Genomic DNA, 127,502 nt, shown 5'->3' on the forward strand with positions numbered 1-127,502 from the left:
CTCCATGTTGCTAGAATGAGGTTTAGGGTAGAAAACCAGGAGGAAGATGTCCTGGTTGATATGGAACTGCGAGACAACCTTCAGGAGGAAAGCAGGGTGGGGCCTGAGCTGAACCTTGTCCTTAAAGAACACGTTGTAGGGCAGGTCTGAAGTCAGGGCACTGAGCTCAGACACCCTCCTGGCCAAGATTATCGCCACAAGGAACATGACCTTGTAGGAAAGATAGAGCAGGGAGCATGTTGCTAAAGGCTCAAAAGGTGGCCTCATGAGCCTAGAGAGGACCAAGTTGAGGTCCCAGGCAGGAACCGGTTGGCGGACATGCGGGTACAACCTGTCATGCCATTTTAGGAAGCAGCTGACCATGGGCTTAGCAAAAATTGAGCGGACATGTACGCCAGGTGGAAGGCAGAGATGGCAGCCAAGTGCATTCTTATAGAAGGCAACAAGAGATCCTCTTGCTTCAGATATAGAAGGTAGTCTAGAATGTGCGGCACAAAGGCTAGCGTCGGGGGCGAGTTGCGCTGCGCCAACCAGATTGAAAATCTCTTTCACTTGGCAAGGTACATGGCCCTCATTGAGGGTTTCCTACTGCCAAAGAGGACCTGTCTCACCTGATCTGAACAGGAAAGCTCCAATGGATTCAACCATGGAGCTTCCACGCTGTGAGATGGAGCAACTGTAGGTTTGGGTGTTGGAGACATCCGTGATCCTATGTGAGAAGGTCCAGGGAGAGTGGCAAGGTAATCGTGGCTCTCATGGACATGTCTAGGAGGGATGCGTACCAGTGCTGATGGGGCCAGGCTGGAGCTATCAGTATGACCTGAGCACGATCTCTGTGGATCTTGAGCAGGACCTTGTGAACAAGTGATATTGGCCGGAAGGCATATAGGAGAGTCCCTCCCCAATGGAGGAGGAACGCATCAGGTGTGGAGCCCGGGCTGTGATTCTGGAAGGAACAGAATTGCTTGCACTTCCTGTTGTGTCGCGTGGCGAAGAGGTCGATTAAGGGAAATCCCCACCTCTGGAAGACTGAATTTGTGACGTCCAGGCAAAGGGACCACTTGTGGCTGTGAAATGACCTGCTGAGGTGGTCCGCCAGCTTGTTCTTAATCCTGGGGAGGTACAACGCCTACAGGTGGACTGAATGTTCTACACAGAAGGCCCATAGCATGAGGGCTTCCTGGCACAGGGGAGAGGAGTGTGCACCCCCCTGTTTGTTGATATAGAACATTGCAGCCATATTGTCCATCATGACTGATACACATTGTCTGGTTAGGAAAGAGCGGAATTTCTGGCATGCTCGATGCACTGCTCTGAGCTCTCTGACATTGTTGTGGAGGCGCAGATCTGCCTGCGACCAGAGACCTTGAGTCCTGTGGTCCCCCAGATGAGCTCCTTGGCCGAAGTCCAACGCGTCCATCACCAGCGGATGGCTGTGGGGCAGCAAAAGGGACCCCTGAGCACACCTGCTGGACATCGGTCCACCACCGGAGCGAATCGAGGATAGGGTGAGGCAGGGTCATGATCCTGTCCAAGCTGTCCCGGGCTGGTCAATAGACTGATGCTAGCCCTGAATGGAGCAGGTGGAGCCCGAGCCTGGTGTGTCGTGCCACGTATGTATAGGCTGCCATGTGCCCGAGACGCTTCAGGCAGTTTCTTGTGGTAGTGGTGGGAAACTGCATGACTCCCTGGATCATGTTGTTGAGGGCTTGAAACCTTGCCTGTGGGAGGAATGCCCTGGCTTGGGTCGAGTCCAATGCTGCCCCTATGAACTCTAGTCTCTAGATGGGGGACAGAGTTGATTTTGCTTCATTTAGGAGCAGACCCAGGTTCTAAAAGGTGGTTCTGATGAATGCAACCTGAATTTCCACTTGTGTCCTGGAGCAGCCTTTGATCAGCCAGTTGTCGAGGTATGGAAACACCTGTACCTGATGTCTCTGCAGAAAGGCAGCGATGACTGCCATGCAGTTGGTGAATACTTGAGGTGCTGTTGACAGGCCGAATAGGAGGACAGTAAATTGGTAGTGAGAACCATTGACCACAAACCTGAGGAACTTCCTGTGGGTCTGAGTGATTGCGATGTGAAAATACACGTCCTTCAAGTTGAGGGCGGCATATCAGTCTGCTGGATCTAGTGAAGGGATGATGGAGGCCAGGGAGACCATGCAGAACCTGAGTTTCTTCACAAACTTGTTGATCTCGCGCAGGTCCAGGATAGGACCGAGGCTGCCTTTGGCTTTCGGTATTAGGAAATACTGGGAATAGATGCCCTCGCCTCTGTGTTCCAGAGGAACCTCTTCCACTGCCCCTAATGATAGGAGCGACTGCAACTCCTGAATAAGAAGTTGCTCATGAGAAGGGTCCCTGAAGAGGTATGGGGAAGGGGGGTGGGAGGGCACAGAATTGGATGAAGTATCTCCTCTCTACCGTGCGAAGCACCCAGTGGCCTGAGGTGATACGGGACCATCCACAGTAAGGCAGGTTAGATCCAGTCCATGATCTGGTGCGCCGTCCTCGACTGCACCTTCAAAAGGCTGGTTTAGGGTCAGAAGGCAGTTTGAGTTGGCCAGAGCCCTGACTCGAGAATGGGTGTTGCCTCCTCCTGCCAATCCTGTTCCTTCTCCGAGAACCATCCTGATGGTTCTGCTGCTGGAATCTCTGAGGAGGTTGTGGGCGGAAGTGTCTCCACTGCGTGGAGGGGTATGCAGGCCCAAGGATTTAAGGGTTGCGAGTCTTTCAGGCTGGACAGTCTCTTATCTATCTTTTCAGAAGAAAGAGTCTCACCCACAGGCGCCAACTTCTGCTCCCGCTGGTGGGTGCTTGACACCCCTCTGCCCCTGGCCCCGCCCTGACTCCACCTGTTCCATGAGGCCCTGTCCCTGCCCCATTCCAACCCCTTCCCCAAAGTCCCTGCCCCAACCAACACCTTCCCCAGATCCCTGCCCCAGCCCTGCCTCTTCCCCGCCTCCTCCCCTGAGTGCACCACATTCCCGTCCCTCCCCCGCTCTCCTGGAGCTTGCTACACCGCCAAACAGCTGTTTGGTGGTGGCCAGGTGGGAAATGCTGGAAAGTAGGTGGAGGAGCGGGGACGTGGCACGTTCAGGGCGGGACACGGAGGAGGAAGTGGGGCGGGGGGGGAGCTTGGATGCTGGTGAGTGCAGAGCACCTGCTAATTTTCCCCATGGGTGCTCCAGCCCTGGAGCACCCATGGAGTCGGCGCCAATGGTCTCACCCTCATATGGGAGGTCTTGAATAGTTTGCTGGACCTCATAGGGTAACCCTGAAACTTGGAGCCAAGCACTCCGTCTCATAGCTACATCAGTCGCCATAACTCTAGTGGCGGCATCCCTAGCATCTAATGCAGCCTGTAGGGAAGCACAGGAGACTAGTTTCCCTTCCTCCACCAAGGCTATGAACTTGGTCTGGGAGTCCAAAGGGACAAGGTCCGTAAACTTTGCCATCGCCACATAGATATTGTACGAGTACCTACTCACAGTGGCCTGTTGATTTGCGATATGGATCTGCAAACCCCCTGTCGAGTTAGACCTTTCTCCCCACAAGGTCTAGACGTTTAGCATCCCTGTTCTTTGGGGAGGGTCCTTGGAAACCCTGTCTCACTGGTGGTCAATGCAGCTAACCAGCATGAGAGTCAGGGGGTGGGCGGGAGTATAAATGCTTGAACCCTCTGGAGGGCACAAAATACCTCCGCTCATTGCACTTGGCAGTGGGTGGCAAGGAAGCTGGCATCGCCACAGGGTCTTAGTGGTGTCCACAATGGTCTTTATAAGTGGAAGGGCAATACATGAAGGCCCGGAGGGCGCTAGGATGTCCATCATGGGATCAGCCTCCTCTACCACCTCCTCAGCCTTGATGCCCAGACCCTATGCAACAACTGCTGTAGCACTCTGTTGTCCTCTAATGCAGGGGCTATGGCTGTCCTCACCAATGCTTTGTCCGGCGATGAAGAGGAGGAAGTGATTACTGGGAGTGGAAGCTCCCTGCCATTTGCCCCCGAGGGGTAACGAGACTCTCAGGGTAGCGTTGTTGGTAGTGATGCCTGCAACTGATGCCAGGGCTGCGGACGGCGAAGTACGTGTCTGTGCAGTCGTCCGTACGACGGGAGGGAGCTGCATCGGTACACTCACAGGAGCCAAGGGAAGTGGAGGGCCCGCTGCCGACATTGGCACCGGGGTCATCGGTGCCTGCATCGAGGTCAACATCGACAACGGTGCTGGAGTTGGAGCTGAGTGCGAAGACGCTGCCAAGGGCGGTGCTGAGGTCGGAGCCGAGCACGGTGCCACAGTCAATGATGGAGCCGGAGGCAGAGGCATCGGGACCATAGGTGCTGAAGGCAGGTACGCAGCAGATGGTGGAACAAAAATGGCAGAGACCACAGAAGACGTCACAAAGCGGGGACCCTGGGTTCCTCCCTGTCCTTGGTGAAAGGCCCAGGGGGTCCAGAAGGGCCACTGAGGCGGGTTCTGCCACTGCAGAGGCCTCGCCTGGGGTTCTCTCCTGTCTCTCCCATACCTCGATCTGTGACTTCTGCTCCTTCCAGAGCGATAGGAGTTGGACTCTGACTCCGAGGTCTCTGACACTGAAGACCATGGAGGAGCCAATACTTGGTGCCTTGAACATTGAGAGCTCGGGGAGCGGGTAGGATCTCTGTCCAAGCGGGTAGGCACTGAGGAACATGGTGAGGGGGAATGCCTCGACATCATAGCTGGCTTCCCCTTTAACTGCACCGGAAGATGGGGCGGGTCTGCTGGCATTGGTGGTTCCTTCCCCCTGGTGGGCGAGAATGGTGCCGTAAGATGGAGGAGGTCCCGAGCAGCCTGGTACATTTCCGGCGTTGATGGGAGCTGTAGCTGCTGTATAGGCACCGGCGACCGAGGCGGGGCCAGACTTGACTGCCTCACTTGGGCAGGAGTTGACACGGCCCCAGCAGGGGATCCAGAGGAGTGGCCCGCCTGGTGTCTCACTTCTCTTAGCTTAGCTGGAGGTGAACGATTGTCCGTATTTTTCTTCTTTTGAGGCACCAGCGAGTGGGAATGGTGCCTACAATCAGACAGGCCCCACGAGGAGCCATGTCAGTGCCGAGTGTGTAGAGAGGAGTCCTTTCTTGGCACCTAACTTGACGATGGTGCCGGGGCGCTCTGCGTTGAAGACAATGCACTAGGGGTCGGGTCCCCAAAGCCCGAGTCGGAATGGGGGCATAGAGCTGCCTCCATGAGGATCACCTTGAGCCACTGTTCTTTCTTTAAGAGTCCTTGGATGGAACTCGCGGCAGATCTTACAATGATCTTTCTGATGGGTTTCCCCAAGGCACCATAAACAGGACTATTGGGGGTCACGCTTTAGCGCAGGCCACACAGTTCTTAAAGCCTGGGGACCGTGGCATACCACAGTTCCAGGGAGCCTGAGTCAGCGGGAAAACCCCCACCAAACTCTATACTAAGATACTAACAACTCTAACAAACTAATGATATACAACTAGATAAAGGACAAACTTGCTAAACAAGAGCTAGGGAAGTTCCAGACACCGTCACTGGCGGTAAGAAGGAACTGAGGGGGTGGTGGTTCGGCAAGGCTCTATATTAGGCACCATGGAGGCGCGACTCCAGGGGGCACCCAGGCCAACCCAATGGATGCTGCTAGGGGAAAAATCTTCCGGCCAACGTGCATGTGTGCGTACACACACCTGATTGGAATGGACATGAATAAACACTTAAAGAATTTACATATTCTCACAGCCCCTTCATCATGTAAATTATACCAGATTAGAGCCTTAGAGGAAAGATCTGGAGTACTGCTAATTCATGCCAGCTGAAGATCTGGCTTAGATTTTTTTTAAAAAAAACTTTTTAGCAAGGCCAAGTTACAATAAAACATTAACATACTACATCGTACATTACTTGTTCAGGATCAGGTTAATATTCAAAGAACATATTTAAAGATTCTGTTTTGCTGGCTGAGGATACCTCCTCTTCTGAGTATGCTAGAAAGAGTGACCACATTTCTAAATATTTATCCTCTTTTTGGGACTTCTTTTGTGTATGTATTTCAGGGGTTCTCAAACTGGGGGTTGGGACTAGCCTCTGTTTGCCAGAAGCTCTAGCTGGGAATGAGCGACAGGGGATGGATCACTTTATGGTTACCTGTTCTGTTCATTCCCTCTGGGGCACCTGGCACTGGCCACTGTTGGAAGACAGGATACTGGGCTAGATGGACCTTTGGTCTGGCCGAGTAGGGCCATTCTTATGTTCTTACATGGGGGGTCATGAGCTGTCAGCCTCCACTCTAAACCCTGCTTTGCCTCCAGCATTTATAATGGTGTTAAATATATAAAGAAGTGTTTTTAATTTATAAGGGGGAAGGTCGCACTCAGAGGCTTGTTATGTGAAAAGGGTCACCAGTATAAAAGTTTGAGAACTACTCATGTATTTGATGTGAAAGCTTTTCCCTTAAACGAGCAGTCTGTATTTTACTATACCACAGTTCCATAGGAGGAGGGGTCACATTTTCCCAGTAATGTGCAATACATAGTCTAGCTGCTAAGAATAAAAAAAGAAATGTATTTGTTTTTCTATTTAAAATGCAGATCCTTTACTGGAGCATTAAATAAGCAGGTCTGGTGATCTTTAAGAAGCCAGCATTTTTCATAAGATGACTCTCATAATTTTCTCCCAAAACTGTCTAATTCTTTGGACTCAAACACCTCATATGCAAGTATGACCCCTTTCCCTGCAACCGCTCAACAGAGCACCTCCATAGTAGCAAAAATATGGATCTTAACTGGAGTCAAAAGCCATTTATAAAGTAATTTATAATTTATAAAAAAAATTAAATATGAACTACAAAAATTGAAGATGTATATTCCCTTCCCCTTACAGAGATTCATTCATCTAGATTAATTTTTTTATCCAGATCCCTCTCCCATCTTTTCATCTGGGTTGTTTTCTTAGCAACATCTTTGTCAATCAAAATTATATATATGTCAGGGCTGGTCTTCACTACAGAGAGATTGATGCTGCTGCAATTGATGCAGCAGGGATCGATTTAGCGGGTCTAGTGAAGAGTGCTCTCCAGTCGATCCCAGTAATCCAGCTCTCCAAGAAGAGTCGACCAGCGAGCGTCTCCCATTGACGCTGCACAGTGAAGACAGTGGGGTAAGTCGACCTAAGCTATGTCGACTCCAGCTACGTTATTCACATAGCTGGAATAGCGTAACTTAGGTCAATTTACCCTTGCAGTGAAGACAAGCCCTTAGAAGTTGTTCCAGCTTGCTCCTGGGTCAACTCCTCAAATGTGGTTAGAAGTATATTCAGATTTCACAATACAATGTTCGACTTGTAAATACTGAAAATATAGGATCTTGAAATTATTTATATTATTACATATACAGCGGACCCCCGCTAGAATACGTGTCTATGTAGCGCGAATTCACATATAATGTGGTTGCGGCCATGGATCCCAAATTTAATTACTTTAATTGCAATTCATTTTAATGCGGTCCCCGCATTAACTTGGTACCCGCATGGATCCCAAATCCCGCGTTCTAGTGAGGGTCTGGTGTATCTTGGTATGATTCAAATCCGAAACCAGGAACAGCTGTCCAAATTGAGTAATCTCAGTTTTTACCCAGAATGAATAGTCACTTTGATAATTCCTAGGGATAAAATTCTGATTATTAATGAAAGTAGCTGAGGGAGAGGGCCTCATCAATGGGAAAATTTGTCCAAAGCTGCTAAGGTGATCTGGATAAATGATTTTGGTGACGTAAATTTCTTTTTAACCAACAATTACTATGAATAGCTAAATTTGGGCTCCAGTCTTGTTTGAGTTTTACTGAGTGTTTGTATGGTCTATTTTTAACCCACTTGATCACATATTTTAATTGTGATGCATGATAAAATAAAATTATAATAATAATAGTAATAAACCTAAGTAGGGAAAACTAATCCATCCTGCTTTTATAGGCTTATGCAGAAGTTTAGAACTCACCCTTTGTTTTTTATGTTTTCCATATGAATTTTAATAGCTCATTCTGCCATGTTTTTAATGTCATGTCAGCGATACCAATAGGGTTGCACTGAAACAAAAACAACAACTTTAGAAGGACATTCATCTTTACCAAGGCTACCGTACCTCACCAAGAAATTTAATATTTGTTCCATTCACATTTTTATTATTTTACTCCACATTGGAGGGTAATTTGCCTTAAAAAGATTTGTTATGTTTCTCCACAATACTTATTCCTAAATATTTTAAAGATTCCTTTACCCATTTAAATTTATGTAGCTGACAACAGGTTGTTTTGACCCTTTCAGGAATATTAATTCCTAAAATTTCAGATTTATCATAATTTATTTGGAAACGTGATACCTGCAAAATTCTAAAATCAACTGTTTTATAATTTTAAATAGGCCTTCTGAATCCTGCAATTATAATAAGACATTGTCGGCACACAAAGCTATTTGTGTTCTAATCCACAAGACATTTTGATGACCTTTACCAAGGGACTATTTCTCACCTTTATTGTAAATGGTTTCATTGCCAAAGCAAACAGCAGGGGGAATAACGGGCAACCCTATCTCATACTCCTAGACAAATTAAAAGGAGGGGATTGATGACTATTAACCAAAACAGATGCTCAAGGATGAATATCGAGGACCAATATGCCCCTATAAAAACTGATTTTCAAAACCAAACTTTCCAAAATCTCTCTGAGGTACTCCCACTCCAGCTAGTCAAAGGCTTTCTCAGTATCCAAAGAAAGCAGCACAGAGGAAGAATTGCTAGAATTAACAATTGTAGATCTAATTGAGAGTTCTTCTGATATTATCAGGTGCCTGCCAACAGTGAATTCAGATTGGTCCGGGTGAACACATTTGGGCAAGATGACACTTAATCTGTTTGCTAGCACCTTGGCTTAAATTTTAGGATTCATGTTAATTAAAGAAATAGGTATGTATGACGCACAATTGGTAACATCTTTTCTTTCTTTCAGAATGATTACAATTTTTGCCACTTTTAATGGATCTGGAATCTCATTCCTCTGTAACATGCCTTGAAACAATTCAGTTAAAATGGGGACCAATACTTGTTCAGAGCTCTATAATACTCCCCAGAAAACCTGTGGGACCTGGAGATTTCTTGGATTTTAAATTCTTAACTACATCTTCAGCTTCCTCTGCCGTAATTTTCCTATCAAGATCTGCCACATCATCCTCTGAGACCTGAGGATTTTTATACTTCTCAAATATCTATTTATAAATTCAGGATTTGGATGTTCTGAAGTATACAAAGTATAGAAAAAAGTTAGCAAACATTTCAGAAATCTGTCTGATGCCAGTTACTAAATACCCCTTTTTATTTCTAATCAGAAGGATGGCTGATGTATCCTGTTTCTGTATTAACTCTCTTGCTAAAAGCCTATCAGCTTTATTGCCCTTTTCATAATATTTTTGTTTAATATAGCTAAATGTTTGCTTAGCCTTACCTGTTTGTAACAGAAAATAATTGAAATTAGAGGGAAGATTAAACTTATACACTCTTTAAGATCCTATAGATTTATGTCTCCTTCCAGAAAAGAAAGTTATTTAACTAAAGTATCTTCTTCAAGAGCTCTCATCTTTTTGAGGTATGATGTTTTATGTATAGGTATTCTCTTCACTACTGCTTTTCCAGCATCTCAGAGAACCCTCATATCATTTTATTCTTTTCAGTACTGTTTTTTTCTCCAGTTTATGGTTATAAGGGGGTGATATAACAAAGCTCTATTCAACCACCAGGCCCTTTGTTTTTCTTCTGAGTCCCAGTCTTGCAGCAGAATGATCCAACCAAGTTATAACTCCCAGATTAGCTTTTTTGACCATATTAGCCAAAACTCTAGAAATGAAAATCATATCAATCCTGGAATACGATCCATGAGTAGCAGAATAATATGTATAGTCCCTGACATCCAGATTCATTTCCCATCAGACATCCCCCAGATCCTCATTTTCTAAGTGATGCAACAAATTTGCACTTGCTCCTCCCCAGTACCTCTGTGTACATACAGTTGATCCAAAATGGAATTAAGCACCTTGTTAAAATCCCCCCTAGAATTATATCCCCTTCCATAAAACTTCCCAAGTCACTAAAAAACTGATTTAAAAAAAGCTTGCCTGTGATTGGGACCATATGCATTGGACAAGGTGAGAAGTTTACTTTTCAAGAACCTCTGAATTAAAATATATCTGCCCTCTGTATTTATATATTGTACTGAAACAATGAAAGAGAAGCATTTAACAAAAAGTATTGCTACCCTGCTCTTTTATTAGACTGGCCTGGAGAGAGATGGTAGCTGAGTCCAAGATGTATTCATGTGTTTATCATAATTTTTCTTCAAGTGTGTTTCCTATAAATAGATTATACTCAGAAAATTCTTTGTCAGCGAGCGGAATACTCTTTTCCTTTTTGTTGGATTATTCATTCCCATAACATGAACAGTCATGACATTAATAAACTCACCCATGAGTAAAGATCTGGCCTAGATTCTGAAGACTCGCACACAAACTTATTCCTTCTCCTGGTCCACTTACACATCACCTCTGCACTTGGCTCACTAAGTTTAAGGCATACTTAGTGATATACAAATAAAAACAAGGGATTCTTCTCAACTTCCTATTTTACCATATGCCTTCCTGTTAGTTGCTCTTTTTGCAACATCCCTCTCTTTTGGCCCCTCAGTGTGACTTATATCAACTAGACTCCCTCAATGGACCAATGTCACAGATGGCACTAAGGGTGTATGTTGATTCCTGGATCTGACTCTAAGGGAGTGTGAATTCAATGCTGAGAGTACTAAAAGAAGGTGCAAGTTATTTCAGCTTCCCTTAGATTCAATCAAACTAGCCTCTGAATTTGGTCCTCAGTGTATTCTTACCTAACATGTTGGGGACAACACACAACAAAATGAATGAGTGATGAACAAAACTTCCATGTTCCCAAGGAGAAACACTGACATCTGAAAGACAAACTAACACAGTGGGAGATTATATTGTGGGTTTATGACTTGAAGAACAAATCCAAACCCTGCTTGATGTTCATAAAAGTCACTTTATTTCTATTTTACATAGCACTTTGAGCTGAATATGCTGCTTGATGGTGGTGCATAATGTGAAATATGTCTCAGCCCCAGTTGCATAGCATAGACTGCTCTTAGACTAAGTTAATTAAAAAGGCTTCTTGTTCCTAAAAATGTAAACAGCCGATGGTTTCCTGATGTCACTTACATTTGGAGATGGCAGTGTAAAAGAGTCTTAAAGTGGGTCCAGATGTAATCAGGCCAAGTAGGTAAAACTCTAGTCTTTTGAGTTCTCATGAAGAATTCCAATAACCTGAGATTCAATCATTGTTTTTGTTGCTAACTTTTGAGTTTCACTTATAGAACCAGATGTAGTATCTTGGATTTCCTCTAGACATGTTTGAGGAAGAAGACATTTATTTTTAAGTTGAACATTTAACTGCACTGTTAACCAACTTCAATGAAGTTGTAAACATATTGGACAAGCAATTTTGTTTAAGAAATAACATAGTGAAAAAATTGTGAAAATACTGCCAACGATTTCATGATATAGACATTTTTAATATTAAAAGTAAATTGTAAATGTGTCTTTATAAACAATATGCATAAAATACATCTACTATACTAAAGCTTTCTCTCTTTTTTTTAAATGGTATTTCACAGTAATTTCTTCGGTATGTAATGTTTTCCCTCAAAGAAATAGTGCAATTTGAAGAACGTACATTATGTCAGCAGATTAGAATTTTTGTGGTCATTAATATAAGTCTTTGTAGATTTCTTGTAGGAGTGGATGAAGACTCATATCTGTCTCCGTTTTCCTTATTATTTGCAACAGCTGCACATGTTCTGTTACAATCTGTCTGAGGTCCGTCATTTTCTGAAGCAACTTTGCAAACAGCTGTGATGATTCTGGGTGATTCAACTTTAGTTGGAGCTCCAAAGCTTGCAGCAAATTGTCTTGTATATCTTCAATGGGTTTCACATTCAACAAACCAGGACGATCTAGGAAAAATAAGTGTGGGGGAAGGAACTAGTGAATAAAATAGTAACTTTGGTTTGGAGAAGAACACCTCAGTCATTTGCTTTCTCAAAGGTTTCTCCAACACACTATCTAAAAGGGGGCACTTTTTGAATGCTGTTTGATTTCCTATTTTTTTTTAAACAGACTCAGCCTTTTATTAGAGCATTCACAAGGAAAAATAGTCTTAGAAAGGGTACAAGCATTGGTTAGTTACAGATATAAAGGTATGTATGTAGTACACTGCAATGCATAGTCTACTCCAGATTCCCTTGTTGAAGGAACAGTAAGTAAATAAGATACACTTGAAGGACATCAAAGCCTTCACTAGGTAATTCATCAATGGACATCAACATACAGATAACTGGATCTACTAGTGCTTGATACCTCTTTAAAATCTGCAAATGATTCTTCCTATGATGATGAGGGTAATATAAAAACTTGGATGGGTGCTGAAAAAGCAAACTAGTCAAGCCACAAATGTGACTTCACTGGGAGACATGACTGAAGGCCACAGATTTTGGGCCACAGTGTCTTCATAATTCTAACTTGCTGGACTTAAAGATTTTGTGCTTACTTCTCCCCCAAGTCCATACTCCACTTGGTTTTCAAAGAGCTGTTTATGGTTCCCTGGTTCTGCCCCAGCATCAGTTAGAGGGGATCTCAGGAACCTTATGCCAATGGAGGATTGTTGCATCAGTGACACTGCTTCCTTAGAGATGGTGGGGGGGCTGGTGCTGGAGCTGCCTGTATCATGATAGCAGAGAGTTCTCCTCGATGAGGGGAATTCTGTTTTAGATATTTACAACCAGAATTTGAACTCTTTCAGCACATGAGCTATGCAAAGGAACCACAAGAAACTGGAGAATCTGGCCCTTCTTTTTGTTTCAGGCTTTTAATACTGAGACCAATTTTCCATTTTCCCTTCCAATATGCTGTGTCCATCTGGGCTGAAATACTTGAATACATGATTTTTTATTTAGTAATAGCATTCCATTGCGGTGCAATGCTGCTTTCAGACTCACTGTTATCTTGTTCTTTAAAAATAGCTTTGCTTAGATCTCTTATTTCACGTGAAACCATTTGACAGATTAAATCTTTAATAGAAACATTTGTTCTGCTAATGCCTCCCTCCTCCAACTCCTTTTATTAGGTGGTGGCCATTATTATTTAACATGACTCATGGCCTTCATGTAATAATAAATTTGATTCTATGGCCACAGAAGTTAAGGTCATGGCCGAACACTATTGTAATTGCACTAGATTGTCACATTTGATAATGATTGTCAATGACTTGTTACTGCTTAGGTTGCTAATATGTAACCAACTAAACCCACTTTACAGGGGGTATGGCCTACATGTGCCCATGACAAAGCAGAAGTTAATAATTTTACTGCTTAGCCAACAGATTAGTCTCACAAATCGATCAATAAAAAGCAGTGCATACATCTGGGCATAATGGAGGTATTTTCTTCTATATGGAGACCTGTCCAGTGTGGAAAGGAGAAGGGGTGTTCTAAATACATTACTGATTAGGCACTCTGTAGGATGTGTGTCATAATGGATAAAGCACTAGACTGGGACCCAGGAGACCTTGATTCTATTCCCAGCTTGGCCACTGGCCTATGGGGTAATCTTGGGCAAGTTATGTCACTGCTCTGTGTCAATTTCCCCATCTGTAAAATGGGGATAATGATGGTTACCTCCTTTATAAAACACTACTGATGAAAAGCACTAGGTGGTATTATTGCCCGGCAGAAGTTGGGGTTGATAGATGAAGTACCTGTTCTCCAGTCACCAGATTAACTCGGCACTAGCTTTACAGGAATCTCACTTCATTTTCACTTTGCTTTTACAATGTTGCCATATTTTAGGCCTTCTCTAGACTGAGGTTTTTAGCCACCAGTGAAACTAGAACGTGAATCGCAGTTTCCACGATATGCATCTGAGGAAGTGAGCTGTAGCTCACGAAAGCTTATGCTCTAATAAATTGGTTAGTCTCTAAGGTGCCACAAGTCCTCCTTTTCTTTTTTCACTTCTAAAAGGTTGCTGACCCCTGGCATATACTGTGGTTTACACAGATGTAATGTGTCTACATTAGGGGTTTGCACCAGGGCAACTACAGCTACACCAATGTTAGAAATGCCAAGTGCAGACAAGCCAAGAAACTATAGGCCCCGGGAAGCAGAAAATAGTTGGAGTGCACCGTACTCTGGCTGCATTTCCTCTTTGCCTCTGGCCTGTCACCTGGGAGCAGGGTCAGTGTATAGGTCTTAAACCAGCTCTATGCCAGATGGGGAGATTCCCTTTACAGTGCATATAGCCAAGGGGTCATCTTTGCCCCTTTTATTTTACCAGGGTGACCTAAAAGGACCTTAGTCCACTGGAGAATCAGGCCTGGACATTATAAAGGGCTAGATTAGTAGTCCTATGGTTACTACTCTGCAGAACAACCTCTGATTTAGTTACCAAAACTAGTGGCTTGTTATTTTGGTGGATATGGAAAGGAGAAAGCAATTTTCATCATAATGCAACGATCTCTCCTATATAAGAGCAGTGTTTAATGTGTCATCCCAGTTCTTCTCAAACAGAATCTGAGTATGATGCAGCTGCAGATCAAAATCTGAGCTTTGAAATTCAGGGGCACTTGGATTTGGGGTTTTGTCTCAAGCTCATTTCTAGCATTTACAAGTATATATTTAACACAGCAATTACAAAATCATAAAGAGAGGAAATCATTACTTAAACTGAAGCAAAAATATGTATTATGTAGAGGAAAGTGAGGATTTATCGGCATGGATGTTCTAGAAACTAGCTATTCCTCTTCACTCAGTGTACTACACACAATAGTAATCTTTTCCCAGAAATCATTATCCCAAATGTTTTAGTACATTTTTAAAGAATGTCTTCCTTTGTTGCAAAACTATAAATCCTGATTTAATTATTAACCTGTGCTTGGCTGGCAGAGGTCACTTACATAAACATATTTTATAAACAAATACCAGTTTACTGGCAATATTAGACTTTTATAACCAAAAATATCTTGTAGTGTAAATATCTGCAAACAGAAAATGAACAATACCTTCTTATTGATTTCCTAGAGGACTTTAGAAATATCATCAAGACTTATTTTTAAAACTACCTACCAGACTTTGGATAAATTGTCAAGACTTATTTTCAGACTACCTGGGTACATTAAAGTCGGCACTATATACATTTGCTCATATCAATCCTTCATAAACCTCCCAACTGGATATTTCTAAGCTGTTAATAATTTTGTCTTTTGGGATGCTATAGCTTTAAATTTCACTGCCTTGCTGAAGAGGAACACTGAACCAGCTGGATATGACTCAGTGCACAGCAAAATACAAGTCAAACAAGCATGAAGACCATAGCTTCTATTTCCCTTGGGATTAGCCTCCATTTTCCCCATCTCTCTTAATGCTGGGAATTATCAAGGTGTGAGATTTTCAGATGTAAAACCCAAATCAAGGCAAATCTCATGATCCCCAAATCTGACTTGCAGGACCTCTGAAGCAAACCCAGAATGTCAGCATCTAGGCTGGGATTTACTAAGGGGCCTAAGTGAATTCGGCATTCAAATTCCACTGAAGTTCAGTGGGAGTTAAGTGCCTGATTTCCTTAGGCTCCTTTATAAAACCTTTATAAAGCATGGCTTTATAATGAAGCACTGGAACTAGGATCAGTGAAACTGGAGATGGCAAAGGCCTATCGGATCATAAAATGTTATTTTTCAATAAGCCAGATCCCGAGAAAGGAAAAGTCCTATTGAAGGCAGTACAGATTTTGCCTGAGTAAGGACTTCAGGATATGAGCCATTATTTTGTGTGCTATGCTCTTCTACAAACAGAGGATGACACGATCTCTGTCTCAAGAAGCTTATTTAGATCAGACACAAGACAATACTGTTCAAACCTATGAGACACGAGGGTTGAAGCTGCAAGCTTTACCTGTACAGCTTGAAGTTAACCACACTCACTGTGGTAGAAGAAGATGTGTTTTTTGTGCAGGGATTAGTATGGGAAGGGAGGTGATTCAGGGCACAAAGAGAGGGAGCTCCAGGCAGAGGTGGCACTACAGAAGAAGATATAAGAGTGGGAAATACATATGGAGTCTTTAGTTGAGAGCCTTGGGAAGAGCATAGATCAGTGGTTCTGAACCAGGGGTATGAGTACCCCAGGGGTACACAGAGGTCTTCCAGGGGCACATCAACTCATCTAAGTATTTGCCTAGTTTTACAACAGGCTACATAAAAACCAGGAATGTCAGTACAAACTAAGGCCATGCCTACACGTACATGCTTACAGCAGCACTGCTGTACCGATACAGCAGTGCTGCTGTAAGAGTACTTGTGTAGCTGCGTTATGCCTATGGGAGTGAACTCTCCCGTTGACATACTAAAACCCGCTCAAAGAGTGGTGGTAGCTGTGTCAGTTGGAGAGCGTCTCCAGCCGACATAGTGCTGTGCACACTGGCGCGTATGCCACTCAGGCACAGATAGTTAGAGGGGGGTAGATAGAAATAAGAAGCAAAGATATGGGCAGGGAACACATTGACATGGCAAGTGAGATGAAGCCAGCATATAGATTTGAAGAGAGGATAGACTAAGCAGTGGGAGAGGTGGATCAGTCCTAGCCACAGCATTTTCACAGACCATAGTAGAAAGAAAGGAGGTGAAAGGGGGGCAAGGATGAATAGGTGGCAATTGTTAAGGTGAGAGAAGATCAGGATGAGAGAGCGGTGACAGGATATTATCTTTAAGCTCATGTGAGTGGGAGGATGGTGTAACTGTCAATGTTACTGGAGAACAGAGCGCATTGAGTCCATTCCCTGCAAGCACAGAGTGCAGTGCTATGGAAGAGTTATTAAACGGCTATCATCCTGGTAACCATCAGTGTTTCCTCTAATTTTTCACACCCATGTGCGGAATTAATTTTGTTATGTGCACCGATATGGAGATCACATCACCTCCATATTGGTGCACATAACAAAATTCATATGGTGGGGTGGAGCTGAGGGGTTCAGAGAGTGGAGGGGGCTCAGGACTGGGGAAAAGGGTTGGGGAGTGGGTGTGTGTGTGAAGCCTCTGGCTGGGGGTGCAGGATGTAGGGTGGGGCCAGAGATGGGGGCTCAGGGTTGGGGTGTGGACGGTGAGGGCTCTGGCTGGTGGTTTGGGCTCTGGGGTGGTGCTGGGGATGACGGGTTCAGGGCTGGGGCAGAGGTTTGGGGTGTGGGGGTGGGCTCTGGCTGGGGGTGCGGGCTCTGGGGCGGGGCTGGGGATGAGGGGTTTAGGGTGCAGTGTGGCTTCCTGAGGCTACAGTGGGGAGAGAGGACTCCCCTTCAACTCTCTTTCCCCGCAGCAGCACCTGGGCTGGGGGGACAGGTGTCTGTCCCCCGGCCACGGCAGGTCTAGCTTCGGGCTGGAGGAGGGCCACCTGTTCCCCGGCCGGGACTGTGCTGGGTCGGGGCGGGGCACCTGTCCCCTGGCTGTGGCAGGTCTGAGGCTGGACTGGGGCTGGGGGAGGAGCATCTGTCCCCTGGCCGCAGCAGGTCAGGGGCTGGGCTGGGTTCGGGGTGCCTGTCCACTGGCTGTGGCAGGTCTGGGGCTGGGCTGTGTCGGGCCTGGGGAGGGGTGCCTGTCCCCCAGCCGCGGCAGGTACGGCACTGGGCTGGGTCGGGGCCAGGGAGGGGTGCCGCAGCAGGTCCAGTGTTCTGGGAGAGGCATCTCTCCCTGACGCAGCCCTGACCACCTGCACAACACTTAATAGGCAGCTGCCTGACTGTGCAGCTTAGAGGGAACTTAGGTAACCATCATAATTTTTAAGACTATTTCTTCATCTATGTTACAAAGGTCATTTCAGGTTATTAAAACTGAAAGTATTTTAAAAGTCTAATTTACTTTTCACCACTTGTACTCATTCTATCTGTCTTTTGCCTGGCTTGGACAATGGAAGCAAACTAGACTATTTCACTTTTTGTTTATTATTGGTTAGTTTTGCTTTCTGGTTCTCATTCATTAGTACAAGTCTATGTAATTTGGTTTGGAAACACTGCAGGACAATGTTTAAATCCAAATAAACTGTCTTCAATTATTGAAAAAAAAGTTAATTAAAATTGTTCTGAGATTTATAGAGTACTTTTTTTCAAAACAACCCCCAAATTTTGGGTCTAAATTACCTGTCTGTATCTGTCTAAAGTGATACTTCACTTTTTCTTAGACAAAAAATAGATTTTACATATTTGGAAGCCTCTTTCAGGCTTGAATGTCCTTAAAATTAACTATATTTTTTGTTATTTCTCACTTACAAAACGTCCATCTGCATGTCTTTATGTTTTATGCTAGCATGCAAAATTACATTACATTTTATGTCTGTAACAACCATCATTAGTCAAGGTCATTTGGAGTTTAAATAGACATTCTGAAATCATAATATGATAAAATACATAAAGAGACATAATGGCTGATTAAACACTTTTTTTCTAGTGCTATTTCTGCTGCAGAGGCAGATATGACTCAGCAGTTTGGGTTTTACTCACCAGTCTGTAACATGCAGTGCACTCGTCAAGTTTTTGGTTCAAAGCCCACAGTAGTTATCTGCAGTTGCTGGTCTGATTAGGAAGTATTTCCTTGTTCTGACATGATTACTACAAGGGTAATTTTTATAACGGTCAATGCTAAAATCCTTGGTAGTATTCAGTGATGAAACCTCAAATTTTTCATATTGTGGTCAAATGATTTAATATAACAGTTAACAAAGAACAGCTATTCAGGGCTCATGAACTGCTCCAAAACATACAGTAGGAGACCAAATAAGTCAGAAGCAGAGATAGGCCAGAACCAAAATCCTGGGTCCGAATGCACTCAGACTGACAGAGTCTGGATCTGGATCCAAACTTTGTAGCTAGACCTTTTTACAACTGGACAGACCAAATTCCCACATCCAAACATTCTTCCAAATTTGTGGGCTATTAAGTGGTGGAGATGGGATCTGGAACCAGACTTACTGCTTGGACGAAGGTTGTCAATTTTGGTTGGACATATTCCTGTAAGTTTCATCACATGACATAATCTTTAATTAAAGATTAATTTTTAATTCCTGGAAACTGCAGGACAATTCTGGAGGGTTGGCAACCCTAGCTTGGCACCATCTATAGTCAGAGGAATGACTATGCAAAAATGACCTGGTAGATTCCCTATTTATTCTGTCTCAGAGACTTCCTGAACAAATTTGCTAAATTTATAGCACGAGTGAATTAAGACTAAAGATGGCTTACATTCTCCAAAACTTCTAGCATCCCCTTCTCCTGAGACAAGTACAGGGGTGAAAGTAAAATTTCTCTTACCAGTATGGTGGGGGAGGGCAGCTTCCTCCACCAGGAAGAGGCAGGGTCTCGGGTGGAAGGGGTGGGGCTGGGGGGGGGGGTCAGCCTCCCCCAGCCAGCCAGCCCGCCCGCGCTGCCCGGGGCTCCAGCAGTGATTTAAAATCGCCAGCCCTGGGGTAGCTGCTCCTTTTGCTCCCCCCACCGTCGGCGGCCCTGCCAGTAAGGACCAGGAAGGGCCGCCAATGCGGGGCACAAAAGGAGCGGCTATGTTAAAGCGCTGCCACGACAGTGCTTTAAGCGCAGTACTTTAAAGTCAGCAGTACGGGCTGGTACAGACAGCCACTTTTTACTGGTATGCCGTACTGGGCCATACCACCTTACTTTCACCCCTGGACATGTCTTTCCCCCAACCCTGACAGACTCCTTGTTCTTTCCTACCTAAGCAGAATACTTCATCCCAGTTTACCCCACAGAGACAGGTTCTTGGTGTATGTTCTCTCCCCAGAGTCAGTCAGGGCTTCTGCTCAGACTCACTACAGTGTAGGGATCCACTCTGAACCAAGGAATCTAGATCACAAGGATCCTGCTTTTAATACACCTCTGTTTACAAGACAAAAGGACAATTTTTCTCTAATATTAAGCCCTACAAACTCAGTGTAGCATCTGATAGTGAAGCTAACTTCTTTTTGGCTGTGCATTATCACCAGTGATGCAGAAGCTGTCATTTTACTGATGATGCATGAGTCTGTATAGACTCCAGATGTACATGCTCTAAACTGCTAATGAGTAAAAGCTTGGTTTGATCAGTAAACTAAGAAAAATCAAATTGAAGACACATATGCTAAGATATGTGCTTTTAAAAAAAGCCATTGTATTTAATATAATACTTTGTAAGCATGGTAAACTCCCCAACATTAATCCTAAAACTACAGGAAAAGCTCTAAAAGATTATTTTTCTCTACAAATTCTAAAGCAAAGTAAATGAGAAAACTTAGTTAAGCATGCATTTTAGTGCTCAATGTGCTATATTGTTGCGGGGGGTGGGGGATGGCTGGGAGAGGGCAAGGTAGGGTGTTGGGTCAATCAGACCCTGATTCAGCAAAACACTTAACCATGTACTTAATCTTCTTAGCAGATGAGCAATATGCTGCAGGTGGCATGTGACCAGGATTCATCACTGAATTTGGTCTGCCAGTTGGATCATGAGCTTCCCTATCCCGCGTATTGACGTGGAGTGCGATGTGAACACTGATCCATGCCCCCTGTGTACTTAATATTATGGATGGACTCAAGTATGTACTTTAGTGTTTTCCTGAATCAGAGCCTCAGTGTATCAATGTTTTAATTCACCTTCTCTTAATACTTTTCACAGTTGGGATGCAACCTAGTAGAATCAGAAACTTAGTATGCTCTAGTCCTTCATATGTAAAAGTATTTCTATCTGAACAATATACACATAAACCCTCATAAATACATATACATACACACGTAAAATAGTTCTTTAGTTCTATCTGGAGAATTATTTTATAAACTCAAACACACCTGAACAAAGAAAAAGACAGAGACATAATGGGAAAAAACAGCCAATCAAACAAATTTTCATTCTCTCTATATGCAACCAGCATAAGATCTTGCCCAGTGAAATAAAGGTACACAGAAATGTCATACCACAGCCACACTCAGCTTTATAGAATTTTAAAGATACCTCAAGCTCTTTACCAGGTATTTTGGCAACACTAAAAAACACCAGGAAACCACAGCAGAAAAGTAAATGAGACACAGAGGAGAATAAGTTCTACACAGTTAACTTTAGCTTAATTAAACAACGATTTACACATGTTTGGAGGGGATAGGCTTAGAATTGCCTTCACCATTGTGCTAGTTTGTAAAATGAGATACTCCTTTCTACCAATCCAATCCAAATTAATGTACACAGCTAGAAGTCTTATTCCCCTTAAAAAGAGGACCAGGAACAATAGAAAAAGCCCTTTCCTTCTTCCCCTTTGGCCTTCCTCTCACAGAGGTTCCCTTGCAGCCTCCATTAACACACTTTTATCTCTTTTGCAGTAATCTTGTCAATTACAAACTTTATAGGAGGAGGGTATGCTAGTGTGGAGAAAAAGCGTGCTTTCAAATTAATCCAGAAATGGGCATGAAACAGACCACTTTTGAAGTCTAATATTTCCCTTTCAGTCTGCTTGCATTACTTTGATACCTCCTATTAAACACTGAGATTTCTTTCCATTTTGATGCAAAAAAAATATTAGTTTTTCAAGTATCATTTCCCCATCATAAATGTTTATATGTGGGACTTTTCTCTTTTGATATGAAGCCAAGCAAGTGGCCTTCCAACTTGAAAGATAATGACTGCCTGTGAAATGAGTAGGGCTCTACCAAATTCACGGCCATGAAAAGTGCATCACAGACGGTGAAATCTGGTCTCCCACCGTCTTGTGTGTGCTTTTACTCTATACTATACAGATTTCACAGGGAAGACCAGCGTTTCTCAAAGTGGGGGTCCTGACCCAAAAGAGGTTTGTGGGGGGGTTGCAAGGTTATTTTAGGGGGCCGTGGTAGTTCCATCCTTACTTCTCCGTTGCCTTCAGAGCTGGGTGGCCAGAGAGTGGCAGCTAGCTCTGAAGGTGGCACTTCGCCAGCAACAGCACAGAAGTAATGGCGAAAATACCATACCGTTCCACCCTTACTTCTGCGCTGCTGCCTTCAGAGCTGGGCGGCCAGAGAATGGCGGCTGCTGACTGAGGGCCCAGCTCTGCAGGCAGCAGCATAGAAGCAAGGATAGCAATACCATATCTTGCCATCCTTACTTCTGTGCTGCTGCTGGCAGCGGCTCTGGCTTCAGAGCTGGGCTCTGGGTCAGCAGCCACCACTCTCCAGTTGCCCAGCTCTGAAGGTAGCATCCCCGCCAGCAGCAGCACAGAAGTAAGGGTAGCAGTACCGCAACACCCCCCCTACAATTACCTGGTGCCCCCCCAACTCTTTTTTGGGTCAGGACCCCTTACAATTATAACACTATGACATTTCAGATTTAAATAGCTGAAATCATGACATTTACGATTTTAAAAATCTTATGACCATGAAATGTACCAAAATGGACCGTGAATTTGGTAGGGCCCTAGAAATGAGCATATAGTTGCAATCCTCTTCCCAGAGAAAAGGTATCTTAAATCCACCCTTGTTGACAGCCAGTTTAAGGACTTAATGGGTATAAAGCCTGAACTATTCTCTCCCCCTAAAGGTAGCCCTTCTAGGTCAGTGTTGCAGCACATTGGCAGGACTGTAGGGGGAAGCCTGCATACACAGTGCCACAGCTGTTCTGCAGATCAAGGTCTCCAGGGGTATCAATACAGCACTATTCACAAGCTTATTTGCAGGATTTTTTTTTTTTTTTAAAGAAAGAAAATACAGCATTAAGAAACAGTCCTTTTCTCTATGAAACTGCTGAAAATCTTAAATAGTCTACATGCTGCTCCCTCTCAGATCTCCTGTTTCAAGGGCTTCCTCTGAACACACTGTTCAGCTTCTTGGAATGTTTCTCATTTAGTAGTACTGTTAAATAGTGAAACCATTTACCTATTGAAGCCAGGGTTGCTTGGATGTCACAGAACAGCAAATACATCTATCATCCTAGAGTTCTTGTTTTTAATGGCCTGCAAGAGGTTGGGGGCAACCTTCAGCATTGATTTCACTGGATCTGTGACCATTCACAGCAGCTGAGGATCTGCCTCTAGGAGTACGTGATGCAGGTGATGACAGGAAGGGAAAAAACTTTTCTGAAAACATTTTTCTAAATCTCATTTTACCAGAATGTGTTTCTCAAAATTACAGTAACTAAAAAAAATGCTCTGATGAAAATTTTACATTGCTAACAACGGGATAAAAAAAATGTCTCTTTTAAGAAATGGGGATTATTCTGTTGCCCATGAACAGCAACTCTGTCTCATCAGCATTTTTTTATGTAATTTATTTTTTTTGCCTGAATTAAATATTTTCAGTATTCTTTTTAAGTAAAATGTACAATGGCACATTAAGAACAGCTGTTTAGCATTATAATAATGAGCACAGTGCAACATTTGAAATGACTGAAACTGAATGAATCCCACTGTGCTTTGAATGGCTCAGCTAGAACTCAAGTGGGTGACTATGGAGGTGGGATTATTTTTAATTTGTTGCCATTATTGTTAATTTGTCGCTTCTCTCTGTCATTTTGATGTGGGCATTTTGCCTTGTAAAATAGACCGTAAATGGTACTGTTTCAGTCTCAAGAAATGTATAAGTTTTAGAGAAACTGTGATAAATTCCAAATGATTTCATTTCACAAACAGAAATTTTTCCTGTGTAATGTTTCAGCTGGAAATATCTCCAGCTCTCTTTTTCTTTCTTTTTCTCTTTAAACAGTGTAAGAGGTACCACTTAAGGAGACAGTGGAGCCAACATTATTTCCCTAGGCTATTACAGAATCACTTACCCAAAAGCAAAGCATTTGGCTGGAGTGTTTTTGTAAGTTTCTGAGAGAAGTCACTAGGTTTTTTCTCCATTTCTGTGGTATTGCAACATATACCCAAAAGACTTTTTGAGATGGCTTTAACATTACAGTATTCTTTGAGTCAGTGGTCTCTGAATAAAGGTGTAGTGGTTTTAGAACTCATATTTTCAGGTGACACTGGCCTGATTCTTCAATATTTTGGTAGGCTAACTTCCCACTGAAACATCAGCAAGAGCATCCAAAAGAGCAGGGTTTCACTTCCATATTTCGTCAGACCTGTCTGTATTAAATTACCTACTGCAAAGAAGGAACACTGTCCTTCATGTACTCCCACAGAACATATTAATATAAACCACAGCTGGAACGGATTATAAACATTAGTTTGTTATAGGTACAATTTGACTCTGTAGACTAGAGGACATCCCCAAGTAGGAAGCAAGTTGTCATTGTCTTGGATAAGGGATGAGCTTTTTCAAAACATCGTCTTTCTTATTTTAAAACAGTCCTGAAAGCAGGTAGAAGGATATCACCTTCAGAAATCTGTTTTCATATCAGAAAACTATAGGATTTTTATGTACAGTGGCTGGATGAGATTCTGAACTAATTAAAACTAATTAATTAAATTCAAAAAGTGGTTCATGAATCTCGGTTTTCAGATTATTCATGTAAGAAAAATTATTATTGGTTGATTAATCTGGTTCACAGAAGTTAACATTTCTTAGTGGGTTATTATCCTCCTGGGATCCAAAATGTAAGATTACTTACCTCATACTTGTTTCCTCTAATGCAAAACAAACACCACTGAAATTTAACAGACCCAGTTTTGCAGCTACAGATTATGAGTTCCCTTTTTTCAGTTAGAAATGGGAGAGCTTTTAAGGGCCTGTTTCTCATCTGTTAACTTTTCTGTAATATCAAAAAACTCAGACTTTATTGGCTCACTTTCTGGAGTGTCTTTTTAAGATTGTATAAGTCCATCCCTCCCCAGCCAACCAAAAATGTACTCCTATCATATTCTGCTTTATTGAATTAATTCAAAGTCCTCAGGGATCCATTTGTTTGAAAGTCTTGCTCAAGCAAAGGTCTTCTGAGAAAAGTTGTACTTGTTTGAAGTGGATTTAGCTAGTCTAATAGAACATTTTGTGATATTTTCCCTGAATGAAACATAATGCCAGAAAGTAATTTTACATTAATTTAAACGTGATGTATGGTATATCATACATAACAACACACTTCAAACAAAATGTTTGATTTTTGTATGTTAGCATGTGGTGTTTATGTTTAAAGATAATTCAATAAAAAAGCACTCTGCTTTGCTGTGTTGAAGACCTGAATTCAGAAACGTGCACAGGTCTGCTATGACATCTGTGGTGCAGAACTGAGAATAAGCATACAGGCCAGCTGGGCCAAATTCTCATTTGGGTTACAGTTGTAACACTGACGTCAATGGCACCAGCATAGAAGAGCTGACCCTGGCCTACAGTGTAGGCTTGATGTATCTGGTTTTCTATGGAAAGAGTGCTGCTTTGGACAGCTGCCTGAAAACTGATCCACAGAATACCAGAGATGTGACAGCGTTAGAAAAAGGCGGGCGATACCAATTGCTTCTTCTAAAGAAGAGTGAAAATTCACTGTCCTCTTTGGCATAAAGTTGAAGATACTGCATACACATTGATGCCTTAACTTCTGTACCCGTTCTGTCCACAAAGCATAGACACTGCTATTAGCCTAGCAGCATAGAAAAGGTTGAACCGACCATGAGGGCATGTTTTTTTCCTAGTGTTAATAGGCTCTCACTTTCTTGAGTAACTCATTAATTTTTTTTTTCTTTTTAAGGTGAACAAAACCCTATGTGGGTCAATATCATTGACTGAATTCAAATAACCTTACATTCCTGAGAGTCAAATGCTGAGTACTTATTCATTTGAAATTCTTATTGAATTCAAGCTATTAATATAAAATTAAGAGGCTGCACAAGCTAATTGTAGGTGAAAAAGAATTCTTACTACAGTAGGGTGACTTTTAAATGGTTTTGCTGGTAAGATTCCCACCCTTGCTGTTTTAAGTAAGACCATTCTGATTTAATTTTTTTAAGATGAAAAATACTGCTGACTCAGCAGGCATGTCCAGCTCAATCAGTAACAGCAGCACATTTGCATTGGCAGTTTGTGACTGAGACTGAAGGAAAGCAAGGAATATCAAGACAGTAGAGAGCTGATCAAAGGCTACATTTAAGCAATCTGGTCTTGATCTCTTAGTAGTGATCCCTTGTCTGTTTTCACAGGAGTTAAAAACAGCAACCCTATTATATAAAATTGCATATTAAATAAGGCAGTGCTTACCTCCACTGAGTATAATGACAGCTATAAATATTGCCAGGTCACTATCATCTAGTTCCAGTGCATTGAACTTCACAGCAAACTCAAATTTGGGCTCCATAAAGTCACAAAAAGGTTTTCTCAGACTCTTCAGAAACTCCCGCGTCATGAATCCTTGTCCATTGGATATGAGAACTCCATCTTTATTCATCAGTGAGGCCAGCAACGTATATATGATCTCGTGGACACCGTATTTCAGGAGAGTTACTTGATCATTCAGGTCAAGGTTCACAAAACCTGGAATGCTTTTGGCAAATTCTGTGATCTCCTGCACTGCCTCCACTGAGCGAAACTGACACCGCTGGAAGATGCGAATTGCCACCTCTTTGTTCTGCTCCTGCAGGGGTGTGACATGTTTGCAATTGATCTGATCTTCACCCATCATTAAGGAGTTCATGTCGTAAATAACGAATGGCTAAAAATAAAAGTAAAAATGGGATTGAGTTTCATGTATCCTTCCTACATACATTATCCTACTGAAAGACTATAAAGGCATAAACCATTGTTAAGAAACCCATGAAAGTTGGCATGGGATGTGTAAATACGCATCAATATACCTAGTAGTTTTGCTTTTGGGTTAAAATCCAGATAAATCCACTGAAGCAAACTTTCTTCCAGCATTAAAAAGAGTTCGCAGAAAGGGCCAGTAATTCCCACAGATTTCCTACACTTGCTGGGAACCCACTTCCTGGAGTTTTGGGATTTGGAGAGGGTAATTTTTTAAATAATTCAAGGAAAGCAATTTCTTTTAACATACAGAACTGATTTTCACGCCTAAAAAGCGTCTATTAATGTTTTTGTCCTCTCTTAGTTTCACAAGTGTTTTACTATAAGAATTCAAAGTTCAGAAAGTTAGTTAATAAAAGAATATTATCTCTTTAACGTGTATTTTAATAGTTTACATCCAATAACATATTACCCTTAAATGTTTAATTTGTAGTTATGTAGGTACAATACTTTTTCTATAGATAGACATATGTTCACATTTACATTACTTCATATGCTGTTATGCTCATTTTTAAATACAAGTCCTAGTAAGTGTTACAAATAATTGCAACTATTTTATTTTGACTATCTTGTAAATGGCATCTTCTGTTACACTGATATATTAAAGGACTTCAGAGTTTTTTAAACTCAAATAACTTGTTAATGAGAAAAAAAGTCCTTGATGCAAAAAATAGTATGTTGTAAACTAGAACAAAGCGAATTCAGGTCACAACAATGAGTCTGCCTGTTAAAAATACCCAACTAGAATAAGTCAATTTGAAAACAAATTAGCAAAACTAATACCAGCAAAATTCTTCTTCTATGATCTGGAAACAATCTATTTCAGAATAAACAGATGTGAGGCCCAATGATAAGATCTGTTAAAAGAAGTGAACAAGTGAATACTACGAATTTATCTTAGGAATGACTATCCTTGGGGCCAGATTATTTAAATATAGTGCATGCATCATTTACCCAGGATTGTATTAGTTTATTTGTGAAAAACAAAGCATGGACCCTCCCAAATATTTGGTAATATTTGTTTTTCCCCCCTGACAATTCACTCTCTCTTCCTTCCATTTTCCCACACATAAGTAATTATCTGTTATTCACCTCAACTGAAGTAAGAAACACAGGGAGGTATTTCTAACAATTTCTAACATGCTTTTTAGCCTTCATGTATTCAACCCATTGACTTCAATGAGCACTGGATCAGGCCATATGTTACTGACTCCCAAAAAAGTAATTTAAACATGCGCCAACAATTGGATCATGTTCTGCTCCTAAGAAACATACAATTTTAATTGTTTAATTGTGAAATTGGATGGAAAACCACAATGTTACATTTGAGAGGGGAGAAGGAGATGTTGATAAGGGAGAGCTACAATTTGTAAGATATCAGCTATCTTTAGTACCACTCTATTGTGTTGCAGCTGCAGAAATATTTCTTCAAACTGAGACCTACGTATTTATCTGTGAATGGTTGATCCACTTCTTATTAAAGCAAAATAAAATAATAAATAACCACAAGGTACTACATATTTCTATTTGGCATTTACTTTTCTACCTCAATTCCACATATACCAAAGTTTCTGTTTAAGTCTTTGATTTGCCTTTTGGCACCAGTCATACAAAATTCATAGGTCAGAGATTCCAAGGCCAGAAGGAACTGTGATCACCCAGCCTGACCTCCTGTATAACACAAGCCTTAGAATTTCTCCAAAATAATTCCCCAAAAGAGCATATCTTTTAGAAAAAACATACAATCTTGATTAGAAAATTACCATTGATTGAGAATTCAAAGGTTAATTACCCTCACTGTTAAAAATTTACAACTTATTTTTAGTCTGAATTTGTCGAGGTTCAACTTCAACATTGGATCATGTTATACTTTTCTCTGCTAGATTGAACAGCCCATTATTAAAATATTTGTTCCCTATATAAAGAAAAGGAGTACTTGTGGCACCTTAGAGACTAACCAATTTATTTGAGCATGAGCTTTCGTGAGCTACAGCTCACTTCATCGGATGCATACCGTGGAAACTGCAGCAGACTTTATATATACACAGAGAATATGAAACAATACCTCCTCCCACCCCACTGTCCTGCTGGTAATAGCTTATCTAAAGTGATCATCAGGTGGGCCATTTCCAGCACAAATCCAGGTTTTCTCACCCTCCACCCCCCCACACAAATTCACTCTCCTGCTGGTGATAGCCCATCTAAAGTGACAACTCTTTACACAATGTGCATGATTATCAAGTTGGGCTATTTCCTGCACAAATCCAGGTTTTCTCACATCCCCCCCACCCCCATACACACACAAACTCACTCTCCTGCTGGTAATAGCTCATTCAAACTGACCACTCTCCAAGTTTAAATCCAAGTTAAACCAGAACATCTGGGGGGGGGGGTAGGAAAAAACAAGAGGAAACAATACTTATAGACTGTAATTAATTCACCCCTTAACCTTTTGTTTGTTAAGCTAAATAGATTGATCACAATAAGGCATGTTTTCTAATCCTTTAATCATTCCTGTGGCTCTTTTTTGAACCCTCTCCAATTTATCAACATCTTTCTTGAATTGAGGACACTAGAACTGGACACAGGATTCCAGCAAGGGTTGCATCAGTGCCAAATACAGAGGTAAAATAACTTCTCTACTCCTATGTGAGATTCCCCTGTTTATGCATCCAAGGATTGCATTAGCCATTTTGGTCACAGTTTTACACTGGGAGCTCATGTTAAACTGATTATTCACTATGACTCCCATCCTTTAAGTATGGCCTACATTCTTTATTTCAGCATGTATGCATTTACATTTAACTATATTAAAATGCATATTGTCTGGTTGTGCCCTGCTTACCAAGCAATCCAGATCACTCTAAAATATACAAAAAAATACAAAAGTCTGGTGGCAAAAACTTTTAATACCTTTTAAAGTATTTTATTTGGAGTCAGACCTTTAGAAATCAGTCTTGGGAACTGTGCAGTCTCTCTGTGGAACGTATTTGCTATTGTCTTTTTTGATATTTAAAGTCAGCACAAAAAAATCCTGCTATTCTTTGACAATGCTTCCAAAAATAAAGATTTTAACCTCTTTGCAATGTCACTCCTGCAAAATAATTTACATTGCTCTTGACAAAGGACTCAATGCACCTACCTACAAGCCCATCATACCCATTTGCTTTGTTCTTGGATCTCAGGTTCCTGCTATGAAATAGAAGTAAGATGCCTGAAAATTCTGGGTACTGGCATGTAAATGAGCACACCAAGCATCCCATCTGGTTACATAATTTCTATATCCATTACTACTACAACAAATATCTTTATCTTCCAAACGCAACAAGTTCTTTTCTCTGGGCCAGATTCTGATAGCCTTACCTTGGCACTAATTCTTAAAGACTTACCTTCTTGTAATCTGGCTGCAGAGACTTAAAAGCAATTTCAAAGCTATTAGTAGTAGATGGGGTCCCTGCTCATACAATCCCCCAGTAAGGGTTTGTCTCCATAAGAACATTGTTTCAATTTAATTAAATCAGTTTAGAAGCCTAGTTAAGCTAAACTGATATGAGGCACTCTTAAAACTGAAACAAAAGTATCCACATAAGAGAGTTACACCAATTTAATTAAATCAGTATCTAAACCAATTTAGTTAAATTAGCATAATTTTCTTATGTAGAAAAGGCCTAAAACAAAACTGGCTGTGCCATTATGAAAGTGACCAGCTAGCAAACCTAGCAACAGGTCATTCGTTTCAGTCAAAATACAAGACAGTGTAAGATACATCACTAATTGTTTGCCTACAGTTCTATGACAATCATTTTAATTTCAAGATGTGTGACAGCACATGGTAGGAAAAGGATAGATATGTCTCAAGACTTATTGAACATGTTCTTCCAGTCCTGGCAACAGAGGAATATTTTTCATATAAATAACTGGATGGAATAATGACTCCATGAGTGTAGCCTACTAAACATCTACTTTCATTACTGCTGGGTCACTCTCTTTCATTCCTTCTAGAGATTCCTAGTTGCTCCTCCAGCACCAAACTTGAGAAAAGCATCATGGATAACATCTGTTCCCAGATTACTGTTCTGCTATGCTGATAACAGTACTTCAATGGGGTTCAGCCCACTCATATTACAGAATGAAAAACAAAGAGTTGACAATAGCCAAGAAAATATGCAATTTAAAGGCTCAAATGAACTCTGTAACCTGAAGCTTATTTTGCCATGGCTGGTGAGCACTGTACATTCCAGAAGAGGACTTGTTACTTAGTAATTTTAGATTCCACACACTACCTTAGCATATCCAATCATTTTCAGGTGACGCAGATGCTACTGCAATTAAAAAAGGTATAAATTTAAACTGTGCCCATAGTAAACAGTTTGATGTTCTAGAGCACAAAGTCCATTACAGTACAAATAATATAAAAGTTTTAATCATTATTTACTGACTGAGTGCATCCACTCTTCCAGTGGTATGTAAACATGTCCTGAAAAGTGGTAGCAATTATATAGGGGTTTGTCTATTTATGTATTGTTTTATGGCAAACTCTAGCCTGGTGATTGGTTTAAGTAGAACATTATGTGATGGTACACTATATACATTGCATGAGCATTGCATCAGCATAATATCCAGGCATTACCAAGTCACTTCCAAAGTCCAGACAGTTATTAATTAACCAGCCAACAAAGCATAGCAGTACAGTTCATTCAGATCTCACACAGCTCTGGAGTATTTCTCAGAATGGAAATTGTGAATGTGCTGTCCTACCACAAATTTGGAACAAATGAAGAAGAGTTCACCCCTAAAAACTCCTACCCAAACTTCATACTGGGCCCAGGGGATGCTGGGTGTTTAGGTATCAATCCTGCCAACAGTTTTATGTGAATAACTTTATGCCAGTGACTATTACTATTGACCTGAGTGTGACTACTCATATACATAAAATTATTTGTGTGCATAAGTGTTAGCAGGATCAGAGGCTCAGTCAGTGCTGTTTAGATGTCCAATCAGCATGAACACATTAGATAAAGCAGACAGTTGCTTAGTTTAATATTGACTCTAATTGCATCAGTTTAAGTATGTGAGAACAGCTGGTGGGATTCTTAGTACATAAACTCACACAATTTAGAGTCATAAACTCTGTTACATACAATAGTGTAACTAAGGTCAGAATCTGGTTTACAGAGTTTAACATGGAAGAATGAGACCAGTTTTTGAAAAAAATGTATAAAGATTCCTTTTATAAGGCAAGAAATTGGAAAATCAGCAATATACATTAAAAAAAGACAAAAACAATATAATTAAATTTGATCCTGCTCTGAGGGCTTTGATGTTAGCTACTATAACCTGGCAGACCTCTCTTGCCCTTGAGTCAGCTAATTAATTCTACCACAAACATATGAGCAGTGAGATCTGAACTCTTATACAAAACAATCATCTCTCTTTCTTACTCATAATAAACTAACAACCAATTATCTATCAAATAAGGCTCTCAACATCCTTTAGAAATAGGGACAATTCTGATTTGCAACTGGGAAGGGACCTTTGGTCCCCAAAATTTTACACTCTTCAATTATGTAGGATTTAAGCAGTCCATGAAAAATAGTTCCTAGCCCTACTGCTCAGGAAGAAAACCTTCTAGTTGTGGACAAGGGTTGCCAATTTTGGTTGGATGTATCCCTGGAGGTTTCATCATATGACATAATCTTTAATTCAAGATTAATCTTTAATTCCTGGAGACTCCAGGACAATCCTGGAGGCTTGATAAGCCTGTTGAGGATCAGTAGTCTTTGACAGTCTGCAGAGAGACATAAATAATAGCCCCAAGAACTTATTTCTGATCTCAGATACACTGGTGTGTGAATTAAGAGTAACTGCACTGAGTTTAAAACAGAGATAAGAATCAGGCTTTAAGAAAGGTCTGAATTTCCCCTTTTTCTCAATGAGGTATTGATTCTGAAAAACCTAACAATTTAAATGCTGATACTGTTAAATGTTTCACTACTGGTTATTTTAGCAGAAAGATCTGGACAACATCCTTATCCATTGTTGATGAATACAGTGGCATACATAGGATGAGAGAAAATGCAATCAGGAAAGCTGCTCAACTTCCTAATTTAAAAAAAATGGCACTGCTACAAGTGGTGCAGTGTCTCAGATCAGAACTTTCTCTCCATGAAAGAGAAACTGGCTGCCCTGCCCTCTAGTTGAATTCTCCCACCATGCCCAAAACATGGGACATGAGACACAAAGAAACTACCACTGTGCTTTTCTGCACTCTGTTCAGGATACGGAGAGGTTGGGGGAAAAACTACTTTCCTTTCAGCATTGTCCTTTAGCAGCATTCTAGAACTGCTGGTGTCTTTTCCCTCCCTTTCTCACTGCTCCTTCTGCCAACTGCTTTCCTGGTCACTGCAGAACAGTGAGAAGCTTAAGAGGGAGCTGAAAGAGAGGCAGCAAGAGCAGCTGCAGAGTGAAGCAGCAGGGCTGGAATTCTCTAGGATGAAAGGAATTAAATACCACATATACACATGGAGAAAAGTATCATATGCACAACTTCTATTCTCCCCTCCAACCCCTGCCTGGGATAAACACTGTACATATGGTACCCCATTCAGAACCAGAATATCCCTAGCATAGCAACAGTTTTCTTCTTGCCAGATGCTGATGATCTGTTGGAAAGGCCAGCTCTACACACATTCTGCGCACCTCCCTCTTTTCTACCATATTCCAATGTGTAAGCCTATCTTCTAGAGGCACTGCAGCTGGCTAATTAGACCTCAAAGGCAAGCAAATACAGTAAATGGAATGTGATATTATTAGGGCTGTAAAAAACTGCAAAATATTGTTAGTGAAATTCTTGCTAACATCATTTCACTTAGTCATATGCACCTGATAGTTTGTATGAATGCATCCGACGAAGTGAGCTGTAGCTCACGAAAGCTTATGCTCAAATAAATTTGTTAGTCTCTAAGGTGCCACAAGTCCTCCTTTTCTTTTTGCAGATACAGACTAACACGGCTGCTACTCTGAAACCTGTCTTTGTACATGCTGTAATCTGTGCAAGAAAGGTGAGACACACAAATGTCTTGGTAAAAGACTTATCTCTCTTTTTTTTCTGATCTTAGTCGTGTGACGTAGGTCAGGGAGAGAAAAAGTAATACCCATGTCACACGGCACAGATCAGTGGCTGCCGTTAAAGTTTTGATGCAAACCTACATGAACTGACTATTTCATGTGTTTTCTTAATTAAAAGATTTTGGTTTCATGATAGGCCCGCTTTAGTGCACTAATTTTGTGAAAATAGGAGAATTTTTTATTCACATTACAGTGAAAAAACTTGGCAAAATTTGAGACTCTTAATTTTGTTGTCAATGATTCACAAACCTCTGTTCCTTATAATTATTCATAAAATATGCATGCAAAGCTTCTTAAAGTGTAAGGAGCAACTTGGCAATGCCCATTTTGATGATTATTCTATACCTGACTGGTTTTTATGGGTTTGATCCAAAGCCTAAATACAGATCCATAAAACAGTTCACTTCCCAAATCAGATACATGCATAGAAGCAAAATTTCTACTAAGCATAATAATACCAAGCCAGGTCAGATTATAACTGTTCTCACTGGCTCTTTTGCAAGTTTAGGATATGTCTTAACTGCAGAGTCAAGTTACTGCTTTTGAGTTAGATTAGCTTGAGAGAGAGTGGGCATATTGCAAAATAACACTTGGGCTGCTATGTCTGACTGGTGTTATACTTATTCATATGTGGCATTAAAAATTCTTAGGGACATATACCATGGTTCTTTGCTTTGCAGGAAGCTGAACTGCTCTATCAATTCTTTCCCAGTGAACTGTGTGAAAAGTTGTCTATCCTGGGCATATGCAGGAAGATGTTGGAGGACTAGCGGCATTACAGTGGAGCTAGTCTGAGTCCACACTACAGAACAGTCATGTTAGCAAGTGACAAATTATGCTTTAGCCTATACCTCTTGAGGGGCCAGCCAAATGGAGTTAAAACACTGCCACACTTGAGTGAAGGATTTTTGCGTGTGGATGGTACCTGAGTTTGAGGCACCACTTGAGTTATAACTCGAGTTAACTTTGCAGTGAAGACAAGCCTTTAGTAGCAATCAAAAAGTGTGAAATTCTTTCCTGCCTTAGAAAATATCAAAGAAAATCAAATCAACTGGCTTTAGTGTGGTCCTAACTCACAAACTCCCTGATACTCAGCCTAAAGAAACACATCAACACCAATAGCTGTTATTTCTGGAAAAGTTTTTATCCCATGTAGTTGAATGATGATAAAACAAAATTCCACTGTGTTTAATAGGATGTCATAGATGCATACTTTTATGCTGCTTTACAGAGATATTGCTGTATAATAAAAAAGATCTTTACATGTTGCATTTTTCAAGGGAACCCACAAATACATATACATTTATTACTAACTTACACATATATTCCTATAAAGTGTTTCCTTAAAATTTAAGTTCTAGCACCACAGGATACTGAACTAACCAAGATAACTAACTTAAATTCAGGAACACATCATTATATCTTAGGAACAAGCAGTATATTTGTGGGGAGTGGGTGACAGTGCTGGTTCTGTGAATCATTCAACACTTACGAAGCAGGAAACCAAGGAGGGTATGACTATTATCATTTAACTACATGGGTTTAGAACATATCTTGGGTTCACAGCTGGTACTGGTAATAACTACTCTATGGATGCTTGTAATAGTACTGCAGCCTATCCTCTAACAGATAGACCTATTACAGAGATAATGTGTAAGATAAATTATGGTGGAGGACAGGGGAAATAGGAAGAATGGATTGAGGAGTACAAAAAGGTTAAGATGACCTTCAAATTCTTGTACTGATTTCAAGTATTTTACTAGGTGAACTTGGAGATTTTTCAAATTATATTTACTTATCCTATCTAAAAACATTTCCTGTGTTTCAGACACAGCTTGAAATATGTAACTGCCAACAGCAAAGGGTTGGGTTTTTTTAGTGTGTTGTCAATGTGGTAAATCATTTACTTAAAAAAAAAACAGAGAAAACTAACTGATTTGTCTGTCGTTTTTCCTGTCAAGATCGCCCTCGCCTTGGCTTTGGTCAGAGGGAAGGACTTTATGTATGAGTCATACAAGTTCTTGGCAAGGGCTCGAAGATCAGCCGACTCTGGGTTTAACTGGTCGATGTCGCTGGAAATCTCTGCCAAGAGCTTCTCCTTCTCAGCTTGTGGCATTCGCCCAAACCTGATAGCTGAAGAAGACAAATTGTTACATTAGTCACAGCTGCACCTGAACACAAATATATTTTTAAAATAATATTTTCTGTCACCTTTCATAATGAGCATTCCAGAGTTTAATTTTCATTCAGAGTGCTTAGACAAGTGGCAGGAAAATGACTTCACCCAATCGAGTAGACAAGCAGTTGAAAGGGTTCAGAGAATTGTCATAAGAACAAAACTAAAGGAGGAAACAATCTGGATACCATACAGTCAGCTAGGATGCCCTTGTGAAAAGGTGTCAAGTTCTAGGAGCCTGCATGGAAATCCAGAGCTATTCTTCAGACTCATCTGGCAGTCAGATCAGGTGAGTCTGATTAATCCCAACTCATGAGGATAAAAAATGGAGAGTAAGTAAAGACAATGTTGTCGGTTGGACCAAGTGCAGGATTAAAAGTCAGGAAGTCCTGAGTTTTAATCCTGATTCCTCATTGTATGATTTTAGGCAAAAAGGGAATGCTTACCTACTTCACAGAAGTGTTGTGAGAATCAATTAGTTAATATCTATATAGTGAATAATATATAAAGTACAATAAAATGTTATTCTGAGAGCAATTAAGGGGTCAAACAGGAGGTCTTTCAGATGAAATCCCTAGAAACAGCAATTTTAGAAGGCAGCTTGACAGAAGGTTGCTAGTTGCCCTTAAGTTAATAATAAAGGAAACCCGCGGAGGGGTGAGATTTGAATGCTAACTCTGTCTGTATGTGTGCTGGGTTGACAGAGTGGCGAAGGACTCGCCTTCTCACAATACCTCACAACTATCCAACTCAAATGTAAGGCAGGATACAAGGCACACATCTTTACAATTTATAAGTGTGTACCATCCAAAGGACTGTTTACACACATGGGCAATGATTCTGAAAAATCTTTCAAATAAGCCAATAAGATATGTTTCCTAACAGACTATTTTTTTACAATATATAGATTTCAGTAAATGGAATTAAATCTATATGACCCTTAAGAAAATAAGATAGAAAGAACATCAAGGTGAAAAAGACCAAAAAAAAAAAAAAAATCCAAGGAAAAAAGTTTGTGGTGTTGGTTTAGGAACAGGTAAAAAAAAAAAACCTATAAAAAAAGATTTTCCAATTGTCAATGTCTTCTCCCTTTAAAGGTAAAAACATTGTTAGCTTAGTACTTCCAAATGGCTAAACTGGGGACACTTCCTTTGGATTATGCATGCCTCTTTCCTGTTATGAGAAAACATGGAATACTCCTTTTTACACTGGTGTTGTTGGGCCAGAAATAGCACTTTCATAAAACTCAAAATAATCTTTGATGACACAAAAGCATACAAAGCCATTTAGCACCTGTATCACTGACTGACTCTCACTTCATGACGGCTTGTTTGCTCTCACATTTCCATCACAGTTCCCTTGCAGTAAACTCTATCACCAAGAGAAACATGCTGCATATCTCATATCTCTGCGGGTGTCCCCTGAGTTCACATTTCAGAATAAAATCAGAATGGAAGGGAACCTAGCAGGTCATTAGGGACCACTTAACACATTCTATATTTAGACTTTTTCCTGAATATGTCCCCTGCCTACAATTTCTTCATATGGAAACATCTGAATAATTGCCAATGTATATTTGTTTTGGACTGGAGTCCACGTTACCGTCTTTTTTCCCCCCACAGGGATAGTAAATGGACTTAGTCAGCTACTAGCAACAGTTTCCAGTGACACTTCATTGCCAATCCTCTTGATTTCTTATAGTTTAGGAAAAGCTTTCTCCAAAATCCCAGATTTTAAAAGATTTAAAGAAAAAAAAGTACTATACATGAATCTGAATGACTACAGCGGAAATGATGGCTCAAAGAGATTAACACAGTTCTGTCAGGGTGAAATGCCCAAATCCTGCATAAAAGAATGTGTACTCAGGTTTGGGGTTGGTATCCTGTGTAATGGTTGTGAGAACAAAATCTATCTTTTATCAACCTAGGGACAGACTTTATTGTAGTCTTTGGGGTGCTGCCCCCGCTATATCCCTGATCAGCACCTACCAGATACTATAAACTGAATAAGAATGTATCCAATGCCTTCTTGCCTCACCTGGCCCCAAACAGACATCTTGTTTGTTAGCACATTGAGAGTTGGCCTGTAGCCCATCTTCCCAATGCAGAGGGCTTGATTCAAGGACCATTGAAGTCAATGGGAGTCTGTTGACTTCCGTGGGCTTTGGATCAGGCCTAGGAAGATCAGAGCCCCTTCTGTGTTACTGTTCCATCCCATACTCACATGAGAAGGGGAAAAGTGAGGCCTCTATAGCAGGAGGGGTTTGCATGGGCCTTCTACTGACAAGTGAATTTCATCGGAAGAGACTAGAATTGTGGATGGACAGTAAAGGCAAGTGATTGAAAAAAATTACTCATCAAACTAACAAAAGAATTTAGATTCATACCTAGTGAAAATCCACTAAAGTTACTGAAATATTGAAATCAATGGAGACAATACCAGAGACGAATTCAGTTCAAAGTGCTTAAATAAATACTTTTAATTAAAAGCAGGGACTTTGGTTTTATATTTGAACTAGATACTGCTGATACTATCTGTGTATCAAGAAATCTTGAAACTCTTATTTGTTATTATAAGTTATTTATATCAGGAATCATAAAACTGAGGTTTCGGACAATATGCTAGCGTAGTTTATCCTGAATCACTTAAAGTTTCCCACACTATGATTTTCCTTGTACTCCTCATTTTTGAGCTTTGTAACACAGTCAAGACTTGACATGTTGAGGTTCTATGATCTGAGGTTTTATAAGAAATGTTGTTTTTCTGGCTATTTAAGGACAGCTTTACTGTTAATCACTGACCAGTACTAATGATTTGTTTATATATATAACAAAGATGTCAATACATTTAATACAGTATTTATACAATGAGACCTCATATTAGATTGTTATATAATGCTTTAGGTCTCACTTGTGCAAATGTGTTCCAGTATTGAGTAATCAAGGCCGCATTTAATAAAAAGGGTCAAATTAGTATAATTATATTACAGGTAAAGTGTAATACTGTGTACATAATACAGATAGCCTTTATACACAAGGTACATTATACCATATGACTTCATAAAAATTGTCATAGGGAAAACCAAATCCAACATGACATTTAAGACTCTTGCTAGGGGCAGGAAAGGCTTATGAAAAGTGAATAAAATACAGTAGAACCTCAGAGTTATGAACACTGTGGGAATGGAGGCTGTTCGTATCACTGAACAAAATGTTATGGTTGTTCTTTCAAAAGTTTACAACTGAACGTTGACTTCATAGCGCTTTGAAACTTAACTAAGCAGAAGAAAAATGCTGCTTTTAACCACCTTAAATGAAATGAACATGGAAACAGTTTCTTTATCTTGTCAAATCTGTTTTTAAACTTTTCCTTTATCTTTTTAGTAGTTTACATGTAACACAGTACTGTACTGTATTTGCTTTTTTTTTTTTGGCTCTGCTGCTGCTTGATTGCACACTTCTGGTTCCAAATGAGGTGTATGACTGACCAATCAGTTCGTAACACTTGTGTTCGTAACTCTGAGGTTCTACTGTACATTTTGAACAGGGAACCAGAGTGATTAGTGCTGTGAAATTCACATTTTCATTAAAGTCTCCTTGTCCTCTAATAAACCAGCTTACAGGCTTTAAATAATGTCAGAGCTCTGACAATTAGTAGGATTATGTTTTATGATTAATTTGTCCACTTTTTAAACATATTTGTTCATTTTGCAAGAACCTCACCATGTCAGAGAAGAGTCTTGCAATGCTCTGGTGCCTTTTTAGGGCTTTTGCCAACAAGATCGACTTTCCCTGCCCCTCACCTCTCTTTTAAAGAAGGATTTATAAATTGATGATACAGCTTAAATGAGGTCTGGCAGGTTACTAAAGGACATTTTCTAACTCCCAAAAGCCAAAAAAGAGGCAATATTGGTGTTAAAATTAAGGATCTTGGATGCAAAGGGAAATCATAATAATACATTTGTTTAGATCAGTAGTGGTATGTGTAATAGCTGTAGCATTAATCACATATACAAAATATCTACTGTTAGAAACTCATGCTTCAGTATGGATATTGATAATGTGTTCACCACTGTAGTAACTGAGTGCATGTGGTGCCACTGGCTGGATGTACTTAGAGTCCAATTCTGAAAAGTGGGGACTTGAGACACGAATAGAAGTGGAATTCAGAGGGTGTATCTTCACAGGAGATACTCAGCAACTCACAAGAACAGGACCTTAGAGGGTATTTCACCTTCCTATCCAGGGTAGGTGCTGATCACCACTGAAAACAGAATACCAGAGTAGATGGACAAACTGTCTGTTCTGTTATGGTACTTCCTTTGTTCCTAAACTATATTGCTATATATGTACACAATACATTCATAACAAGGCACATGATATCTTTAACAATCTGAGAATATCAGATATAAATGCTATGAACTCACTTCCTGAAGCATGCTATTGCCTCTAAAAAATAATGGCAATAAAGCGTGGCTAAGAAATATAGCTCTACTGGATACAAATATTGAGGCCCCATTCCTCACTTACACAAGAAGTCTCACTGGTTTCAATGAGACTATTCTCAGGAGTCAGGGATTGCAGGATCACACTCATGATTTTGAAATCTCACTAACAAAAGTTGTCCTTTTATACAGACTATTTTTATACAAAGGGAGAAGAAAAATGGACACTATAATACTTCCCCTTGGTGAATTAAATATTCACTTAGCTCTAAAATTTTCATACCCTTCTCCAAGATTTTAAACAACAGGATTTAATTTTTTTTTACACTAGATAATCCCTCAGTGTCAAAGTTTTTACACCAAATCTCAACTGAAAGTCACTTAATTGATCTTACATTTTAGGGTCTATCCAGACTAGGGAAAGCTACTTTATTAAAGTAGAGTTGCTTAACACAGGTATTTTGATAAGATCAAGCAATATTTACCCTGCTTATACTTTGGTTGTTGGTCCCTTTATAGTGTCTAAAATTTACACTCTGTTGTACTTAGATAGGCCTTTGTTTGTAGCTCACTTAAGGATGTGTACATATATTTTGAGATTAAAAGACAACATAAATTCTAGTTCCTAAGGACATGTTTTTTTTATTTTATACAAGTAAAACTCTCTCATGCTCTACATCCAAATTGACTGAGCAGTGTCTCAGAGCTATAGTCAGTTTACGAGTATGCTAGGAAGAAATTAATATAGTTCTTTAAACAAAAAAAACAAACTAACAAGCAAACAAAAACTTAATTGAAATATTAGGATCATTTCAAAATGGAGACTGATTTTCCATGAGAGGATAATTGCCATTAAGCTGTACAAATAATATTATTGTTAAGACTAATAATACTATTTTAAGACTAAAAATAATACTATTTTAAGACTAAAAAAGAAACCAGACTGGAATAAGGACCTTGCTAGAAATTCCAATACTGGTGAATTGGTTAATGCTCATTGGTTCAAGAACATTAATACAAACCAGTATGACACAATTTTTAATTTGAAAATATTATTTTTAGTATGTATTTTTAGAATTTAGTATTTAAATTGCTATTTATATTTAAAATATTTTTTTCTTTGCAACTTCCAAATTTAATGTGTTTGGTTTCTGCTTCTTTCAAAAATGTATAATTTACAAAGAGATGTCAAAAAGCCTTGTGGAAAATGAAGTTGCATCAGAAATGGTCACTTTTTTCTTTTTTCATAAATTGGAAATTTTGGGTGAGCTTGATTGGTTGTGAACTGGTCAAGGAGAAGTGCTTTATCAAAGTTTTATAAAGGCTGTTTGCATAAAAATCACAAGAAAAAGTACCATAAGGGAGACTCTGTGTCTCTGCTGATCAATAAGGTTGAAGGCCGTTTTTCAGTGTGCCTGTGATTTTATGAATGTGAATGTATTTATGTATAATTTAATTTAGAGTTAAATTCCAGTGGTATAGGGGAAAAACATATCAAATGACACATGAGGGAAGCGGTATATAATTTGATATTTATTTTCAAAGAATATTTTGAAGTAGAAAAGACTCAGGTTTCGTATTGTCAGCTTGACTGCAAATATTAAATGTCTTTTTTTAAAGATACGATTAATTGTAATTCCTATTTTCTAAATGAAAACAGAAATAGTACAGCTGGACATACAATAGAATTATCCAACAAGTGATAATTCACTAAAAGGCTTGGGTAGGCTAGGCTTTGTTACTTTGAAACAAAATTAACATACAGAATCTTGTCAGTCAGACTTTTGATGGGAATATCACTGTTCACTTTTTTTCCTCAAACTCATGCATGCTGCATTCATAATTCAATTAAATACAACAAACAACAAAGCCAACTCCTAACATATAGTGTTGTTAGGCTAACATTAAACAAACCAGGACTATCTTCTCCTATTCTCCTATCAGAGCATGTATCCGCTAACCAGCTAATCAAGACAGTGGGCAGGAGCTATCTCCTATTGGCCTGAATGCCCACCACCAGTTCAACAATCCATTGCATAAGGGTTAGTGCCTATCAGACCACATACACATTGGTTCAACAAACGAGAGTATAAAGAGTATTCCTGCTACTATCAGAATTTGTATGTACCAGTTAGGACCCAAGCCTGTTTCACTGGAGTCAATGGCTAAACTCTTATTGACTTCACTGTGAGCACAAGCTGGCACTTATGGTTTTCTGTGCTCTCTCTATCTTTGGGACTTATATAGCTGCTCATCACCACAGTACTTGAGTGCCTTCCATGTAAAACTGCTATAGATTAGCAATAGTGAAGTCCATAATGGTCTTCATGGAGTCTCCCCTCTTCCCTCTTGTCAGGGTATAAAAAGTTAGCTTTGGATAAAGTTGTTTTTGTTTGTTAGTAAAAAAAAAAAAAAGTGGAAAAACCAAACTATCTTATTTTTGGGGAGATGGAAGGAACCTCGCTGTTGTGAATGTCATTTGTTGTTAGCCTAACAATAATTGCTTTTTCTTTTTTTCTTCTAAATTTGTGGATGCAGCATGGATTGGTAAATATTAACACAATGGACCTTTCAAATAGGGTCCTTTTAAACCTTTAAAAGGGTCCCTATAAATCACAAGTTTACATAAAGACACAATTAATTTAAGTAAGGAGTTCTGGTGAAATTATAATCCAGGAGAATTAAACTCCTTAAACAAAGGATCTGTCACCACAACCTCACAATGCATTTTTCCTGCAGTAAATTGCTGCACATTTTGGTAACAACATACAGTTAGAAAGTTTTGCTACAAAATAGTCTCAATTTACAATGCGTAGTCTAAACTACAGTATTATAATAATATCAGTGACATAGTATCAATAGTTATGAGAGTAAAATGCCACATCAAGATAAATTATTTTTTATTCTCTGTTTCTCTGGACAAAGCTACAATACTCATCCTCCCCTGCCACCAAGTAGTGTTTTACAAAAGAAGTTGCCATATGTACTTTTTTTGTCTCTGACAGGAGCTGACTTTGTGTAAATTGTAATTTCAGTGAGAAAGAAAATTTAAGCAAGCTTCTGATTAAAATTACGGGAACCCCTGATGAGAGATACATAGCAATAGAAGATGAACAACTGTGCGTTAAACAGTGTCTAGTGATTATGGATAGAGAAGGAAAGGAAAACAACATCCAAAGCATGAGAATACTTTTTTAACCTCCACTCAAATGTTACAAAATGTGGTTAGGATCCTGCCTCCTGAAAGTGAGCTATTCATGAATATCTTCATGACTTGGAACCTTCAGACCCAATGAGTCGCATTCTACATGGGTATAAAATCCAGAGAAATTCAATGGCATTACTCCAGTATATACTGTTGCAAAAGAGATCAGAATTTGGCCCAGTGTGTGTGGTGGCTTCCAGTCCAGTTTTGCATTTCTATATGTCCTCACAGCATGAGGCTTTGTCTTTAAAGGCACAAATTTAATCTTTTATTGTCAAATCTATTTTTTAATTTATACATGGCAAGGTGACCTTCTGCCATGGAGCAATATAAAGATATCCTGCCTAGCAAAACAGGGAAAGATATTACTTAAGAAGATCTGAGTGCTTGAAAATATACACTATTGGCAAAATTCTCCCTTGGACATGCACGTGGCTCACTCTGACATCAGTGGAAGCCATATCCCTCATCTACAAGAGTATCTGGCACACGTCTTGAAAATAATAACAGCAGCTCTCTCCCCCTGCCCCGCCTCCCCCGAGAACATGGTAAAATTACTATAAAAATACCCAGAGAAGTATTTTCAAAATGAGATTTATTTTTAAGAGTTACTGTTGCATCCCAGAAACTTGAAAACCATATTTTCCATTAGGAAAACATTTCCCATACCAATGTATTCACTGAATTCACTGTATTAACTTCAGAAACCACAGTTAAGCTTTCCTCTTGGGAACAGTGCACTAATTTTTTATACTGAGAATAATGAAAGTCCTAAAAAAAACACAGAGAAATTATTTTCCCAGTCATGTTTGCAATTCTTTACTCTTAGAATTACATAAGTCTCTATGTTATGACATTTAATTCCTGTTTTTACTTGGCTTTGCCAAGAAAAAAGAGTGAAGAATCTTCATATGGCTCTCTCCCTTCGAAGATTCTGAAATAAGTATTTTCAAAGGAATTCAGATACTGACTTTAAAGCTCACAGGGACCTTCTAGATTTTCCTGTGCCACAGAATAGTATCATACTATGTTAGGATTTTAGTGCTATCTGCTTACATAGTGTAAGGGGTTCAACTGTAAAATTGTACACTTCTTTATAGCCTAAGTCCAGAGGGTATACAAAAAGGAAATGCTGTTTGGGATTCACATTTGCGATTAAATTTGCCTATAGGTGGTGGAGAGGCCAGAGAAAGCTCTCAAAGCTCAGGAACTGCAGTCGTCCTGCTAGGTGGTGGGAGGGCATCTCTAGAATGCGTGTGCAAAGGAATTCCACACTCCTTCCAAACAACAGTGCCAGCTCTACACATACCAGAAAGAAAGAGGAAGATTAGGGGTGGGCCAGTAGTGTGACCACTTGGTTTGCAATTATGCACATCTAATGTCCTAGTGTGAGGAGACTTTATTACCATTAATGCTACCAAACTTGGATAGGTGTTCTGTGCAGCAAATTGAAATTATTATTATTTACACACTTTTGGTAAATTCCACACTACACAGAATATATTTTCCAGAATTAAGGTTAATACTCACTGGTTTTGGCCCTAAATGCAAAAGGCTGGTGTGTTAAGGTATACAGCACAATTTAGACAGGAAGTAATACAGTGAAGCAAAGAAAGATAAACAGTTGCACTAGTGATAATTACATGAAGAATGAAAAAAATGCTTCATTAATTTGTTAAGGCCACAAATGATGGAGGATATAAAAACAGTTATCATATTACTGATCATTGCAGATCTCCTCCTACTGTCAACCCTGTTTTCTCTAGTCCTGTAATAAGACTGCAAGCTCTTCAGGGAAGGGACCATCTCTTTGTAATACAGTAGAATCTCAGAGTTACAAACACCTTGGGAATGGAGGTTGTTCGTAACTCTGAAGTGTTCATAACTCTGAACTCTGGTTGTTCTTTCAAAAGTTTACAGCTGAACATTGACTTCACAGCGCTTTGAAACTTTACTATGCAGAAGAAAAATGCTGCTTTTAATTTAAATGAAACAAACATGGAAACGATTTCTTTCCTTGTCAAATCTTTTTTTAAACTTTCCCTTTATCTTTTTAGTAGTTTAGTAGTTTATGTTTAACACAGTACTGTATTGTATTTGCTGTTTTTTTGGTCTCTGTTGTTGCCTGATTGCATACCTCCGGTTCCAAGTGACGTGTGTGGTTGACCAGTCAGTTCGTAACTCTGGTGTTTTTAACTCTGAGGTTCTACTGTATGCTTGTGTAGTGCCTATCACAATGTGGCTGGGGCTTCTAGCAGTACAAATAATAAATAATAATCTAATTTATGATTTTTTTCAGATCAAATACTATATTTTTCAGTATGTGCTGACAATTCATGTACTTACCATTATGTGACATGCCAACTGCAAGGCATTTCTGAAATCTGCAATACTGGCATTTATTCCTGCTTTTCTTATGAATGCGACAATTCAGATCACATCTGTCATAGATTAGCTTTAACCTGATTGTTCTTCGAAAGAAACCCTGCAATAAAAATAAAGGCATGGAAAAGGATCAGTCTAAAATATCTTCCAGTGCCTCTGCCTCATTTGAAAGGCAGATTCCACTGCACTGAATATACTGTAGCTACCTTTACTTTAGAATGTGTGTTAGAACTTTTCCATTTTAAGGTTCTGCACATTTTCAAAATATCAGAACTCATTACCAGATGTAAGAAAAATTCTATGGATCATAGCAAACCCAATCCACTCTCTGAATCCAGGAGTTTAAAAAAGAATGATATGCAAATGCATCTGGATGGGTTGCACACTCTCCAGTTTAAAGAACTACTGTTGGTGCCTCATGGAAAACATTATAAAATATTCCATGAAGAAAGACATTCTACTTCTGCATCATATATTTTCTGTCGTTATTTCCACAGTTCTTTTTACTGCATGAAAAACAGGCCCTCATAAGCCACTGCTGCTTATGCCTCACCTGAACTCATACTTCTCTATTAATTACATTAGAATTTAATTTCCATCTTCCCATTCTTTTAATTCAAGCAAATCATTACCATCCAAGCAAATCATAAGATTGGGGGATAGTTGTTGGTTTAGTTATTTTCTCTAAATACCTCTGCTTCTTCATTATCTTCAAATGTTTTTTATTGTTGGAGGCCCATGTACTTACAGAATATTTATTTTCCTTCATTTATTCTATTTCTTTGGCTGTTTTTATTGCTAAACTATTATTGTAATATTTATTTCCAGGATCTGTTTATGTTTGAAACATTCAGTTTGCTCTTATTGTTTTGAATTTACAGGTCTTCAAAATATACAACCACCTGAAAATTCTAAAATTGATGTGATAGCCAGGATAACTACTTCAAAGTGCAATATAGCCCTGTAAAGAGACAAAGTTTTGCTGGTCATTATGGAAATTCATAATCATGTCTTTTCAGAACACTTTTTTTAACTTGAAGCCTTATAGGCGTTGAAACACAAGCAGAAAAAATATTTTGGTTTACATGGTTGTTTAGATTTTAGCATCCATTCTAAATTCTACAGCTAGATGAAGGTTTTTTGCTTGTTAGGAACAATGTAAATAATATCCAATGAATGCACATGGATGATTTTTTAAAAATCCCATTACATTGCAGCAATAGGACAATCCAAAGGCAGTGTATTTCTTAACAGATTATTGTACTTGCTGGATTAGACTAGGATTGTCTTTGACTAAAACCACATGGCATGTGCAATATTTGCCGATAATTAAACTGCTGGTCATATCTCATGGTTTAGAGTTGTATTCTCAGATCATTCATATGCAGTTTATTTTAATAAGGCATGTCCAAGTTTATTACAGTTCCTTCCTTGTTACAACTAGTTTTTCTCGCAGTTCAGTTGTAAGCACTGTGCTGACTTCTTGTTTATATATTTGACTGTGACCGTAAGTAATCAATAACAGATGTATTGCTCTTCTGGGGATTTCTCGTAGATTCACAATTTAATCCTTTGAGTTTTTGTTTAAAACCAGAGCAGGTCTGTGCCTCTGTAATCCCCTATTACTGAGGATAGTGTAGCCCTACAACACTCACTTATCCTTTTGGTCTTGTACACTCTAAACATAGCTGGCATCAGTGGGTGCTTTGAAAGGGAGTAAATGAATTTTTAAAGTCATATGGCCTGATTCACCAATGCCCTTCGATCGTGTGTAGCCATTTACAACTGTGCAAAGGGTATAAAATGAAAATCAGAAGAATATAGCCTGAATGTTAAATTGCCTAGAGATTGACTAAAAATTTAAATTATGTAAGAGCCTGATCTTGCTTCCATTAGAATAAATTCAGATTTTATGAGTGACTTCAATGACAGCAGGATTGGGACACCATCTCTTTTCATTGACCAAACTGGGAAAATAAATGAATAGCATAAAAATAAATGAACAGCAGAAAAATAAATCAATAGCATAAATAACAAAAATTAAACTAGATTTTAAAATCCTTTGAATTTTAATATAAAGTTCTGTTTGTAATATATGAAAGGCAATTTGTTTTAAATAAATATTTTTAACATGACAGTGCCCTTTTAAACAGAACACAGATCTCATATTTTATTGGGTGATTCTTCAGAATCTCACAAGGCCATACTTATGTATCCTTTGTGATCTATATGATTTTGCATAGAATCCCTATGCATAGTAATTCCATGCTCAAATAATAATATAGCAGCAGGGTTATATTACCAACCACCTGACCAGGATGGTGATAGTGACTGTGAAATGCTCAGGGAGATTAGAAAGGCTATTAAAATAAAAAACTCAGTAATAATGGGGGATTTCAACTATCCCCATATTGACTGGGTACATATCACCTCAGGACGGGATGCAGAGATAAAGTTTCTTGATACCTTAAATCACTGCTTCATGGAGCAGCTAGTCCTGGAACCCACAAGAGGAGAGGCAACTCTTGATTTAGTCCTAAGTGGAGCACAGGATCAGGTCCAAGAGGTAAATATAGCTGGACTGCTTGGTAATAGCGACCATAGTATAATTAAATTTAACTTCCCTCTGGCGGGGAAAACACCACAGCAGCCCAACACTGTCGCATTTAATTTCAGAAAGGGGAACTACACAAAAATGAGGAGGTTAAACAGAAATTAAAAGATACAGCACCAAAAGTAAAATCCCTGCAAGCTGCATGGAAACTTTTTAAAGACACCATAATAGAGGCTCAATTTAAATGTATACCCCAAATTAAAAAACATAGTAGGAGAAGCAAAAAAGAGCCACCGTGGCTAAACAACAAAGTAAAAGAAGTAATGAGAGGCAAAAAGGCATCCTTTAAAAAGTGGAAGTTAAATCCTAGTGAGGAAAATAGAAAGGAGCATAAACTCTGGTAAATGAAGTGTAAAAATATAATTAGGAAGGCCAAAAAAGAATTTGAAGTACAGCTAGCCAAAGACTCAAAAAGTAATAGCAAAAAATGTGTTAAGTACATTAGAAGCAGGAAGCCTGCTAAACAACCAGTGGGGCCACCGGACGATCGAGATGCTAAAGCAGCACTCAAGGACGATAAGGCGGTTGCGGAGAAACTAAATGAATTCTTTGCATCAGTCTTCATGGTTGAGGATATGAGAGATATTCCCAAATTCTTTTTAGGTGACAAATCTGAGGAACTGTCCTAGATTGAGGTGTCATTAGAGGAAGTTTTGGAACAAATTGATAAACTAAATAGTAATATGTCACCAGGGCCAGATGGTATTCACCCAAGAGTTCTTAAGGAACTCAAATGTGAAATTGCAGAACTACTAACTGTAGTCTGTAAACTATCATTTAAATCAGCTTCTGTACCAAATGACTGGAGGATAGCTAATGTGACGCCAGTTTTTAAAAAGGGCTCCAGAGGTGACCCCAGCAATTACAACCCAGTAAGCCTGACTTCAGTACTGGGGAAACTGGTTGAAACTATGGTAAAGAACAAAATTGTCAGACACATAGATGAACATAATTTGTTGGGGAATAGTCAACATGGTTTTTGTAAAGGGAAATCACGCTCACCAATCTACTAGAATTCTTTGAGGGGGTCAACAAGCATGTGGACAAGGGGGATCCAGTGAATATAGTGTATTTAGATTTTCAGAAAGCCTTTGACAAGGTCCCTCACCAAAGGCTCTTAAGCAAAGAAAGCACTCATGGGATAATAGAGAAGGCGCTCTCATGGATTAGTAACTGGTTAAAAGATAGGAAACAAAGGGTAGGAATAAATGGTCAGTTTTCAGAATGGAGAGCTAAATAGTGGTGTCCCCTAGGGGTCTGTACTGGGCCCAGTCCTATTTAACATATTCATAAATGATCTGGAACAAGGGGTAGACAGTGTGGTGGCAAAATTTGCAGATGGTACAAAACTACTCAAGATAGTTAAGTCCCAGGCTGATTGCGAAGCGCTACAAAAGGATCTCTCAAAATTGGGTGACTGGGCAACAAAATGGCAGATGAAATTCAATGTTGATAAATGCAAAGTAATGCACATTCAAAAACATAATCCCAACTATACATATAAAACAATGGGGTCTAAATTAGCTGTTACCACTCAAGAAAGAGATCTTGGAGTCACTGTGGATAGTTTTCTGAAAACATCCACTCAACGTACAGCAGCAGTCAAAAAAGCGAACAGAATGTTGGGAATCATTAAGAAAGGGATAGATAATAAGGCAGAAAATATCATATTGCCTCTATATAAATCCATGGTATGCCCACATCTTGAATACTGCATGCAGATACGGCCGCCCCATCTCAAAAAAGATATATTGGAATTGGAAAAGGTTCAGAAAAGGGCAACAGAAATGATTAAGGGTATGCTGCTATCTGAGGATAGATTAATAAGATTGGGATTTTTCATCCTGGAATAGAGACAACTAAGGGGGATATGATAAAGAGCTATAAAATCATGACTGGTCTGGAGAAAGTAAATAAGGAAGTGTTATTTACTCCTTCTCATAACACAAGAACTAAGGGCCACCATATGAAATGAATAGGCAGCAGGTTTAAAACAAACAAAAGGAAGTACTTTTTCACCCAACACACAGTCAACCTGTGGAACTCCTTGTTAGAGGATATTGTGAAGGCCAAGAGTATAACAGGGTTCAAAAAAGAACAAGATAAATTCATGGAGGATAGGTCTATCAATGGCTATTAGCCAGGATGGGCAGGGATGGTGTCCTTAGCCTCTGTTTGGCAGAAGCTGGGAATGGGCAACAGGGGATGAATCACTTGATGATTACCTGTTCTGTTCATTCCCTCTGGGGCACCTGGCATCGGCCACTGTCAGAAGACAGGATACTGGGCTAGATGGACCATCTCTTCAGTATGGCCGTTCTTATATTCTCATGCATATTTGTGTGGACACATAAAGAAGGTATGATTGCAAAAGACACTTGACACCACATGTGAAAGGAGATGAGTATTGGGGTTTGTATATCACATTTTAGCTATTATTTAAACAATGTTTCTCCTTTCCCTCCCCATCACCTCCTTTCATCACTCAGTGCTGGTTTCATAGTGTGGCTTCTCCTTATACTGTATGAAAAACTAATAAAATCATTTAAAAAAACCTATCCAGGCTTGCTAAACAAAAAACCAAAACAAACAAACAAAACCTCTGCTCCTAGAGCAAAGACCAAATGCATGGGAGAGCTAACTGAGAAACGTTGGATTCAGAGCACATTTGGGAAAGGCTCCCTATTTCTGAGAATTCATGCAGAGTTTACAGCTAATCCACATGCTAACTGACATTAATGATAATCACAGGAGAAATCCTGGAGGAATAAAATGATGTACCATCTGTCAGGGTCAGAGAAATAGCTGGGTTAAAACTAAGTTAGCCAAACTTACATGAATTAGGATAGAAAATATACAATTTCATTCCTGGAGAAAAGGAAGACCAATGGTGAATCTACTACTCTACACACATTCAGTGTTAGAACAGTTCTACTTGACACCATTGAGATGTTAATTCCATTGCCACTGGACCTTCAGCATATCCGGATAGTGCTGCTGTCCATTAATATTCTATTAAAATCAGTAGAATGGAATTCTTTTTCTAGGGATATTCAACAGCACAGCTAAGGTGACCAACCTGGAATACTTGGCAGCAGTCAAGAAATGAGAACGTGGAAATGATAGAATGTTCTTATTTCAGGCAGACACTATTGGGACAACCCACCTTACAACCTTCGCATGCATGCACGCCATAATGAAATCCAGAAGCCTTGTCCCCACATACTCTGCATTCTATAGCCATGAGAGAATTGGAGGTCTCTTCAGGAAGTTTATTGTACAACTGAACTTTTTCTGAAAAATAAGGTGGGGAAGGAGGCTCCATTTTGATTGCACCTGCATATGTAAGAGATTTTAAAAGATTAATTTATCATCTGTTATAAAAGGTACAATAAGATGTCAAGAAATAGTGACCAATACTTTCATTATAACTAACAACCACAGTAAATAGGGCCAAAAATTCTCCATCCTGTCTAATAATAAAATAATGATAAACAGCTGTAAATATTAGCTCCTTAAAAGGCTACAAGCCACAAGTAGCCATCTAGTAGATTGTGAATGAGGCTGAACTATGTTGAAGATGGCAGGGTCTGGTGCAGAAACGGGGCTATTGATCCAGTCTTCAGATTGGTAGTGCAGAATTGGTTTAGGTTGGGGACCTCATTGCCCTCCACAGTGGGGACTTCGTATTTATTCCCTGACATAGTTGTCCTCCCTGAATCTTCCTTCCTCCCGCCCTCCCTCTGCAAAGAGTGTGTGGTACTTACTACAAGTCTAGGGCAGCAGTAGCTCTGGGAGGCAGGGATTGGAATCCCTAACAAGGTCTAAAAAACGACGACTCACTTGAGCTACTCAGTTGGATAATTTGGTCAAATAAAGATTGTGCTGGTGTTTTAGAGCCACTTCAGCTCTTAAGAAACTTCACTCTGTATTGGTAAATATAATTCAACCCCAGAGGCTGGTTACTGTTACATCTGACCCTTCTGAAAATTACTAATTAAAGTGCCCTTTATAATTCTAAAAAAGTTCAGCGAATACAAATAAATATGGCAATTCTTCATCAACCTATAGAGTTGGACATAAAAAGGAAGCGTTGACTTTACTAGATTATAAACTCATAGCAATATTACATTTTAGGAATAGGGAAACAGAACAACAAAGCAAGAAAGATAATATAACAATAAAGCAAAACCTTCCTTTTCAGTGGCAAACTCAGTATATGCTGTATGGATTAGGCTCACATTCATCAAGCTAATTCATCAAGCTAAGTTATACAGCTATGAACTGGAGGCAGAAACTATTACTACTTTCTTTCCTAACAGTTACCAAGGCTGTGATAATCTTCTCATAATGGTATATTTCCTATTCTTCTAATCCAATATGCAATCATCTTTGTGGTATCTTTGCATGAAGCCTTGTCTGTGTGATTCCATTTTACCTGTGTCTTGTCTTATGTGCTTCAGTGACAATGAGTGTCTATGTTGTGCACAGACACCTTTTATCTGTCAGCTTCTGGTCACTGTGGGGCAAGCCGTTACTTGCTGGCATCGTCCAATAAAAGATGTCAATTGTTTCCCACAAAAGTCAAACAAGTACCTTTTTGCTCTCCCGGCAGGGAGCAGACTCATGCCTACTGTTACTTTTGCACTTTACTTTGTGTGTTTACTGTTCACATCATGTAAAATCTCTAGGGATGAATCCAGTCTCCAGTGCCATGCCACAGTAACTTTGACGGGTGCTGGGATGATCAATGGGATGGGGGAGAGAGGAGTAAGAGGGCAGGAGTCCAACCCCAGGCTCCAAAGAGACAGCCTATTGGCTGGAGTATTTCTGCTTCCCTAGCAGGTCCTTCAGAGGAAGTGGAGACGGGCTGAAGGGTGTATGTGTGGAGGGATGAACTAGAGAACATGCACATTGACAAAACTTCCAGTCCCTCCTTCAAAACACCCCATGTGTTGCTGTGCAAAGACCCTTTGGGTGCAAGTCCCTGTGCTGCACAGATGGGCACCCCCCTTTTGAAGACTCCTCCAAATCTTGCCCCCCAGTGCATAGTAGGACTATACCAGTTCTGCTGCCAAGGGCTTTCCAGACTTGCACACTGAGGGCAGGATTTGCCACTTGATAAACAATTAATTATAAAAAGAGAATAAGAACTGCTTATGATCATTGACCATTAACAGGAGTCACATGGCTTTAAGCAGTTTTTTAATACAGTTTTTATGACAGATTTCCAACTCGCCTTATAAACAAAAGAGACAAAAATATATAAATCAGAAACTCTGGATGTTGTTGATAAAGAAATAAATCATTCTGACATCATTTTAGAGTACCACATGGGGCTGAATCCTAAAGTTCGCTCAGGGAAGTCAATGAACATTTGCCTGGCCCACTGGCCTAAAAGAGCAGTGGTGTGATTGTCAGCAGAAGTGGGGTAACCATGTCCTTAGGAACAAGTCACCTCCCTTCAGGATGGGAAAACTTCCATTTGGGATTTTATTCATAATTGTGAAGCTAGGGGCTGCTTTGTTTACATGCAACAATACAAAGGGAATGCTCACAAAACTCCAAAGGCCTGTCTACATTGGGAATATCTATGTCTAATTTGCTTGGTTTTTAATAAAGCTTCAAGGACATTTTACTCCAAGAGTATCTGGGAGAGAGGGAGGTTCTGAAACAAATTCTAAAAAATCTTTTGTGGAGGGTACACTTCCCAGAGAATTAAACAATTCAAATTTGGACAACCTGAAAAGTGAAAAGAATACTTTGCATACTTTGGCATTCCTGGAGCTTGATATCATATTTGTAATCAATGGCTGTCTGGTCAGTTCTTGCAAGAGGAATATCTTCATAGTGTGGTGAAGAAATACTAGAAAAATCAACAGTGGTAAAGGGCTTTATGTCAAAGGAATGGGAGTGATCTTCCATGGCAGACAGATCCACTTGGCTAATTCCAAAATTAATGGGCCAAAACGGCATTTCTGTGTCGACCATTGTAATCCCTGAAAGGAAAAAAAGAAAGAAACAGACATTTTAAAAACTGCTTCTTCTCCATCCAATGGGGACTCAGTAGGTTCCCATAATTCCTGTTACTGTTAGGTGAATAATCTACACACATACACATACAGATGCATAAAATAATTATTTACTTTATATTATTACGAATAGCTAAATGACACACATCCTGCTTTTATATTTTAAAAAATATTTATACCATGTGGAGGCCTTCAAGTTACTTACAAAAATGGATATTGCTAATTTAAAGGAACATGGGACATGATTCTCATCTTTCACCATTTTTTACACCCATGTAAATTCATTGACTTTGGTGGGGTTACTGTTGATTTATACCAATCTACATGAGAGCAGAGTTATGGTGGTTTTGGTCTGCATGGGTTAATTTCTAACATTTTCAGACTCTAAATTGATTTACTAAGTATTCTGCCAGGTTTGAGCTTCCAAAAATCCTAACCATTTAAAAAAACATATTTTATGCTATGAAAAATATAGTTGATATCAATATTATAGTACAAACAGCAGGCGGGAAGTTTTTTTCAAAAACATTTAAGTGATTAAGTCCCACTGAAGGCACTTTGAAAATTTTACCCTACATCCTCAGAACCATGGCTCGAAGAAACTTCTTGTTATAAGTTTCCATACCCCATTATGTTTCTGGGTCTCCATATTTTCTCTTAAGTTTTAAAAAGAAAGGCCCAAATCAAAAGTCTAAATGTGTATAAGCCCCAAACATATTGATATTTAGCTCTCAGTCCAAAAACCTGCAGTTTGTCCTCGTCCTATCATGTGCGGAACCAAATTCCTTGATTTGAACACCGTTAAGTTCCAAAGAAGTTAGAATTCTAATCTGAATTTTGCACATTGGGCCCTAACTCTACTTTTTAGTGAGTTATAAAAAGATCTTTAGATTAAAATTAGATTGAACATTATGAAACTACAATAAAGTAGTGAGCATGGGTATTTCATTTGGACTTGAGACCCATTAAAGTATATAGACTTTAAACTTTTATGTAATATGAACTTGTTTGACTTGGTTTACTTTGAACCAACTAATACTACTCTGTCATGCTGCCAAAAAGGCTGTTGTTACAAAATGGATATAATGGGTGCCGCTCTTCAATTTAGAGGAGACAATATGTGTTGCACAGATTGTCATTCTTTGTTGGTGAAGGCTTCTAGATGTGCAGGTCTCACAGAGAACCACCTGTTTGCCTTTCTGTACAGCAAGCACTGACAGTATGTTCATGCTTCTTACTCCTAAACATTAGATGAGAGGGCAGATGGCGTAACAGTAACTGATACAGAAAGAAGTGCCCTCCTAACAGCAGGGGTTCCGGATGAAGTACTTAGGCAACTCCTTAGCAGTTTCCCCAATTCCTTCCCCCAAAATCTTACAAATTTTATGGGACAGATATATGGACCCTGATGCTACTCTCAGTGAAAGCAGGATTGTGCCAAAGGTAAACAAAGAATTTCTGATTAATTTCTCCAAGCCAGAAAAACCTTCTGAATATATAGTCCTGGTTGTCAAAATGTTTAATTGATTTTAAATAGTTCCCACAAAAACGTATTCTTCTTTCAGTGCGTAGGGGATCTATACATGGATATCTATCTTCAGATCAATAGAGCATTTTATCTTCATTTTCGTTACACAGATTTCCAAATAAAAGCGTAAAAACAGTCCAGTGAAAAGAATGACCACTTGTTCGTTTGGCTACCTGACATTTTTTCTTAGTTATAAATCCATTCCTTTAATCATTCTTGCCCACCTCAAAAAACCCTTAACACATGCTTAGGGCGCTACCAAATTCACAGTCCCTGTTGATCAATTTTGCGGTCACAGGATTTTAAAAACAGTACATTTTGTGATTTCAGATATTTAAATCTGAAATTTCACCGTGTTGTAACTGTAGGAGTCCTGACGCAACTCTGAAGGCAGCAACGTAGAAGTAACGTTGGCATAGTATGGCATTGTCATCCTTACTTCTGCGCTGCTACTGATGGGGTGCTGCCTTTAGAGCTGGGCACTTGGTGGCAGCCACCACCCAGCACTGAAGGCAGCACAGAAATAAGGGTGGCAATACCACGACCCCCCTAAAATAACCTTGTGACACCCCTCCACGACCTTCTTTTGGGTCAGGAGCCCGAATCTGAGAATCACTGGTCTCCCTGTGAAATCTGGTCTTTTGTGTAATTTTACCCTATACTACACAGATTTCACGGGCGAGACCAGATTTCACGATCCGTGACACATTTTTCATCGATGTAAATTTGGTAGGGTCCTACACATGCTTAACTTCAGCTGCATGCTAACTCTATCTCTATTGAGCAAAGTACTTAAGCACTGAAGATAACGAGACTTAAGCACATGCCTAAAATTAATGGGATTTAAGCACATGCTTAAAATTAAGCACAAATGTAAGAGATTTGCTGAACAGAGATAGTCTTATGCATGTGCTTAAAGCTAAGGATAAGCTTAAGTGCATCACTTGAATCAGGGCATATGTACATAGAACTGCCATCGAACTGTTGCATGCATGATTGAGGCTAGTGTTCAATAGAAGGGATTAAAATAAACTCCAAAGTCTCCATGAACCATTCATAAGCAATGCAAAAATATCCACACAATTTTAAGGGGGGCACTACGTAGTACTTTCAAGCTAAAGAGCTTCAATTTGCAAATTGCTACAAGCTAATCAAATTTAACAGTAGCTATATTTTTATGCTATAACACAGTACATGGGCATCTCCTGAATTTAGGAAAGCATGACAAGGATTTAGTTTTATGAATGTGACCATTCTCAAACTAAGACCACATGTGCTACCAAAACAGACCAGCTTCTGTGTTTGATGACAATCCTGGCCTGTGTGCCATTTCCTTTTTGTCACATTTTGAGATCTCAATAGGAGAATACTCCTTACTCTTATAAACAGCTCTAGGGTTCATAGACCAAAAAGCATATATGGTTCAAGAAAGAGGCTGCTCTTTCAAAAAATCAAATAAATATGTGATGTGTACAAATATTTCAGGACTGAAGATACTGCATTCATGCCCCCTGAATTGCTTCTTTAGTTTTCTTTGTGTGTGTAAAATTTTTCATCCTGCATGAATATGAAGAATGCATTCATGCATTCATGATACACGACTACCAATGCAAACTTACTACTATGTTGGAAAATGCACATGATTATCCACTGACTGGCTGTAGTGCAGTGTTTCTCAGTTGGTGAGGATGGCTTCTCCCACCTCTTCAAGGAAAGGTCAAAACTAGGGTGAACATATTTGCCTATGCTGAATATGGGACACCTGGTAAAATTACTCGTATTCAAGCAAGTTCAACGGCAATCAAATCAGAACTATGCAGTACAAACATTCAAATTAATATCAAGTTGACTGAGCCCCTGTTAAAAAAGAAATACTGTGTAGTTGGATTCTTTTTATTTACCTTCTTATCTTTAAGCCTTTAGGATTTACACGGGGAGGGGTGCCATACACACACTACCATACACCTCTCTCACGCAGCGGGGGTAGCTGACTGACCCGACCCTCCCTGCCCAGCGCTCTCCGCCGGGCTGGGCCCCAGGGATGGATCTGCCTCTCCTCGTACAGGATGGACCCACCTCTCCTGGTACCTGGAGCCATGTCTTCCCAAGGCAACACGTTGCAGGGGTGTGGGGGGGACATGCAGGGTCACACGCCCCCTGTCCCAAGATGTCTGTCAGGGTTCACATCAGAACGTGGCTAGCAGCAGCCTTTCAGCACTGTGCAGCAGGGAAGGGATGGGAACTGCTTCCAGCTGCGGGAGGGTGGGGGGGAGTGGGGAAGGGATGACCTGGACTGTGTCTTTGCAGAGTTCATCTCTTCCCTTCCCCCACACCTGTGGCTGGAAGCAGCTCCTGTCCCTTCCTGCCCACACAGTGTCGAAAGGCAGCTAACACCTCCAGGCTGCTGCTGGCCACCAACCTAACCCAGCCACCTCCTGTCCCCTGGCTACAGCACAGACAGGAAGGGGTTAAACCCTAAGGATGCATTGTGCACCAGGGCCCAGGGAACCAGACTGCACGGGCTTCAGCGAACTGGCCCAGAAAGGTGGCTCAGTAGGAGAGAGTGCCTAGGGGACAGAACAGCCCCACACTCCCTGGAGCCAGGACCCAGGGCAGGTTGTGTGTGAAGAAGGTGCTATGGAGGCTGCACAGTTGGGGTGCGAACAAGCTGGAAAGAGGCTTCCCCATGCCAGCACTGTGTGGGGCTTTGGCACATGCAGGGCTTGGCTCCTCCTGGCCAGTGTGCTGGGCTGGAGGTCTTTTGGGCTTTCCCAGGGAGCCAGCCCAGCCAGAGGCAGTGGGGGGAAGGAAGGAGCCTGAAGGCTGTTGATGAGCTGAGTGCTTTGACTAGAGGCTGGTTCTCCGCACATTGCTGGGAGTGGGACGTGCCCTGCTGCGGGGGGATATGGAAGAGCAGCAGGGCTGCGGGCAGTGACAGGGCAAAGCAGGGAGAGGACAGCGAGAGTGGGAGAACATAAAGGGCCGATCGATGGGCAGCAGAGGCGACATGTAATTGGCCACTGCCTGGCGCCTGCCTTCAATCACCAGCCACCACAGCTCACAGCCAGAGCCTGCTGGAAATGGGACAGAGGGCAGGGCTCTGCTGGCCAAGAGCCAGCATGCATTGGGGGCTGCACTGATGGACCAGCAGGAGGAGCAGCCGGCCTCACGCATTGCGGCTTTGCCAACCACCAGCCTTGTACACCCACCCCCATTGTTGGCCACTCGACCTGCCCCACTCACCACTGGTGGGCAGGCAGCTGGCAAGCAGGGATCCAACCAGCAGCAGGACCCGCCAATACTGATGTGGGGGAGACAGAAGATACGGGACAATTTGCCTGTTTTTAAGAAAAAGTCAGGACACCTGCAGGAGGGTTTAAATATGGGACAGTCCCTTTAAAAACATGACGTCTGGTCACCCTAGTCAAAACAAGCTCAGGGAAAAGGAATATGCTTTCTTTCTGTTTATGAGAACTTATGCATAGAAAACTCCCTTTGATTTCAAAAAGAATTACATGCATGTAAAGGTTGTAGGATCAGGCCCCTATAAATTCTGGAGTGGAAACTTGTAGACAAATAAAGAGAAACATTTCTGACAGAAAGCTTAAAAAACCCTAACACTTCTTAGCTAGAACATGTGTTACTTGAGAAACAAAAGTGTTTAGCATTATCCTCAATCTTCATAGCTAATAGGAGAGTGGGTAAAAAAACCTTGGGAAAATAGGTATTTTTCTATCTGCGGGTAGAAGCAGGGATGGTATAGTCAGCATTTTCCTAGCACAGTCTGCCAATACTATCAGAGCACCTTCATAACAAAACATTGTTTCCAGCCCTGAACTGTTAACTTCTGCTTGTTGTATTAACTTTTAAGGTAAGCAATGCAAGTTAAAAGAAGCAGGCATCAATTTTCCCTGAGTATAATGATCATTGAATGGAAAGGTGTGGGCTCCATACAAGCTAGTCTTTTCTGACTATTTGTTCTTTAATTTTGTTTTTGTTTGTAACACACAATTTTCTGTGTGTGTTGAGAGGAGGAGAAATAAAAACTTCAAGATTATATCGAAGGAAGGAATTATTTGTACATCAAGAACCAGAGAAAGAAATTAATAGTGGGTGCAAGGATTGGCTACTATAGGTAGCAATTCCTTTTTTACCGCTCTTATTTTTGCTACACAAGGGCAGTAAAACCTTGAATTATTGGACATTTACATGCACAGGAGCCTGTAAATGCCACACCCTTTGTACGCCAGTAACATATGTTCTGTACTCAAGATTTCTTCATACAACTAGGAGGTTTCACTAAGTCATGCCAATATGCATCTGTATACATATGTTCTACATTACAGTTGCCTCAAAGGGCAATATTGGTTTCTCTGTTGTACAGTAATTGTATCATATATAGTATGTCCAGAGACTGCTGTTTAGATCTAAGGGCCTGATACTTATCTGAAATTGGTGGAACTCCTCACATAAGCAAACCATATTAAAAAGGGTTTGCAAGATCAGGCTCTAAATTTCTTATTCTTCTCCTTCCACTGAACACAGCTAATTTTGTCCACGCCATTAGTTCAAATGAACAAGCCACTGACTTAGCCTAATTTGCTTGCACAGTACCTGCAGAAATGCAGTGTTTCTATTTCTGTCAGATCAAGTGTGCAAGGGTTCATGAGATTAACTGTTGCAGTTACCCACAGCCAGGAAGCATTTATCTCAGGAAGGCAGTATGTCTCCCTGACCTTCCCTATGCTTAGGGGAGAGAACAAACTACTACAAACCTTTAACGGATACATAGGGTGACCAGATGTCCCAATTTTATAGGGACAGTCCCGATTTTGGGCTCTTTTTCTTATCAAGCCTCCTATTTCCCCCCACCCCCGTCCCGATTTTACACACTTGCTGTTTGGTCACCCTACGGATAGAGCATATTCTCCAACAATATGGCCAGCCAGTTCTATTGGCCAGCATACTGGGGAGGGGATGGAGTGGTGGCTTCTGCCTATTTTTGCCTGTCTCCAGTCCATACCCTTTCCAGAGGGTTGTTTCCTGAAGACCATCTTGGTAGCAATCCCTGCACTTTGCCAAGTGCACAGGCTACCATTCTGGCTGACCCTTTTTCAGGCTGGGCAAGGATTTGGGAGTGGCTCTTTACATTCTCTTCCTACTGCATGGCTGTGTAATTAGCCACAATTGACCCCTTTACCATTATGCAGATATGCTGATTTGTGACTTGTTGGATGAAAAAATGCAATGTTATCTATCTCAAAAAGTTCAATGCAGCTAAATGAGTCTTCAGTGCACTGGTATAAAGTATGCTGTACAGAATAAATATCTCAGGCTTCAAATCTATCACAGGAGGCATTTTGTTTTGTGCCCTGCATGGCTGTTTTTGTATTAGAACCACATCTATTAAAGTGTTATGAAAATAAAAAATAGCTAAGCTCTGGTGACCTTAAAAACGTTTCAGAATTATTCACTGTTTCAGATTTGCTCACTATTTTATCTCAAAATCCAAGCACCTGTGAGTTGTTCATCATGTTTCAAAATTAAGAATCCTGTTCACACACAGGAGCTGACCACTGTTCGGTTGTTATTTTAATTGCCCGATGACTTAGTACAAGGATACTCAGTTTATTTCAGTAAAATTATCATTACACATATGAACATTAGAAACAAGGTGAATTCTACCAATCGACTTTTGTCCCATCTCTAAGTTTTACTATCAATGGTAAACTGAACAAAAAATTACGAGTGATAATGTCAACCTCATATTTATATGACCACTGAACTCCAAAATGTTTGTTAGTACTATCTGATATTTATGTTTGACAATTAATTTATGAAGACACATAACTGTATTTAATTTTTCTTACTTTTTGTCTTAATTTTTTTCCAATAAAAATAAATTAAAAAGGGTTTTACTGCAGCCTTTTTAATGGCTCTGAGTCATTTTCCATCAACCAACAATGACTTGAGGACAACTTTATCAGTCAAATCCTTTGGAATTCTAGGGCACTGTCATAAAGCTTACAGAATCTTGTGTGGCTCTCCAGGCAACAGGAATATTTGTCATTAAGTGGTGAAGAACTTCCACTCCACCCTGCAAATTTTGATTTGTAGAAATTTGTTCTCAGCCAGCACAGGGTTACATAAAGTGGTAGCAGAGGCAATACCACTTGCACAAAGACAAATGAAAATGCTTACACATTCAATCATAATAAAGACTAGAAGTGAAAGGGAGAGTGCTATGAAGTAACTAATTTATACACCAGGAAGTAAAATGAGGCACATGAACCCATCTGACATTTGCTTGATTAAGCTGTCAGTCTCTATACCATTAGGAACAGCCTGGATGACAATCTATAGCTGATTTGGTGTGACTGAGGAAAACAGTCATTCACTCACTCTAAGAAATTCCATTCAACAAGAACCACAAATAAAATCAGTTAAAAATTTCTTATTAGGGCAATTCAATACAATTTTTCTATATTAAGCCAACAGTAATACAAGATATAAAATAAGAGATTACCATGGTATGAAAAACATCTTGGATCACAAACTGCCCCTTACTATAAACAATGCTTGCTCTCAGTTAACCCGAAAGGCTTGTTGCACTGCATTCTACACATACTCTTTCCAAAGGGACAAAGCTATCAAAATGTGACCCTAGAGCTGTTTAATGAAATAGCCAGAACATCCTACCCTAATACAGCTTACACAAAAACAGAAGAGGAAAAATACAAAAAACCTCTGGGACTTGCAAAGAGTAAATTAAAAACGAGCTGGTTGTATATATATAAATACACAGACATACACATATACATATATTGAGTAAATTAATATAATTGTAATTTTAACTGAAATATATTTCATGTAGCAGCTTGCATTTCACTTCAAATGACTAATACATATTTTACAAAGTAAACGGACAAGCAGCACCCCACAGAAGTAAATGAGAGTTCTTCCAATGACTTCAATAGGAGCACGATTGGATGCTCAGTGAAATCATTTGACATATGTAGGGAGTTACAGTTAAAATGGTCCCTCTTTCTTTATGAGAGAGTCATAGTCATTCTTAGCCTTTAACGAGTACTTAGAGCTGGTGAAAAGTGTAAGTTTGACATCCCTTCAGATTTACTTCTTTAGGCCACACAACAGGAGCTATCCAACCTTTCACACATCACCCTGCCAACACTTCTCCTGCAGGCACCACCTCCTATAAAGTAAAGGGTTTCATTATTTTCATAGGGGGAGAGAGAATGAGGCAGAAGACTGCAGGAAAAGAAAGGATATTCATGTGGTTAAAGCTGTTGAATGCCACATAGAAGAATTCAGTTCTATCCTTGCCTCTGCCATAGAGTTACTATCTGGTGCTGGGCAAGTCACTTAAGCCATAACATTTTCAACTGTTCACTAATTGTGTGTTTCTTGTTTTCTGGGTCCCTAACTAAGACACCTGGTGTCCGATTTTCAGATGTGCAATGTACGCACAGATACAACCAAAGTTAATGGGAGCTATAGATACAGAACCATGCTGGAAACAAGGTAGTGTAGTCTGGAGAAATGCGTACACACTTGGGAAACAGGTGGTCTTGTGTTCTAATCATAGTTTTTCTACCGAGTCACTGTATGGCCTTGAGAAAGTTACTTTGCCTTTCTGCCTCCATTTCCGCATCTACAAAATGGGGATACCACTATTTAGTATGGGTCTCATTTACCCATCTGTAAAACAGGGATAATAATATCGCTGTTTTCCTATTACTTGTCTTGTCTATTTAGACTGCACACTCTTTGGCCAGGGACTGTCTCACATCATGCATTTGTACAGTGCCTAGTACAACTGGGCCCTGAACTTGTTCAGGGCCTCTAGAAACTACAATAATAATAATAATAATAATTAATAATAATAGTGGGTGTATAAAGTTGTTCATTGCTGCCTTTTATCAGCATAGCAGGCTTTACCTATAAGGTAATATTTGTACAAGGAAATAAAGGCCTTTAGTTTGGGAAATAGCAAATTACACATATTTTTTATATATCTTGAACAATAAATGGAACATGGTGAAGTATTTAAGCTATAATTTTAAAGCAACTACTGCATGCAATCCTGATTCCTTTTAATTCTAATAATCTGCCATTCTGAAGCCAAGACTAAAAGACTCCACAATAAAGGACCATTACTATTTTGTGCTCTGTTGCTGCACTGACAGTAGAGGGAGCACAATATAACTAATAAACCAATCTAGAACTCTGCTGACACCATCAATGATACGGTTACACAAAAAGAGCCCTCTTGGCTAGTGCTCCGTGAATATCAATGTTTCACAAAATCACCGAAGAAAGAAATTTTATTTGTAAAGTTCAGTAAGGTTCAAGCTGCACTAGAAGATCAAATTAAAAGTGAAAAGTTGTAAAGAATACTTTCAAAGTCCCATAACAGGTTTTTACAGTGACTCCTGGATGTGTAAGCATGTGTGTGAGAGAGAAGGGAATCTATTTTTGGATTCATGTGCCCTGTTCATAGTTTTGGTAAAGTAAATTGGAGAGACTGAGAGCGTAATTTACATTGATGAAGTATGTATTGAATTATATTATATTTATAGGTATTCAAAATGGTAATTTAAAGAAGTCTTTCAGCCAGCAAATCACAAGTTAGGAACTGCTATGATTGTGGTGAAAATTAGGTTTGTTTTAGTTAAGTAATGAACCAAGGATCACCAACTTTTCTGCACTACAAACTCAAATGCTCCTGAGAATTCAGTATTGCCTTTTAACATCCCTCCTCCGGAACTGTGTACGGAGTAATGATGAACTCACATAGGCATGCACCTTAGAACATGTAAGGTGCACTGTTTTGTTGTCTACAGTGGGCTTGCCATTTTTATCATGAAGTGTGTGTTCTTAAATAATAAAATATCTAAGAGACTAAAAAGTGAGGTCACTGAAGAACACAGAAGTCAGATTTTAGGAGGGTTTTCAAGTATTAGGGAAGTTAGAACTAAAGCTAGATGTGACGAGAAAAGGAGAAATAAAGGATTGGTTTTATTTTTTAATTTACTTGCACAACCAACTCAACAAAATGCACACAACGTCCCCTAGCAAATCCTGGGTCAAATTCAACCCTAGCGTAAATAATGACTTCAGCATAGCTGCTTTTAACTCCAGCACCAAACAAAAATCCTGAGAAAAGATCATATTCTATCCTCTTATAGGGCTTGATCCTACAAGGTGCTGAGCAGTATGCCGCCAATCCAGCAAATCATTTTAATCATACACTTTGAGTGCAGTAGTCTGGAAAGACAGTGGTTTTTGAAAGCTAGCTAACAGTACCAAAAGATGCAATGCAGGTACCTTGAAAAGAGAAATAAATATTCCACGTAAAACTAAAGAAGACATACTTTTTGTGCTTCTGGACCAGATAACCTTGTCACATATTTATGTACGGAAGGAATGTAACATATAGAGTTACCAACTTTCTAATCACACAAAACGGAACACTCTTGCTCTGCCCTGCCCCTTTCCTGAAGCCCCGCCCCTGCCCTGCCCCTTCTCCAAGGCCCCGCCCCCACTCACTCCATTCCCCTCCGGTCATTCGCTCTCCCCCACCCTCACTCATTCATTTTTACCAGGCTGGGGCAGAAGGTTGGGGTACAGAAGGGGGTGAGGGCTCCAGCAGGGGGTGTGGGCTCTAGAGTGGGTCCAGAAATGAAGGGTTCTGGGTGTGGGAGGGGGCTCCAGGCTGGGGCAGTGGGTTGGGATGTGGGCTCTGGGGTGGGGCTGGGGATGAGGGGCTTGGGGTGTAGGAGGGGACTCAGGGCTGGGGGGTGGAGGCGAGGGGTTTTGAGTGTGGGAAAGGGCTCTGGGCTCAGGCAAGGGGTTGAGGTGTGGCAGGGGGTGCGAGCTCTGGGCTGGAGATGCGGGTTCCAGGGTGGAGCGAGAAATGAGGGGTTCAGGGTGCGGGAGGGAGCTCTGGGCTGGGGCAGGGGTGCATAAGTGGGAGTGCGGGCTCCAGGAGGGAGTTTGGGTGTGGGAGGGGGCTTCAGGCTGGGGAAGGGGGTTGGGCTCTGGACTCTGGGCAGCATTTACTTCGGGGGCTCTCTGAAGCGGTGACATGTCCTTCGGCTCCTAGGCATAGGGGTGGTCAGACAACTCTGCACGGTGCACTCTGCCTCCGCACACAGGCACTGCCCCACAGCTCCCACTGGCTGTGGTTCCCAACCAACTGGAGTTGCAGAGCCGGTGCACAGGGTGGGGGCAGCATGTGTAGCCCCCTGGCCGCTCCTGCGCCTCAAAGCCAGAGGGACATGTCACCACTTCCAGGTGCCACGTGGAGCCAGGTAGGGAGCCTGACAGCCCTGCCAACTGGACTTTTAACAGCCCGGTCAAAGCCGCCAGGGTCCCTTTTTGACATGGTGTTCTGGTTGAAAACCAGACACCTGGCAACCTTATAAAGCTCTTAAAGGTATAAATACTAGAAGTTTGGTACAAGAATTGAATTAGACAACCCTCATTATGTTCCCTGTACCCAAATAATTTCTACATCCAGATCTATAAGACAGTGAACTTCCCAAATCAAATACATTTATAGAAGCAAAGGGTAAAATTTTGCCCTATGAAGGGGAAGGAGGATAATGTTCCCCTGCCACAAGCAGCATGGCAGAAACCTACGACACCACAGAAGAATTCTAGAAGCTGCTCTACTCACGAACACACAAGACTGCAAACCATTTTCCTAGGAAGGTTTGGGCTGTGAGTGAAGGGGCATACCAAGCCCCTCAGGGGCTACAGGCATGCATGCTGCTACAGAAGTATGTACTGCTCAATAGGAGCAGGAGAAAGTAAACTACTCCCACTCAAAACAGGAATAAAGAGCACCCAGAAGGGTATTGCCTTGGCCCACCCTGAGCCCTGCAGGATGGTTCTAAAGTGCACAACACATGCAACTGACAACATCCCATTACACATTCCTCCACTTGCATTAAAAAAAGACAGGATTTAATCAAAAATTTGCATATTACAAGAACAAAGCAAGTTTTACAAGGCATTTAATGTCAAGGCAGGTCAGTCAGGTTCTAACTGGCTCTCCTGTTAACTAACACATTCTTTACTTGCAGATAAGAGGCACTTCAGAAAGGTGTGAAATTCCTTCCTACCTTTAAAAACATCAAAGATATCACTTCCAATCTGTCCTAACAATCAAGTGCTTCCAGATACATATAAGCAAGAGACAATGACATCAGCATCACTAGGAAATGGTTTTTGTAAAATAATATTTGACCCACACAACTGAATGATCATATAAGCAGCAAGCACCAAAAGTACTATCCATTGAACCTACTGTAATCTTTAGTGTGCAGTGGGTAGTGCAATAGAGGACTGAATTGAAAGAAAAAGCCTGTTCTGGGAAAAAATATATATGGTTAAAATTTATTGTCTATGCTCTGTTTGTAAAGCCTACACAGAATGAGAAATGGGTGGGATTCTCATTTACACTAAAGCCGTTTTTTACACTCCTCTCTCTGTATAAATCAGCTTTGGTGTAAATGAGAAACAGGCCCAAATATGCCTCTGGGGTTATGCAGATATGCTAGAACTTTTACAAAACTATTTCAGATATTTCATTTAATCAATTTTGTTGTATTCTGAAACTGAGTAGATACTGCTGAGACCTCAAGCCTATTTCATTATATTGGATATGAAAGGATTATTACTTACAAGCATGTGCATAAAACAGAGGTGATAGAAGCGGAGAAGACTGGAAAATGCAGTATGGTTGTGGAAGAAATATTGATTCATATACTAGAAACAGCTTGATGTACTTGGAAGGATTATTATATAGTTTTAAAATTAATTTTATTGTAAGTGGAAGAACAGAACTTTAACAAAAGTTTTAGAGGACATTACTGCAAGGCTGAAAATGATGTGATATCCTGCCCCTGTCAGTAGAAAGCTGATTGCAATAGAAATGACAGTGTTCTACTATTATTCATAAATTTGGCAGGCCTCCAATAGGTACAAATAATGTATTATCTTACCACGCTGTCTCACCAATGACCCAGATGTTAGGTCTGTGGGGAGGAGCTCTCCAACCCAATACAAATTGCCTTTGTAGCTACCTGAACAGAAAGACTGAACACTGTGTCAAACTGTTTTCTGTTGGGGGCAGCTGTAATTTAATTCTGTGTGAAGAGTGTTATAAAACCAAAACTAATTCTATTAAGATTTTCTTCCAGTGCTCTTCATTCTAAAGCCCTTAAAAAACCTCACATTCTAAAAATGAAAACCATTGTTAATTCACTATGTTGTAAAGAAAATTAAAAAGCAGAATCAATACAATACGATGCATTCCTCTACTGTCTAATCACAAACAATATGGAAGGGAATATATAAAGAAGGGAATCATGAACGGCGAAAAATGTGTGTAGGTATTTCTACCATTCCTAACACAAAAAGAAAAGGAGTACTTGTGGCACCTTAGAGACTAACCAATTTATTACAGCATAAGCTTTCGAAATAAATTGGTTAGTCTCTAAGGTGCCACGAGTACTCCTTTTCTTTTTGCGAATACAGACTAACACGGCTGTTACTCTGAAACCTGTCATTCCTAACACAGTGTCATCAGAGCACAAAACTGAATTATTTTGCTTTTGATTGATTTAATCCAGTTTATCCAGCAAAAATTAAAACAATTAAAAAAATCAATCCTTCTCTATAAAACCATCCATGTTGCATTCAGCAATAGTGAAATTATATCTCATGATGTACAATTTAGGCGTTACTCTCTATGAATCATTATTATTTACAGAAAGATATTGATAGGCTGGCAATGAGTCACGGACAGTTTTGTAATCTGAAAAGCTGGCTTCTTATTGGAGACTTTTGCCCTCTCTTTGGCAAGGAGCAATAGCTAACTGTGCCAAGTTACTAATTTTTTGAGTAGGCCTCCTCTTGTCACATAAGTGGTCTAATAAGATTGCAATGAGTTGCTGATTTTAAAATATACCAACATTCTGTACTGCATATTACATTGCAGATCTTTATGGTCTAGATACATACAAATTATTTTAATTTTCAGAATTGCACTTGGCCCAAAGAAATCTTCATAAATGATCTGGAGGATGGTGTGTATTGCACTCTCAGCAAATTTGCGGATGATACTAAACTGGGAGGAGTGGTAGATACGCTGGAGGGGAGGGATAGGATACAGAAGGACCTAGACCAATTGGAAGATTGGGCCAAAAGGAATCTGATGAGGTTCAATAAGGATAAGTGCAGGGTCCTGCACTTAGGACGGAAGAACCCAATGCACAGCTACAGACTAGGGACCGAATGGCTAGGCAGCAGTTCTGCGGAAAAGGACCTACGGGTGACAGTGGACGAGAAGCTGGATATGAGTCAGCAGTGTGCCCTTGTTGCCAAGAAGGCCAATGGCATTTTGGGATGTATAAGTAGGGGCATAGCGAGCAGAACGAGGGACTTGATCGTTCCCCTCTATTCGACATTGGTGAGGCCTCATCTGGAGTACTGTGTCCAGTTTTGGGCCCCACACTTCAAGAAGGATGTGGATAAATTGGAGAGAGTCCAGCGAAGGGCAACAAAAATGATTAGGGGACTGGAACACATGAGTTATGAGGAGAGGCTGAGGGAGCTGGGATTGTTTAGCCTGCAGAAGAGAAGAATGAGGGGGGATTTGATAGCTGCTTTCAACTACCTGAAAGGGGGTTCCAAAGAGGATGGCTCTAGACTGTTCTCAATGGTAGCAGATGACAGAACGAGGAGTAATGGTCTCAAGTTGCAGTGGGGGAGGTTTAGATTGGATATTAGGAAAAACTTTTTCACTAAGAGGGTGGTGAAACACTGGAATGAGTTACCTAGGGAGGTGGTAGAATCTCCTTCCTTAGAGGTTTTTAAGGTCAGGCTTCACAAAGCCCTGGCTGGGATGATTTAACTGGGAATTGGTCCTGCTTTGAGCAGGGGGTTGGACTAGATGACCTTCTGGGGTCCCTTCCAACCCTGATATTCTATGATTCTATGATTCTATGAAATAATATGAATTTTGTAACTGGCAGTATTTATATTTCTCAGAGGTCTAGTAAAGTTTTGCTAACTACAGGATATCCATATAATGTGAAAACTTCATATATGTGAAGTCTTAAATCTACACTAAATGGTTGGTTCTTTCTTCAGTTTCTTAGTTATTAAATGACCTAATATTTGAGAACAGGAACAACTTCCAAATCCTTTGTTTTTGGATTTCTATTAACTAAATGAGATGAATAAAGGGAATACTCTAAAAAACATCCTTCCCTGTAGTCCTAAGAACTGGAATAAATCAGAAGAAACCCATTCTGTTTTGTTACAAAAAATGACAGTATAATTTTAAAAATCAAGTGATTTTAAAAATCAAAGTTCCTTACCGTGTTACAAAACACAGACCATACCCTGAATCCATTGCAGTCACTGCAAAACTTACATCAGCAGGAGCAGGGTTGGGCCTCAACACTTTAGATTATTACAAGTGAGGTATAAAAAAAATTTACTTTTCACTAATTATACTACATGTTGACTTTTTTGGTTTTCTATTGGCCTGAACAATGAAAACAGATAGTCCATTTTACTTTTATTGTGGTCAGTTTTTAACTGATGATTTCACCATCGGTTTCTGACCTCTAAAAGAGCTGAAATGTATTGCAAATACTTAGGGCCCTACCAAATTCGCAGCCATGAAAAACGCATTAAAGACCATGAAACCTGGTCTCCCCCCATGAAATCTGGTCTTTTGCATGCTTTTACCCTATACTATGCAGATTTCATGGGGGGAGACCAGCGTTTCTCAAATTGGGGGTCCTGATGCAAAAGGGAGTTGCAGGGGGGTCACAAGGTTATTTTAGGAGGGTTACAGTATTGCCAGCCACCCTTCTGCACTGCCTTCAGAGCTGGGCGGCCCGAGAGCAGCAACTGTAGGCTAGGTGCTCAGCTCTGAAGGCAGAACCCTGCCAGCAGCAGCGCAGAAGTAAGGGTGGCAATACCATACCATGCCACTCTTACTTCTGTGCTGCTGCCTTCAGGGCTGGGCATCCAAAGAGTGGTAGCTGCTGACTGAGGGCCCAGCTCTGCAGGCAGCAGTGCAGAAGTAAGGGTGGTAATACCATACCATACCATCCTTACTTCTGTGCAGTTGCTGGTGGTGGCCCTGCCTTCAGAGCTGGGCTCCCAGCCAGCAGCCACAGCTCTCCAGCTGCCCAGTTCTGAAGGCAGCGCCATCGCCAGCAGCACATAAGTAAGGGTAGCAGTACCGAAACCTCCACCCTATAACCTTGCAGTCCCCCCACAACTCCTTTTTGGGTCAGGACCCCTACAATTAAAACACCATGAAATTTCAGATTTAAATAGCTGAAATCATGAAATTTATGATATTTAAAATCATATGACTATGAAATTGACCAAAATGGACTGTGAAATTGGTAGGGCCCTAGAAATACTTAAGAGGAACATTTTTTCTCTAGAGTGAGTCTGCTGATTTTTTCCCTCTGTTGATCTTAGGTTTTATAAAAGTTATCTTTAACAACACCTACATTTTGGGAAGAATTTGACCAGTGTCCCTTTGATACATCTTTGTACTATGATTTAACAATTTTTTGTTTTGCATTTCTCTATAGAAAGTACATGATTACCAAATGAGAACATCACTGGGATTAATAAAGATTACGGTGAAATGTAGACCATAGAATGGAAAACATATTATAAATCAGGTTTATAATATCTGCTACATGCCATGCATTTAATATTTGTAAACAGAAATTTCATATGCATATCTAAACATTACTAATTCGTGGCAGTGGTTTAGGAACTAATGAAACTCCTGCTCAAGTCAATAGAAAGACTTTTGACTTCAGTGGGAATTGGATTGATCACTTAGGCCCCAACTAAAGAAAGCACTCCTGTATCAGGGCTTTATTGCTAAACTACAGGTATTTTGGAATATATATAAGAAATTAGGTTCCCCACAAATTCACTCTTTTCTATGCAAAATTTCCATCCACTTCTAGTACCCAATAAGATAATAGCATTGAACTGAAACCACAATCTACATTTTTGAAAAAGGCCTTGATAAAACAGATTCACAACTTTGAAGTTAATCTACTTAGCCAGGTTTCAGAGTAGCAGCCGTGTTAGTCTGTATCTGCAAAAAGAAAAGGAGTACTTGTGGCACCTTAGAGACTAACAAATTTATTTGAGCATAAGATTTCGTGAGCTATGAAGTGAACTCAGAAGAACTTATGCTCACATAAATTTGTTAGTCTCTAAGGTGCCACAAGTACTCCTTTTCTTCTATTTAGCTAGTTACCTATACTACATTCACTTGAGATACAGAACTGTTACAGTCTATGAAAAAATTTTATGTGACATATCCAGTAAGTTTGTACAGAGGCTAACACATAGCTTGTTATAATATGAACACTGGCCAAGCCCTCTGTTGCCACATGCTTATTTGCAAACCTACCAAAGATTTAAGAATGCATCACTGCAGTGGTGATGTGAGAACAGTAATGTGAAAAATGAGATTATTTTCAAGAAAAGGCTACACAACCTTGTTTTTTTAAGTTAAATGAGAACATAATCTCAGTGTCTTTTAATAAATAAAATCATGAGCCTTTGTTCTGTAAAAATTATGCTTACTCATTAATTATCAACTAAGTCCCCAATCTGGCGATGAACTCTGTGTGGTTGAACTCCAGGAAGATATGGGGGACAAAGCTGATATTAAACTTGATATTTCATTTTTAAATGTTAATTGTTTATTATAATGTTTACAGTATAAAACTTTCTAAGTTTTTTAAAATTTGATTCTCCTAAATTTGAATGTTTTATGTTATCAGGTAAGAGTGTTTTACATTATAAGGGATGTTATGTAAATAACTACATTATACATGATCTTTCATGGTATAAAGATTTTCTCTAATGCAGGAAATAAACTTCTGGGGTGAAATCTTGGCTCCACTGAAGTCAATGGCAAGTCACTTCAATGGAGTCAGTTTTCTACCTCTGGTTACTTTTTCCATAGATTGTCCTGAATATATTATCAAAACTCTCCACCTTTTAAAAAGTCAAAAGGCCTTTTGTAAGAATCAATGGATCTTATTATTCTCAACAGATACTTTATCAAATAATAGGTTCTTAATACTCATAGGACAGGCATCTTAAATAATGTTTCCAAGAAATGACCTAAAGAGGAATATGACTTTAAGAGGGTAAATCGCTAATATCATAGATGCAATTTCCTGCCATGATCGAACTCTGAATACTCCCACAGGAGGAGAAGGAACAACTGCAGCATGAGTTGAAGCTCATTCCTTGAATTAAATCCCACTTTTAAAGTCTTCCCTGGCAGTTAGAGTATGTTTTAAGTTATTCATAAAAGTGCTTTTGACATATCAAAATAAATTTGTTTCATCACAAAGCAGCCATCTCCTAAAATTCTCAAAAATGAAATATTTACTTGAATATGTATAAGAAGATCTGAAGTGCCTACCTATTTTGATAAGCACAGTGAAACTAGAAAATGAGAGGGTCATAAATAGTAATGAAGGGGGTAAACATGTATCATTCCCCTCTTCCAAAAGCAAAAGACAATCCACTGCATGCATTAAATTTTGCACAGTCCTAACCTCACCTAGGGTATCACATCCCATTTAAGGCAGGCCCTATTGGCAGCCATACTCAGGATTCTCTACCCACAGCACTTCCAAAAGAGCTCAACTTCTGAAGAACTGGGGTTGGTGGTGCACCCAGGGACAGAGTGGAGGCACAAAACCTATGCCTGGATGACATTAGGGCAGAACTAGTGTCTATTCTATGATGGGAAGAGATGGGCAAATCCCACACACCGAAATGTGAATACATTTTAGTGCTTCTATTTTGGACAAAATCAATGCATCCTTCTTTAATTTATATTCTGTATTCATTTATACTGTTAATGCTTCACAAATTAAATTTTTATGTACAGCCAAATTCTGTACTCACTTACATATGTGCAAACTTTGTCAGCAACTGTAAGGGTTTACAGCTTTTTCCCATAGTACCTAAATGTGCAATTCAGGTATTCATCATTCTAAAGTAACATATTAATAAAGCTAACAGTCTTTGTGCAGCCATAATCTGATGTTCTTTAAAAGCAAAATTTACCTTTTTATTTTTCTTTCAATAACTAAGTTACTTTTTCATGTGAACAAACCTAAGAAATGTATAACCTGTCTAACCACTTTTCAGTGATAAACCAATCTCTTTTCACACTACTGCACTTTTGAAAAAAAAACTACATGGAAAAACAAGTAATGTCTAAATGAAGTGGACCGAACGGGAGGTATGGGATCTGATCGCTGTATGGGGAGACAAATCCGTGCTGGCAGAAATCCGTTCAAAAAGACGAAATGCCAAAATATTTGAAAAAATCTCCAATGGCATGAAGGACAGAGGCTATAACGGGGACCCGCAGCAGAGCCACGTGAAAATTAAGGAGCTCAGGCAAGCCTACCAAAAAACCAGAGAGGCAAACAGCCGCTCTGGTTCAGAGCCCCAGACATGCCGCTTCTATGATGAGCTGCATGCCATTCTAGGGGGTGCAGCCTCCACTACCCCAACCCTGTGCTTTGACGCCATCCAAGGAGTGGGAGGCAACATGGAAGCAAGTTTTGGGGGTGAGGAAGATGATGATGAGGAGGAGATTGTAGATAGCTCACAGCAAGGAAGCAGAGAAACCGGTTTCCCCAACAGCCAGGATCTGTTTATCACCCTGGACCTGGACCCAGTACCCCCCAAACCCACCCAAGGCGGGCTCCCGGACCCTGAAGGTGGAGAAGGGACTTCTGGTGAGTGTACCTTTGTAAATATTATACATGGTTTAAAAGCAAGCGTGTTTAATGATTAATTTGTCCTGGTATTCGCGGCCAGTACAGCTACTGGAAAAGTCTGTTAACGTGTCTGGGGATGGAGCGGACATCTCCATAAAGCTCTCTTGTATGTACTCCAGGGACATCTCCATAAAGCTCTCTTGTATGTACTCCCAAAGGCTTTGCAAAAGGTTTCTGGGGAGGACAGACTTATTCCGTCCTCCATGGTAGCACACTTTACCACGCCAGGCCAGTAGCACGTAGCTGGGGATCATTGCAGAACAAGGCATTAAGCTTATGGTCCCGGTGTTTGCTGGCATTCAAACAACACCTGTTCTTTATCTCTCTGTGTTATCCTCAGGAGAGTGATATCATTCATGGTCACCTGGTTGAAATAGGGTGGTAAGCAGATATTCAGTTCCTGCTGGGCTGTTTGCCTGTGGCTGAACAGAAATCTTCCCTGCTGTTAGCTATGTGGTGGGGGGAGGGGTGAAGCCATCACCTCAGAGAATTGGGTGTGTGTGTGGGTGGGGAGGGGGTTAGTTGGGTTTCTGCACCCCCTCCTTTTAAATTGCCAACCCATTTTTAATGGCCAACCCAACAGCTACTTCGTATGGGAAATGAGGGCACTGCTGTTTGAAACCATTCCCACATGTTATGAAGGTTAAAGAAGCCAAAAGACTGTGGCTTACCATGGCTGCCTGCAAGCCGAATTCTGCTGCCCGGCCCTGCATGAGTGATCTCTCACACCAAACCAGCATACCCTCAATTAGAGGCAAAGTGCGACCTTGTAATGAAAGCACATGTGCTATGTAATGTTAACAGCAAGGTTTACCGTGAAAGAGTGTACCCATTGTTCTATAAAATGTGTCTTTTTAATTACAACTCTCCCTTTTTTTCCCCTCCACCAGCTGCATATGTTTCTCCTTCCCAGAGGCTAGTGAAGATTAGAAGGCGAATAAAACGCACTCGTGATGAAATGTTCTCTGACCTCATGCTGTCCTCCCACACTGACAGAGCCCAGCAAAATACATGGAGGCAGACAATCTCAGAGTGCAGGAAAACACAATATGACTGCGAGGAGAGGTGGCGGGCTGAAGATGGCATAGTAGGTGGCATCAGCTTGCTGAAAGAAGGCAGGAATCAATGCTCAGGCTTCTGGAGGATCAAACTCATATGCTTCAGTGTATGGTTGAGCTGCAGGAAAGGCAGCAGGAGCACAGACCGCCGCTACAGCCCCTGTGTAACCAACCACCCTCCTCCCCAAGTTCCAGAGCCTCCTCACCCAGACGCCCAAGAACACGGTGGGGGGGCCTTCAGCCACCCCACCCCAGAGGATTGCCCAAGCAACAGAAGACTGGCATTCAATAAGTTTTAAAGTTTTAAAGTGCTCTGTGGCCTTGTCCTTCCCTCCTCCACCACCCCACCCAGTGCTTCCCTCCTCCACTATCCCTCCCGGGCTACCTTGGCAGTTATCCCCCTATTTGTGTGATGAATAAATAAAGAATGCATGAATGTGAAGCAACAATGACTTTATTGCTTCTGCAAGCGGTGATTGAAGGGGGGAGAGGAGGGTGCTTAGCTTACAGGAAAGTAGAGTGAACCCGGGGGGGGTCCCATCAAGGAGAAACAAACAGAACTTTCACACCGTAGCCTGGCCATTCCTGAAACTGGTTTTCAAAGCTTCTCTGATGCACACCGCGCCCTCCTGTACTCTTCTAACCGCCCTGGTGTCTTGCTGTGCGTAATCAGCGGCCAGGCAATTTGCATCAACCTCCCACCCCACCATAAACGTCTCCCCCTTACTCTCACAGAGATTGTGGAGCGCACAGCAAGCAGTAACAACAATGGGAATATTGGTTTCGCTGAGGTCTAACCGAGTCAGTGAACTGCACCAGCGTGCTTTTAAACGCTCAAATGCACATTCTACCACCATTCTGCACTTGCTCAGCCTATAGTTGAACAGCTCCTGACTACTGTCCAGGGTGCCTGTGTATGGCTTCATGAGCCATGGCATTAAGGGGTAGGCTGGATCCCCAAGGATAACTATAGGCATTTCAACATCCCGACGGTTATTTTCTGGTCTGGAAAGTAAGTCCCTTGCTGCAGCTGTTGAAACAGACAAGAGTTCCTGAAGATGCGAGCATCATGTACCTTTCCCTGCCATCCCACATTGATGTTGGTGAAACGTCCCTTGTGATCCACCAGTGCTTGCAGCACCACTGAAAAGTACCCCTTTCAGTTTATGTACTTGCTGCCTTGATGCTCCAGTACCAAGATTGGGATATGGGTTCCGTCTATCGCCCCACCACAGTAGGGAATCCCACTGCAGCAAAGCCATCCACTATGACCTGCACATTTCCCAGAGTCACTACCCTTGATATCAGCAGCTCAGTGATAGCGTTGGCTACTTGCATCACAGCAGCCCCCACAGTAGATTTGCCCACTCCAAATTGATTCCCGACTGACTGGTAGCTGTCTGGCGTTGCAAGCTTCCATAGGGCTATCGCCACTTACTTCTCAACTGTGAGGGCTGCTCTCATCTTGGTATTCTTGTGCTTCAGGGCAGGGGAAAGCAAATCACAAAGTTCCATGAAAGTGCCCTTACGCATGCAAAAGTTTCGCAGCCACTGGGAATCGTTCCAGACCTGCAACACTATGCAGTCCCACCACTCTGTGCTTGTTTCCCGGGCCCAGAATCGGTGTTCCACGCCATGAACCTGCCCAATTGACACCATGATGTGCACATTGCAGGGGCTCGTACTTTGTGAGAAGTCTATGTCCATGTCCTCATCACTCTCGTCACTGCGCTGCAGTCGCCTCCTCCTCGCCTGGTTTCACTTTTCTTGCAGGTTATGGTTCTGCATATCCTGCTGGATAATGCGCACAGTGTTTATAGTGCTCATAATTGCTGCAGTGATCTGAGCGGGCTCCATGTTCACAGAGCTATGGCGTCTGCACTGAAAAAAGGCGCAAAACGATTGTCTGCCATTGCTCTGATGGAGGGAGGGGCAACTGACAACATGGCTTTACAGGGTTGGCTTACAGGGAATTAAAATCAACAAAGGGGGTGGCTTTGCATCAAGGAGAAACAGAATGGCCCCCTCAAGGATAGAACTCAAAACCCGGGGTTTAGCAGGCCGTTGATTTCATGGAGAGAGGGAGGAAGGGAGGAGAAAATGAATATAAAACAAATCTGGTCTATATCTTGTTTTGATCCACTTCATCTATCTTTATATATCTTGCTGGCAGCAGACGGTGCAGTATGACTGCTGGCCATCGTCGTCTCCTGGCTGCTCATTAGAAGACGGTGCAGTATGACTGCTGGCAGGACTGAATCGCCATGAGACGAAACTTAAAAGGGAAATGACCTGGCTGAGTCACTTCCATGTTTGCCCAGGCGCCCCTGACCAACCTCACCGAGGTCGGCTAAAAGAGCACCCTCGAGTACGGCAATGATGGCTACCAGTCATACTGCACTGTCTGCTGCCAAAAGGCAATGAGCTGCTGCTGTGTAGCAATGCAGTACCACGTCGGCCAGCACCCAGGAGACATACGGTGATGGTGAGCTGAGCGGGCTCCATGCTTGCTGTGGTATGGCGTCTGCATGGGTAACCCAGGAAAAAAGGCGAGAAACGATTGTCTGCCCTTGCTTTCACAGAGGGAGGGAAGGGGGGGCCTGACGATATGTACCCAGAATCTACCGCGACAATGTTTTTGCCCCATCAAGCATTGGGATTTCTACCCAGAATTCAAATGGGTGGCGGAGACTACGGGAACTGTGGGATAACTACCCACAGCGCAACGCTCCAGAAGTCGACGGTTGCCTTGGTACTGTGGACGCACTCCGCCAACTAAATGCACTTCAAACATTTGTGTGGGGACACACACAATCGACTCTATAAAAACGTTTTCTACAAAACTGACTTCTATAAATTCGACCTAATTTTGTAGTGTAGACATAGCTTAAGTATTATCTTCTAGAACATCCCTGACAGGTGTTTGTCCAAACTGCTCTTAAAAATCCCCAATGATGGAGATTCCACCACCTCCCTAGGCAATTTATTCCAGTGCTTAACCACTCTGATAGTTAGGAAGTTTTTCCTAATGTCCAACCTAAACCTCCTTTGCTGCAATTTAAGCCCATTGCTTCTTGTCCTATCCTCAGAGTTTAAGAAGAACAATTTTTCTCCCTCCTCCTTGTAACAACCTTTTATGTACTTGAAAACTTTTATCATGTCCCCTCTCAATCTTCTCTTCTCCAGATTAAACAAACCCAATTTTTTCAATCTTCCCTCATAGGTCATGTTGTCTAGACCTTTAATCAGTTTTGTTGCTCTTCTGTGGACTTTCTTCAATTTCTCCACATCTTTCCTGAAATGTGGTGCCCAGAACTGGACACAATACTCCAGCTGAGACCTAATCAGCGTGGAGTAGAGCGGAAGAATTACTTCTCATGCCTTGCTTACAATATTCCTGCTAATACATCCCAGAATGATGTTTGCTGTTTTTGCAACAGCATTACACTGTTGACTCATATTTAGCTTGTGATCCACTATGACCCCCAGATCCCATTCCGCAGTACTCCTTTCTAGGCAGTCATTTCCCATTTTGTATGTGTGCAACTGATTGTTCCTTCCTAAGTGGAGTACTTTGCATTTGTCCCTTTTGAATATCACCCTATTTACTTCAGATCATTTCTCTAGTTTGTCCAGATTATTTTGAATTTTAATCCTATCTTTGAAAGCACTTGCAACCCCTCCCAGCTTGGTATTGTCCGCAAACTTTATAAGTGTACTCTCTATGTCATTATCTAAATCATTGATGAAGATATTGAACAGAACCAAACCCAGAACCGATCCCTGCGGGACCCCATTCATTATGCCCTTCCAGTATGACTGTGAACCACTGATAACTACTCTCTGGGAATGATTTTCCAACCAGTTATGCACTCACCTTATAGTAACTCCATCTAGGTTGTATTTCCCTAGTTTGTTTATGAGACGGTCATGCGAGACAGTATCAAAAGCTTTACTAAAGTCAAGATATACCACATCTACCTCTCCCCCCCATCCACAAGGCTTGTTACCCTGTCAAAGAAAGCTATCAGGTTTGTTTGACACAATTTGTTCTTGACAAATCCATGCTGACTGTTATTTATCACCTTATTATCTTCTAAGTGTTTGCAAATTGATTGCTTAATTAGTTGCTCCATTATCTTTCTGGCTACAGAAGTAAAGCTGACTGGTCTGTAATTTCCCGCGTTGTCCTTATTTCCCTTTTTATAGATGGGCACTATATTTGCCTTTTTCCAGTCTTCTGGAATGTCTCCTGTCTTCCATGACTTTTCAAAGATAATTGCTAATGGCTCAGATATCTCTTCAGTCAGCTCCTTGAGTATTCTAGGATGCATTTAATCAGGCCCTGGTGATTTGAAGACATCTAACTTGTCTAAGTAATTTTCAAGTTGTTTTTTCCCTATTTTAGACTCTGATCTTACCTCATTTTCACTGGCATTTACTATTTTAGACGTCCAATAGCCACCAACCTTCTTGGTGAAAACTGAAACAAAGAAGTCATTAAGCACCTCTGCCATTTCCACATTTTCTGTTATTGTCTTTCTCCCCCCCCCCCGGCCATTGAGTAATGGGCCTGCTCTGTCCTTGGTCTTCCTCTTGCTTCTAATGTATTTGTAGAATGTTTTCTTGTTTTCTTTTATGTCCCTAGCTAGTTTGATCTCGTTTTTTTGCCTTGGTTTTTCTAATTTTCTCCCTATATACTTGTGTTATTTGTTTATATTCATCCTTTGTAGTTTGACTGAGATTCCAGCTTTTGTAGGACTCCTTTTTGAATTTTAGATCATTGAAGATCTCCTGGTTAAGCCAGGGTGGTCTCTTGCCATACCTCCTATCTTTCCTACGCAGTGGGATAGTTTGCTCTTGTGCTCCTAATAATGTCTCTTTGAAAAACTGCCAAATGTCTTCAATTGTTTTTCCCCTTAGACTTGCTTCCCATGGGATTTTACCTACCAACTCCCTGAGTTTGCTAAAGTCTGCCTTCTTGAAATCCATTGTCTTTATTGTGCTGTTCTCCCTCCTACCATTCCTTAGAATCGTGAACGCTACTATTTCATAATCACTTTCACCCACGTTGCCTTCCACTTTCAAATTCTCAACCAGTTCCTCCCTATTTGTCAAAATCAAATCTAGAACAGCCTCCCCCCAGTAGCTTTCTCCACCTTCTGAAATTAAAAAAAAAAAAAAAAGGTCTCCAATACATTCCAAGAACTTGTTGGATAATCTGTGCCCTTCTGTGTTATTTTCCCAACAGATGTCTGGGTAGCCATGTATGTCCCCCGATACATCTTACCAAAAAAATCATATTGACTTGTGACTTCAGAATGCCTGTACAGACAATGTCAGATCAGGACATATGCATGGGAGCTTGCTATTGAGACTGAAATGTCAGTATTCTGCAACACAGGGAGAAATACCTAAAGGGAGTCAGTGACTCAGTTATGAATTGTGCACTAACATGAAGCTAGCTCATACAGTGCCACTTCTGAATATTTTGTTGGGTTCCAGAATAGAATATCTTCCCCCATTCCTGCTTCTTTTGGGCTGTAATATAATTACACGATAACATGCATTGTACTCTATATTTCACCCCAAAAGAAAAATATGCTGAAGTTTTTCTTAGGAAAATTGTGAAGATTAACTACCATAAACGAGAGTCTAAGAGTAATAGTAACTTAGCATTTTTCAAAACCTGATTATGACTGAATACTAACACTTTGGGAAAAAAATATACCATTAATCACTTAACACAGCTGTACTAGTTATAAAAACAATCTGTTACTTTATTTTAGAAAGAATTAACACATAAAAACCATCTTGAAAATTCACTTTTACGGTAAACATATTTTCTTATGTTGAATTCACAACTTTTTGCTCATAAAAAATTTCTTTGGGCCAATTTTTCACTTTTTTCACTTATTGTATCCCTTGCCCTTTACAGAAATAGTACGGTTAGGAATTTTCTACTTCTTTTTTTTCAAACGGCTTCCTGCAGTGCATTTCAGACAAGACCAGGAAACTATAGTAATTATAGAACAGAAAACACAGAACAGAATTATAGTAACTACGGAACAGAGATTACCCAGAAGCCCTAGAACAGATCTCACCTGTACAACAGAAATGGATAATACAAAATGGACTGAAATTGCAGGGAAATCATAGAATCATAGAACTGGAAGGGACCTTGAGAGGTTATCTAGTCCAGTCCCATGCACTCAAGGCAGACTAAGTATTATCAAGACCAACCCTGACAGGTGTTTATCCAACCTGCTCTTAAAAATCCCCAATGATGGAGATTCCACCACCTCCCTACGCAATTTATTCCAGTGCTTAACCACTCTGACAGTTAGGAAGTTTTTCCTAATGTCCAACCTAAACCACCCTTGCTGAAATTTAAGCCCACTGCTTCTTGTCCTAGCCTCAGAGGTTAAGAACAATTTTTCTCCCTCCTCCTTATATGTACTTGATGTATTGTCACTTTGTGCTCGCTCCTGTCAACATCTAAATAGACCTGCACAGTCATACAGCACTCTCCATCTAGTAAACTCGGATCATTCCTGCTTGGTAATCCACTGTGCTCCTGCATTCTAGTATAAAAAAATAACTTCCCTTTCCCCTCAAAGAGAACCATGCCCTTATAAACAAATGTACATATGCTGCCCCAACCCTAATATTCTGTAACAAACCAAAGAAATGTCACTGTGACACACCCAGAAGTTATTTGAGTTATTTGAGGCCATTTTAAGCCTGGTGTCACCCAAGCCTCCTTGAAGTTTCCACAAGCAAATCCCCTTTTCATAGAGGCTTCTTTGAGAGCAGTATAGAATTTAGCTAGATGCAAATCTGTTCAAATTTCCTATTCAGAAGAAGGCTTTCTTTCAGTTATCTTTACTAAACTGATTTAATAAGAATGCTACTTGTGTGTGTCATTTTATCTCTCTTCTCTCCTAAGGGCTGATATTTCTGTGCGCTGAGTGCACAGACAACTAGGATGACCAGATGTCCCGATATTTGGAGCTTTGCCTTACAACCCCCTGTCCCGATTTTTCACACTTGCTGTCTGGTCACACTACATAAAACATGGAAAACCTCAGACAGGAGACACAGGGTAAACATTTCAATATAAAATACTGCAAAGTCCTTACCTCGTTACAAATGTACACATTTACAGTATTCTGTAGCAATAAATCTTGCAATGTTCCAAGCTTGCTCAACATCCATGCAAATTAAAACAGAACAGAGTGCTTTTCATTTTAATTTGTAGAATGTTTATTATGTTCTCTCTTGGATTTTTCCTTTTTTCTATGGCAGTAAGCCACCTGCCCCTCCCTCTGCTCCCCTCTTTCCCACCCTGAACTATTTCTCCGTGGGTCTTGCCTTGATTTCCTAATTCCTTCATTCTGGAGCCAATATTTCTAGTTTTTTCATCAGCAAAAAATTGCATGTATAGTGCTTTGCCTCGCACAAAACCCTTGCCCTGTCCCTGCCCCGCCCCTCCTCCGAGACCCTGCGCCTTTTCTGATGCCCGGCCCCCTGCTCACTCCATCCCCACCCCCCCACCCCCCGTTGCTCGCTCTCCTCACTCTCATGCACTCACTCATTTTCACCGAGCTGGCTCAGGGGGCTGGGGTGTGGGAAGGGGTGAAGGCTTTGGCTGGGGGTACAGAGGTTTGGGATATAAAAGGGTGCTCCAGGATGGGACAGAGAGGTTCAGAGGGCGGGAGAGGGATCAGGGCTGGGGTAGGGGGATGGGGCATGCGGGGGGAGTGAGGGCTCCAGCTGGGGGTGCGGGCTCTGGGGTGAGGCTGGGGATGAGGGGTTTGGGATGCCGGAGGGGGCTTGGGTAGGGGCCTGGGAGGGTGTCAGGAGTGCAGGCTCTGGGCAGCGCTTACCTCAAGCAGCTCCCGGAAGCAGCAGTATGTCCCTCCTCCGGCTTCTACCTCCTACATGGAGGTGCGGCCAGGCGGCTCTGCGCACTGACCCATCTGCAGGCGCCGATCCCGCAGCTCCCACTGGCCATGGTTCCTGGCCAATGGGAGCTGAGGGGGCAGCACTTGGGACGGGGGCAGCATGTGGAAACCCCTGGCTGCCCCTATACATAGGAGCCAGAGGGGGGACACGTCAGCTGCTTGCTGGGAGCCATGCAACATGGAGACTAGCAGGGATTCTGCCAGCCCTACTGCGCAGTGCCACCAACTGGAGAGTCAACAGCCTGGTCAATGGTGCTGATCAGAGCCGCCTGATACCTTTTCAACCGGGTGTTCCAGGCGAAAAACGGACACCTGGTAACCCTAATTGGTGCAGCTGACTTTCCCCTTGTCCTTCCACCTCAGTGGTGTGTCACTCCAGCATTTCCCAGGAACACCATTCAGCCAGGAAGTAGATCAGAAGAATTTTAAATAATATTATCAGCCTGGCTGTAACCAGCTCCTGTTTTTGTACCTTCAGTGCTGTTGCTTCATTTGGTTGCACCCACATTTTGTAGACACAGAAATGGAGTCCAGCATTTGAAAAATTGCATATAATGTTCTTCAGGTATTAACTACAGGGGATCCTGAGTCCCTATGCAGTCCCTGTCCAGGGCAAATCTCCCACTGAAGGTAATGGAAATTTTACCCTGCATAGGGATTGCATAATCAGCTCTGTTAAACAATGATGGAAACTGCTTAATATTCTCTGACAATCAGCTTCTGCCCTTCTGGAATCACAGTGATGTCAATTTTCAGCACAATGGAAAATTTGGAATTTTAATACCCAAGAACGATGGGCCAGTTTACTAACTGTTGCAAGCCTAGAATGTCCATACTTTGGACAATTTATGTAATGTATTTACCATATTTTGTAAATTCCTTTATTTTCAGCTATAATTAAAGAACCTGCATGAGTCTGAATCTAACATAAACTGTGTTGCTAACCTTTGCCATGGAAAATCATGAGTCAGACCCCCCACAAAATCACAAGATTGGCTTAAAAATCATGAGGATTTTTTAAAAATGAAATGTGAGTTCTCTTTACTTTCCTTCCAGTTTCTGAGCCTTTAAAGTGCTCTCAATTCACATATCTGGCTGACAGCAGGAGCCCCAGCCATCCAGGGCTGACAACGGGAGCCTCTCCTCGAGGGCCCTGTGAAGAAGGGCTCCCACTGTCATCTCCAGGTGGCTGTGGCTCCCACTGTCAGCCCCAGCCACCCGGGGCTGGCTGAGAGCGGGAGCCCTGGCAGGCCAAAGCAGGCTGACAACAGGAGACTCTCCTCGCAGGGGCCTCAGGAGGAGGGGCTCCTGCTGTCCTCCCCAGGCTGGTCAGGGCTTCCACTGTCCGCCCAGGGTGGGCTGACAGCAGGAGCCCCGGCTGTCTAGGGCTGACAGCGATTTCTAAGTAAAATTATTATCGTGAGCTCAGTTTAAAACTCCCAAATGTCAGGATATTTGTTTTCAGCCACAGCTGGAAAAAAAATCTGACATTTCGTTCTATCACGAGATCATGAGTCAGGCTTAATTTTACTTTAAAATCGCATCTCTCACAATTAATTCAGGTGAGTTGGCATGTCTTCATAAAATACATTCAAATGACTCTTTGTATTGTGTATATAAATATTGTAGGGACTCTGAAATGTCCCTCAACCCTAACCTTGGATAGAAAAACTCTGCAGAACCGTTCAGTCACCATGCCCATTTTCATCAGGGGACTCTCCAAAGCCACAAAAGAGAGGTGGATACCTGCCTATAGGACTAGGACCACAACCACTAACTTTTCATATAGTGAATCAAACAGCTATTAAGGGTAATAACTGTCACTAGCAGCCTGTCAGGATTTGTATCAGTGGCCTTGAGGTAAAAAGCTACGTATTCTGTTACCAGGTCCTTGAACCATCCATCTTCCTTACCTGGATTTCTTAGAAAATATCCAAAAGATACTAGTCCACTTTAAGTTCCTTCTGTTTTCTTTAAAGATACAAACAACCAAGTATTTGCTTACAGGCTTTGACTTTATTTGCCACATTTCAACCCAGTGAAAAGTGTTATAGTCAGATTCTAACTCCAGGAGATTAGGAATTAATGATTAAGTGGTGATACAACATTAACTATAGTGGTGCAAACAGAGTTATTACACTGAATTTTAGCAGCAATAGAAGGAGAGAAAAGAAACAGATTGGGTAAATTTCAGTTTCCTTCCCTGTATCATGTGCTCTTGTCATCTCCTTGCCCCCTTCTATATTTAAAATTGCATTAAAAATTCCTTTTATAAGTCATCCAATAAGACATATAACAGCAGATCTTTTAGCTTAATCTGCCATGATACCTGGAATTATATAAAGCACATTTTGAGATAAATATCTATGCCTGCCTATACATATTTATAGCAATAAAAAGCTTAATCACATTTTCATGTTTTTCCAGAAAGTTTATTAAAAGAGGGTAAGTCTGCATATAGAAAAAAATCACATTAACATTTTCTAGATTTAATCACAATTAATATCAATAGACATTCTTTATTTGAACAATTAAATATGAATCCATTACCACAATCTTGGTAAGTCTGTAACTTTTATATTGTTTAAATTCTGAACGATAAATTGGAATGTGGTCCACATAGTCTGGAATCCTTAGGAGCTAAAATGTTGTCGTTTTAAATCATTTTCCTCAGTTCATTTTGGAATAATTCTTATAGCTAAGTATGCAATAAATTGTGTTGTCATGCTTCAGTAATTTTACAACTGGATTTATTTTCTAGGTAAGCAAGTACCATATGAGGAACTAAAAGTTTTTATTGTGACTTTTTGTAACCCCTGAAACATGCCTATGAACAGCTAAATATCATGTGGTTGGTGGGATATATTACTACACTCAGGATGAGTTACTGTGGCTTTTTACTGTTCTGAAATAGTTCAAAAACAGATTTTTTTCCTTCTTTGCTCCTGTAGTTATTCCCAATCTAAACAAAATCAATAGTTTGCAAGTTTCAAATTAATCTGAACCAAAATCACAATGCAAATGACTGAACTCTAACAAGACTGAATTTTACTCAAAGAACCATTATCAGATTACAATATATTTATAATTGAGATTATAGCAAAAAAATAATTCATAACAGACCTCTGGATGACAACAAATGCAATATACTGTAAAGTAGAGCTAAATGTCAGGAATAGGACACTTACTGCATTCTTTTCACATGCAAAACTCCTAATTTAACTTTTCTGAACTATCTCAAATCCAAAATTGGGTCTTTAGAAGCAAGCTGCCCCCCAAACTCCGCACAGCCTGTCCTTTGGGTAGTAAGGCCAGTGCATCTGGTCTAACTGTATTACCTCAATTCACACACAGAAATTCCACAAGAACAGACTTTTTTGCAGTAGTTTAGCTGACCCCACACCAGAAGGATTGGGTCTAGTGTAGGAACAAGACCTGGAGCATAATAAGAGCAAGGACAGAAATGGTCAAACTTTACCCCACCATCTATGACCCTGAGAGCTCCGCAATACCAACTGTTAGAGGGCACATCATACCATGACTCACATCAGGGCTGTGCCCTAAAATACTGTTATCACAATATATATCACAAAGGTATCATGTAAGGTATAATATATAAACTAGTGACATGCTGGTCCCAAAAATAATTGTGTGATGTATGTATGTATGTATTCTGTACAAAGAGTTATAGATGGGTGCTGAAAATATGTTCTTAAAATGTGTTTGGGAGGCAGTGCATGTAGAAACAGATTGACAGAGCCAGAAGAGTACCCAGAAGTCACCTACTACAGGACAGGCCCAACAAAGAAAATAACAGAACGCCACAAGCTGTCATCTTCAGCCCTCAACTAAAACCTCTCCAACGCAAGGATCTACAACCTATCCTGAAGGACGACCCATCATTCTCACAGATCTTGGGAGACAGGCCAGTCCTTGCTTACAGACAGCCCCCCAACCTGAAGCAAATACTCCCCAGCAACCACACACCACACAACAGAACCACTAACCCAGGAACCTATCCTTGCAACAAAGCCCGTTGCCAACTGTGTCCACATATCTATTCAGGGGACACCAGCATAGGGCCTAATCACATCAGCCACACTATCAGAGGCTCGTTCACCTGCCCATCTACCAATGTGATATATGGCATCATGTGCCAGCAATGCCCCTCTGCCATGTACATTGGTCAAACTGGACTGTCTCTGCGTAAAAGAATAAATGGACACAAATCAGACGTCAAGAATTATAACATTCAAAAACCAGTTGGAGAACACTTCAATCTCTTTGGTCACTCGATTACCAACCTAAAAGTTGCAATTCTTCAACAAAAAAACTTCAAAAACAGACTCCAACGAGAGACTGCTGAATTGGAATTAATTTGCAAACTGGATACAATTAACTTAGGCTTGAATAGAGACTGGGGGTGGATGGGTCATTACACAAAGTAAAACTATTTCCCCATGTTTATTCCCTCCCCACCCCACACTGTTCCTCAGATGTTCTTGTCAACTGCTGGAAATGGCCCACCTTGATTATCACTACAAAAGGTCCCCCCCCCCCACTCTCCTGCTGGTAATAGCTTACCTTAAGTGATCACTCTCCTTACAGTGTGTATGGTAACACTCATTGTTACATGTTCTCTGTGTATATAAATCTCCCCACTGTATTTTCCACTGAATGCATCCGATGAAGTGAGCTGTAGCTCACGAAAGCTTATGCTCAAATAAATTTGTTAGTCTCTAAGGTGCCACAAGTACTCCTTTTCTTTTTGCAAATACAGACTAACACAGCTGCTACTCTGAAACAAAGGAATGTGTGTTTACCTGTCTTACTGACTTGCTTATAGGCACAGGAGAATAGAAGCATATATTCATATAAAGTAAACAAAGCCATCAAACTAAACAAGCGGGGAGAAGCCTGTTTAATAATAATGCCAGGGGACAGAATCTACACCCCAGGAAGCCTTCCCAGCTCTTGAGGCAGAGACAATGGACGTTGAGCAATATAAGGGAAGCAAAAAGAACTTTTAATTATTCATCACTGTGGGGACGACAGGGTACATCATGCACTGAGCCTATGAAAACTGAATCTTCGTGGCCTGAAAGGCAAGAGCTGCTGGAAACTTGATGTAAGTGAGAAATCTGCTTAGATAAAGATTGTAACTTGCTGAAATGAAATTTCAGTCAGTAGAATGTATTGTATTTATTTTGTTTACTTGTAAACATACATTTATTTTATTCTTGCTTAGTATTACATAAATCTCTGTTGTTTGTTAATAAACTTATTCTTGTTTTATTACAAAACCACCTCAGCACTGTGTATTAAAGTGAGTGTGAATCCTCAGCTAAACCAACAGGTTTGTAGGTATTCTGTTTCTTTGGAGGCAGCAAATTTGATCATTTCTGTGAGTGTCACAGTGAGAGAAACTGGACAATTCAGAGACATATCTCTGGGGAACTCAGCAATTGGAATTTGCTGTTTATAATCTTCAAGTCAAAGTTAGATTGGCAGAGTCATGAACAGTTTGCTGGTCTGTCAGGGAACTGACACACAATTTAGCAGCAGCAAAGCTCTCACTCTTGCTAAGTCAGAGTGGTAACACAGTCAGGCTCACAGTTCTGAGTATCCTGGGCAAAATGTCACACCATCCAAACTGGAATAGGTTTGGAATTTAGGGCCTGGTTTTGGTCCATCTCTCATGCTTACCTTCACTTACTACTTCTGAATATTTCCCCTAAAAATGGGAACTTGGAAAGGGGCCTAATCCTAATTTTACAACCCCTGTCCACCAAACAGAGACTCCTGCCTTCCCCAAGTTCACAAAAAGACACTTCTCATGTATCCACTTGCCCTCTTCATCCAGGCACCCCTCATTTGTACTAGATGAGTTTGCAGAGTGTATGCAATAACATAAAATTGTTCAGTACAAATTACACTCTTCCCCATATTCAGAGAACATCTGAACTATGGGATTGTCTTCTGCTGGTGTAAACTGGCATAGAGTCTGGCCCATAGTTCAGAAGTATATACTACATTACACAGCTATATATCGTATGTTCACTTATTCAGACAAGACAATAATACACTTGGGGTGATATCCTGGCTCCACTTAAGTCAATGGCAAAATCCCCATTGACTTCAATGAGGCTGAGATTTCACCCAGTGTTTTTTATTGCTTAGGAAACTTGTGTACCTTTTGGTCAATACCAGGACATACCATATTTAAACCCTAATGGCCAGCACAGCTAGGCATATCATGGGCCTCCTCCACTGAATCTCTGTTGTGAGCCAATGGTTAACCACTTTGACAAAAACATTTCTGTGCAATACCAGATGTGAGAAAAGGCTACACATGTATTGATACCAGCTACACCAACTATGGTGCATGGCATTCAGAGAACTGAGTTCCACATCTTCAGATATCTTTCAGGGAATAACTTACACCCAAGAGATTAAGTTCACCTCACATCTTTTGAATTTTTCCAATTAACCTGAATTGAGTGAGGCAGAATGGAACATTAAACCCATTGTGCTGGAGTTAAACTTAAAGGAAGAGACAATATATCAGAAACAATGAGAGAATTTAAAAGTAAATATTGCCATTTAAATCAACTGAAGTCATTAAAGAAGGTGATTATGACCGATACAATTAGTTTGGTACTTATTCTCAGATCTGTGATAGCACAGAAACAATGGACCATAAACTGAGGTTTTACACACACAATTGCAAACAAAGTCTCTTTAGGAATCTTGCAAGTCTTAAAACTCACATTGGTGGTGTACACCTAAAAACAAAACAAATAAACAACCCTCTCTATAAGAGCTTCAACTAGTTATGTATGAGTGCCAAAACTTGAGGAACTACCACACTAATACACCTCACAAAGCAAAGCAAAAATATACATGGTAGATGATTAAATCAGAAGCACATGGAGAGAGTTTGATACATACGAGGAGGTGATCAGCCCTGCCCTCACTGTGGACCTCTGCCTGTAGAGAAAAAGAAAATGCATCTCAAAAGAAGAGCACCTTGATGTAAGCAGGATCATCTTACAGTACGATTGAAACTATTTGATTGGAAGGGTTAGGCTGGTATTTCCAGTTTGGGCTACACGATAACTTCCTTACAAGACTCATCCTCTCAATTAAAGTAAGAAAAGTTGCTGCTGATTCCATTATTTATGCTAGAATGCCTTGTAGAATGCCTTTCTCATTTTCTTCTGTCAGATAAAGAGACACATATTCCACTGACTTCAACAGCCTTACACCAGGACTTGAAGAAAGCTAAAGGGGCTTCGGGCAGTTATCTTCATTGGAAAAGAGGGAAGAGGAAGACAGAAATTCACAGAAATTCTAAAGATAAAAACCCAGAATCATCAATGGGAGATGCCCAGATAAATCTAAGGGCAGACTTGGATGCTATGTCCTGCCAGTCAATCCTATCTTCATTTCACTTATTGTTCTGGCATGCTGTAGACACTCACTGGAAACTGTTCAATAACATATTGTTGGAAAATTGTTAGTGCCCTAGTCATTCAGCATCATTTTGAAGCTCCATGGGAATTTAGGTATGCAAAACTTATTAGGATATGACCTTTCCCTTAGATTTCTTATTTTAAGATCAAGTTACTATGAAATGTCCCCAGTGGGAGTTACTGTGCTTCCTTCACAGATAAGAAAAACAGCAATGGCAAATTACAGAAAGAGGACTTTCATATATTTGTACAGAACAGACAACATTGTGGTCTTGAGAGACATCCAAAGCATTCTCGGAGTCAAGAGGAAAGTCATGCGATATGTTACTAACCCCGCTTTCCCCGAAACATAACAAGAGTATTTCCTTAAATCTTTTAAATGCCCCTCCCACCCACGCCCCACACTTTTTTTTTTTTTTTTGCACTGCAGTACCTAAATTGCTTGACATTAAGTTTTCATTAACTTTCTAGGCTTCTGGGCTCCTTCTATTCAGGGGGCTGAGGCTCTTGGTTGTCAGACATTTTTGGTATTCATTGCTCTTTCTGAAAACCCATTTTATGACGGTAGTCTGAAGTGGCTATTATCATCTCCATGTTCTCCAGTACCACTCTTTTTTTCTGTAACATGGACTTTGCCACTCAGACCATATTTATGCTCTCAGTACTTCCATGCTAATGGATTACTGTAATTCACTCCTAACTGTGAAACTAATCTGAAAGCTTCAGGACTTAGAAAATTCAGCTTCCCAATGCCTCTTTTGTTTTGCGAACAAGGAATTGGTAAAATCCAGTTCCACTGACCTACACTGATTGTAGGTTTAAAGCCAATGGAGTGGCTCTTTGCAAAGACTTCATTGGAAATTGGATCAGACCCTATGTCTGCACTTTCTAGCTGTCTCCAGTGTTTTGTGTAGGGTATTTTTATTTGAAGCAGTTCATCTTTGGCCATTTTGTTTTATTCTGATTTTCACTGTGCCTTGTGTTAGGCACTGTACAAACAGGATTATTTTTCTTTGCTTATTTTATGATAGTGTGTTTACCCTCCCTGGGCCACTGGGCCCAACTTTATTGTAATCACTATTGATTTTAAACTTTTCGGTAGAACCCATGTAGGTGAAGAAATAAATGTGAAAGAAATTTAAGTTTAAACGGTGCTGCTTATCTCAGAAATGTCTGTATTTTTAACCTATTTTTTTTGCAAATCAAGATTGTAAAATCTAGCAGCTCTTGATCATTCGGATTGTTTTTCAGGATAGAGTAACTTGCTTGCTGAAAATAAAATCAGCAGGTCAATAAAAGAATAGCTAAAAAAAAGATTAAATATTTTGCCTTTTGGGCATTCAGGGCACATAACTGTTCTCTCCAACCATAAATACCCTGCTAAGCAAATAACATAAGATACGAAATGGTGAAATATAGTAAATGCTTAACTTAAGCGTTTAATATCCTGGAATAAGATTGTTAAATTAGTACACTAGCTATGAATCGCCTCCTATCTCTCAAGGTATTTATTATATATACTCGACTCTATATCGGAATATTGTGGCAACACTGTAATTAGCAGAAAAATGGAAGAATTCTAGTCCTGCCTCAGAGAAGTTTAGAGAAACCCAGTCTGTCTCAAACGTCTGAGACTCTCTAATTGATGGGGCTGCAGAGTGCCATTTAAAGTGTGTGTTTGTGGGCATAGATTTGTGCCTTCCACCCCACCTGACTCTCTTTCCCTCAGACCCCCTCACTGCACTACCAGCAGCCTGACGTTGTTGGCCCATGAGCCCCTGCACGCACCCTGTCCAAATTTGAGTGACCAGTGTTGCAACCTGCATACAGGGTTGTGGTGCCTCAGTGTTGCTGCAGCAGGTCACAACATCACTCACTCAAATTTGGCCCAGCTACCCCACCATTATGGCCAAAAAGTGGCCAGGCCATGGCCTACGTGACCCCTCCACTCTGCAGCCTATGAATCATTGGGAAAGTTACAATTAGAAGAATATGTGAATTTCCACAAAACTGCATATTTGAGTGAAATCCTTCTCTCTTTAGTCATGTGAGTTGTTCTACTGACTTCTTGTGTGTTTAGAGCAAGCAGGGCTTGGTCCCTTAAAGCTTTCTTGCAACTACAGTTGGACTGTGGGTCTCTTGGCTAATTATATTTGCTTTTCCAGAAACTGCCCTTCCTCTTTAAATGACTGACAAGAGATAATAATTTACTGCTGTAAGAATCAAGTAGCAGGCAGCCCTTAAAACAATTTGGATTGCAGGCCCTAGGAGTTAATTGACCTGAGGCCAATCTGCCTCCCTTGGGTAAATAAAGAGTCATTATGTAAATTAGTGGGTTAAAACTCTCTAATAGAATATGCAACACAGGCTAAATAAATCCAGCCTTGTGTGATTCACTTAATGCATCTCCATGGTACACTGATGTCATATGTATCCTGAATTCAACTTGTTAGTTCTATTCTATATAGGTTTTTATACCACACTCATGAATGTAGTATCTGAGCGCCTCCCAATAGTCCATTAAACATAGTGACTACACATCTGTCATATGTTGTTTGTTCTTTCATCCTCTCCAGAGAGGGAGAAATGTGTTCAATGGAGTGTTTTGTTTTAGTAGGTTTTTTTTTTAAATTTATTAAATAAATATACCTGTTGCTATGTGTTTATAAAAGGCAAGGTCAAAGAAATGCACCTTGCACTTGGAGTGGGAGGTGGTGAGATTTATGATGGTCCTTAGTTCCCGGGGAAGTTCATTCCACAGTCTTGGACCACCCTCAAACAAGGCACCCCAAAAAAAGGTTGTCTCCTCTTTGCAGTTTCTAGAAAATGCTAATAATATTAAATGAATTAAATCCAAAGTTGAAAATCACCAGCCCACAGAAAGGAAAAGCCATCTGTTGGCTAACCTCATTTCTAAGAAGAAAAGGAGTACTTGTGGCACTTTAGAGACTAACAAATTTATCAGGGTTCCTTCCCCACTCTGAACTCTAGGGTACAGATGTGGGGACCTGCATCAAAACCTCCTAAGTTTACTTTTACCAGCTTAGGTTAAAACTTCCCCAAGGTACAAACTATTTTACCTTTTGCCCTTGGACTTTTGCTGCCACCACCAAACGTCCAACGAGTATTATTATTAGGAAAGAGTCTGTTTGAAAACATCTTTCCCCCCCAAAATCCTTCCAAACGTTACCCCCCCTTTCCTGGGGAAGGCTTGATAAAAATCCTCACCAATTTGCATAGGTGACCACAGACCGAAACCCTTGGATCTTAAGAACCATGAAAAAACATTCAGTTTCTTAAAAGAAGAATTTTAATAGAAGAAAAGTAAAAAGAATCACCCCTGTAAAATCAGGATGGTAAACTCCTTACAGGGTAATCAGATTCAAAACATAGAGAATCCCTCTAGGCAAAACCTTAAGTTACAAAAAGACACAAAAACAGGAATACCCATTCCATTCAGCATAGCTTATTTTTCTCAGACATTTAAAGAAATCAGAATCTAACGCATATCTAGCTAGATTACTTACTAAGTTCTAAGACTCCATTCCCGTTCTAGTCTCAAAGGTGCCACAAGTATTCCTTTTCTTTTTGCGAATACAGACTAACACGGCTGCTACTCTGAAACCTCTCATTTCTAAGAATATTGTACATCTGCCGGCACGTTCAAAAAATTATTCAGCCCAAGTTATATCTCTGTTCCTACTGTTGTGACATTGAGTTTCTGCAAAGGAGCACAGTCTAGGTGCTAAGAGTTTATTTACAGAGGGCAGGACTGAACTTTGCATGTGAACACATACAGAACATGATAAAGATCTTTCTGTCTCATTAGTAATTTACAGAATTGTGATTTGCTACTCCCAACACACCTATAATTGAATTCCTTAGTGATAAAATCACTGGGACCAAACAAGTTCAGATATCTTTTATCTGTTGGGTTTTTTTAATCATACGTTAACCTATTTCTTATAGAGCTTTTCTTCTTTTTATAGATTCATTTGCTTAAGTTATAAATTAACCCAGTACTTACTCTCCCACAGGCCACATACTCCAGTTTTTTTATGCTTCTTGCAAAAATTTCAAGCTTTATAAGTTTTATGGTTTGGAGTCACTCTGAACAATAGTTGGTGTTTAAAGTATAGTAAAAAGTAAATCTCAAAAGATTCATTGAGCCGTTATTCATTGATCCATTTGGATCCATTGATCCAAATGTCCAAAAGTCGAGATAGTGTTCTATTCCTTTCTGGTCTAGAAATCATGCTAGGCATATCAAAAAGGGAAAAGGTTCTCTTGTGAGACTTCTGGTACTTCCTGGTGATGTTGACTAATGCAAGGCCCAGGCCTGCAAACTTCTTACTCAGGACAGAAATCCCATACGCTTTAATGGCACCTGAAGGGGCCAGCACATCCCAAAATGCACTTAGTGCTTTTCAAGATTGAGCCATAACTTCATTTTACCCATATTAACCAAACATAAACATGTATTAAACAGACTGATTAAAAACAATTAAAAATACAATACATTTTCATTAACTTTTTTTTGTATGTTCAGACAAAACATTCATTTCAGCAGCTGAGATAATACACAGACTATTTGCCTTATTGTCTCTCTTTTCCCCACCCGAAACCATTCAAATTCTGGAACTTGTCTTGACAAGACCTTGCACAATAAGTATAGCTTTTTCTAAAGTTTCATTCTTGTTCTTACTAAGGTTTTTCATAGGAGAATGTGGAGCACTCTGAAAAAAAATTACTTAGGGATGATTCAGGGATTGGCAATGTGACTTAAAGAACCTTGCATCTCTAAGTCACTCTTTCAGATCCAGCTTAGACTAGCTGTGACCATGACTGACGTGTATATTGCATATACTTAGGTGGTGACTTAATACAGTTCCTGGGGATGTGCTCACATAATCAAAATACAGTCACAAATGGCACTGATTTATTTTAAAAGTTATTTATTTGGACTTTCTGATTTCATACATATTTATTCTAATATAAAGTATACGACAAAGGGTTTAGGAACTTGTAAATTGCATTTTTTATGTTTACATGGTTTATTTTTCATACAGTAGGTTCCCTCCTCTATTTTCTTCTCCTAATCTATTTCAAAGGCTCATCTGTCCTTCCAGACAAGGAGAGCTGAATCTTGCTCCCTCCACAGTATAATAATTCTACTCCTGAGGTTGCTTGATGGCCGATTGAAGTTAGTATTTTAACATTTCCACATTGAACTGAGTTTGTGTCTCTAGTTTGTAATACTCTATATTTAGCAATAATCCCCATTACATAAATCTGTGACAAGCATTCTTTTAAAATGTTGTGACAAAAGATTTGTTCTCAGACACTTCATCTCTTTCATTATTTACAGTAGGTCATTGTCCTATCTTTGTTTTGTCTTTGCAAAATTTTGTATTTTCTGCTCTTTTAAAACAGAATCGATAGCAACACGGTAGAAAGAGCTTTAACAGTCAAAATAAAATATCTTTATCAACTTTACAACAGAAGTAACTTTTCTTTGCTACTGGAGTGGCTTTGCTGTTTAAATACATACTATCGAATATCTTAGGCCTTAATTTTTCATGCTTTTTACAATTTAAACTTCAGTGAGCAATTTTTTCCTGGTTGTACAAATCTGTTTGGTTTTAAAATTGCTCTTGTTAATTCTGTGTACTTAAAAAAAAGTCCTGTGTTCTTACTGTAAATCCCAAACATAGGCCCCAGTCATGCAATGGAATCCAGTTGAGTGTAGTCCCACTGAAGACAATGGGAGTCTAGAGCGGTGCGCATAAATGTCAGCCTGCACATATCCCTCTAGAGAATCAGAGCCTTAAACTGTGCATATGTGCCATCTATTATCAGGCCTTGTGTACCCAGCTCATAACTTTAATTGCATAGGGGACTTTCACTCAAGTCAGAAGGAATTTTCTTTACAGAGCAAACAAAATCTTATTTATTCTTTAAAGGTGACCAGGAAATTTAGTTATATATAAATATAATATAATGCTTGACATATACCGAGAGAGAGAGAGAGAGAATCTTTTGCAGACAATAATGTGTCTATAACATATATGGGGAAAACATGATGATGTGATGTGGTATAAGGGTTTTATCAACTTGAGTTTGAAACAGACGTATAACTAAGGGGTGAACTGTGTAGGTCAACCCAAAAGGGCGCTGATAAAAATCATTATTTCTTACCATCCCTCATAGACTATAAGGAATGCACATATGTCACAGAAAATGTATTTTAGAAATCTTTTTATTTATAATGGTTTTTGAAAAATGTATTGCATGTTCCTCCGCCTGAAAAGGCAAATGCCCTAGTTAGTATGAGTCCAACTTTACAGGAATCTGTGGAGAACATAAGAAAAGCCAAATTGAGCCATACCAATGGTTCATCTAGCCCAATATCTTGTCTTCCAACAGTGGTAAGTGTCAGATGCTTCAGAGTGAATAAACAGAACAAGGCAATTATTGAATGATAATCAAGTGATTTTTTGGCACAAAACTGTCTAAAAATGACCTAAAATAACAGGCTTTTTGTATAAAGAAAAGCTATCTCAGGCCCTTCCAAGTGTTAGATATAAAACTTCCATCTCTGGCGCTCAGTGCTTGCAAGATATCAGACTTTAAATCATACAATTTTTAGGTCTAGAAAAGCTATAATTGGAACTGCAGTGGAACTTGCTCATCCTGGCCTCAGGCAGGGAGAAGTTTAAGAGGAAATTCCACACTTTTCAAATTCAGGAGTGTCTTGGGCAGTAGAGCAATAACTGTGAGTTTGGTTTTTTAGTATGAAATAAAGTTTTTCAAAAGCCCCTAAGATCACCTAGGTGGTTTTGAAAATTTACCCCAAAAATTTAATTTTTACGATATTTTCCCCTCAAAGGTAGCTCCACTTCCTGGCTGTAGCACCATGATACATGGGCTGGAGCCCACTTGTCCACAGGGAGTGGAGGCTTACAGTTCTGAAAGGTTTTAAAGAATCTAAAAGTGAACAGCCTTCTAGACCACCTCTTCAAATCTCACCAAAAAATATGTTTCCACCACAGTCCTTAATGATAATCTGTCTAACATTTTTTCATCACCGTTAGCATGAACCCTCATCAGACACCTCTGAACTATTTTGTCTGTTGGGACTAGAGTGCAGCCAGGACCATGCGTATGTACATTTGGACAGCACAGAGTACATTGCTGGTAGTCATTAAACAAAAAGATTCACAAGGTATCAAATTCCAGTAATTTCCCAAATATGTGGTCAGTGTTCCAAGAGCTAATCTAAAAGGAGTATTTGCATATTTACGTATCACATGAAAATGAGGTTGGGGGGGTTTCTTCCAGGTCCCACAGCACAAGAACATACAAATCGTCACCCACAACCAGACTTGTGGTCCATCTACTATGCACTCCAGCTGAAGCTGGACAACTCTGGCTCTGATGCCAAGTTCCTGTATGCACATGACGTGATGTAGCAACTACCATGGAACCTGTGGGTACTCTTTCCTCTTACTTTGTATCCAAGCCTCCATGAGCTACAATAAACCATGTGGATATAGTACTAATATCCAAGCTATGAGGTAGACTAAATAGTAGACTGATTCCGTTTTAGGGGATTATGCAGCTTCAAATGGCATAGGTGAAATTGGTATACATAAAATGAATCACAGAATCATAGAATATCAGGGTTGGAAGGGACCTCAGGAGGTCATCTAGTCCAACCCCCTGCTCAAGAAGACAGTGATACAAAAGTCCTATTGGGTCAGTCGATCCTGCCAATGTAACATTCTTCCCCATAGTACAGTTTAGTAGAGCCCTGCAAATCCGCAAGTATCCGTTTTGTATCAGCGGATGTGACTATCCGCAGACCATTTTTACGGATTGCAGCACAGATGCGGATACAAATTTTGTGTCCACACAGGGCTCTGCAGCACACATTCAACAAAACTGAGCAGCTGTCAGTCAGCCTGCAGGCTCCAGCTTGGCTCTCTGAATCACACAGGTGGGACTGTTCTTTAAATGAGCAGGTGGCAATGGCTGCTTGCATTCGAGCTGCTGCATCTTGTTCAAGCCCCCCATGGGGAGGGCGGAACTGCAGAGAAGGTCCCAGAATTGTAGCCTCTCTGCCCAGAGTGGGGAAGGAGGTATGGCAGAGGCGGAGTGGGTGGCAGGGCAGGAGGTCTCTGGGGAGAAGTGGGGCTGGGGGAGGCAGCTGGGGGCTTGACACAGCCCTGCATCACTGCTGTACAGTGACCTGTGGAGCTGTTTAGATCCGTGCAAATCTGCAGATATCTGCAGACAATTTTTGCAGATCGTAGATTGGATGTGGATACACCTTTTTGTATCCACGCAGGGCTCTACAGTTTAGTGTTTTCTCCAGTCTACTTTTACAACTCTCATCTTCTACCATTTCCGTTGGGGAAACTGTTCCATAACCTAATACATGCATTGTCAGGAAGTTTATTCCTATTATCCATCCTAAAATTGCCTTAATTTCATCCTTTAATTCTTAGCTATACCACCATGTACCACCCTAAGTTGGGGTTTTCAAAGGAGCCTAAAGGAATTAGTTATTCAAATCCTATTGTCCTTGAAAATCCCAGCCCTAAATATTTCCTTTTTCTCATTGTTATTTACACACTTCATATATTTGTAGGCATGCCTCTTAACCTAAGCCATAAATACGTAACTTTTAATTAGGGCTGTAAAGCGATTAAAAAATTAATCGCAATTAATCATGCAATTAAAAAAATTAATCACAATTAATCATGCAATTAATCGCACTGTTACATAATACTAGAATACCATTTATGTAAATATTTTTGGATGTTTTCTACATTTTAAAATATATTGATTTCAACTACAACACAGAATACAAAGTGCACAGTGCTCACTTTATATTTATTTTTGATTACAAATACTTGCACTGTACGAAACAAAAGAAATGGTGTTTTTCAATTCACCTAATACAAGTACTGTAGTGCAATCTCTTTATCATGAAAGTTGAACTTACAAATGTAGAATTATGTACAAAAAATAACTGCATTCAAAAATAAAACAATGTGAAACTTTAGAGCTGACAAGTACACTCAGTCCTACTTCTTGTTCAACCAATCCTTCAGACAAACAAATTTGGTTACAATTTGCAGGAGATAATGCTGCCTGCTTCTTGTTTACAATGTCACTTGAAAGTGAGAACAGGCATTCGCATGGCACTGTTGTAGCCGGTGTCACAAGATATTTTTATCTTATCTGTTGCTCTTCTCTGGTCTCCCTCCAGTTTGTCAATCTCTTTCTGGTAACATGGTGCTCAGAAATGAGTATTACAGGTGTTGTGTCATATCACTTTGCAAACTCATGTCTAGTTTGCTGTCCTTGATCACCACTGGAGTCTCTCTCAACATTACTGAGGCCCTGCAATCCTCTGACCCCAAACAATCCCCTTCCCCAAGCTCCTGTGGAAAGGTCCAGTAGTGGACTGTTAGCTCCACTCAGCATATGCTAGAGATAATTAGCATGTTCACTATTCCTCCATCTCACACTGCCAGAAGAGAGTTACAGGTCCATTTCCACTCCTGCATCTTCAGGGAGCATCTGTTTCTCTCTCTTTCTAGGGGGTCATTGGTTCTTCTTTAATCTTTGCCTCTCACTTGGTGCTGGGGTGACTCAGGGTTTTTCCTCTTAGTCTCTTCCTCTCAGGCTAGAGGGTGAGGCCCTGTGTTGGTGACACATCATACGTGTTTCTCTCCTCTTCTTTCTCCCCCTCAACTATCTCACCTCAGATGTAGACCTGGGAAGAGGGAGGTAGACATTGTCCACCTCATCCATGTTCTGCTCTCCCTACTTGATTATTTTTACACACTTCCACAACATTTGGAGGATGTTGACAGTTGGTCTGGCCAGGGGGCTGACTGCTGACTCCAGCCTCCCCACTATCTCAGCTGGTTCTCCTCTCTGTTCTGCACTCAAACACATCAGCAGAAAGCTGTGACTAACAGAAAGGGCAGGCAGTCAGCAGCCATCCTCCTGCTAAAGAATCAAACTTCAGCAGGAAGTTTAAGGTTGCCACACAAGCTGCATGACTCTATGCTGTGCTACATTTTCTGTTGATTCTGGGAAGTGGGAGAGAAAGAGGGGAACCAACTGAACAGCCTAAATCAATGAATACAGTCAGGCTAGACTACAGCAGCATCAGTGCTGTGTGTAAAAGCTATTTCTTATTAGTTAAATATGTTACCCTAACCTTACCTCAGACTTCACTGAAATACACTTTCTTCTTTGCTGTCCCTAGTGACAGAAGACCTGGCATTCGTCTTTGTGCATCAGATAATTCAAGTTCCAGCATGATTAATGAGAAATGGGACTGGATTTAAAACCAGGAGCCTTTTTGGACAAAACAGAACTGGCAGGAATGCCAAAATACTACAAAAAGACTGTTCTTATAGCACTTACAGCATGTCCTAAATAAGGGAGTGCCAAAAATCTCAAAGGAAGCCAGATATAGATGGGCTTCAAGACCAACAGGTTCAACTAAGAATTTTATACTTGAAGAAACAGATCCTAACCAAATGCCTATACTTTTAAAGATTTCCCCCCTTATTAATCCTTTCCTTTAACTAGCACCACAGGATAATTATGACTTAAAATTCAGGCTCTTTAAAATAATCATGCACCCACAAATTCTTCCTCACAGTCTCCTGGGACTCCCTGATTTCCTTCCCTAATTCTTTCTTGGTTTCCCCAGATTCTCTTTTTTACTGGGCCTTCACAGAACCCTGGGCTTGGATCCCAAGGATCCTGTCTTAATCCACCAGTGCAAAAAGCATTTATGTAAAATATTCTGAACTCAAATAGCCCTTTATTTTAGATTAAATATACTGTAAATATTCCACAATACATTAGATACAGAACATGTCACAGCCTTGCAAAATTCTCCAAACTATCCTGTGCAATTTTTCTTCTGGGGATGTTTATGTTTGTAAAAATCAGGAGAACACAGTGTTTATGACAACAATTTTATTATTTTTTAAAACAAGGCTGATAATCCACACAGAGCAATTTTCTGAGTCTTCATTTGATCTCTCACCTACTTAGAATTGGCACCCTGGTGACCTAAAAGTGAATGGAAAGAAGTGCACATGACTTTCACAACCACAGTATTACATCATTAAGGAGGAAACAGTGAATGATGTATAAGTCAGCAGTATGATGTGACTTATGTAACTCCTTTATTCTACTGAAAACGGCATTTCTAAACAAAACCAGGAACCATTCAAAAAAATGACAGCAATTATGGTCAAACAGGATATACCTCAAGAAGTGAAAGGAGAATGGTGATACACAAAACAGTTTAAATAGTGATAGACACAGCATGGTAGTAATGGCTTCATATAGGGAATACTGATGACGTAGTATTATAGAAATTTACTTGTGTGTTTTATAAATAAGTATATAAATTATGAAACACCTGTGAATGTTTTCCCTGTGATGATAATATTTAGATTTTTTAAATTGATTGCTTTACCACAAAAAGTTTTCTAAAGGCTATGTCTACAAAAATGGATGCTACTTACAGGAATTAAAAGACTTAGCACTATAGTTCTATTCAGGCTTCCTACAGTATAAATTTTTTCTGATCAGTAGTAAAACCAACCCTGCTGGAGATGTGTGTAATTACTTGTTCTTTAGAAAAGTAATAAACTTGTTACATTTTTTAAAAAATTGCTGGTGCACCACAATGGGCTATGGATGCCGTAAGATATGTCATAACATGATAGCTCTGTTCTAACCTGAATATAATCCACAACATTGCAGTGATTCCCTTGCTATTAGTCATCTACTTTTTATACGTGTTAGACTACTATAGGCAACAAAATACTCCAGATTGTCTGAATGTAATTCATATTTGCCACTTCCTAACAAACTGGTAAATTAGCATATATGATCAAGAGGCAGGCCCAAAGAACGAATCTTTGACTTCTATAGGCATATTCTCGGGAAACTTTTAAGAAACATGTTAGGGTCTCTCATTCATGGTGCCACTGAATTTTTCTTCTCTTCGCAAATATCACTAATCAGCTCAGTGCAATTGGCAATCTTATATTGTAAAAGGCTCAAGATGGTAAAAGCATGGGTGTTGCATAAGACTGAGGTGGAATATAAGAATTAAGCAGAGGAAGCACACATGGAATTTGTTTGTATAATAACACCACTCTCTCTCTTTCACAAGTACCAACATCCAAATATTGTAAAACAACTGAGAACAACTAATTAAGCTTCCATAACTGTTTTTTGAAAGTTACACTTTTGCACTGGTAATAGCACTGATAGTGCTAATAATGAAGACAAATACTTTTAGTCATTGTTACAGAAAACTAAATGAAATGTCCTGCAAACTGCATAAGGACACCACACCAAAGTAACTGCCCCGTGTTTTATTGCCACTTACTATTTTGAAGTCACAAGTCACTGACCTTTTATAATATTAATCTTCAAACATAATCTACAGTTAATTATAACAACTCCTGGTTTCTTAGGCCTGGTCTACACTTAAAATTTTGCCAGCTTATCATTATCAGTTAGGAGCCTGGAAAAAAATCAAACCCTTAACATAGCTATTCTGGCCAAAGCCCTAGTGTAGATGCCGTTATACTGGCAAAATAATCCTTTATCTTATTTTGTTCAGGAAACTGTTATAAACGATATTATCAAAATAGCTCTGGTATAAACTGCATCCACTGTAGACAAGGCCTGAGAGTTTATTTCATTTGTCTTCTCAAAAGCCAAGACCAGTGCTCATGGCTGAAAAGGAAATCATATTACTTGAAATGAAAGTGAGAACTTATGTTTCCATACTTTTCAATACTGGTATAAGCAAGCTTTAAAGACAAAAATCTAAAAACAGGCAAACATGGGCAGGAGCAACATATTACAAAACACATTGCCTCTTTTTATGTTGGGACAATAATAGACATTTAAAGCATATAAAGCACTGAAACATGTTTTACTAAATATATATTCCTTAAACCATCATCACAAATATATATCATAACATATCACTGAGTTGAAAAGTAGAGGATGCTTAAATGTAGATGCAAGTGAAAGACCTAAACTACGCTAAGGCCTGGTCTACACTAGGAAATTAAGTCGGTATAACTACGTCGCTCAGGAGTGTGAAAAATCCACACTCCTGACCGACAGTTAAACCGACCTCAGCCCCGGTGTAGACAGCGCTAGGTCGACAGGAGAATTCTTCCTAATTCAAGCTGTAATCGAGTGAGGGAAACCTACCCATTACAAATTAGTGACTTTTGAAGCAATGGAGGAACACCAGCACCATTAGCCAATTGTAAAGGCCTTGTTTCAGGGCACAGATGAACCCCAGGAGTGAGGCCAGAAGAGATCCCCCATTGTCCTACAGAGAGCCAATACCCCAGCCTTCCTCAGAATTTCCCATATTTGGGCTTCAATAAGATGCAAACCCCAAAACCATTTTCAGCACAGATTTCCAGTTTATGGAAATGCAGAGAAATGAGGTTCTGCCACACATGTTTCTAAATAAGATTATAAAACACAGAGAAAACTTTATATGTCTCTGAGGCCTGGTCTACACCTACAACTTAGATCAACCTAGATATACCGCTCATGGCTGTGAAAAATGTTGTGCCCTGCGTGACATAGTTAGGTGGACCAAACCACCTCTGTAGATGCAGCTAGATGGACAGAAGCATTCTTCTGCAGACGTAGCTATTGCCTCTTGAGGGGGGTGGATTACCTACATCGACAGAAAAAACTCTCCTGTTGATGTAGGAAGTATCTACACTACAGTGCTGCAACAGCGCAACTGCAGTGTCATAGCTGTGCTGCTGAAGCACAGACGTATCCTAAAATTTTGCTCACAGGTACACCCATGCATGTCCTTTGAATTCCATGGGATTGCACACAAGGAAAGGAGGGCAGAATTTGGCCCTCTATTTTAGAAATTATTTGCTATGGTTAGAAGTCAATTTAGTAACACATATTGTACTATGCTTCTACAGAATGAGATCTGAGATCCCAGCATAAAATCCAGCAGCTGGAAAACCACTGCAGATGATAGCAAGCACTAACTAAGTAAAATGTATTCAAGATTAAAGGATAAGCACTTCACTTTTAGTTACTGTGGACACCAAAAATGACAGTTCCTAAAAGTTAATTCTATCATAGGAAATCATACACCTTATGAGAAGTAATAAATAGAAGTGGTTGCATTTTCTCCAAGCTCTCCAACTAGATAGTACCACAAAGCTCCAGCTCTTAAGTAGTAAAACCTGTTTTTCTGACCACCCCTACTAAAAGCTCCTACTCACTAAAAGATCCTACTCTGAGTGTTAAAGCCTGTAATTAACATTTTTCTTTTCATATCTCTTCTTTTGGAGTAACAAAATAACTCTTTGGATATTCTGATATCAGTTTTAAACTACCATGGTTGAGAATTTGTTTCTCAGGGACATAAAAATATCCCAGCTAACAAATACTGAAAATGATTAAAAATGCATAATTGATCACTATGTTTATATAAAAGTATATCAAACTTCTGAATTGCTGCCAAAATAAAAAAAATATTTCCCCTCCCTTCATACACACATTTCATTTTGTTTAGTATTATTTTAGAATCCCTTTTTATTCTTACTTCCACTGAAGAATGTTATATATCTTGTGTTTCTATGTTAAGATTTACAGGGGGGGGTGGGGAGGAAGAGGCTGGGAAAAAATACTGCAATATTGCCTTGAGGATTAACCATATTACTTTTTAATATAAGATATATTTTCAAACTGAAGGTCAAATGGTGTGCACTTCTCAAACACGAATGTTCAGATTGCAACTCTCAATAAAATACTAAGAGAAAACTGTTAAACAGTAGCAGAATTACATTTCATTCCACGGTTAGCTGCTATAGTATTTACACAAGTGATGACCAATATGTTCAGAAGGTATGTATAAATACACAAGTTATGTACTTTGCACCTGAAATAAAATACTATGCTATGAAACAAAATACTATTTTATGGAATACAGTGTAATTATATGTCATGTAAAGTAGTTTAAGAGCAGATTGTAATCCTGGTCAGGGCTATTTTAAGCGACTATGAGTCTCCCTTCAAAATCATTAAATTGGACTCTTCAGCTGAAAGGCCCAAGACTCAGTATGTAACCTTCCTCTCTATCCCCACCTGCTCCAGATGCCTGTTCCATGACAGTTGTGAGAATTCATTCTCCTAAAGGGAAATAAATAATGTGTCCAGAATTGTGGTATTTGTGGAGGGAAAGTAGGGGAACATTAAGTAGAGGTTTCCTGTTAAACAAGAATGGGGCGCTAGAGTGGAGGGACTCTGTAATGTGTCACAGCCACATGCATGATAAAGAGGAAAGACATCCTAATTCCACACGGGACACATGCTGTTATCACAAAAGAGCTGCAGAACTGCATGAAAAGCTAATTCTCTTCCCCAGGCATAAGCAGACAACATTACACTAGCGGCTGGTCTGTATGACTTTAGTTTGATTTGAATGAGCAGCATAATCTCACCTGCAAAACCTGTATAAAATTGTTTACATTTTGTTTAAATCTAAAGCTCAACTACAACTATAATGAACTAACCACATTAGCTCCAGAACATAATACAGAAAAATATACCACTGTTTGTTTCAAAGGCATTTCTACAACAATGTCCTTGATATATCATTTATTTATGTTTATCTAGCTTTCGCCATGTAGTCTTGCTGAGCAAATAAGAACTCACTGAGGGCTTGATCTGGTATTCTCTGCACACTCAAAATCCCCACTGGATTCAAAGGGAGTTTTGGATGCATGTGAAATGCTGGAGAGAATCTCTAGAAGTTTCTAGTGCCTAGCTAGTCTTAGCGTGAAATCTTGGCTCTACTGATGTCAATGGCAAAGCCCCCATTGACTTCAGTGAAGCTAGGATGTCATGCTTAGATTTTGTGTGTGTGTGTGTGTGTGTCTTATAGTGCAACTCTTGCCTGTATTTTCTTTTGGTGGCATGTATTAGGTTATGTGTATGCCTCTCTGCTTGGAATGCCAGCATATGATCATCTTCAAAATGATTTTGGGTGGGATTTCCAACATCTCCCAGTATTGGTCTAATTCTACTTCCATGGAAGTTAATTTACCATTTAATTCAGTGGGAGCAGAGTTAGGTGACCTCGGCGTGCTTTTGAAAATCCCACCATTTGTCCCTTCCAACATGTATAGGATAAGACACTTCTTACAGAGTGATGGGAAGGTGTCAGATATGCTGCTCATGGAAACCGCAAAATGCTTCTGTGTGAAGTGGTGTGTAGCTGATATCTATCACTGGCCAGACACAGAAGGGGAAGGGAGGGAAGAGGGCGCAAGGGGCTTCCTCTCTCACCTTGTTCTTCTGGGCCAAGGCCAGTCAAAACACAGCTGGGAAGCAATGCCACTGCTCCACAACAGTGACAACAATAGCATCTCCAAAAGAAGAGGGCAGGGTGAGGATGAGAGAAGGCTTCATCTTCTGCCGACCCACTGCTCTAGCAAGCAGAGCTGACCACATAAATTGGGGAATGCACATTGCACCATGCACTTTTCGCAAGGGCCCTTTTGGTGAATTACCTCAAATCCCTCCTGCTCCTGCTCCAGCCCACGCCCTCCACATTCTCTTGAAGCATGAACTATATTTATTTACAGCATGGGCTGTACTGTGTGATTTAAACTGTAACCTATCCCGATGAATTCTGACCCATATTTCTGTTTTATTAAGGTTAAATAAAATTTTAAAAAACCTAAACCATAAAACAGTGTTAAGTACAAAAAATCTGAAATAGTTCCAATGCTATTTATACCTTAAAAAAATTTCCAGACAGTCTAATAGTTTTTACACTGAGGTCTCATGTTGTTGCATTAGAGGTCTGGAAAGAAACTGTCCCAATGTTCTTATTTAAAACTCTCAGGGTATGATTATTGCAATTACATTAAATCAATTAATTATTACTTATTTAGTATTACTAATACAAATGACAACTAAAGGTTTATATATGCAGCATTTCTACATACGGAGGATGTTATTCCATAACACTGAAATAATATGTACATCCTGTAGTCTAGCTATACATACATAGTGTACATGAATGTTTATGTACTAATATATACAAAGCATACACTTGTTCCTGAACATACATACGCATAAGTACCTAAGCTCTGTTTTTAAAAATTGCTAATTATCAACCAGCAGAGTAGCAAGTTAGTAGTTTGTTGTTCAGCTAGATGGGACTTTGGGATTCACAGACTTGAATTCATAGACTTTGTCCTGAATATGCAAACTGCATGGCATGCAGGTGATGTGCTTAGTCATGAGGGAAGAGGGTGGCTTATGCATGTCTACAAAGCATCACCTGTTAGTTGATTCCAGAAATTCATGAACTGGATTTTGAGATAGCTGCTTATCTTCTCTTGTTAAACAGCAGTTATTTTGCTATTATAGCCAATGCCAATGAAACAAACAAATGAAGCTAAATATGCTACATATGGAAAGCATCATCTGTAAGTCCAAGTTTCTGCTTAATGATCCCACCATTTCATTGTGTTCCCCATGTTTGTTTGTATCTACTAGTGCTCTCGCCTCAGAGTTTTAGAACATAAGATCATTGGAATAGGCACTGTCTTTTCCTCTATGTGTGTACAATGCCTCACCCAATGGGCCCTGATCCTTGATCAGGCCATTAGGCACTACTGCAATTCAAGTAACAAACAATAATCATAACTATGTAGTTCACTTTAAAGAACTTTAATCTGGGGAAGGATATCATTGTTTTGTTTGGTTCTTTTAATGGATTTAGGAATCCGTTAATAACTGGGCTGTGGAACATACTGGAAGAAGAGGGGAGATAAAGATTATGAGCCCAGTCCTAACTCCCATGAAAGCTTTGCATATGCAAAGTCTGCAAATCAGGCCTTAAATGTAGCTAATTGTTTGCTAAATACTCTGTTGTTAAAATACTAGAGTTAGGGCTAGATTGCCTCTGCATGTGGGTTGTATGCAAGGGGACTCCATTGCAGCAGAAGCCCTGGAGGAATTCCGGGGCTCTGGAGGACCATATACTGCAATGGAAACTCAGCAACTCTTTAAATTGGTACCATGTGCATTTCCCCCCACCCTCCATCAGCTGAGAGTGGACCACATCCCCATCCCACTCCACTCCCTTTGAAGACGCTTGTGCAGTCAGTAGCACAAGCCTCATAGATGCCCATATTATTATTGGCACCTGACTAGGGGCACAACTGGTCTAAGGGCCAGCTATGCTTCATAAAAAACCCAATCAGTTAAAAGAAAAGGAGTACTTGTGGCACCTTAGAGACTAACAAATTTATTTGAGCATAAGCTTTCGTGAGCTACAGCTCACTTCATCGGATGCATTCAGTGGAAAATACAGTGGAGAGATTTATATACATAGAGAACATGAAACAATGGGTGTTACCATACACACTGTAAGGAGAGTAATCACTTAAGTTGAGCTATTACCAGCGGGGGGGGCGGAGTGGGGGGGCGCGCAGGGGGGGAAACTTTTGTAGTGATAATCAAGGTGAGCCATTTCCAGCAGTTGATAAGAACGCCTGAGGAACAATGGGGGTGGTGGTGGGGAATAAACATGGGGAAATAGTTTTACTTTGTGTAATGACCCATCCACTCCCAGTCTCTATTCAAGCCTAAGTTAATTGTATCCAGTTTGCAAATTAATTCCAATTCAGCAGTCTCTCCTTGGAGTCTGTTTTTAAAGTGCTTTTGTTGAGAATTGCAACTTTTAGGTCTGTAATCAAGTGACCAAAGAGATTGAAGTGTTCATACATCATAACTGATTGTTTTCAGAGTAGCAACCGTGTTAGTCTGTATTCGCAAAAGAAAAGGAGTACTTGTGGCACCTTAGAGACTAACAAATTTATTTGAGCATAAGCTTTTGTGAGCTACAGCTCACTTCATCCGATGCATTCAGTGGAAAATACAGTGGGGAGATTTATATACATAGAGAACATGAAACAATGGGTGTTACCATACACACTGTAAGGAGAGTGATCACTTAAGGTGAGTTATTACCAGGAGGAGAGTGGGGGGGGGGAACCTTTTGTAGTGATAATCAAGGTGGGCCATTTCCAGCAGTTGACAAGAACCTCTGAGGAACAGTGAGGAGTGGGGGGTAATAAACATGGGAAAATAGTTTTACTTTGTATAATGACCCATCCACCCCCAGTCTCTATTCAAGCCTAAGTTAATTGTATCCAGTTTGCAAATTAATTCCAATTCAGCAGTCTCTCGTTGGAGTCTGTTTTTGAAGATTTTTGTTGAAGAATTGCCACTTTTAGGTCTGTAATCGAGTGACCAAAGAGATTGAAGTGTTCTCTAACTGGTTTTTGAATGTTATAATTCTTGATGTCTGATTTGTGTCCATTTATTCTTTTACATAGAGACTGTCCAGTTTGACCAATGTACATGGCAGAGGGGCATTGCTGGCACATGATGGCATATATCACATTGGTAGATGGGCAGGTGAACGAGCCTCTGATAGTGTGGCTGATGTGATTAGGCCCTATGCTGGTGTCCTCTGAATAGATATGTGGACACAGCTGGCAATGGGCTTTGTTGCAAGGATAGGTTCCTGGGTTAGTGCTTCTGTTGTGTGGTTGCTGGTGAGTATTTGCTTCAGGTTGGGGGGCTGTTTGTAAGCAAGGACTGGCCTGTCTCCCAAGATCTGTGAGAGTGATGGGTCGTCCTTCAGGATATGTTGTAGATCCTTCATGATGGATCTATACCACCCTATACCGGAAACCTTCTGACCGCTATTCCTACCTACATGCCTCCAGCTTTCATCCAGACTACAACACATGATCCAACGTCTACAGCCAAGCTCTACGATATAACCGCATTTGCTCCAACCCCTCAGACAGAGACAAACACCTACAAGATCTCTATCAAGCGTTCTTACAACTACAATACCCACCTGCTGAAGTGAAGAAACAGATTGACAGAGCCAGAAGAGTACCCAGAAGTCACTTACTACAGGACAGGCCCAACAAAGAAAATAACAGAATGCCACTAGCCATCACCTTCAGCCCCCAACTAAAACCTCTCCAACGCATCATCAAGGATCTACAACCTATCCTGAAGGACGACCCGTCACTCTCACCGATCTTGGGAGACAGGCCAGTCCTTGCTTACAGATAGCCCCCCAACCTGAAGCAAATACTCACCAGCAACCACACACCACACAACAGAACCACTAACCCAGGAACCTATCCTTGCAACAAAGCCCGTTGCCAACTGTGTCCACATATCTATTCAGGGGACACCAGCATAGGGCCTAATCACATCAGCCACACTATCAGAGGCTCGTTCACCTGCCCATCTACCAATGTGATATATGCCATCATGTGCCAGCAATGCCCCTCTGCCATGTACATTGGTCAAACTGGACAGACTCTACGTAAAAGAATAAATGGACACAAATCAGACGTCAAGAATTAGAACATTCAAAAACCAGTTGGAGAACACTGATCGCCGTATTTGGGGTCGGGAAGGAATTTTCCTTCAGGGCAGATTGGAAGAGGCCCTGGAGGTTTTTCGCCTTCCTCTGTGGCATGCTGGAGGATTCTCTGCTCCATAAAGTCTTTAAACCACCATTTGAGGACTTCAGTAGCTCAGACATAGGTGAGAGGTTTTTCGTAGGAGTGGGTGGGTGAGATTCTGTGGCCTGCGTTGTGCAGGAGGTCCGACTAGATGATCATAATGATCCCTTCTGATCTTAGTATCTATGAACACTTCAATCTCTTTGGTCACTTGATTACAGACCAAAAAGTTGCAATTCTTCAACAAAAGAACTTCAAAAACAGACTCCAACGACAGACTGCTGAATTGGAATTAATTTGCAAACTGGATACAATTAACTTAGGCTTGAATAGAGACTGGGGGTGGATGGGTTATTACACAAAGTAAAACTATTTTCCCATGTTTATTCCCCACCACCCCTCACTGTTCCTCAGAGGTTCTTGTCAACTGCTGGAAATGGCCCACCTTGATTATCACTACAAAAGGTTCCCCCCCTCCCCACGCTCCTGCTGGTAATAGCTCACCTTAAGTGATCACTCTCCTTACAGTGTGTATGGTAACACCCATTGTTTCATGTTCTCTATGTATATAAATCTCCCCACTGTATTTTCCACTGAATGCATCCAATGAAGTGAGCTGTAGCTCACAAAAGCTTATGCTCAAATAAATTTGTTGGTCTCTAAGGTGCCACAAGTACTCCTTTTCTTTTGCGAATACAGACTAACACGGTTGCTACTCTGAAACCAATCAGTTAAAAGAAAAATAAGGGCATATCAGTCAGTACAAGAATTAATATCAGTACCCTGTTACTGTGATTCTTATTAATGTTAATCCAAATCAATTTCCATTCAGTCTTCGAAACCCCCCATTGAAGCCAAAGGGATTTTTCTTGAGTAAGAACATAGTGAAGATTGAGTAAGGCCCTCAGGAATTGTCTTGTTAATAGGAAGCACATGCATGTGTTCCCTTAATGATATTTCAGGGTGTATAGTTATATAGAACCAATCACAACACTGATTTTCTACTACTTAGTGATTTGTTGCTTTTTTAAAAATACACAGAAAATTAACAGAAACATTCAGAACAGTTGCAATAAAATGACTGAAGAATAAGAACCTCCTGTTAAAGAAAAAAAATCAGCATAAGAAATAAAGATTTATCAGAATTCACCATCACTTATAATATTACAGTGGGGAACAATCTGCTTTCAATAAGTCTAGTATTGACTTTAAAAAATAAATTAGTGGGTATATCATAACAACACAGCAAAATAAACTGTTTGAAAATAAAATGGAAAGCATTGTGCCCATGACGCCTCAACAAACTAGCTTGGAGAATCCTGCAAGTATTTGTTAAGATTTTTAAGCTAGTTAATTTAGATAGTGTTAATATGCTTTTTGTGTTTGCTTTCCATGAATACTCTAGAAAAGTATTCAGCGCAGAAACACGTGGAAATAGTAAATTTAAGCAAATATTGGAGAATTTTCATAGAAGGTGAATTTTAAATTTACAATCCTGAGTAGCTGCACTGGAAGCCTGGTTTATGCTCACCACAATTGAGAACAGAAAGAAAACCCTGTGACCTATGTATCAACCAAAAGTAATTAAAGTCACTCAAATTTCAAATACCAAATATTCAAAACTAATTACTGACAACTGAGTTACAGAACAAGAAATAGCTAGTGAAATTATTCTGATTTTTTTTAATAGTGAATACTTCAGAAAAAATCAAAAGGTGTCAGTTCCAAAACATAAAGAGGCAAAAATCATTAAGTAAATTATTTCCTGTGAATTATTTGCCTAGCATTGTACAAAACATGGGTTTTGCTTCTACTTATAAACTATTTCTGGCTTTACTGATTAAACTGTTGGTTAAAATCATTCAAGCACCGACTGCTATAGAAATACATTTATATTGATTGAACTGGGCCTGAATTTAGGAACTGATCTATAGGAACTGAAAGAAAAGTCAAGTAGAAAAAACTCAGATTCAGCAGTAATGTCAATGTCAGTATCATAAAGCAAAAGTTAAAAACTGAAGCTATAATATTGATCAACTTTACCATTGTACAGGCGTTTGTTGTGGTGTCAGTATGTATAATAGATACTTAAATTGGAGGAGGAGAATAATTCTTTATGGAAAGAACATACTATGACAAACTTTTCATGATACACTGATATCTGGTACAGGGCCATATACTTTTCAGATCAGGTATTATCAAGGAATGGATGCTGTCTACTAGGGCTACTCACAGGAATATATAAAATATGTAAACCAATAATGCAAAATTTTAATAAACTGATGTCTGAGTAGATTCAAATCTGACAGCAGCTCCTATAAGAATACCTGCCAAATATAATTCTGATGTTTAGCTGCCAATTTCAACATCCATGTCTAACCATTTGATCAAATATCTCCCCCACTGACAATAGTCTATATTTACACTGTGCAGAACTGTTTAAAAATGATTCTTCATAGTCTCATAATTAAATCTCTAAGTAATTTTCACATTAATCTTCAGTGAGACCTAAAGAGATTAAAAATGTTCAACATAACCACGCACAGGGAATTCTAATATCAACCAGGGTACAACAGACAAGACTAATTTGCAAAAGACAAACTGAATACTGCAGGTCATACAAGTTCCAATGTACCTCATGGGCCACACTGGGTCCTTTTAGCTAACAAATAATGCATTATTATCATCTTTAAAAAGTTACTCTATGCATATTATTACAGACTGATTGCTAGGGAAGTATATATTTTTGAACATTGGTTACTAGACAGAACATTAGTGTCATATTCCAGACAAACAACCCTTTTGGAGATGGAGGAAGTGGGTTACAAACAAAATTTATCAGTCCACACCCTCACTTTTAAATGTCCGAGCAATTAGAATTGATCCTTTTAATTTAAGTTAACTTAAATATAACAAGACTATTAAATCAGAAGTCCAAGGTACATAAAAATTAATTATTTCTTGATAAATTCCTGCACTTATCTCCAAAAGGCTACACATAGTTATCAATCTAATGTCATAATATAATGTTATAATAATACTATCACAGCATTGTATCATGTGCATATACTGCCTCAAAGTTACAACACTACAGGAACTTGCAGTCCTCAGCTGCCAAGTACCCTGGAGAGAAATGACACCAAGAAAATTACAAAATGCTCTTGAAAACCTAGGGCATGCCACCCATATATTTTATATATTTCAACATAGTATCTCTGCTGTGGAATGACTAAAATCAGGGCTCGCTGACTTTTCTTGGTTGAGAAGTCAAAAAGAAAATGATGCTTTTCATTCATTACAAGTATGCAAAGTGAGTAACACTCCCTTCCCATCTCCCCTCTCCACATGTTGTACCAATGGACATAGCCACCTATAACTATTAGAATACCAATGGGCACAGTTTACTGTCTATCTCCATCAATATCACACATGTAGCACCAATGGACATACATCCCCCTGTGTATTCCACCATCCCCATACAGTAACCATGAACACTGTCCCTCTGCTTATCCCCAAACCACTTTACATAGCCCACATGAGATCCAACCCCCTCCAGTACAACGCACCTCTGCAACACAGCACCTATGCTGCTAACTCCATAGACCACGCACACGTAAAGCCTTCTGTGTACCTCACTGCCCCTAGATGCCCCCATGGACGCAGCTCACCCTGGAGCTCCCATGAACAAATTCTTCATTCCTCCCTAAGCCCCTATGGGAACAGCGCCCTGCTCAGAGAGCCCCCATGGGCATTAGCCCCATCCTGGCTCTCTCAGCCCTCGCCACCATGCCCACAACCCCCGCACTCCATGAAGCCTCCCCTTCATCAACAGTCCTCTACCCCCACCCCCCACCCCCGCCTCCTGCCTGCACCCCAAAGATCCCCCAGGAGCACAGCCCTCCTTTCTGCGCTAGGGGAAATACCCCTGTCTGCCCCACACAGGCACAGACCTTTCTCTCTCCCCCGGGGTACAGCCCCCTTGCCTACCTCTACCCCAAAAGAGACCCCTCTCTCTCCCTTAGATCCCCACGGACGCAGCCCCCTGACGGTTCATGCCCCCCACAGCCTCTTCCTGCCCCCAGAGAGCCCCCTGCCGCGCAGGGGGATGGTCCCCGCAGCAGCTCACGCACTGACCTGACGCTGTCAAGCCTCAGCAGGAGAAACTATTCCCTTCTAGTGGAATAAACTCCCCCCGCCCGGCCCGTCCTCCCGACGGGCACCGCCTCCCTGCTCGGCAGGCACCGCCTCCTTGCCCTGCTGCTGGCCCTCCCAGAGCCCGGGGCGCCGGGCCGCGCTGCCCGCTGCCCTGGGTGGTGGGCCTGCCGCGCGACTCGCGGCGAGCGTCAGGGCCGTTGGTCTCGGGCGCTGGAGCCTTGGCGGGAAACGGGGCACCGAGGGGGATGGGCAGACAAAGGCATGAGACGCGTAGGGCATGGGGTGCGGGACACAAAAGAGAATATGGCATAAAGAGGGCTGGGGAAGGAGATGGCATAGAGGGGAATGTGGGATCCAGGAACTAGGGAGTATGTAGGAGGTGTTGCTTCTCTTTCCTCTCACCCCACCTCCACACTCTGAGGCGAGTTCAGCCCATGCAACCCTTAGTCTTAGTGAAATTACAAAAGTGTAATTGAAGAGATATTTTGGCCCATAAGTTTCTGAAGTGGACCTGGAGTTTGAAACCTGAATTCTGCTGATCTTTTCTGAAATGTAACTGACAATGCTGGTTTTCTGGCTTCCCAATCAGTATCCACTTTCTCTTTCCGCTTTCCAGTGCTGCCTGGAGTTTTTGTTTTTGTCACCTCAGGTCATAGTGTATCCTTCTCTGACAGTGGGATTAGTTTGGAAATTTGTGATATAGCTATCTTTTGTTTTTACCTCATTTTCCTTTTGTTTTCCCTCTGTATATTATTATTTTATTTTGTATGCTGCATTAATGCCAAATGGCCTCAATGAAGGGTCAGAGGCCTTTGTGCTAGGCACTATAGAAACAACACATAAAAACAGTTCCTGCACCAGAGAGCTCACAATCTAGGATTATGATAAGATGCTACAAGTGAATAAGCAGACAAATGTGGAAAGGGTAGGGAGGTATGTAACAGTACAAATGGGTGCATTTGCATGAATTAGTAGTCTCTGTGGTTCTATAGTCAAATCATATACGATGTAATGGTTTATGCTCTTTTTTTTTCAGATTTATACTCCCAAAGGAGGCAGTGTGTGAATAGAAAGATTATTGCGGGAGGTAGGACACACAAGTTCCACTCCTACCTCTGACATTACCTTGCTGAGTGACCTAACATAAATCATACAGGGGCATGTTTTCAGAATAATTCAGCTACTATTTAGGCACCTAAATGAAATGGCCAGATTTTTTAAAGGGCTCAGCACCCAGCAGTTCCTATGCTTCTTTGCCTAATGTGTCACCAGCAGAATTAACCATGTTCTCAGTGGGAGCTGGGGGGGCTGAGCACTTTTGAAAATCTGGCCATTAGTATACACAACTTTTAAATTAAGTATCAGAAGGGTAGCCATGTTAGTCTGGATCTGTAAAAGCGGCAAAGCACAACTGGTTGCTGAGCTCTGTGATTTTATCCTCATGCACAATTATTTCAAATTTGGTGACAATATATACCTCCAGACCAGTGGCACAGCTATGGGCACCCGCATGGCCCCACAATATGCCAACATTTTTATGGCTGACCTGGAACAACGCTTCCTCAGCTCTCGTCCACTCATGCCCCTTCTCTACCTACGCTGCACTGATGACATCATCATCTGGACCCATGGGAAAGAAACCCTGGAAGAATTCCACCGCTATTTCAATAGCTTCCACCCCACCATCAACCTCAGCCTGGACCAATCTACACGGGAGGTCCACTTCCTCAACACTACGGTGCAAATAAGTGATGGTCACGTTAACACCACCCTATACCGAAAACCCACCGACCGCTGTGCCTACGTTCATGCCTCCAGCTTCCATCCCGGACACACCACATGATCCATTGTCTAGAGCCAAGTGCTGAGGTATAACCGCATTTGCTCCAACCCCTCAGACAGAGACCAACACCTACAAGATCTTCACTAAGCATTCTCAAAACTACGATACCCACATGAGGAAATAAGGAAACAGATCAACAGAGTCAGACGTGTACCCAGAAGCCTCCTGCTGCAAGACAAGCCCAAGAAAGAAACCAACAGAACTCCATTGGCCATCACATTTAGTCCTCAGCTAAAACCTTTCCAATGCATCATCAGTGATCTACAACCCATCCTGGACAACAATCCCTCACTTTCAGAGGCCTTGGGAGGCAGGCCAGTCCTTGCCCACAGACAACCCGCCATCCTGAAGTATATTCTCACCAGCAACTACACACCGCACCATAGTAACTCTAACTCAGGAATCAATCCCTGCAACAAACCTTGATGCCAACTCTGCCCATATATTTACACCAGCAACACCATCACAGGACCTAACCAGATCAGCTATACCATCACCGGTTCATTCACCTGCACATTCACCAATGTAATATACACCATCATGTGCCAGCAATGCCCCTCTGCTATGTACATTGGCCAAACTGGACAGTCCCTACGTAAAAGGATAAATGGACACAAATCAGATATTAGGAATGGCAATATACAAAAACCTGTAGGAAAACACTTCAACCTCCCCGGACACACAATAGCAGATTTAAAGGTAACCATCCTGCAGCAAAAAAACTTCAGGACCAGACTTCAAAGAGAAACTGCTGAGCTTCAGTTCATTTGCAAATTTGACACCATCAGCTCAGGATTAAACAAAGACTGTGAATGGCTAGCCAGCTACAAAAGCAGTTTCTCCTCCCTTGGTGTTCACACCTCAACTGCTAGAAGAGGGTCTCATCCTCCCTGATTGAATTAACCTTGTTATCCCTAACCTGATTCTTGCTTGCATATTTATACCTGACTCTGGAAATTTCCACTACATGCATCTGATGAAGTGGGTATTCACCCACGAAAGCTTATGCTCTAATACATCTTTTAAATTGTGCACACGGAGTAGTAGCCCACCTCAAACTGGATTGGCATTTATGCACATATAATTAGGAATATGTACCTTCAACTATGTGTATAGGGCCCTATACACATACAACCAACTTAGAAAAACAACAAACTTTCAGGGTTTAGTTCAACTGCATGAGCAAACTGCAGGCATATCCAACTCCTGTTCAGACTGGTTCCAGAGAAATCAACCCACCAGAGCTCTCAGAATATTCAGTTACAAGTATTTCATCATTAGAACAAACTTATCCTTTGTACAAGCACTTTAAAACATAGAAGTGCTTATTATCATTGGCTTATGTTCTGAGGTCAGGACATTGTCACCTAGTAACTACAAGGAGCAATTAGTTTTTTCTATAAGCATGTAGTTTTATGGATTCATAGATTTTAAGGCGAGAAGGGACCAACAGACAATCTAGTCTGACCTCCTCTACAACAGAAACCACAGAATTTCACCTGCTTACTGCTATATGGAGCTCAATAACTTGTGTTTTACTAGAGCATAGATTCTAAAAAGATACCCAGTCTTGATTTCAAGACATCAAGACCCACCATTTCCTTGGGTAGTTTGTTGCAATGATTAATCACCCTCATCGTAAAAAAAACAACAACTTTATTTCTAATTTTAATTTGTCTGGCTTGGTTTGCCAACAAAAGCTTGGTTTTTTACTTGTGGCAGCTGGTAACTGTATGGTCAGCCACTTCCTACTGGGAGGCTAATACTTTATATGCATATTTTGTATTCTTTATATTAAGAATGTAATGGTCATGGATAAGTCATCTAATCTCTCAGTGCCCCTGTTCTCCTCCATCTTTTGGAACTTTTGTCTAGATTATACAATTTTTGGTGGCAGAGACTGTCTCATACTAGGTGTATGTAAATATTGGGGCTTCTAGACACAAGTATAATATAAATAAGAATGAAATTTTGGGCCCAATTCCCACTGAAGTTATACCATTAATTTCAAAGGCATCAGGAAGAGACCCATTGTCATCAACGCTAATTTTGAAATTAGGTGGTAACTATCATTCATAGAGAGATCTATTTTACTTTGCTATTGACAAACGTTTGTAGGATGTAAAAGCTGTAGGTATCTCCAAGATATTCCTTATAGAAGCGTTTCCATTTTTCATGTAAGAGAACTACAGTCCATATTAAACTTCAGTAATACCATTTGACGGTTGAAAGAGGGAGCGATTTCTTTCTTTATTGGGTCGAAATCAGTTGTTGATTTTAATAATTAAAAAGGAGATTTTGATATCCTTGCACTGAATAGTACCACATGCAATAAGTAGTCCCACTGAAATAAACTAGACTACTTTTGAACTAGACTTCACTAACCAGGCCTTTATAGTTTGATTTTAGGTCAGAAATCACTTTGAATATTATTTCTTAGTTTTAGAATTATATCTGTAATAAGGAGCCTCTGTGTCTTGTGATCTAGTGATTCCTAGAATTGGGTTGAAAAAGATTAGAAATCTTATAAAGGTGAAAGATTTATACTTCTTCCTTTATCTGTAAATATTCTATCTCCAATTTATGAATTGGAGATAGAACATTTACAAATATAGTTATTTAGTTATATCGATTTTTTCTGTTGTGTTTATGCACAAAGTCCCTAGGTGCATTACAAAGGTTTAAAAGCACAAATCACAGTGTATCAACCTCTATATTCTGGAAAGGATGAAAAATTATCTAGCCAATCTTTCAGTATCTAGAGGACAGTCTTATACTCTGGCAGTCCAACTATAAATCTAGTGGTCAAAAGAACTGTTTTGAATATGGAAAATATGCTGATCTTAAAGTAAATATGTCAAGTAGCTACTGTATGGCTGCATGTGTTACAATAACAATATAGTATCCATTACTCTTTGCTGTTGTTGGAAGCACATTACTTCTTGCTGTTGTTGGAAGCACATATTGACCAGAGAAAATAAAATAATGTAGCCTTTCTGTGATAGCCTTCTACTTGAAATTTTCATCTGCTTATTTGGTGTTAACAATGGATAATGGAATATTTTAAAATAATCTGTCTTTATTGCTAACTTTTTGGCTGCAGAGAAAATAACATGTTTGTAAAAAGGGTTTTCATCTAGTTTATTTACTCCATCTTTCCTTCTTTGACTTTTCTATACTCTTCATATTTGTTTCCATTAAAAGGAAATCTGATGTGCATTAGAGCTTTATAAAGATAGGGAGTGAATTTCATGGAATAGGGCAAATTTCCTTAAAATATTGATATGGGATTCTGGTCCTTGTTATGACTTTAACTTTTCTCTTTGGTGACCACACTACCAATATTGTCAACATTCCTGTACTATGGAATCTGTAATCATGGAACCAGCAGAAGCAATAAAAATAGGTATGATATATGTTTAGCATACATATCTTTAGAGCTGACCAACAAGAACATTTTATCTAAAAGTGATCCTCCTGCCCTGAACTTTTGGGTTTGAATAAAATGAGATCAACATTCAAACCATTCCTGGCTTTATTTTTATGAAACGACACCATTTTGTCTATCTCTAATAACAGTATGATGAACTGTGTATCTCCTCTGTTCCCTCTCCCTCTAGACTTTTCTCTTTTTCTTTTATTTTTGGAGCCAACAGCGGTCCCTTTAGAATTGTGGTCATAGAATCATAGAATATCAGGGTTGGAAGGGACCTCAGGAGGTCATCTAGTCCAACCCCCTGCTCAAAGCAGGACCAATCCCCAACTAAATCATCCCAGCCAGGGTTTTGTCAAGCCTGGCCTTAAAAATATCTAAGGAAGGAGATTCCACCACCTCCCTAGGTAACGCATTCCAGTGTTTCACCACCCTCCTACTGAAAAAGTTTTTCCTAATATCCAACCTAAACCTCCCGCACCGCAACTTGAGACCATTACTCCTTGTTCTGTCATCAGCTCCCACTGAGAACAGTCTAGATCCATCCTCTTTGGAACCCCCTTTCAGGTAGTTGAAAGCAGCTATCAAATCCCCCCTCATTCTTCTCTTCCGCAGACTCAACAATCCCAGTTCCCTCAGCCTCTCCTCATAAGTCATGTGTTCCAGACCCCTAATCATTTTTGTTGCCCTCCGCTGGACTCTCTCCAATTTTTCCACATCCTTCTTGTAGCGTGGGGCCCAAAACTGGACACAGTGCTCCAGATGAGGCCTCACCAATGTAGAATAGCGGGGAACGATCACGTCCCTCAATCTGCTGGCAATGACCCTACGTATACATCCCAAAATGCCATTGGCCTTCTTGGCAACAAGGGCACACTGTTGACTCATATCCAGCTTCTCGTCCACTGTAACGCCTAGGTCCTTTTCTGGTGAACTGCTGCCTAGCCATTTGGTCCCTAGTCTGTAGCGGTGCATGGGATTCTTCCGTCCTAAGTGCAGGACTCTGCACTTGTCCTTGTTGAACCTCATCAGATTTCTCTAATTTGTCTAGGTCCCTCTGTATCCTATCCCTACCCTCCAGTGTATCTACCTCTCCTCCCAGTTTAGTGTAATCTGCAAACTTGCTGAGGGTGCAATCCACACCATCCTCCAGATCATTTATGAAGATATTGAACAAAACCAGCCGAAGGACCGACCCTTGGGGCACTCCACTTGATACCAGCTGCCAACTAGACATGGAGCCATTGATCACCACCCGTTGAGTCTAGTTCTCCTGTCATGGATGTCATCTTCGTCTCTCTAAAACTTTGCTTTTTTTTGTTTGTTTGCCTCCATGTAAGATATATCTAGTCTGACCACCCATGCCCATCTCACACACTCCATATCTGGAGAGTTAGAAAATCCACTGTAGTAAGAGAATGTGGTGAAAACTGCACTGCACACTACTGTCTGCCAGGCAACTCTATCTCACTTTAATGTATCCTTAAAGATACCACTACTATTATGGTGACCTTCATTTAAAACTATCAGTGTTTCTTGGTCCTTTGTGTGGTCAAATTGAGACAGGTTTGTTACTGTAGTGTGTTGTCTTTTTAAAAATTGAGATCACATTGACAGTTGTAAAGGTTTAGAATTCTTAAATAAATAACTGCAGGAATCTGGACTTAGTGCTGTGCCAGCATCAAGAAGGCAGATGGTCTAATGGTTGAAGCAGTGATACTCAGACTGAGGCTTGCGAGCCACAAGTAGCTCTTTAATGGGTCTCCTGTGGCTCTTTCCAGCACATGATATTAAAACACTGTGTGATTTCATTATTAACCTAAGTTATTAACCAATCAAGATGCTTTTACTATGTTATTAACCAGTTAAATTATCAGCTTGCACTAAGTTATTAACTTATTTGCTGTGAGAATTATAGATATATAGATAGATATAGTACTAAAGTAAATGAAACAATGAATTCACACTACTGTGGTTCTTTTGCGTAATGTTGATTGCTAATTTTGCTCCTAAACCACTGAGGTCTGAGTATCACTGGTTTAAAGCATGGGACTGGATGCTGAGAGATCTGGGTTCTATTTCTGGTTGTGCCACAGACTTCCTGTGGGTAATTGGGTAAGTCACTTAACTCTGTTTTGTTTTAGTCATCTGTAAAATGCAGCTAATAGTTCTATAATGGGTAAGATTGAAAGCATTCTACAAATACTCATGTATGCTCTGATGGAAGTTCATATATAATTAGAAGATGTTATAATGAAAGGGCCAAAACAGTGGTGCTCCTTATTCAGTCTTAATGTAGTTTGCTATTCATTCCAAGCAACTAAGACTCACAGGGTTTGACCCAAAGATTTTTAAGGGGTTTTGTTTACAGATTCAAAATAACTTCTTTTTTTTAAAAAAGAAAAATCAAGTTCTCTTTGTAAGAGTGTGAAGAAGGCGGTTTTATGACATTTACTCCCTGATAATTGTTACAAAGGATTTAATTTTTTTCACTCACTGTTTGTTTTGGAGGACTGCTCTGAAGTCTCTTGGTGCTCCCATTTCCTGTAACCTTTGTCTTGTTTTATAGTTTTTATACATTGTTATGATAGAATTAATGAGAAATACTATTTTTAAAATCCCTACTTTTGCATATTTTACTCTAATCTCCCATGTAAAAATACTGTAGTCCAGCTAAATGGCAGTTCTTTAAATGTACTTGTAACCTAATAATCCCATTGAAAGTGTTGAAATTGGGATGGGGCATGGTATGGCGTGAAGGATTATGTTTTCCAGCATTTCAATTATTGTGCCATGCCTCCCAGGCTGATATATTACAACTTCACTTTCTACTACTGGTAGAAACTATAGAGAGTTGTTAAAATTAAATTAAATATTTGCCTTTGTTATTCTGTTAAAAAAAAAGTGAGGGGAGGGTTATGGCTGAAATCCCCACCTGCATTTAGCTTTTTAGCTAACATTTTTGTAGCTTTTAGATCAATTTTTTTTTTAAAACAAAAACAGTTCTTTAATCTCTCCATAGGTTTACACATTGAGGTAAACTTTTTTTTAAACTTTATTTTTTAATATTTTAGTTTATAATTATCTTCTACATAATTATACACACTAAAATTTAATTATTATGCAGTCAGAGAACAGGCACCATTGAGCAGATCATACATGTTTAATAATTATCCAACCAAAATAACTTAATTCGAGTCTGTTAAGTTTGTACTGCAGTTGTGTCCCTAATTTTTCAACCTCTAACCCGCTGCCAAATTTTGGAGAACAGCAGATGAACCAAAGAAAAATCAGAATACTCTGTACTATTAGCTGCAAAAGAATAATCATAGTTCTAAAATTCCTACATTTATATCATTTAGTACTATTATCTCTGTGGGATTGTACCACAATAAAAAAACTAAAATCACAGGAAAAGCAGCATCAAATTAAAATTTGAGCACACCATGCTGCAGGTGTAAACCAGTGGTGTGTGTGTATGAGATTTCTTTTGTGCACAGTCCACAGAGGTTATGAGTCTATGACAACTCCACCTAAAAACCTTTGGCTCTTTTGGTTAAGTTGAAGCAGCAGCTCATGCTTTTAGATCTGGAGATCCCTTGTTGACTCCTTGGTGTGTCAGCCAAGATGGCAGTCGTCACACAAGCTGTTCTCGTTTGCTCATCTAGGCAAATCCCAACTCGCACAAGCCCAGATACTGCAAACACTTATGCACATGATGCACATAGTAGTCCAGCATGGGACTATTCATGTTAGATTACAGGCTCGGGCCACCAAGAACGACGTTTGGTTGACTTCAGTGTAAATGTACACAGGTGCTAAGCCCTTAGATCAGGGGTGGGCAAACTACGGCCCGGGGCCGCATCTGGCCCTCCAACATTTTAATCTGGCCCTCAAGTTCCCACTGGGGAGTGGGGTCCGCGGTTTGCCCTGCTCCGGCACTCCAGACAGGGAGCGGGGTTAGGGGCTTGCCCCACTCTGTGCGGCTCCTGGAAGCAGCACCATGTCCCCCATCCATCTTCTACATGCAGGGGCAGCCAGAGGGCTTTGCACCGTACCCCAAATGCCTGCCCCAAGCACCTGTGGAGAGGGCAGCATGCCTTTGATTCAGTAAGGCCTCAAATTTCTGAGTCAATTTCCATTGTTCACTCATTCTCTATTAATTTTTGTGGTTGAATCTTCAACAAAGACAGATATTCTTATCTTACATATTTAGCTGAGTAAACAATCACCATTTTTATTCTGTACAGATCATTGACGTTTGTTTTACTGCAGTACAAGACATTAAACTTTGGTCAGGGTATCCAGTCTGAAATAGATATTAGATAAAATTCTTCTTGTTTTACCCACACAAGAGTCCCATTGGCTTCTCGGCTGCACATATGGGTTGTCTCGCTATGGATTTTATAATAAATAACCCTTTTATATTGTATCTTAAGCACCTTTCTTAAAAATAAAGTTATTAGCCAGTTTTCAGTCTCCACTAGCCACCAGGAGATACTAAGTATCTTTAACAGTGACTCAGGAGCTATTTTAGGAGAAAAATATTTCAATAATTTGCAGGAAATAACCTTTTTGTTCCAAAACAGATGTCATTGAACACCATTATATCTACAACAATTAAAATTATCTTTGGTAACTTTTAGCATTTGGCATTGCTCCATTATTGTTCAGTTAAATATTTTTCAAGTATGTTAGGACCTCTGCCCACTGTGTGCTTGCAACCCCTTATTGTCAATACAGAAGCCACTTCTCACTTTTTTGACATGACAGTCTCTCTTCTGGAAGGGCCTATATGATATCTTACATAAAGACAAAATACAAGGTCCAAAAATTTTATTATAACTATATCAGAAAGTCTACAAGGTAATAACAAAAAAATTTCATAGCTGAGGCATTACTTTTTAAGGCAGAGTGGTAAACGACAAAAAAAGTAGTTGAAAGTATTAACCAATATTTCAAGTGCATTAGGAAATATTCACAGACATCCTGATGAATTTAAATAGCTGGTTGTATCAGAAGGGAGGAAAAATGAAATTGGAACAGGAATAACACATAAAGCAGCCGAATACTTGTCTCTCTCATTTAGGCCGTAAATACTCTCTACTAAGGAATTATTTGTTACTTATAAAGTTGAACTTATGCAAAAAAGATTGTTTGGCGGGATGTTGCTGCTGGACTCTAGGACTTTAATCTTCATCAGACACTAATTGTATGTTCATCAGCACAGGGATCTACACTTCATACTTCTCTGTAATGCACCTAGCACACAGTTGCTGCCCCATAAATAGTAATATTAGTGCTTCAAAAAGCCAGAACTATCCTAATTTCCCACATGTAATATTATAATATATTATTGGTATTGTGGTAGTGCCTATGAGCCCCACTCATAGACTACAATCCCATTGTGCTAGGTGCTGTATGAATACAGAGCAAAAAGATGGTATTTGCCAGTTGCTGGCTGGTGCTTTAAGGTAAAAGGCCAGCTCACAGACATAAGAACAGCCATACTGGGTCAGATCAAAGGCCATCTAGCCCAGTATCCTGTCTTCCAACAGTGGCCAATGCCAAGTGCTTCAGAGGGAATGAACAGAACAGATAATCATCAAGTGATCCATCCGCTGTCGCCCATTCTCTGCTTCTGGCAAACAGAGGCTAGGGACACCATCCCTGCCCATCCTGGCTAATAG

General features: G+C 40.4%; 1 protein-coding gene across 9 annotated transcripts; it reads right to left on the bottom strand.

Annotated features, from left to right (window-relative positions):
* Positions 1–11,083: 11,083 nt before the first annotated feature.
* Positions 11,084–116,597, bottom strand: PPARG (peroxisome proliferator activated receptor gamma). Of its 9 annotated transcripts, none has more exons than XM_073352270.1 (8): positions 116,516–116,531; positions 91,219–91,257; positions 54,546–54,773; positions 51,941–52,110; positions 46,122–46,260; positions 35,884–36,083; positions 26,280–26,730; positions 11,084–12,073 (listed from the first exon to the last, which is right to left on the bottom strand). In XM_073352270.1, exons 3-8 carry the CDS (start codon positions 54,763–54,765, stop codon positions 11,826–11,828), a joined length of 1,428 nt encoding a protein of 475 aa, XP_073208371.1. In that variant the 5' UTR covers positions 54,766–54,773; positions 91,219–91,257; positions 116,516–116,531; the 3' UTR covers positions 11,084–11,825. The 9 variants fall into 9 exon arrangements, 8 of the variants coding, with proteins under 8 accessions (XP_073208371.1, XP_073208370.1, XP_073208372.1 ...); XM_073352269.1 differs by lacking the exon at positions 116,516–116,531 and adding an exon at positions 115,948–116,159; XR_012159868.1 differs by lacking the exons at positions 91,219–91,257; positions 116,516–116,531 and adding exons at positions 18,648–18,755; positions 84,740–84,879 and having other exon boundaries at positions 11,991–12,073.
* Between the last annotated feature and the right edge of the window lie 10,905 nt (positions 116,598–127,502).

This window comes from Lepidochelys kempii, chromosome 7, assembly GCF_965140265.1.
Source record: "Lepidochelys kempii isolate rLepKem1 chromosome 7, rLepKem1.hap2, whole genome shotgun sequence".
Lineage (NCBI taxonomy): Eukaryota > Metazoa > Chordata > Testudines > Cheloniidae > Lepidochelys > Lepidochelys kempii.

Coding starts and splice junctions, on each gene's coding strand:
- PPARG (XM_073352271.1), bottom strand. CDS start 54,765: ATGGTCGACACAGAAATGCCGTTTTGGCCCATTAATTTTGGAATTAGC. Junction 36,084..46,121: donor AGTTGGCATGTCACATAATG/GTAAGTACATGA, acceptor TGTCTTCTTCAG/CTATCAGGTTTGGGCGAATG. Junction 12,074..26,279: donor TGTCATTATACTCAGTGGAG/GTAAGCACTGCC, acceptor TATTTTTCCTAG/ATCGTCCTGGTTTGTTGAAT.